We start from the raw sequence: 144,179 nt of genomic DNA, 5'->3' as shown, positions 1-144,179 counted from the left end.
ATTCATTAAGTTATGTGTGCTATAGTCCTTTTGTGTCTCTGCAGTTCACGTTATAATAGGAAAAACTACTTATTAATTGTTGTTTTAAATTATGTCCAACTTATATGCATACTAAATATATTTTTTCTCTTTAAATAAGTAAAAAAGATTTTTGTGTAAAGGTAGTAGTTAGTATGACAGAACTTACTGAACTTAGCAAAACGATTGTAAAAAAAAAAAATATTTTTTGACAAAAAATCAAAAACCGTTTGCATAAATGTGTTAAAAATATAGCATATAGTCATCTTCCCTACTAAAGAGCCTCCAGTGTTTGATACTATTAATAGTGAATAGTTGTAAAAGATGTGTATTTTTATGAAAAAAATTGCTTGCATAAGTGATCTAAAAAATTAGATTTTTCGCTTTTCGAAAAGAAAAAAGTAGCTGTTGCATCAGAACTTTGAATGAATTAAAATATTATGATATCAGATTTTCACTCTTTTCTAGTTTACGAGATCTAAGCGGATGGACAGACGTTTCACACAAAACTAATTGCTCTTTTCCCCTTTCGGAGGCCACTAAAAAGTAACCAATGATACAATTAATTACTGGTATTTAATTATTGTGTTTGATACCAACAAGGGAAACTGATCCTTCAGTATCACAGATATGGTAAAATAAGTTGGGTTTAGTCCTCTTAAATAATTGTTAACGCAATTTATCCCTCATGCATTCTCGGATCAAGTTGATACTTTAAACAATTATTTATTGTACCTAACAAAACATAAAACAATAGAAAAACAAGATTACAAAGACAGTTTGTGTGGAAACACAAACTCAAAATCGGCCCCCGAAGTGGTTCACCCAGGCAGGCTTCAATATTTTCAGAAAGAACATCAAAATGAAATTATATCAAAGACAAACGTGAGATAAGAATGGAGAAAGAAGGTTGACAGATCTTGTGTAGTGCCCCAACGGTACAGCAAATCAAAGGATAGGTGCAAGTGAATGCAAAGTTAGATGTGAACCTGGCCTAACTAGTTCCCCTTTCAGACCTTGTGGTCTATAGGGCAGATGATGTAAAGTTCATCTGTTTTTGTGGCCAACGGTTAACGAGGGTGTCATGTAGCCAGCACAACGACCAACCGCCTTTACTTTTCCCCAACTAATATCAGGTACCCATTGGAGCTGGGTGGACTCAGAGGCGCCTAAGGATTACGAAGTTGAAAATCCCAGTCTTCACCAGGATTCGAACCCGGGACCCCCGGTTCGGAAGCCAAGCGCTTTACCTCTCAGCTACCGCGCCTCTCCTGGCCTAACTGAAGTCTTGTAATTGATGTAATTGTTTTGAAAAGGCTCAATCTCTTATCGAATGCTCAAAAAAAAAATTTTTTTAATTTCGCAATAAAAAAAAAGTCCACGAAAATGATGTTTACAAGATTACTATTCGTTTTAATTTAAGTCTAACTTATAATGCATACTAATTAGCTTTTTCTCTTTAAAAAACTGCTTGCATAACTGATTTTAAAAATTAGATTTTTCGCTTTCAGAAAAAAAGTAGCCGCTGCATCAGAACTTTGAATGGTCTAAAATATTGTGTTGTCGGATTTTCAATATCTTTTCTAGTTTACGAGATCTAAACGGGACGGACGGACAGACGGACAGACATTTCGCACAAAACTAATAGCGTCTTTTCCCCTTTCGGGGGCCGCTAAAAATGACTCAATTATTATGTACTGTGTGTAGATTGTTAGACTCACCCCGAGACTTTATAAGGAAGAGAATGGAACATATATAGACCACGTACACAAGTTCTATTCTGCGACTTGATGTAGGCCTACGTAAACTCTTTTTCAAGCTCTAAGGGAAGTCGCAGCAATCAATTTTTTTTCTGTCTTAGACAAGTAATGATCTTTAGTTTTCAAAGTTTAGAAATAATGGAAAATCATTTCTCTGATTTTCTTTAGAATGGGCTATTAATCACACAACTGAATATTCACGCTATATGAAACAAAGCAATTTCCTGTTAGTTTCCATTGAGATAATGTTTCAAAAATTCTAGATCGAAATAGTTCATGTCTGTTGATTTTAATCATCTTATGTACATTTAAATAGATTGATTGCCAAGATCTTTCTAGATTATGTATCTAAAAATTGCTAAATAATTATGAGACGAGAGTGCTTTTATTTTTGATGTTCAATTACTAGATCTAGATACATACACACTAGATACTCATCATGGGCGTAGCCAGGGGGGGGGGGGTTGGGGTTCAACCCCCCCCCCGCCCCCCCCCCCCCCCCGAAATGAAATCCCCCCCTTGGGGGGGGGATTGGAATTTAGTGAATGATTTTTTGCTTTGATTTTGTTTGTTTTAGGTGATATTTTAATACTAAACCATCACTTGCCCCAGCACAACCAATGGGGTTTTGAGTTTAAAACCCCCTACCAGGGGGTTTTGAGTTTAAAATCCCCTACCAGGGGAGTTCGAGTTTAAAAACCACTACCAGGGGTTTTGAGTTTAAAACCCCCTACCAGGGGTTTTGAGTTTTAAACCCCCTACTTGGGGTTTTTGCAGTTAACTCCCCCTCTTCTATAAAACAAAAAAAATGCAAACGAAAATCCCCTAATTCCAAGAGCACAGTTAAGGGAGATTTTGATTTTAAACCCCCCTCCAAAATTTACGATAAACCCCCTCTTCAATATAAAAAAAAAGCTAATTACGCACTCAAAATGTTATGAGCGTAGCTAAATGGGTTTTGACTTAGATTTGAATTTAAACCCCACTTCAGCGGGGTTTGAAGGTAAAAAATACCTCTTTAATAATAAAAACAAAAGCAAATTATACACTCAAAATGTTATGAGTGTAGTCAAAGGGGTTTTGAGTTTAAACTCACCTCCAGTGGAGTTTGAAGCTAAAAAGTACCTCTTCAATATAAATAAAAGCAAATTACTCACTCTAAAATCTATAAGCGTAGCCAAAGGGGTTTTGAGTTTAAACCCCCCGCCAGGGGGGTTGGAGGCTAAAAAATACATCATCAGTTGAATAAAAAAAGCAAAGTACGCACTCAAAATGCTATGAGCGTTGCCAAAAGGGGTTTTGAGTTTAAACCCCCATTCAGATGGATTTGATGCTAAAAAATACATCTTCAATATTAAAAAAAAAAGCAAATGACACACTAAAATTATTTGAGCGTAGCCAATCCAATCGGGGGTTTTGAGTTTAAACCCCTTTTCTACAGATGGCGTTTTTTAAATGTTTCAAACCCCTCCAGATGGTTTTGAGTTAAAGATCCCCCTTACAGAGCATTTTGAGGTGGAAAACCCCAAACAGATGATTTTGACGATAAAACTTCTCTTTTCGATATAAAATCTAAAGCAAACTATAGTCACTTAATTCCAAGAGCGTATTCAAGAGAGGTTACACATTTTTACCAGTGGCAGGGCTCCCTTAAAAAACTGCAGTGAATAGTCATCTGCCGAAATTGAAAAACACTAAATGTAGCTCAACAAAGATGGCTAAGACAGATTTTAGGAGTCAGTTATAGAGATCGGGTTTAAATCAAGGAAATCCTATGCCGAACTGGGAGTCGACCCTTTAGTAAGATTGTGAGAGAGCGACGCATGAGGTTTGCAGGACATGTTCTCCGACAAAATGAATTACGCATAAGAAGAGTTGCAATGATATTGTTACGAATCTCACTATCCAGGCTCTCTGCAAACTGCACCATACACCACCAACGTAAAGAACTTGACAACTCAGGGCTCCAGAGTAACGTTACACTTTAATAGTTGAATAAATAACAGCCAATACTGCACAATTGGCAACACGTACACTGTACAAATATCTCTCCGATAACACCGTACCGCCGTATCAACTCTTGCACTGACCTCTCCGTCTCGTTCCGGGCTTGCACTGGGTTCAACAGTTCAGGACTGACTTCACACACTAGGCTCGTTGTGTCGGACTCGATCACAGACCAAGATCAAGACGCCAGTCGTCTCAACTGTACTTGACAGTACTCCGCACTGAACCGTCGTAATGCTCCGTACAGAACCACACCGCTGAACTGTGCTGTAGTCGACCGGACTGTAGTGAACCGGGCTCTGAACCACTGCCGTGAACCTCGCTGTATTGAGCCCCTTTTCTCGACCGTCTTGACTGCGACACCTCCGCTCTTATATAGGGTCCCTACTGGCCTTCTCGAACCGGACAGAACGGCGCTCGACGTTTCTAGGTGGTCAGATGACTACAACTTTCGTGACGCTCCTGAGCTCTGTTCACGACATCGATCCTTCCCGAACCGCCGTCGATCCTTCCCGTACCGCCGTGTTGACACTCGTCTTGGCTGGCCATCGTAACTCGTCACGGTTGACCGCTTGTCTAGCGCTGGCCTGGGGTGATTTGCGTCGGCTGACTACACACACACCACTACCCCCATTTGTGCCACCACCAGGTTTATAACACTGCCCCCTCCTTAGATCTGTCCGTCCCGGACAGAATCAACATCATGGCATTGGCTGTGAAGTTTCATTGCTGTAGGTGGGGGTCGATCGGTGGCAGTTGGCTTGCCTGTTGAGCTTGACGGAGCCATCCATGTTGCAGTCAGCTTCCTTTTTCTCTTCCAATTGGCCTTGATCTGGTTGCCTGGACGTCGTGCTTTCATCACCATCCACGTCGAATTCAGAAAACTTTTTCTTCTTCTCCTCCAGTTAGCCTTCATCTGGTTGCATCGATGTCGTTGTCGCATCGTCATCCATGTTGCACTCAACAAAAGTAGCCTTCTTCTTCTTCTCCGCCAGTTGGTCTTCATGTGGCTGCAGTTATTTCTTGGTAGCATCACCATGCACGTAGGACTGCGCAAACGCCGCCTTCTTCTTTTCCTCCAGTTGATCGTCCTCTTGTTGCAGTGATGTTGTGGTTGCATCGCTCTCTTGTCTGTCGGTACTGAGGACAGCCACTTGACACATGGAGAGGTATAGGATGTAAGGGCAGGGATTACCAAGATTGTTGGCAAAAGAGGTGGCTTCATAGGGCTTTGCGAAGAAGGACTGGGATGGGCTTCAAATCCACAGGACATGGAATTGTGGGACAGGTCATCATCTTCAGCCCTGTCTGGAGGGCATGCTTGTGGGGCAGGTTGGTAACACTCCTCGTGCAAAGGTCCCTCGTCTTGGGCTTCAGGCTCCATTCGGCTCTCTTCACCACCATCAGGACCTCCTTCTCTGGTCTCAGTATCGGGCCAATCGCCTGTTGGTTTTAGACCTGGTCGATGACTTTCATTGTGCAAATGTCCATCAACTTCAACGTCAGGCTTCCTTGGATTCTCTTGACCACCATCAGGACTTCCCTCTCCAGTCTTGGCAGCTGGACCAACGTCTGTTGGGTTCAAACCTTGATGGTATCTCTCGACTTGCATATGTCTTTCAACGGCTTCGTCAGGTTTCAATGGGTTCTCATGATCACCACCAAGACTCCTCTCACTGGTTTTAGCATCTGAACGAACGTCTGTATTGATGATTCTCTCCTCCACAGCAGGTATGCGTTGGTTCATGGCGGCTATCTTGGTGTTCATGGCATCTATCTTGGAATTGATGTTTCCTAGCATTGAGCTCAAGAGCTCCTCCATATCTGGTTCTACTTGAAAAAGATAAGTGTCTGGATCTTCCTTTTCTTCCACCATGTCTTCCCGGAGGCGTGCTTCTAAGGTTTCCTTACTTCCACTCGTCTTCAGCCCTCGATCACGTAGCTCTCGCTTCAGTTCTTTCACTTCGAGTACGTACAGCAGTTTCAGACGAGCCATAGTAGATCCGTCCCAATCCGATTCGATCCGATCCCACTTCTGACACCAGTGTTACGAATCTCACTATCCAGGCTCTCTGCAAACTGCACCATACACCACCAACGTAAAGAACTTGACAACTCAGGGCTCCAGAGTAACGTTACACTTTAATAGTTGAATAAATAACAGCCAATACTGCACAATTGGCAACACGTACACTGTACAAATATCTCTCCGATAACACCGTACCGCCGTATCAACTCTTGCACTGACCTCTCCGTCTCGTTCCGGGCTTGCACTGGGTTCAACAGTTCAGGACTGACTTCACACACTAGGCTCGTTGTGTCGGACTCGATCACATACCAAGATCAAGACGCCAGTCGACTCAACTGTACTTGACAGTACTCCGCACTGAACCGTCGTAATGCTCCGTACAGAACCACACCGCTGAACTGTGCTGTAGTCGACCGGACTGTAGTGAACCGGGCTCTGAACCACTGCCGTGAACCTCGCTGTATTGAGCCCCTTTTCTCGACCGTCTTGACTGCGACACCTCCGCTCTTATATAGGGTCCCTACTGGCCTTCTCGAACCGGACAGAACGGCGCTCGACGTTTCTAGGTGGTCAGATGACTACAACTTTCGTGACGCTCCTGAGCTCTGTTCACGACATCGATCCTGCCCGAACCGCCGTCGATCCTTCCCGTACCGCCGTGTTGACACTCGTCTTGGCTGACCATCGTAACTCGTCACGGTTGACCGCTTGTCTAGCGCTGGCCTGGGGTGATTTGCGTCGGCTGACTACACACACACCACTACCCCCATTTGTGCCACCACCAGGTTTATAACAATATCCTAGTACAACTTGACGCCACTCATTCATTGAGGTCCTCATGGCAAGTGGGAAGAGGCTTCAGACCTGTGACAGATTTTTATGGAAACAGCTTGACGTCAAATGCTCCGAATAGCGCGGGAGGGTCTAAGTCAGTAAGAATAGCACATTAGGTTTTTGAAATAAAACTTTTTAATAGCAGGAAAATGCTTGTTGGCTTTCAATACCAGAAATAGTGCTTGACGTCGGGGCTTCGCCCCGCGCTAGTGCTCCCCAGACCCCATTGCTAGTAATGGCAGGGAATCTACAATTTTATGGAAACAGCTTGAAGGCAAATGCGCCAAAACGGCGCGGGAGGGTCTAAGTCAGTAAGAATAGCACATTAGGTTTTTGAAATAAAACTTTTTAATAGCAGGAAAATGCAATGTAGATACCTCAGAATATGCATTTTGTTGGCTTTTAATATCAGAAATAGTGCTTGGCGGCGGGGCTTCGCCCCGCGCTGGGGGAGCTCCTAGCGCTCCCCAGACACCCTTGCTAGTATTGGCTGGAATCTACAATTTTTCCACTAACTCATGGAAGAACCTATTCTAGGGCACAATAAACGTCTTCCGAAAGAAGAATGAATGGTCAGAATGCAATAAAGATTATGTACACACACACACATATATACATATACAAAAAAAAATTCGCGGGGGGGGGGGGTTCCCCCCCGAAAAAAAAACCTGGCTACGCCCATGATACTCATACACACATGGGCGTAGCCGCGAAATTTTTTTGTTATATCTATTTATGTGTGCGTGTGTGTGTGTGTACATAATCTTTATTGCATTCTGACCCTAGATTCCCCGCCAATACTAGCAAGGAGTCTGGGGGAGCGCTAGGAGCTCCCCCAGCGCGGGGCGAAGCCCCGCCGCCAAGCACTATTTCTGATATTAAAAGCCAACAAAATGCATATTCTGAGGTATCTACATTGCATTTTCCTGCTATTAAAAAGTTTTATTTCAAAAACCTAATGTGCTATTCTTACTGACTTAGACCCTCCAGCGCCGTTTTGGCGCATTTGCCTTCAAGCTGTTTCCATAAAATTGTAGATTCCCTGCCATTACTAGCAATGGGGTCTGGGGAGCACTAGCGCGGGGCGAAGCCCCGACGTCAAGCACTATTTCTGGTATTGAAAGCCAACAAGCATTTTCCTGCTATTAAAAAGTTTTATTTCAAAAACCTAATGTGCTATTCTTACTGACTTAGACCCTCCCGCGCTATTCGGAGCATTTGACGTCAAGCTGTTTCCATAAAAATCTGTCACAGGTCTGAAGCCTCTTCCCACTTGCCATGAGGACCTCAGTGAATGAGGGACTTATAGTATGTTACACTGAATTAAAACGACCCGCTTCTATCGACCTCACACACACAAACACATATACTTCTGGCCTGAGAATTCTAGTATCACTTTTCTTACTTCACCCCCCTCCCCAGGGGGAATTCTACAAAACAATCACAGACTTTTCATTTAATTTCACATTATGGTATTTCATAAGCTCTATGTTGCTTTTTGGTAGGACACATTTTGTCATTACTCAGACGAAGTACCACTCTACCCACACACACACACTAATCAAGTTCTACCTACATTTCATTTTTGTTTTTAGACATTTTTACACACAAAACACAAGAGAGTTCAAAGGATTGTTTTTACAAAGCCTGCATTAACTTGCAGGTACAATTTTTGTACAAATTATTTCTTCCACACCCTATTTCGAATCAAGTTGAAACACAATTATTTATTGTACCTAATAAACAAAAAGATTCAATTTTAAAAAAATTAATCTTGTATCACTGTACTACATGTCAACTGTTGAACTTTGTCCACACTACAGAAAATATTGATTACTAACACAATATTAAATAAATAGAGACGACTTCGTATTTTTAGGAGTATAAACATGAGCTTTCTTTGTATCACGTCACATTCTGGCAAATGATTTTCACAAACGGCAAAAAACGATGAAATGCATAAACATAAATATCTCATCCTTCCTTTTAAAGTTAAAACATTTGATATCTGCTATGACCTATTATTTTATCATCTGGTCACCTCCGTATTTGTACATTTCCTGACCTTGCAATCTCAGAACAGTTCTAAGCACACTTCAGGTATCATGGCCAGGCTAGAATTAATTGATGAAAACAAAATGCAAAAAAAATACATAAGCCCAATACTCTTTTTATAAGGCAAATTATGTAGTTTACAGATGGGTCTGTGTTAATATGTGAAATAATGCAATGTTCCTAAATCTCTGGACTTAAGACATAAGTCTTATTTTTACTGTAACACTGAGTCAGCTTTACAGGTACAGAACTTGTAGTGAAACTAAAAAGTACATTTAAGCAGAATACATAATTCATAGATCTTAATCACTATTAAGTACTGAAGAGTTACATAACAACAACAGGAAAAAGCAGATCAAGTTACCCACACAAATTTGAACTCTGAAGAATTGTTGCAGTTCTAAGTACAAATAAGTAAAAGTCTTAGTTCCTTTAACTTCCGGGTAGAATGAACACAACTTTTGTTTTTCAAGTAACTGCAGGCTTACACCCAAACACTGGGACAAAGGAGTTATACAACCTGGCAAATGAAAAACATAAATACTGTTATTTATAGCCATGTCAAAAAAAAATTATATTTGACAACAGAATACAATAGATTTGTTAATTGAAAAAAGTTTATTTATTTCAGACCTTTAATATTAATAACAAATTAACAACAATGCATAAGCATCAGGCCTCCGCTACCTATTGTGCAATGTGTGCATGCATTGCACACAGGCGGCCGAGTGTAGGGGGCGACCAAATCATTATTTCAAAGTTACCTTTATTATTTAAATTTTTAATTTAAAAAAAATACTCAAATACTTTATAAATTCTAAATCTCCCATTATATTTAAAAAAAAAAAACGATATTCGTACATAAGAAGCTATTTTGGAAACATTTAATAAGAAAAAATGGAGCGGCACGCGAGGGATTCCCAAGGAGTTTTTTCATAGGCGCCTACATATTTCTGACCTTGAAACTTAGCGGGTTATCTGTGATATTTGTTTCGGATGAGGCTTATAGAAGCAGGTCAGTCAAAACATATTTTTCTTCTTAGTATCTACTTACTACATATAAATATTGTTGTTTAGTCGAATACTCCACCTTGTAAGTAGATCTAGTTATTAAAAACTCAAAGTTATACACATTTTGCCTTTTTATGTTAAACTAGCCTGACATTACCCGCAGCCTGCGCGTCTTAGTTTGTGTTTACTAATATAGTGGATAGGATTTAAATTTATGTTACACTTAGCTAATGATCCTTTCGCAACGAAAATAAAATCAGCTTTGCGAAAATGGGTTTAACCAAAGCCGATACATTCATATCTATTAAAAACGAAAGGAGCGATAGATGAATAGGTTATAAAGTACAATTAAAACGGGTTTACCCGATTTGTTAAATGAATGGTATTATAAGTAAGTCAGGATGTTCTGAATTCGCAGATATATGGAAGGAATTTATGTAAAAATGCTTTTGAAACACAAATTTGAAGGTTAATTTTATTAAATAATGAAATCAATAGACTATATTTTGTATTTTCATGTGTCAAAGTAAAAAACTATATATATGCGCAAAGTGTAGTTCTGAAAATTAGATCTAGATCTAAATCATTTCGATCTTTTCACATGTCAACATTGTACACAAAGCTTAGATCCATATGATACTATAGCTTTAATAGAGTCGGTCAAATTTTTCTTTAGGGCTACAATACATACACTACGGTCTAAATTAGTACCAAGGAACATTTCTGCCAAGTTTTATCAAGACTGGGCAAGTGGTTTTTATTTCTATGCCAAACATACATACATACATACATACGCCTTACTTTCTACTTTATAGTATAAAAGATTGCTGTTAGTTAAGCATATATTTTTGGGTCTTATAGATGTTGATCTACATTGAGTTGTAGGCTACTAGCTGTTTGGAGCAACAAGCCAACGACAGACCAACAACAGGGGGGAGGGGGCCTGGCGGCGAAACAATTTTTTTTATATTTTCATTGTAGTAGTTATTAATCCGTGTCTGAATATTACCAATGTTTACAAATTAAAATACCTTAATAAAGAGACGTCGTTTCATGTTCTAATAAGATCTTGTCAAATGTAGACCGTTTTCGCTAGATGCATGTACAACAATATTGGTTAAAACTTAAAAAAAAAAAACATTCCAAAACGTTTCCGCTAGTGTGATTCTTCTGGCTTTTCTTATCTGAATTTGGTCAAATTCCTTCCTACTATTGCACTTCATTATAGTGACGATTTTTTTTTTGTGAAAAAAAAGGTCCATGACAGAGACGTCATACTTAGCACTAAGATGATCTTAAAAAGATCAGGCCCATTACAGACGTCCGTGTACCACTAGCGGATCCAGAACTTTGGAGGGGGGGGCGATTTTTTTTCCAAACCCTAACCCTATGCATAAACGTGCGTACAGCATATATATATATATATATATATATCATGGGCGTAGCCAGGATTTTTTTTCGGGGGGGGGGTGATTTTTTCTCTCAACCCCCCCGACCCCCCCCCCCCCGGCGAAAAAAAATTATATGTATGTGTGTGTGTGTGTACATAATCTTTATTACATTCTGACCCCTCATTCTTTCGGAAGACGTTTTTTGTGCCCTAGAATGGGTTCTTCCATGAATTAGTGAAAAAAATCCCCGCCATTACTAGCAATGGTGTCTGGGGGAGCGCTAGGAGCTCCCCGAGCGCGGGGCGAAGCCCCACCGCCAAGCAATATTTCTGATATTGAAAACCAACAAAATGCATATTCTGAGGTATCTACAGTGCATTTTCCTGTTATTAAAAAGTTCTATTTCAAAAACCTAATGTGCTATTCTTACTGACTTAGACCCTCCCGCGCCGTTCGGCACATTTGCTGTTAAGCTGTTTCCATAAAATTGTAGATTCCCTGCCATTACTAGCAAGGGTGTCTGGGGGAGCGCTAGGAGCTCCCCCAGCGCGGGGCGAAGCCCCGTCGCCAAGCACTATTTCTGGTATTGAAAGCCAACAAAATTCATATTCTGCTATTCTTACTGACTTAGATCCTCCCGCGCCGTTCGGAGCATTTGAATTCAAGCTGTTTCCATAAAAATCTGTCACTGATAATGTCTGAAGCCTCTTCCCATCTGCCATGAGGACCTCCACGAATGAGTGGCGTCAAGTTGTACTAGGATATCATTTCAACTCTTCTTATGCGTAATTCATTTTGTCGGAGAACATGTCCCGCAAACCTCATGCGTCGCTCTCTCACAATCTTACTAAGGGTCAACTCCCAGTTCGGCATAGGATTTCCTTGATTTAGACCCGATCTCTATAACTGACTCCTAAAATCTGTTTTAGCCATCTTTGTTGAGCCACATTTAGTGTTTTTCAATTTCGGCAGATGACTATACACTGCAGTTTATTAATGGAGCCCTGCCACTGGTAAAAATGTGTAACCTCTCTTGAATACGCTCTTGGAATTAAGTGGCTGTAGTTTGCTTTAGATTTTATATCGAAAAGAGAAGAATTATCGTCAAAATCATCTGTTGGGGGTTTTCCACCTCAAAATGCTCTGTAGGGGGATCTTAAACTCGAAACCATCTGGAGGGGTTTTAAACTTTAAAAAAAGCCATCTGTAGAAGAGGGGATTAAACTCAAAAAACACCCGATTGGATTGGCTACGCTCAAATAATTATAGTGTGTAATTTGCTTTTTTTTTATATTGAAGAGGTATTTTTAGCATCAAGCCCGTCTGAATGGGGGTTTAAACTCAAAACCCCTTTTGGCAACGCTCATAGCATTTTAAGTGCGTAATTTGCTTTTTTTTCTTACACTGAAAATGTATTTTTTATCCTCAAACCCCCCTTGCAAGAGGTTTAAACTCAAAACCCCTTTGGCTACGCTCATAGATTTTAGAGTGAGTAATTTGCTTTTATTTATATTGAAGAGGTACTTTTTAGCTTCAAACTCTACTGAAGGGGAGTGTCACAGATGCCATTATAGATTTATTTGTATATTTCACATTTAAAAGCTTATGTGTAAATAGAAATATAAACCCTTGACTGAGCCTCAGGAATTACCCCACAAATCTAGATCCTTGACAGCGCCTCAGGTTTTACCCGAGACGTAATTACGATGTTGCAAATCTATTGGTTGATTTGAAAATAAATAAAGACATTTTAGCGCCAGAGAATTGACGAGAGTAGAAAGAACGCCAGTCGATGAAAGAATTTCCTAGTAGACAGTCGCGTTTTCTAAGAGCTCTGATTTAAAGCCTTTGTAATATTATTTATGCTTGTTGATCTGTAACTTGTACATAAGCTGTACTTACGTTTTATATTTAAATAAAGTTCCAGAGTTGTGTTTTAACAAAGAATCTTTTATTGTGAATCTTAGATCGTCATTTATTCAACTATTTTAATTCAAGTGAAATCCCCGGCACCACAACACACGTTGTGACATCTGGCACCTCCGACTAATAAAAGTTTATGGACAACTTCTAACGAAATTTATTCAAGATCTAGGACCAATTTCTAAACTCTTCAAAGGAACTTCATTCTTATTTAACGGAGGACAGAATTTCTGTGTTTAACAGGTCAGTTGGTTATCGATAATTCTTTTATAAAGATTTTCGTTAGAGTTACGACTAACTCACGAAATCTATTATTATATGTGATTGGCAAAAGGAATAAGACCAATATACATAATAACTGGCATTATAAAAAAGACCAGTAAAGCAAATAACTGGCAATATAAAAGACCAGTAAAGCAAATAACTGGCAATATAGTCATTATAAAGAAGACCAGTAAATAATCATTTGTCTGGCACAAAGTAAACAGAAGACCAGATTTAACCAACTGTTAAACCAGTAAAAAAAAGTACTCGGCTCAATAGATCTATATATCGAAGCTTACGACTCCAGTGAAATACAATTTTACTGTCAAGCATTATTAGCAAATTGAGGCTTCAAGAACTTTGTCACTATATTATTATTATATCTGAGATAAAGCCAAAATCCAGATATTGTACATTTTGTTCCAATACAAGAAACTAACAAAAAAAATTAAATATGGCTTCCGGTTCTAGAACACAACGACTCCTTGAATTGATGGAATTAGCAAAAGAGAAGCAAATGCCTAAGCCAGACCTGTGGGCAGAACGCCAAGAAGAGAAAGAATATCAAGAGGAAGAATCTGAAAAACAAAGGCAAGACGACGAGAAACAAAGGCAACATGAAAAAGAAAAAATGTAATTCGAAAAACAAAATAAAGAAAATAAAGTAAGCATTCCAACTCAAGGTCACTCAAATATGTTTGACAAATACAGATTAATGAACAAAATATCGGCTTTCAACGAAAACATTGACAATATGGACTCGTATCTCATAAGATTTGAAGAAATATCTACAACATCCGGTCTACCTGAAGCACATTGGTCGAGCTCACTCCTCACTCTATTGACTGGCAAAGCTGTCAACATTTGCTCACAACTGTCCATCAATGAACGCAGCACTTACTCTGATATCAAGGAAGCTCTACTGCGCCAATACGGAGCAACTTCAGCCAACTATAGAAAGAAATTCTATAATTAAAGGCCACAGCAAAATGATGATCCTCAAATTTTTGTAGCTAATATGTCAATGTGGTTTGATAGATGGGTATCCATGGCCAAAATAGAAGAAAGTTACCAAGCTCTTCGTCAACACATTATTATCGACAACATCACCCATGCTCACTCAGAAGATATTCAATGCTACATTATAGAGAGAAATCCTACTGATATCCAGACATTAACCAAGATCATCAGACAATATAAAGCAGCCTATCCAAACAAGTCAGTCAAACCATCTGTTGAAGAAAATTTTGTCTGCTTTGCTCAAGACAAAAATGCAAGATATAAGTCAGATGACAAAATCAAATGCAACAAATGTCATAAACTAGGGCATTTCACGTCTCAATGCCGCAGCAGAATCACAGAATGTTCATATTGCCATAAAAAGGGTCACCAAACTCATGAATGTTGGAAAAAACAGGCAGTCTCCAAAAATCAAAATTTTGATAGACCCACATCACCAACTCAAAGATACAGCAATAGAGAGCAATACAATCTCAACAAAGCACCTGGAAATAATAAACCAGATAACAAACCTCGCTACAGAAGTCATTCACAGGACTCCAGACCACAATATATGCCAAACAGAAGCTCATATAACAGAAGATATTACAATGAGCATTCAACTATGACAGTGATTGCAAAGTCCAATGGTCTCAAATTTTATCCAGGCTTTGTAGGAGACAAGAAGGTGGAAGTTCTTCGTGACACCGGAAGCACGTCCACATTAGTACATGAACGCTTCGTACACGCAAACCGTTTCACAGGCAACCACGTCCAAGCCACTGCCTTCAACGGAACTGTCAGCAAGTTACCTGAAGCCATCATTTATGTTACTACACCATTCTTCAGTAGTCAAACAAAAGCATTAGTAACACCCAATCTACCAGTGGACCTAATCATTGGAAACATAGAGGGAGTTAAAGAATGCACTCCTCAAGAACTTACTGAATGGACAAATGCCATAGAGCAAGGTCAAAAATGTTTGGCAGTAATGACAAGATCCATGTCCAGACAACAAGAACATTTGGCACCTGAACAAGTTAGCCAAAATAATCACATGGCTACCTCAGTTACGCAAGTTATGCAGAATGCAACAGAACCAGTTACTAGTCCAGTAGCCAGCAACAATCAAGAACATTCAACATGGACACCCCCAGTTACATCAAGCCCATCCCTACCGGTCATAAGTCCACCTCCAATTCCCGAATGTCCATTGTTGAACTTTGAAGAACAAGACTACATGCCCAGAGTCTCTAACAATGATACAAGAACTCTAACTGGTCAAACTGAAGTCCATCAAGACAAGTCATATTTCACACATGATGACTTCAAAGAAGAACAGAAACGAGATCCAACATTGCAAATACTTTATCAGAAGGCTCAAGCAAACAAACAGCTGAATCTACCAAATAAACCATATTTTCAAGATGGCCTCCTGGTGAAGAATGCCATGCATAAAGACAATACCATTCAGCAAATAATAGTGCCACAGAAATACAGGAAAGAAATACTGGCAACAGGACATAACATTCCACACGCCAGCCATATGGGTGTAGTCAAAACTAAAGCCAGAATCCTCAAAGAATTTTATTGGCCAAGTATCATTAAAGACGTCAAGAAATACGTAAAGTCATGTCATATTTGCCAAGTCAAAGGACCTAAGAACAACAAATCACAGGCACCAATTCAAGATATGGAATTGACAGACAAGCCATTCCAAAAAGTCTCAGTTGATTTGATTGGTCCTATGCCAGTAGCTTCAGCAAGAAACCATCGATATGTCCTGACATTGATTGACACATGTACAAGATGGACAGAAGCAGTACCTCTAGTCAACATTACAGCGCTTGACATCACCAGAGCTTTGTCAGAGATATTTTCCAGAATTGGTTTCCCAGAAGTTATCCTCTCTGACAGAGGCACACAGTTCACAGCTGACATTACCAAAGACTTCATGAACATGTACCACATCAAGATGAAGTTCACAACGCCCTACCATCCCCAAAGCAACGGGCTTTGCGAACGATTCAACGGTACTTTGAAGAGGTGCATTTCAAAAATAGCACACGATAATCCGCAGAATTGGGACTTATTGCTACCAGCAGCTCTGGTTGCATACAGAGAAAGTCCTCAAGAAACCACAGGATTCTCACCTTTCGAGATGGTTTATGGCGCCAACCCACGAGGACCGATGGCAATCCTCAAAGAAGCTATTATTCGCCAAAACTCAATCTCATCAGAAACCAAGACAGCGTTTCAACATGTGCAAGATACCAGAAACATAGTCATATCTGCATGTGAAAAAGCAAATGAAGCCACAGCCATAGCAAACTCCAATACCAGAATGAGAGTCAATAGAAACAGAACACTGAAACAATTTGAACCAGGAGATCAAGTATGTCTGTTACTACCAGACAAAAGCAACAGACTATTCATCAAATGGCAAGGTCCATTCTCCGTACTCAGAAAGATAACAGATGTTGACTATGAGATAGACATACACAACAAAAAGAAAATCTATCACGTCAACATGTTACAAAAATATAACACAATAACAGAAGGTACCACAAGCCCAGAACAAAATGAAAGAGCCATATCATGTCTTGCAGTCATACCAGAAGAAGATGAAAATGACACGTCTGAATTTGACGACATCAATATGCCACAAACAACTACCAAACAAACTGAATTTTGGCAAGACATCAAACTCAATTCAATGACACCGCAAAAGCAGAAAGAACTGACTACCATTCTTAAAGAAAATTCAGACATATTTACAGATGTTCCAGGCAAAACGTCAATTACGGAACACAATATAATACTTACTGATTCCAAGCCTACAAAAGCAAGACCTTACCCATTACCAGTACACTACAGAGACTTTCTTAAACAAGAAATTAACCAACTATTAGAGCAAGGAATCATTGAACATTCCAACTCTCCATATGCCGCACCAATAGTTCTTGTCAAACGGAAGCAAACGACAACTCCAAGAATGTGTGTCGACTTCAGACAGTTGAATAAAATAACCCAACTCGACTCATATCCTATGCCAAATCCTGAAGATCTTATGACCAAATTTTCAGAGGCAAAGTTCTTCACCAAAATAGATCTGTCCAGAGGTTATTACCAAATACCAGTCAGACAAGAATGCAAACAGTTTACGGCATTCACCACAGCTTATGGGCTATTCCATTTCAACTTCATGCCATTTGGTCTAGTCAACGCCAGCAGCACCTTTAATAGAGCCATTCACAGCATACTAGGCAATCGCTCTGACACAGCGTCATATAAAGATGACATTTGCATATTCCATAAGACATGGAACGAACATATCAAAGTTTTCAGCATACTGAAACAACATGGTTTTACCATAAAGCCTAGTAAGGTAGGACTAGCCATGTCAGAAATATCCTTCCTGGGTTATAGAGTCAGCTACAATTCGCTGAGACCACAAGAGAACATTATTCAACGCATACTAGACATCAAAGTCCCCACCAGTAAAAAGCAAGTGAGAAGTATTTTGGGTCTGTGTAATTTCTACAGACATTTCATACCAGGTTACACAGCACTCATAGCTCCATTGATTGAACTCACTAAGAAAGGACAGCCAACGAAGATTCCATGGTCTACAAAGTTACATACCACTATTGAGAACATTAAAGCTGAATTCTCAAGAGACACTATTCTCAAACTTCCGAATCCAGAGAAGCAATTTTACCTCGCCACAGATGCTTCATCTTCAGCTATAGGTGCATGCCTAATGCAGAAATACCAAGACACTTCACAGAAATGCCAAGAGACTTTGCACCCAGTATTTTTCATCAGCAGGAAGTTGTCACCAGCTGAAACCAGATACTCAACCATCGAACGTGAATGTCTAGCCATTGTATGGGCCATAGCCAAGTTCTCCAGATATCTACTAAGTGCTCATTTCACACTCCTAACTGATCATGCACAACTAGCATTTCTGAACTCAAAGAAGTTAGCGAACAGTCGTTTAACTCGTTGGAGTCTACAACTCACAGACTACCAATTTGAGGTTAAGACAATTCCTGGACGTGAGAATGTTTTCGCTGACACACTTTCCAGATGTATTTAATTCTTTACATAATTGTGTATATATTTTTCTTCCACAGGTGTAGTATATCAGTTTTGTATTGTCATATATTAAATTTATCATGAAGCACCATGAAGAGAAGTAACTCATTCAATTCAAGAATTAATTTATTCAAGTATTATGCTTTGTACAGCTTTTGATATTGTCTCATTTTCATAACCACTTGAATAGTGAAACAGGTGTTCTAAGTCATCAATAATTTTGTTCTCATATACCTGACACTGCATTTACATTTTTTTTTAACGTTATCTCCAAGTTGACTTTATTTTTCAGAGCATTGTCATATGTTACCTCAACCATTTTTCTATAATTTCATGTATGGTATCTTGTGTATATTTAAATATTTTTAATACATATGAGCATTTCTATTACCATACAAATGCTAAATGGAGGGGGGGTAATATGTCACAGATGCCATTATAGATTTATTTGTATATTTCACATTTAAAAGCTTATGTGTAAATAGAAATATAAACCCTTGACTGAGCCTCAGGAATTACCCCACAAATCTAGATCCTTGACAGCGCCTCAGGTTTTACCCGAGACGTAATTACGATGTTGCAAATCTATTGGTTGATTTGAAAATAAATAAAGACATTTTAGCGCCAGAGAATTGACGAGAGTAGAAAGAACGCCAGTCGATGAAAGAATTTCCTAGTAGACAGTCGCGTTTTCTAAGAGCTCTGATTTAAAGCCTTTGTAATATTATTTATGCTTGTTGATCTGTAACTTGTACATAAGCTGTACTTACGTTTTATATTTAAATAAAGTTCCAGAGTTGTGTTTTAACAAAGAATCTTTTATTGTGAATCTTAGATCGTCATTTATTCAACTATTTTAATTCAAGTGAAATCCCCGGCACCACAACACACGTTGTGACAGGGAGTTTAAACTCAAAACCCTTTTACTACACTCATAACATTTTGAGTGTATAATTTGCTTTGTTTTTATTATTAAAGAGGTATTTTTTACCTTCAAACCACGCTGAAGCATAGCATTTTAAGTGGGTAATTTGCTTTTTTTTTCTTACACTGAAAATGTATTTTTTATCCTCAAACCCCCCTTGCAAGGGGTTTAAACTCAAACCCCCTTTGGCTACGCTCATAGATTTTAGAGTGAGTAATTTGCTTTTATTTATATTGAAGAGGTACTTTTTAGCTTCAAACTCCACTGAAGGGGAGTTTAAACTCAAAACCCTTTGACTACACTCATAACATTTTGAGTGTATAATTTGCTTTTGTTTTTATTATTAAAGAGGTATTTTTTACCTTCAAACCCCGCTGAAGTGGGGTTTAAACTCAAAACTGAGTCAAAACCCATTTAGCTACGCTCATAACATTTTGAGTGCGTAATTAGATTTTTTTTTATATTGAAGAGGGGGTTTCTCGTAAATTTTAGAGGGAGTTTTAAAATCAAAATCTTCCTTAACAGTGCTCTTGGAATTAGGGGATTTTCGTTTGCATTTTTTTTTGTTTTGTTTTATAGAAGAGGGGGGGTTAACTGCAAAAACCCCAGGTTAAGGGTTTAAAACTCAAAACCCCTGGTAGGGGGTTTTAAACTCAAAACCCTGGTAGGGGTTTTTAAACTCGAACCCCTCTGGGGCGACTCGATATAAGAATTTAATTTTATAGCATGTATAAATTATATTAGTGACAGATTTTTAATTTTGTAATTTCTTAACTATAATACAAAAAGAAAAAGTATTGATTTGTCCCATGGGTGGGGGGAGGGGGAAGGTGATTGCATGTATCGCCCCTCACACCTGGTACAACCCTTTTTTATTTTGTATTTACTTATAAAATTTGAGATTAGAGTGTGGTGCGACATAATATACAATGGGTTCACGTAGTTTATATTATATACATATTCAACTAATTTTGTTCACATACAATGATTTCTCCATAAAAATAGGATCGCCCCCCCCCACTCAGAGGGCTAGAGTGGGGAGGGCAGTACATGCAATCGCCCCCCCCCTACCCCACCGAATCGGCAAAAATACCTGAAGGAGAGCGACATAATATAAAATTTATATATTAATTCAACTAATTTTGTTCACAAACTATGATTTCTCCGAAAAGTAGGACCGCCCCCCCCCCCACTCAAAGGTTTTAGGTGGGAAGGGCAGTAGAGGTATTCGATCTTCACCCCATCGGCCAACAGGGGAACGACATAATATAAAGATCGGTTAAAATACCAATAAAAAGTTTTAATCATATAGATATTCAATTGATTCTGTTAGCAAGCTGTGATTTCTACATATAAATTGAACCGCCCCCCCACTCGAAAGTTTAGTATATATTATTGACATAAGTAATAAATTCGTATACAAATTGTGTGAATTCTATACTAAAATTCGTCCGCCCCCCCCCCATGTCGGCCGAGTGGGGGGGGGCGATCGCCCCTACCGCCCCCCCTCCCCCCTGGATCCGCCAGTGCCGTGTTCCGGTACCTAGAATAATACTATTGACCAGGGATGCCTCTTTATTACTAGATTTTTTTACTACGATGAATAGTGTGTTAATAATAATAATTTTATTTATAAAGAGCTGTTAACAAAGAAAATGTAGGCTCAAGGCGCTGTAATAACATTACAAACACAAACACGACAATAGAAATAAAAAACTAATCTAAAAAAGTTTTAAACAAGTAGGTCTTAATGTTCTTCTTAAAAGTGGTATAGCATGTCTGTCTGAGATCAATGGGGAGTGAGTTCCAAACCTTTGGTCCGTGCACTGAAAAAGCCCGCAGACCGTAGCTTTTGAGGGAGAAACGTGGCACCACTAAAAGAGTTGAGTCCATTGAGCGCAGGGCTCTCTGGGGGGGACATATGGAGTAATCAGTTCTCTAAGGTGCAAGGGCATCTCATTGTTATAGTTACACTGATGACAAAGTGTGGCGACCTTGTAATCGATTCTCGCTTTCACGGGAAGCCAATGGAGCGTGCGCAAGAGCGTAGTAGCAGAATCTTGTCTTGTTTTTCTAAGTACTATTCGTGCGGCGTTGTTCTGTATACGTTGCAGCTTGGCTATTTTGTAATCAGGTATACCTGCTAGCACGGTGTTGCAGTAGTCAAGGCGGGAGAGTATGAATGCCACAGCTAGCGTTTTTGTTGACTCCGTTGTTAAATATGGTCGGATCTGGCCTAATCTACGCAGCTGCAGATAAAGACCTGCAGAGCTGACTTATGTGTGGCTCGAAAGATAGTGTTGAGTCGAAGAAAACTCCAAGATTCCGCACTACATGGACATAAGGAAGCTGGCAGTTCGTGATAAAAAGAGAATCTGTGCTTTCAACTTTTGAGACGTTGTTCTGAGTGCCAATCTTAATTATTTCTGTCTTATCTTCGTTCATCTTGAGCTTATTTTCAACCAACCAATTGCTCACCCTTGCAACGGTACTACTGATTTTCTCTGCTAGATGCGACACCTCTGAGGGTACTTAGGAATCGTATAACTGTGAGTCATCGGCAAAGAAATGGTATAGGATGCCGGTTTGCCGTATGACACCGCTGAGTGGATATGTATACATAGTGAACAGTACTGGGCCTAGAACTGATCCCTGGGGTACTCCGTACTTCAAGAGTAAGCTTGTTGATTCTGTTCCGTTAACAACGACACTTTGGGTGCGTTCAGTCAGGTAGGACCCAAGCCATTTTAGGACGATTCCTGCTAAACCAAAAGTTGCAGAGAATCTGACCATCATAATTTCGTGGTCTAGCGTATCAAAGGCTGCGGACAAGTCCAGCATGGAAAGAATTGAGATGTGGCCTATGTCGGAATTGTGAAGTAAGTCGTTTAGTACTCTGACCACTGCTGTCTCTGTGCTTCGGCACTTCCTATATGCAGATTGAAATTCTTCCAAGAGACAGTACTGTTCAAGATAAGAAAGAATTTGCGCTAACATGATGCGCTCCAGAAGCTTTGACAGGAAGGGAAGATTTGATACCGGGCGATAGTTTTTTAGACATTCCTGTTCAAGACTGGATTTTTTTAATAAGCGCCTGACAAGTGCATGTTTAAATTGCTGTGGTACAATGCCTGAAGTCAGTGAAGAGTTCACAATGTTAGCAATTGTGGGTACAAGCTAAAAGAAAACTCGTTAAAGTTGGCCTTTTTGAATATTCTTTCTTCTTATTTACGAGAACAAGATGTAAACGCCAGGAGAAAGAATTTCTGAAGGTGATAACACCAAAATAGGCAACAGTCGGGGCCCTTGCCGACTTGAATGTTCTATTCTACCTCAATAAAAAAAGTTTTTACAACGCTTAAAAATTATGTAGGCAACACTATACCCCCCCCCCCCCCGCCTCCCAAAAAAAAAACCAGCAACACGTTTTACATCGCATCAAGGGGCTGCTGTTTTGTTCTTTGCCACAGTTGCTCATTCGAGATCTTGTCTCAGGCAGGTATTGGTGAGTACCTGGATTTTTTTCATGGTGTCTCTGCTCTTCTCCATAAAGTAGTAGGCTATAGGCTTAATAATGGTGTTAAAGAGCCTAATCTTCGTAGTGGTGCTTATATCCCTAGATCCACAGGTGTTCTTCAGCTGATGGGAGGCTTCTCGAGCTTTACCAATGCAGGTTCTGACATCTGGTCTATGATAGTGCCGAGATAGGTGAAGCTTTCCACCTCTTCCAGCGCCAGTAATGGGTGTATTGTTGGACGCCTTTATCTAGAACACCTTGCTCTTCCCATTCTAGCTGAATTGTCTGCAACAACATTTATCTTTTCCTGCATCTGCTGCTGTGTGTGAGAAAGGTTCAAGCTACATTTTTATGATACAAAAGAAAAGCTGACAAAACGGAAAAAAATGACAATCAAGAGAAAGTGTGAAAAAAAATGACTCCGGATTAAGAATATATAATATAGACATCACAGGATTCAGGGGAGGGGAGGTAGAGATGATTTTCCGATCATTGCTTCACCTCCATCACCAACCCATAAGGTTGAGTTTTTGAAATTGATAATTACGCACGCAAGTTATGTGTTCATGCAAAAGACAGATGAGTTAAAAATATCTATATCATTTTTTTTAAATATTGGTCTCTTATAGATACTGTTATGACTTTGCCATGCGCACCGCCATCCAAGATAGTGCAGAAAGAAGGTGCGCACTATCAGTGACCAGACAAGTCGGATGTTGACATAAGAGACTAACGATTTCAGCCCAAGTCTAGAGCCAATATGGAGATGTTGTACTCAAGGCAGATGCCCTTTGTGTTTGTGATGTCCTCGTGTAAATAAACGTCTATGTCCTCGTTGAGTTGCCTCACTTAAGTTATTACAATACTTATTCTGCTTACGGCAGATTGTTGATGTTCCAATTTAACCCCGCCTTCTCTATCATAAACCAAATATATTTATAACAATTTTCGCGAAGGTATGATTCCCCATTTCCTTTTGTGTTCAGTACCACATACAATTTTTTGTTCTTCAAAATAAAAAAAAGGCCTATGAAATTAAAATCCCGACATCCATTTTAGCACCTTTGTACTATACTGATCTAATTTCCATACCCTTTACCCCAGTGTGTAGCCTTAGGTTCATGACGTAGTGTTTACGACCAAGTTCAACATCTACCCGCCAGAAATCCTTTTAAGTGGGAGTGTGAGCAGGGAGAAGGACATTGTGCGCGTTAGATCCAATGTTGAAACAATTGTAAAGGACTCAATCCAATAGCGAGCAGTTAAAATATTTAATTATGTTCAAAATTAAGGTCGCTATTAAAGAGTGCTTAATTTTCCGCCTTGTCAAAAAATGCCTAAATTTTCGGGTGCCTAATTTTCCGGGTGCGTAAATATCCGGTGCCTAAATTTCCTAAATCTACCTTGACCCTGAAGATTGCTTGTGAAAGGTGAGGCATACCGCACAGAATGATACATTTTTCAAATTATATTCTAAAATCTTGAAGTCACATCAGAAATATTTTTAAAATGTCTAAGACTTATGACACAACTATGGCCCATAGTGAACATATTGTAATCAGGACTTTAAAGTCAATGTCTGTCTTTGAAAATGTAGAGACTAAGTATACTGAAGTATGCCAGAAATTCAGTCCAATACCGGTATATACATTTTGCCCCGTGCATTTGTTTTCTCACGGTTTGTGTAATGGAACTAGCAGGCTATAACAATGGTAATTAGATTACTGATGTTAATTAAATAAAAAGAAAATATCAATTAATAAAAAAAAATGCTTTTGCTATGATGAAAGAGATAGTAAGCTTTAGGCCCAACTCTTCGCTCCGCTCACTTTTTGCATAAGCAGAGAAAATGCTGATTGAGATCTAAGGACTCGTTTTGACAGTGAAAGTTCACTGTAGGCAAGCACTGATAGTCACTTCAAAGCATGACCTTCATTGGTTTACACTTACATCGACAAGAGTTCCTGTCTGATTGGGCAACGCATCGCCCCCCCCCCCCCCCGGTTACTGTACGATTCACACCTGGACGTCACCATTTTCTAGTCAATCTATTGTTTCCCGATCAAATGATATCTCATGTTAGTCCACATATGTTCCTCTACACCCCCCCACATCACCCCCCTCCCAGCCCGCTCCCACAGTTTCACCCATTTCTATGCAACATTACTATGCAACAAGGCACTAGATTTAGGCTTAAAAGTTGTCAGCACCTTAAATCTTCATCAAAACATTTAAAATATAACATCATAGATCTATACAATAATTTCATCATATGTAGGCCTAAGCCTAAATCTATTTAAATTCAATTTTTATAACATAAAAAAATGGGTACCTCGATTTAAGCTGTCATATAATACTCCCCCTCCCCTCTTTTTAAAGTACTACTTCTTTTAACTATAGTATATATTCCTATTATTTCTATTTGTTTTATTCTCTCTCTCTTGCAATCATTTATTAGCTAACGATATTTGTAGCCTATATAGGCCTGTGAGTCGGCTCTATAGCGACATTATTTCTGTTTTATTTTCTTTCTCTTCCTATCAGGTTTTGGCATGTCAAACTCATTAAGGTGTATGGGCCACATTATTTTCTTTGTCCTGATGCTTGACATCTTTTCTGGGATACAAGTTTATTAATGTCAGGTTGAAGTTTGTTGTCACTGACACTTTCATCACTGATAACAAATTTTGATCAGATAATCTCGAACGTTGAGGTGTTATTGTAGCTTTGATTATGAAAAAGAACTGCTCACAGAGATAACAAGAATTCTGGCTGCAAATTTCCGCAATTCAACGTACCGTTCAGGGAAATAACTGTAAAATATTGGCACAGCCACATCTATATACTTCGCTTTCATCAAAGAATATGACTGCTATTTTATCAGCAGTTACCAGCAGCATTTTCAGGAGCAAATGAAAATGGAGATAAATACAACGAAAATTCAGACATCTAATAACTATTCCAGGTGTAAGGCATATTTACCAAATGTTGTAGCCGTATTTAATCTTTTTAGTTCCTGACACGTTGAGAAGTGAACAAGATTTTCTCTTGATAGTTGGTTTATCCACAGTCGTAATTTTGCTTGCAAGCACTTCACATCATCACACGCAGTTGTGACAATTTTTTCTTTATTTTGAAGTTTCAAATTCCAGTCTTGCAGGTGACCAGTGAGATCAAATACCAAAACCTGAACCCGCCACGTTGGAAATGTTCAACAGGATAACCCATTACATTAGTTAATGAATCGAGAGCCAATGAAAATAATTCAAAGTCAGCTATTTTGTTCTTTAATTGTTCAAGCAATCTGACAGACATGTCATTTATCCTATCTGCAACAATGTTCCTAGTTAACGCTATTTCTTTGAATGCTTTCACATTATTATTATTATAGCTTTTATATAGCGCTACTTTCATGCTTATAGCATGCTCAGAGCGCTTTGGTCCAATCTCATTTGTGGAGGGGGAGGGGGTATCTAGGAGTTGGTTTTCCGTGCTGCCTTTAGGCGCTCAGTAAACACAACTCTGCCCGAGTCGGGTGTCGAACCTCGACCTCTAGGTAACCAAGCCAAGCCAAGTTCAAGCGCACTTAGCCTTTCGACCACGCTTCCCACATTTTCTGGACCAATAACTTCGGCAGCTTTAACGACACCCTCCTTAATAAAAATTCCCATCACTAAATGATTTGCTATGCCTTGCAATTAATTAGACAAAATGTAGCTGGCTTTCACTGCAGACTCACTCTCGTTGTTCAGTTTAACAAATACTATTTTTCAATTCAAGTAGCTTGTCATCTCTTATTTTCCAGCGTAATAATTTAACATTATTTTGATAATTTTTGAGGTGACCAAGCGGGCCACATGCAAAGTGGTCGCGTGTCGCATGCGGCCCCCGAACGCCTTATTTGACATGCCTGTTTTAGCTTACGTTAAAAATCCCCCCCCCCCCTCTCTTTTTAGAACTATTTTTTTTTAGTCTTGATCCAGCAGCCAAAACGCCAAAAATCTGGCCTGAACCAATATGGCTGCATAGGGACGTAAATATTTATCTTATCTTATATAATACAGACGTTACTTCAAAAAAAGAAGATGATTATGTCCTACGCGCCATACATTTAATCAAGCATATTAACCAACGACCTAAATTCTGCTAAGTCACTGGTTTTCCTGACTAGTTGAACTAAATGTGGACCATACCAAATGTTTGTGAGTTCACCTAGGACCTAGTAATAGTAGATCCAAATACAAATAGGAAACTCAAAAACTGGCAAATTGTGATTAAAATAAACCTAGATTCTAGAGCTTGTCATACTATAGGATAGTGCTTGTCACATTGAAGCTTTGTACACCAATGGTTTTTAATAAACCATTATGTCAGTTTAGTCCCACCAATCACATTGATGCTATAGCTTGGATGGATGTACCAGTTATTTAAAAAAATATGGCATATTTGTTTTTGTTCAATTTGCATGGCCTGGCATTGGCAAACTCAGAGCCTTTTGATCAGAAATGGGTGGCCTGAATCAACCACAAAAATAATTCCAGACAAGTTTAATTTGAATTGCAGTTTAAAGTCAGTGATTTAATGTTCTTGTCAGAGTCTATGTTTTGCCATACATTTTCACAATCTTCTTTCAAAGACAATTGTATTCTAGTGCTGTTACATATTACATTCATTGCCTGTTGCAGCACCATTACTTCTAACTTTACTTCTGTGTCTAAAAATAGCCAAGAAATTTATGAAATTAACATGACAGTCAAGTCCCTTTTTAATTTCCTTACAAAAATCAAGTATATTAGGGTTTAATAGAATCCCATGGATGGCTGCCTAGTCATGCATAGTCATGTTGTATGCACTCTGGACAGTTTTCTTAATGATTCCAGGTTTAACCATGCCTGCCAACATCAAAGAGGTCTTTAAGTCCAGAATTCAATGCTTTCACTTGGATTCACACCTGAGATTTGATTTTCAACACCTGAGATTTGATTTTCATACAATCACATTTAATTTTTTTGTTTGTACAGATAATTGTGAGCATCAAGTCTAAACTATAAATTACCTGACTAAAAACTCTGGTTTCTCAAGTTTTAGAAATTCCCCATCTATTTGAATCCCTTTCTCCAGGTCAATGTTTCTTGCCTCTCTGTCAGACACAGGAGATGCAGAATTTTCTCTTGCCACTTTGATTTTAAACCCTATTATGTTGTTCAACACTTTCATACCAGGTTTCTAATACAAATAAAAATTACATATTTAAAATAAAAAATTTAAAAAGTTAGCTAAAAAGAAATTTACTATCCCACCATTGTAAATGAGTGGCTCTTTAAAGCTTCAAAAAAAAGGTGTTTTATAAAGTCACCCAAAAAAACAACTTACGGGTGTAAAGTCCTGAGTTACAAGACTTAATAGTAGAGACAACTGACTGCATCCAGTGACAACAAAAAGTTGACAATGTTGACTAAATGGATCCACATACTTTTTATTCCCTGTGTCCACAATCTCATAAGGCATTGCATGGATGGAATAGCAGTGTTGTATAGCTGGCTCCATGCTGATCCAATCTAGTTGAGAATAAAGATTAAAAATCTTTTATATAACTAAGAAAACGTGTACACCTTGTTATCAGTTAAAATTATCAACTTTTTTAAAAAATTGTACCTGAAGAACTTGATGCTGCCATTTCGCTGAGAAAATAAATTAAAAAAAAATAAATCATCGAAACCTGAAAGGAATTTATTATTGATAGCAATAATAATAAACATGAAAAATCAGCAATAATCATTGATATTGCAATGCCACTCTCCCACAATGTAAAAACAAAATATGAAAACCTTAGCTTGGAGATTAAGCAGCTGTGGAAGTTAAATAAAATTACAATATTCCCAAGGTGACAAATGACATCTTCATGCCCATGAACATTCCTAGAAAAAATTTCATTACTTGTCAGAGGGCAGTACCAGCCATATCATAAGAAAATTTCTTAGTGGACACTCTAAAGGGGAGACTACAATGAATTTTACTTTACTTTAATGAATCTTGATCCTGGCAGTTGCCAGGGAATTGGAAAAAAATTTTAGAATAATGGTAAAAATCCTTATTGTCTGAGAGGAAATTTATCTTACAATTGTGCATTAAACATAAAAAAAAACATTTGAAGAGCAAACCAATTATATATCACACTATAGCAAGCATACTATATTTTTATACCACAGTTTCTTTTTATCTTCTGAAATCAAGTTTCTGTGTGGCAAAATATTGCTGTCCAAAATGTATACCTATTGACTATTATTTCTTCTTAAAGGTAGAATTAAGAATAAATGAGTAAAAAAAAAAAGTATTATAATTGATATAAATAAACTATTTGTTCTTGGCACCAGTGGCGTCACTAGGGGGTGCAGTCCGCACTGGATGACACCTGTTAGGGGGTGACACTCAAGTGAAAAATGCACTTTTGGAATAACTGACAATTTAATAAAAAGTGATAGTGGCTAAATATTGGATCATATTATTCACAATTGATAAATAGATCTATACACATTTAAAAAAAATATTTTTAATTTTTTATTGAAATTCTACAAAATGTCCAAATCGTTACATCATATCAAAAGCAGATGTGAAACCTTACTTTCAGCTGTAGTATAGCTGCATGTATATAAACACTGCTATGATTTTTAACAATGTTTTATCGAATCTATTGAAATAGTGGCATCGCAATACCAGGATGCCAACCAATAGTCACTGTTTAACAAATGACGACATTCTTCAGCTATAAAATATTATTGAAATCTCACATGTATTTATTGTAAATGTTGTAGAATTGGAAAGTAAATAAGTGGCAATTGAGATTTCTGAAGATGAAGATGTAATTTCAGATGTTGAATGTAAAAGAAACTCTAGCCAAGATGAAGGAAATGTTACAATGAATCAGTGGAATGATATATATATATATTTAACCACTACATGAATTATTTTGCCAATTTTCAATGAATTGCGCAAAAAATTATCCTGAGCAAAAGGAAAAATATGCCAGGTGTTAAAACAATGGTTCAGATGCCTCCTGTTGGGGATGATTTACTAACTTAATATCAAGAAATTGTATGTCTTTTGTTGTCAACTATTTTCGAATAATTCTATAGAAATGAAATACAAATAAGTAACTTAATTTTTCTTTCTAAAATTATAGTTTTTGCCAGATGTCTTTTATTTTACCTATCTTTACTTTATTTTTTTTGCGGGGAAGGCCAAAGATAAATAAGAGTAGGCCTACCTTTAAACTATTGACAAAATTGTAGCTTATTCAGCTTTGTCTTTACCAACGCATAACACGTTCAACAAAGGAACAGACGACACTTTCACAATAGGCAAATTTATTAAAAATTAAATCGTTAAAGACATTTCATGTCTATGAATAATACTTTTTCAAATTTTTAAATCCAGAAAAAACAACAACATTGTAATTTACTTATGGTTGTTGGAAAATTGAACTTTAGACATATTGTAATAACTTAATTTTAAAATTCAATTGACACTCATTTATAGGTGTTTAACAATCAATTACTGTAGCTAATAATTAAGTATGTTTATTACAGCTCAACAAACAAAAAACAGCAAATATTTTTTGAGGGGTAACTGGGGGTGACACCCTGAGTTGACTGCACTGGGTGACACCCACCTTAGTGACGCCACTGCTTGGCACTGTTTATAGTGAATGATATTCTTTAAATGAACATGAGATCATAAGAACAAATCGAATGTTTCTAAAATTGTATAATTCAGTATTGCGCCCATAAGAATTTTTTTAATCTTGTTGTTTTTTTTGTTGTTTTGATTGATTGATTCTTGTCATTGTTGACTTCAATATGTTTGTATAATTGTTAGTTTATTTTTTTTTTTTAATTCTTATTATTTTTAATGTTAATTCTCTGGAAAGACAACTTTGTAAATCTTCTTGACAAGTTGGACTTCAAATAAGATACAGAAATAAAAGATTGTTTCATTATTATAGAGAGTTCCTTTTCATTATAAAAGCTTAATTAATTTATTTTTTTTAAAGAATGTTTTTTGCTGGATAATTATCTGCTGCTTTCAATTCTCACTCTCTATTTCCAGTGAATTATTTGATTAGCTGCAGTAAATTATCTATACCTGGAATTTACATCAAGTGCTCGGTAATAAATTTCAGCATCAAAATATCTTTTTCTGCTAAAAATAAATTGTCCCAAAAGAGCATCTGAAAAAAAAAATCATTGCAACAATTAATGAGACAGCAACTGGAAAATCTATCAGCTTACTTAAAATGTTAAAATGTTCTTCATTTATTTCTTTTATCTTTGGAATAATTAATAAACATACATATAGTTGTGACATATGGTTTTATTATTGCTGGCTCATTTGATAAACTCTAGGGAAAGTGACAAACAACTAACAATAAGTAGGTTTAAATTGAATATTAAAAACTCAGAATGACACAAAGATAAAGGCATGTTCCTTGTTCCATATGCTAGGATAAATTTGTACAAATGTGTCTTTCTAAGTATTTTATTAGATTTTGTTTTTGTATTTGAATATTATGGTTCAATGTTTTATGTATAATTGCTACTTTACTTTTAAGCTCTAAAACAATGCTTACAAATATATCTGAACTTTTTCATCCATCGTAACTCCTCTGTCCTTTTCATTACATCTGCAAACAAACCATAGGTCACAAGGAAATGAGACACACCAAACAATTTGCTGTTACTGTAAATTGCAAAAGCTGATGCCCTGTGCTGTTCACCTGATAAGAAAGAATATTAGCACATATTGATATAGATATTGGTATAACATAAATAATTTAATGCTTGGATAACTTCATAGAATATGAAGCTGGATACAAAAACATAGTAAAATATTCCAAAAGGCACACAAAAAAAGATAAAGGCACATTTCTTATTCCATATACTAGGACAAATCTGTACAAGTGCTACTTTTTCTCTAGGGCCATTACAGCATGGTATGAGGAGTTTCCCCAATGATTAACACATGGATACAGAGAACGTCATTATCTTCTCTTTTTTTTTTTTGAGGAACTTCTGTAATTTATAAGATAAGATAACTTTAGTATCACAATCTCCTTCACATGTCCTTTCCTTTTCTGTTGACTTATAAATACTATAAAACATTTTATGATACATAAAATAAAAAGCCACCACCAAATTACTAAGAAAGAATACTTTAAAAAAAAAAAAAAAAAGCTTATATTAAGTGTAATTATATCAATTAGTTTGGATCAATCATGTAATTAAATTTGTAACAGATCAAACTTAGTAATAAATCTGCAATTACAAATATTTTCGACAATAGTTTTTGTTTAGAGCAATTTCATGCTTTTAGCTTTCTCAAAACGCTATGATCCTATCATTTGTCTGGACCTGTTTGGAAAAGGGGGGGGAGAAAGAAGGGGTCATCTAGGTGAATATTACCATGACAGCTTTTTAAATGTATTTTATAAAAAAAAAAGGTTGTAGGACTTGAATCAAACTCGAGGGCTCAAGCCTTCTCAACCCTCTACACTAACCACTATGCTTATGAAACAAGAAGGTTTCATAGCTATCTATTGTATGTTTCAAACTTTTAAGTGATGACCTAATTCTCTACATTAAAAAGGAGACTAATTCAACTTAAACTGACACATCTGTCAAGTACAACCTTTCCTTTTTTTGTTACCTAACAAAATAATTAATTACCAATAATAAATTAACTAATTGGTTAATTTTTTTTTATCTATCTTGTCAGGTACAAGAAATAATAGTGCAAAATTTCTAAATTGTTTCAACCTAATAGGATAATATCTGTAACATGTTGGATTGTTTAATCCTTCCAGAGCTTTGAATTCAATATTCTCAATCAGGTCAAAAGGGAAGTAATTCAACATAAAACATAACTATAGAGTTGACTCTGTGACTAGCAAGCTTAATTTCTACATTTCTGAATTGCCTGTTTCAATTGAAAATATATCAAGCAAAGAAGTAATGACAGGCACTAATTTGTTTTGTTTTATAAGTTTCAGACATTGCTTCACACATAATAATATTACATCCTTGTTCCAAACTACTGCAGAACAGTAGGAAGCACATACCAACCAGGACATGACCATGACTTTAATAAAATTATTTTTATTGTTACCTCGAATTATATTGAGCACTGCAGTTCTTACATCAAAAATACCTCCATTATAATATCTTACTGCAGCATTACCAGTACCTGTTTCAAATGAAAAAAATTTAAAAAAAAAAAAAGAACAGACTAACTTTTAAGCCCTCACAAAGTTTAAAAAATCTATGAAGTTTCAAATGTGAACTAAACAGTGACAGATTAAAAGTGTAATAAGATAATCACTTTAGGGAAATATCAAAAATAAAATAAGATAACAACTTTAGTGAAATATCAACAAAAAAAATAAGATAACCACTTTAGTGAAATATCAAAAATAAAATAAGATGACCACATTTGTGGGATTAGTGGCTTGGTTACTTAACTGGGGCAAGAGTGTTCGAGTTTAAATCATGATATAGAATAAGACATTTGTATTTCAATTGTGCTGTGTTTGCCAAAGACCTAAAGGCAATATGGAAACTTTTTTTACAGATACTTCCTCTTCCCACAGATCCACAAAAGAGATTGGACCAGACTCTAGGAGCACAGATGATGCACTATGCAAAACCAATTATAATAATAATAAAAACTTTTAAAAATAAAAAATAAGATTTTAATTTGTATTAAATTTATAACAAAATATTATAGACACAGATAATTTGAATGACAAAGACAACTTAGTAACAATAAAATTAATCAAACCTGCAGGAATAATTCCTATCGGAGGCACATTAAGTTTTACTAAGTCTGTATCAGGACTGTCATAATTTATTCCAGATTTCTTTTGTACTTGTAAAGTTATTCCTTGAAGCAGCTCTTGATACAAACCATCTCCACCAACAACCACGATACTAGAAAAATGTTTTGTATTAGTTTAAAGAAATACTAAGTGTAATAGATTTTTTTTTCTTTCAAAAAATTATGGAGAAGTTAATACCCATCATATTGTAATATGGAGAAGTTAATACCCATCATATTGTGATATGGAGAAGTTAATACCCATCATATTATAATATGGAGAAGTTAATACCCATCATATTGTGATTTGGAGAAGTTAATACCCATCATATTGTGATATGGAGAAGTTAATACCCATCATATTATAATATGGAGAAGTTAATACCCATCATATTGTAATATGGAGAAGTTAATACCCATCATATTGTAATATGGAGAAGTTAATACCCATCATATTGTAATATGGAGAAGTTAATACCAGGGGCGGACTGGCTATATGGGCAAACGGGCAAATGCCCGGTGGGCCGGTACCTAATGGGCCAGTCTGGTCACGACCAAAGCAAAAAAAATTTCAATGCAGACAACTTAAAAAAAAAAGTGACAGCAGCAAGACACAAAGGCCCAAACACGTTTTCTTGTTTTGTTTTTTTTTTAATTCTTATTACAGTTAATTTTGTTTGAAATTCAATAAGAATACCAAAAAAAAATACACTATACACTGTATGTATTATCATTTGCAAAAGTTAGACCGTACTTTCTGCTATGCACGAGCGGCATGGACTGCTTTGATGTCTTCGAGGTTGTGTTTGGCCTAATCATTTTACTGGTCGGCATGGGCCTTTGATGGCACCCCCATTTTTTTTATGCTCCTTCCCTCCCCCGTCATTTAATGGTTCCAATGAAATTTAACCAAAAAGAGGAATGAGAGAGATAAGGTTATAAAACATTGATATATGGCAGCAAAAAAAAAGAGGTGCGACAATTAACTCTTTAACAATAGCCTACTTAATAGAAATTAACTTAAACACATACACACAGCCGCAAAATTGCAAACCACCCAACTTATTCACAGCTCAATATGGGTATAAAGCTCTACTTTCTGCGATTTGAAAGAAAAGTAAGTTTCTTTTTGTTTATATTTAATAACATAGATTTAAAAATACTACACTTAAGGCTTACAAAAAAAAATATTTAATTAAAAAATAAATCTAGATCTAAATCAATTTTTATACTATTATAATTAATGGCAAACTTATGCTTAGTATGAAGTCATTAATGATGAAAATTATTACAATTTGTGAGATTTAAGAGTTTGTATTAGAAAATAAATTCATCTATGTATTTTATTCATTCTTTACTATGTACAGAATTACTTTACGAGCCTTGGGTATAGCAAAGTCATAGAGTATATCATAATAATTCTGTTTTCTACATAGATCACGCTTAATAGCAAGAATTTCAATCTTCAAGCTATCTTTGAGAATTGTTGACCTCAAGTAACTCTTCATTAGTTTGAGGCGCAAGAAGCTTCTTTCACCGGACTACACAATTACGGCTAATGCATAATTCCGTTTTTATTTAGCACCCGTAGGATTGGCGTTTTCCATATTGAATGACACCCCAAAATGACAATTTTTTTCTATATATTTCCGTATATTTTAAGGACTTTTTCACATATTTTGCAATTTCTGGAGATTTCCATGAGCTCCTGGTAAATCGACAGGAGGGCGCAGGAAATCTGTTTTAAGTTATAAAATGGTTTAATTTAATAATTTATGCAACTTGAATTAGCGCGGGTCCTATGAAAGTGCGGATCCTTTGAAAGTGGGGGCCCACTGCAGTCGCTTAGGTTGCAGTGGCCTAGCTAAGACCAGCCATGCAAAATAGCGGCGTATGCTACGCCACCGGTCGACTAGTTTTAAATAATGGGTCATAGTATATTCATATACAAATCGCGTTTTTTGAGAATGTACTAGGAGGAAGCAAGAGCTTTTCACATTAATTAAGTAAGTGCCTCTCTAACCTCAAACTCATTAGGCTGCTATTGTATTGTTTATAGTTTTCAGACTACATACATGAATAAATAGAATACATTATGTAATCCTACGAATGCATTTCAGACTACATACATGTATAAATAGAATACATTATGTAATCCTACGAATGCATACATCCAGTTTTCGATGCGTTATCAAACTTTATATATTTGTAGAGAATTAGGCCTACAACTATAATATAACACAAGAGCGTAGCCGGGAGGGGAGGGTCTTCAAACCATCACTGCCTCAGACCTCATTGTCTGAAAGGGAAACTTTACTTACTGCCCCAGTGCAGCCAATTTAAGCAAACTACAGTCACCAAATTTCATGAGCGTAGTTAAAAAGGTTTTTGTGGTTTCCCTTCCCTCTCCAATTAAAAAACTCAAGCATTTTACCATTTTCTACCAGCCGCTGGACTCCATTTAATAGCAGATTTGGTTTTTGAATTTTTTTAGCTGAAGAGTAGCAGGCTAATATCACTGTAGACACCTCAGAGTATGCGTTTTTAAAGCTTAAAAAAATGGAAATTATACTTGGTTCCGGGGCTTTGCCCCGGACCCCACTGGGGAGAGCTCACAGCGCTCCCCCGGACTCGCTAGCTGCTCTTTGGCGGTGTGTACTGTCTTTCCACTAATTATAGGAAGAGTATTCTAGGGTAGAAAAAACGTTTGAAAGATTGAAAGATCAGAATGTAATGAAGATTAATTACATATACACACACACTAATATATATATATATATATATATATATATATATATATATATATAAAAATTGCGGAGTGGGGTAAAAAAAAAACTCCAACCGAAAATATATGACATGCCATTTGTGGGCTGGTTTATATGGTAATGCCCGGACCGATTTTTATACTCAGTCCGCTTCTGGTTAATACCCATCATATTGTAATATGGAGAAGTTAATACCCATCATATTGTGATATGGAGAAGTTAATACCCATCATATTATAATATGGAGAAGTTAATACCCATCATATTGTAATATGGAGAAGTTAATACCCATGATATTGTAATATGGAGAAGTTAATACCCATCATATTGTAATATTGAGAAGTTAATACCCATCATATTGTGATAAATCTGTACTCTCTCCAATCTGCAATGCATGTTTAGATCTCTCTGTCACTGTAAGTAGAAAAGATACATAATAGGAAAAATAACAAAATAATTACAAGTTAATATGAGATTATATTTTTATAGTACAGTTTGGTGAACAAGAGCTTTGTAACCCATATAATGTATCCCCAAGGCATGTGTGCAGGTCCCTAGTGCATTTTCCTATTTCAGAGTGTTTGGAGAGTCTTGGTTCTTGTGTTAAAAGTTTCATGGAAATTTTTTTTTTCAAGCTGGACAGACATTTGTGAATAGAGAAGTTCAATTCTATTTCAGGAACATATTTTGAATGTCTAAATCTAAAGTGATTAAAACTTTAAGAAGTTATAGGTAAATTAAAAGTTACTTCTTTAGCAAGGCATAGTCTATGATTCTAAAGATTAAGGATGAGTGCAGTGTTTCAGGTGACTATGCAGACCATGTTGTGACCTGCATATTTTGCCACGTCTAAGGTAGACAAAGCTGAGGGTCTGTTTAAGTTCTCTTTTCATAGTTTGCACCTGTCTTCAGAAAGGGCTTTTCTTTGGCTCTTGAAAGTGCATCCTCCAACCTTCATGAGAGCTCTCCAGCTATCTCTTTAAGATGTCATCTGCTGTCAGCTGCTTTCTTCTATGCCAGTGTAAGCAAAATGGTTGCACTATTGTTACACCACTGTCCTTTAAGCTCACCTACAAAACATCACCTTTGGTATGAGGTCATCTTCTATAAGGTAAAGGTGCCTGTAAGTAGTGCCTCTACACTGTCTACAACAGCTTCTTTGGTTATCTATAATGTAGTCTTGCTAGCTTATGTCCTTTGTAGATAACAGCATTCAAGGAGGCTTAAATAGCTCTTATAGAGCACCCTGGTCTCAGACTCATACAAGAGTGTGGTGAGAACTCATGTAACAATTATCTATTATTATATTTGAAAACATTATAATATATTTTTTTTTAAATATATATTTTCAGTACTGTTTGTGTACTCTAAATAAATTTATCTCACATTTTTTAAATGTAAATTTTCACATTGCATAAACATATATATATAGTACAAATCCAAGGGAGACAAAATTATTTTCACTTTCACTAACCCACAATTGAAGTATCAATGCCTGCAAGTTTAAATAAAGGTTCAGCCTCTTCATGATATATCTGCAGACCTTTACCAGCGCCCCCTATTGGGTTGATGACAACAAACAGTTTTTTAGGTCGTCCAGAATCTGAAATATAAACAAAAAAAAAATCATTTTACACAACAGATAATTTCATACTTGAATCAAATTGTTTAAAAGACACATCTTTAAACAAACCTGGACAATGAATTGTCAAATAACGAAATCATGTAGCTCATTTATAAATATAATTCTCTTCATGGCTCAACAGTTTGGCCACCAAGAAGTAATGGAAAGATCACTCTTTTATTTCTGCAAGTCAGACTAGAGTTACCCCACGTAATTTTAGAGGCGAAAAAAAAAGAGGGGGGGGAGAACAAGTAGTATTCACCCGTCACTAAATAGCAGGGCCAGACTTAACCTTTGTGGGGCCCTATGTGAAACAAATTTTGCGGGCCAAGTTTGGGTAGGGATATGGATAATCAGTGGATATTAAAAATTTGTATTAGAAAATGAATTCTTCTTTGCATTTTATTCATTCTTTACTATGTACAGAATTACTTTACAAGCCTTGCGTGTAGCAAAGTCATACAGTATATCATAAAAATTCTATTTCCTACAAAGAATTACCAATCTATCTACGAGAATTGTTGACCTCAAGTAATTCTTCATTAGTTTGAGGCGCGAGAAGCTTCTTTCACCACATTACACAATTACGGGTATTGCATAATGCTGTTTTTTTATCGCGCGCAGGACTGGCGTTTTCCATATCTATCTATATATATAATTCTCTTCATGGCTCAACAATTTGGACACTGAGAAGTAATGGAAAGATCACTCTTTTATTTCTGCAAGTCGGACTAAAGTTACCTCACGTAATTTTAGAGGCAAAAAAAAAGAGGGAGGGGAAGAACAAGTAGTACCCATCACTAAATAGCAGGGCTGGACTTAACCATTGAGGGGCCCTATGCAAAACGGATTTTGTGGGGCCAAGTTTGGGTAGGGATACGGATAATAAGTGGAAATTAAGAGTTTGTTCTAGAAAAAAAATTTGTCTTTGCATTTTATTCATTCTTTACTATGTACAGAATTACTTTACGAGCCTTGCGTGTAGCGAAGTCATACAGTATATTGTTATAAACCTGGTGGTGGCACAGATGGGGGTAGTGGTGTGAGTGTAGTCAGCCGACGCAAATTGCCCCAGGCCCAGCGCAAGACGAGCGGTCAACCGTGACGAGCTACGACGGTCAGCCGAGACGAGTGTCAACATGGCGGTTCGGGAACGATCGACGGTGGTCCGGGAAGAATCGACGTCGTGAACAGAGCTCAGGAGCGTCACGAGAGTTGTAGTCATCTCACCACCTAGAAACGTCGAGCGGCGTTCTGTCCGGTTCGAGAAGGCCAGTAGGGACCCTATATAAGAGCGGAGGTGTCGCAGTCAAGACGGTTCAGAGCCCGGTTCACTACAGTCCGGTCGACTACAGCACAGTTCAGCGGTGTGGTTCTGTACGGAGCATTACGACGGTTCAGTGCGGAGTACTATCAAGTACAGTTGAGACGAACGGCGTCTTGATTTTGGTCTGCGATCGATTCCGACACAACGAGCCTAGTGTGTGAAGTCAGTCCTGAACTGTTGAACCCAGTGCAAGCCCGGAACGAGACGGAGAGGCCAGTGCAAGAGTTGATACGGCGGAACGGTGTTATCGGAGAGATATTTGTAAAGTGTACGTATTGCCATTTGTACAGTGTTGGCTGTTATTTATCAACTATTAAAGTGTTACGTTACTTTGGAGCCCTGAGTTGTCAAGTTCTTTAAGTTGGTGGTGTATGGTGCAGTTTGCAGAGAGCCTGGATAGTGAGATTCGTAACAATATCATAAAAATTCTATTTCCTACAAAGAATTACCAATCTATCTGAGTGTCTTAAGTGTTTTTAACTGTGATTTAAAATGTCTATGTCTAGAATCACATCATTAAGATTACCTGCAATATACTGATTTATTAAACAAACACACTGCTCTGAATTTCCTTTTATCAGTAATGTTTTTAAACATAGGGCATTATTTGCTTCATGGTGAATATATTGCAATACATAGCATCCAGTTTCCAAAGATTTCTGAGATGGTTGTATACTTAATACGTCTGGCCATTTGAAAGTAGTGGCTGAAGAAAAAAAAATCAGGCCTATTAGGCTTTTTCATTACAAAATCTGAAATTTTTAGTGTTTTCTTTTATTAAGTATAATAATATTAAATTTGATGTATCCAAACTATGAATATGAAGTGGCTGATGTGGTCAAGCCCATGATTGACACCATTTTTAAACTAATTTTAGTTCAACTTCTGCACAAGCTAGCAGTATAGAGTTATAGTGTTATAGTACTATTTCATATTTTGACATAAGGATAATATTATAAGATGAAATCCTAAATATTTTACTCTCTCACAATAATTAATCAATATATTTAAAATATAAATTAAAAGATTTAAAATAGATCTAGTTAAAGAAGATTTTAAAAAGTAAAATTAGATCCATATGATGTAGGCTATAGACTATAGATCTAAATCTAGATTATATAAATTATAAAATAAAAGTTTATGTTATCCAGTTACAATGGTTACTAATGATAAGACTCTTTAAGACTTAACTTAACTAAGGCTAAGCCTAAGGTTAATAACTCAGTTGACATACATTGATGATACATGATAATGATACTATTACTAATGATATGATAATAAATAGATCTATAATGATAGTATTAGTAACACTTAGACTGACTTAGTCTAAGTCTTAGTAACAGTAACAGTCTAAATGAGTAAATCTGATAACAAATTTTTGTTCTATTTTTTTTAGCCTATCCTACCTGAAGATTCATTAGATAAAATCAATTCTTTTAAAGTCAAAGTTAAGACACATTCTTTGCCTTTAATGTGTACAGTTTCTCTCAAAATTAATGCTTCTACTTCTGAATCCGCTGTATGCATTTTGCAGCAGCAGATTAGTGTTACAGATTTTGACCCAATTCCGAAATAGCATATGTATATATAGGCTAGTGCATGAGAAGGTGCATTAGTATAGTTCCATGGTGCATCCTCCAAGCTTATTTATCGACTTTTATTATTTTAAAGATAGATCTAGATAGAGATTTAATCTTATTTTACAACGTAACAACATTTTCAGATGCAATATAATAAAACTTATCACAAATGTAGAAAATCAATGTATTTTCAATTTTTTTTTTAATCTAATCAAATCTGTTTAACATATTTTCACAGAAATACATCTACACAGACCCTTTCACTTAACCTTCAATTAATTCTCACCACCTGCAGGTCTGGGAAAAAGGATTATCAGAAATGAGAACTATTTGAATTTGACAGTGAGCTAAACACGAGTTTTAAATCTGGTAATTCTGTTCAATGAAAACGAAGTGGTAATAGAGATATTGACTTTTAACAAGTTATTGGATTAGCCATGGGCGTAACCAGGAATTAATTATTTATTTTTTTTTTTTTTGGGGGGGGGGGTCTTTTCCTTTGCACACACACACATAAAAATATAAGTAAAATATTAATAAAAAAAAGACTAAAATACTAATCCATAACACAATTACTGTACGTAACGTAACCATTAATAGCCAAACGTTATATATATATATTGGCTCCATCATCTCCAACGATGTTCTACTGGATATTGACATGAACAACATGATAGCTAATTAATTAAGGCAATGGGCACCAAGTCACGGATGTTTGGAACCATAGCCTGCTGACTTAGGTTGACTAACAATATCATGGCTGGCTTGGTCACTTTCACAGAATGCTACAAAGTCGACATCCACAAGACATTCTGTATGGTCGTCCACGTTTAAGGTCTACTGATGTTTGCAACCGCGACCTAAAGCTCTTCGATATCGACACTAACAGTTGAGAAAAGTGGCAACGGATGAAACACATGGTGAGAGCATAACTGAAGGTCCCGAATTGCAGATGTGCCATACACAACAGAAGTAGAAAGAAGGGTGAAAGTGCAACGGCGCCTGGTGATTACAGATGCCCAACCTGTGACCACAGCTGCAGTGGCGTAGCAAGGTACCCGTGGGCCCGGGTTCAAGAATATCTTGGTGGGCCCCCCTCCAGCCAATAAGACAAATTTAGTATGTGACAAAGATGAGTAATCTAAATGTAAAGACATTCCAATGTAAAGCTCGTATCTTTAAAAACAAAAATAAGTAATTCGAATGGATGGTTCTGAGGTCATACGATGTGAATGTGTGGGCATTGCACCGTATTGGTTTCAAAATCAACCACCGCCAGAATCCGCTGTCAGAATAATTTAAATCGCCACTCGCTGAACCTCCAAGAAAACATTTAACATTTATATTTCATTTGTCCTTGACAAAAATTGTTTAGTATGGGGATCGAACCCAGGGCTTGCTTGTCAACAACCAGTCATTCTAATATGTGCAGCATTTTGATTTTTGAAATAAATGATTCAGTCTTTTACATTACCTAGATCTGCATTAGTCTAACATATTGGTTTTAGAATCTTCTATATATATAATTCTCTTTTTCGCTCAACAGTTTGGACGAGCAAGAAGTAAAGGAAATATGACTCTCTAAATTATTTCTGCGGATAGTCACCCCGCGAAAAAACAAGAGGGGGCGGGAGAACAAGTATACACAAAATAGCAGGGCCGGACCGTTGTAACCAAGAAAGATCACTCTTTTTAAAATTTCTACCTCACGTAAAAAAGAGGGGTGGGTGGAGAATCTTCTTTGTAGGAACTATAGAGGCGACAGAGAGCACGGCTCAGGAAAAAAAGAGGGGGGGGGGAACAAGTATTTTTTCACCCTTCACTACGGATGGCTGCCTGGTCGTGCGGTTTGCGCGCTGGACTGTCCCATCCCCCTTCGTCCTGCGGGAGGTTTGGACTAAGAAGTAAACTATCGTCAACTCTGAAGGAACACATCCGAAACATGTAAAACAAGATTTTACAAGCAAACATTTTACAAACACTAAATAGCAGCACCGGACTTAACCATTGTGATCAAGAAGTCATGGAAAGAGAACAAGTAATCTACTATGTACATTTACAGGTCACTAAATAGCAGGGCCGGACTTAGCTATTGTGGGGCCCTATGCGAAACGGATTTCGCGGGGCCAAGTTTGGGTAGGGAAGCGGATAATAAATGAAATTTAAGAGTTTGTATTAGAAAATAAATTCCTCTATGCATTTTATTCATTCTTTACTACGTACAGAATTACTTTACGAGCCTTGCGTATAGCGAAGTCATACAGTATATCATAATAATTCTGTTTCCTATATAGATCACGCTCAATAGCAGGAATTACCAAATGTTTCAATCTATCTTTGAGAATTGTTGACCTCAAGTAATTCTTCATTAGTTTGAGGCGCGAGAAGCTTCTTTCACCAGATTACACAATTACGGCTAATGCATAATGTCTTTTTTTTTATCGCGCGTAGGATTAGCGTTTCATTATTATTCTAAAACAAACTACAGTCACCAATTTCTATGAGCGTAGCTAAGGGGGTTTTGAGTTTGTTTTAAAAAAAAAAACTCCAGAGATTTTTTTAGTTTAACCCCTCCTCCCAACAGATGGTTTTCACGATGAAAATTCCCTTTTGAAATATCTAAATTAAACTATAGATACTAAATTCCAAGAGCGAAGCCAAGAAAGGTTACACATTTCTACCAGTCGCTGGGCTCCATTAATAAACTGCAGTGAATAGCATGGAAGTCATTCGCCGAAATAAAAAAAAAATTAAATGTGGCTTAAAAAAGATGACTAAGACGACTTTTAGGAGTCAGTTCTAGAGATTATAATGTGGGGGCGAGGTGGCTGAGCGGTAAAGCGCTTGACTTCAAACCGGGGTCCCGGGTTCAAATCCTAGTGAAGACTGAGATTTTTAATTTCGAGATTTTTTTGGCGCCTCTTGAGTCCACCCAGCTCTAATGGGTACCTGACATTAGTTGGGGAAAAGTAAAGGCGGTTGGTTCTTGTGCTGGCCACATGACACCTTCGTTAACCGTAAGCCACAGAAACAGGTGACCTTTATATCATCTGCCCTATAGACCACAAGGTCTGAAAGGGAAACTTTTACACTTCCATGTAGAGCCTCAGAGCAGTGGGCACCAGGTGGGAAGAGGCTTCAGACATTGCCAGAGACAGATTTTTGTGGAGACAACTTCCTGCTCAATGCGCCGAATGGCGCGGGAAGATCTAAGTCCTAAGTAAGTAAGAACATCAGATTAGGTTTTTGAACTAAAAAATTTCAATAGCAGCATAATGCACTGTAGATACCTTATAACATGCATTTCTTTCTGTTTGTTTTAAATAACGGAAATAGTGCCTGGCGGAGGGCCTCCGCTTCAAACCCCGCTGGGGGAGCTTAGAGCGCTCCCCCAGACCCCTTTGCTGGCAAGGACGACGTGTTTACAGTTTTTCCACTCACTCCAGGAAGAACCTATTCTATGGTACAATAAACGTCTTCCGAAAGAATGAAGGGTTAGAATGTAATGAAGATGAATTATGCACGCGCGCGCACACACACACACACATACATATATATATATATATATATATGTATATATATATGTGATGGGGGATCCCCCCCGAAAAACAATCTTGGCTAGGCCTATGGATCATCTCATACAATGTCTGGAACGATGTCGCCCACACAACTGTTCCCACCACTCCGGCAAGTGCCGATACAGTTTGGGATCATCAGCGTCGCAATAGTGTGATAACATTCCATGAAAACTAACTCAGCCTTTTTTGAAGTAACGTCTGTATTATATAAGTTAACTCTATTATTGCATACGAGCCGTTCTCCCCCCCCCCCTCTTATTTTTTAACCCGCGCTCTCTCGCCGCGAAAGTTGAGTGGGGTAACTCTAGTCCCACTTGCAGAAATAAAAGATTTATCTTTTCATGGCTTTTTCATCGAGCGTTAAGAGAGTCGGCGTGCGTGCGTGGTGTCCCGCATAGTTGGGCGACGTAGAGAATTAAATGTATACAGAAGATATCCCTATACTTACTGACAGGGTTGACTTAAACGGATCCCCCCCCCCCAAAAAAAAAAGAATCATTTCCCCTTATTAAGTTACATACTTAACCCTATCATTTTATTTAGTTACCTCTTTCAATTCTATGCACTTGTGGGCTTTTTTTAAATATTGATACTATTTTATACCTCAAAATCTATGAACTTTTTTATAAACTTCAGGAGATTCAACCTTATAGACAAAGTAAAAGTATTGTGTCCTAGGACCCAGGTAACTGCCTGTATTGTATTCCGTCTGGAAATCCTTCTACTGAGTTGCTATTGTAAGCAATGTCTAGTATTTCTTTGGATTATTACTCCAGTAAGGTTTGGAGAAGAATCCTGACAAAAGAGCAACATGAAGATTTAAAGTCAATCAATGTGCATTTTGAACAGAATGAAGGGAAATAAAGTTGTCACATTCATACACCTCTCAAACAAAAAGGATACATAGTTGGGCTAGTGACAATTGTAGGACTACAACTCTGTCTGTCTGTCTGTCAGGGCAAAAGTTTGTACATGTTATTTCTCTCACACACAATCTTGGATCAAGCATCATGATTTTTCACTAATTTATATCCTTTTCTTTCCTTTGACTGCAAAACAACGTAAGTGTCAAGCAAAAGAAGTCAACAGAACTGATGTATGACATTTGGACATGGTTTTAAGTTCTAACAGAGCTGTCATCTCATGACATTCTTATGTAATAATCTCATGATTATACTATTATTGACTTTTTAAATGATTCTTTTAAACTATAAAATATTGTAAAAAAAAATTTCTTTCCTAATGGACGATACCATCATTGATTCGACCTCATTAAGTTAAATTAATGTTTAATTTTATAAACTTTTATAAAAAGAGCATGCATTTCCCTTTTATTCTATACCAAAATAAAACAATTTCTGATAACAACCATAAAGGTTATTGAAGCTTGAAATAGTAATGAGCAAAAGGAAGAATTCCTCAAAACATGGAAAAATAATTACGGAGAGAAAGAGTTAAATTGTGTTTTTATTATCAACTTTTATAAATGAAGTTATCACAAAATTTTCATATTCAGGTCAAGTAAGATGATGCAGAGTGAAAACAAAATAAACAAGGTTACAAACAGAAACTCAAAAGTGGCCCCCGAAGTGGTCCACCCAGGCAGGTTTCAATATTTTTAGAAAGAATATCATAATGAAATTCTATCAAAGGCAAATGACAGAGAAGAATGGAGAAAGAAAGTTGACAGATCCTGTGTGGTGCCCCAACGGTCCAGCAGACCAAGGGATAGGTGAAGTGAAAGTGGAGTTAGATGTGAACCTGGCCTAAGTGATGTCTTATAATGAGTATCTAATTAATCTAATTGTTTTGTAAGAAGCAAAAAGACATACAATTCCGAAAAAAAAAAAATTCCTTTAGTTTAGTGTACTTGTCCTATAGCAGCTCTGCAGTTCATGCGATAATATGAAAAACTACTTATTAATTGTTTTAAATTATGTTCCACTGTCACAACGTGCGTTGTGGTGCCGGGGATTTCACTTGAATTAAAATAGTTGAATAAATGACGATCTAGGATTCACAATAAAAGATTTTTTGTTAAAACACAACTCTGTAACTTTATTTAAATATAAAATGTAAGTACAGCTTATGTACAAGTTACAGATCAACAAGCATAAATGTAAATGAACGTTGAATGTCAATGAACGTTGAATATTAGAGACTGATTGAATGGTGTAATACTGGGTTCTTACTTCCTGAAGTGCTCTAGACACGTGACGAGACAAACACTATACGACTGACTCAAGTCCGTTCAGCAGACAACATTAAGTTTATTTACAACATAATAATAATATACTGCACTCCTTGTTAGTGCTACAAGTCAAGAAATAATAATCCTATCCGCATAACAGCGGTATCAAAAGTATCCAATACGTTAACAACAAATCACGTCCGCATCTCAGCGGGTAACAATAAGAACAATTACTACTAGTGACACTGGAGCTTCAACTATAGGTATCCATTGAAATATGAATAATACCTTAATATCCAATAAGCACATTATGAAATCAACTCTCAAATATTATTAATCAACAATGACTAGTCCTTCGACTTTCATGCTATATGCATACATATACAAGTGTCCAGGAAGAAACGTCCAACCTGCCTGGACCGGGAGCAAGACCTTACTGACTTGACTGACCTCTAAGTCAACTTTATTCATCCTACTTCCTGTTTTCTACATCAGGAATTTCACGTGTCTTTTAAACTATTAACATGACGTGAACTTAAGATCATGCAATGTCAACTAAGACTGACATTACGCCCTTTCCCTCAAAAAAGATTTTGAAAAAATCTTTCAAAATGTAAGTATCAATACAATTATAGTCCCATCTTTAGAGAGAAAAAATAATAAATACAAATGTACAATTTGTTCTTCAATCTCTTTCACATGTCTTATCATGCTATCAAAAAATTTTGATGAGACTAATATATGGTCTCATTTGACCTTACAATATTTAAAAAAATATTTGTCTGTGTAGACAATACTCATAGTTGTCAACATTATTTGAAAAAGCAAGTGTTTCTTCTTTACACAAAATTTCAAAGTAAATTCTCAATTTATCAAAAGAATGCTTTCAATATTAATTTTACAACAGAGTGAGAGCAGCCGTGAAAAATGCTCGTATACTAATATACTTAGTTTATCCAATCAGGTTACATAATCAAATGAAAAATATTGACAATGGTTACATGGTCAAATGAAAAATATTGACAATGTTCTTTAAAATAAATCAATGCAAGTGAAATATATCTATAATAAATAATAATGTCTCAATGGTTTATGTACAAAAATAATGGGCAATGTGAATGACAATGCTACTAAATCATGAAAGTCAAGAAAATATATTCTTCAATGATGATTTATGAGGAACATCTAAATCATCAAAGTCATAAGCATATTAAAGCGTGAAGGTCGTTATGATATTCATTTGGCTCATATGTCTTACTGTGAACTCAAGTTGCTTTAACATATGTATAAGTTACAATCTTCTCTCAAAAAATGAATAAGCTTTTCACATTATGTAACATCAAATATATTACTTCGAGGCATTAGTAGTGCTCTAATAGTCTTCATCAATCAAATACAATGTTCTATTCAAAAATCAAATATATTACTTTGAGCCATTAATATTGCTCCAATAGTCTTCATGAATCAAGTACAATGTTCTTTCAAAAAAATCAGTGCTTACATCATATATCAAATATATTGCTTTGAGCCCTTGATAATGCTCCAATAAATTTCTCATATTAAATACTATCTTCTCAAAAAATCAGTGTCTACGACACACATCAAATATATTACTCCACGAGCCATCAATAATGCTCCAATAATTTTCTCATTAAATACAATCTTCTCCTCAAAAAATCAGTGTCTACATCACACATTAAATATATTACTTCACGAGCCATCAATAATGCTCCATTAATTTTTTCATTAAATACAATCTTCTCAGAAAATATCAGTGTCTACATCACACTCTTCAAATATATTGCTTCACGAGCCATCAATAATGCTCCAATAAATTTCTCACTAAATACAATCTTCTAAAAAAAATCAGTGATTACATCACACTTTATATATATTACTTCACGAGTCATCAATAATGCTCCAATACTTCTCATATTAAATACAATCTTCTATTCAAAGATTCAGTTTGCATTACACAGTATCAATTATTTTTCAAGCCATCAGTAATGCTCAAATAGATCTCACTAATTAAATACAATATTCTTTTCAAAAAATCATTGTTTGCATTACATATCATCAAGTCATCAAGTGTATCGTTTCAAGCCTCGAATTAAGCTCAAATAGTCTTCAAAACTGATATGTGGGAAAAAGTAAATTCATCAGTGAAGATCAATGTCACAGTCATATCTATACAATTTACAAAGATTATGTACATTTGAAAAAATGAAAAATATAGTTCAATAAATAGTGTCACATACTCAGGTTCCAATATGAATGAGTTCTGTTCAAATGGACTCATGAAAAAATAATTTACATATTTGCAAAAATTTGGACACATATGACCTTTTAAAGTGTCATCTGTACTAATACAATTAAAGTTATATGTAGAATATGGCATCAACAGATTCAATAAATTACACCTGTACTGGCTAATGAGTCCTTAACGGTGCTAGTGTTATGTAAAATAGTGTGATAATTATAGTTGTTGACTTATGTGAACAATGTCATTGTTTAGTTACATTACTGATATTTAATGATTTTGTGATGGTGTTGTATCCTATTGTATAATAAACAAAATTGTATGTTGTGCTGCCCTATGTCTAGCTTGCTAACTACTAGTGTCATGTGTGTTTCCAGTTCTAATGTTACTGTTTCGTGATGCGTTGTCCAGCCCGTTTGTACGTAATGGATAGGAATTATTGTCTGGAGTTGAGTTCATGAATGCTACATGTTCGAGTTCGTGAGTGTCGATGGTTGCGGCTGAGTTGTCATAACTGCTAGGGCGTCTATGGATTCTATTGTTGCTGTTACTTTGCCATCTGTTTGAAGTATTTCTGTTGTATCTGTTTCGTTCGTAGCCATCACGTCTGGACTGTCTGTGATAGTTCTGAAAGTTGTTGGTATTGTATTGCTGTCTTCTTTGATAGTTCTGGAAGTTGTAATTATCGTTGTTGGTGTTGTATTGCCTTCTATCATTAGGACTATAGCTTTGGGTTGCTCTGCTGTTTCTTCTGTTGTCATATTTATTGTCCCGATATGTGCTACTTCGATACTGGAAAGTGCTTCTGTTGATTGATCTACATTGGCTCTTTATGTGACCCTTTATGCCGCAGTTAAAGCAGGTTTTATTGTTGCTGTACTTGAATTTACTTGAATCAGTGTTAATGGTGGCAGCTATTTGATGGTCTCTTCTGTCGATGGTGTGATTGGGATGGCTGTCTTTGAATAAATTCAGGTTAGTTATGAGTTCTGTTTCGTTTTTAATTTTCTTCTCTTTCAGGAAAGTGAAAACGTTGTCTGTAACATTCAATAGTACACTGTCAATTAAGAACATATCAATGATTTCGTCTGGTTTCTTCATGTCACAGTTGGAGAGTTCGAGCCACTTTAAGATATTTTGCTTAATTTCGAAAATAATTCTGTTGTAATCACCGTTCTTTTGCAATCTGATGTCTCGAAAGAGTTTTCTGTAATGGTCCTCGGATTTGCCAAAGTGTTCGAGGAGTCTGTTTTTCACAGCCTTGTAGTCAGTCTTTTGTTCAGGTGTCAGGGTGGCTATTATGTTCAGCGGTTCACCTGCGAGATTGGCGAGTAGGTGCTTGGCCATATCTCTGGGAGACATGTCATACGTTGAGGCTATGTGCTCAAATTGCACGATGTAGTTTTCAAGAGTTTCATTTTTCTCATTGAACTTATGGAACTTTGAAACGTATGGTTTGGCTTGCTGTGTCAGTGGTTGTAATATGTTCGGATTCACTTTTGCAGCTTCCAGTTTAGCTAACTCAACTTTTCCCTCTATTTCTTTCATTTCTCTCTGATGCGCTCTTTCTGCAGCTCGTTCATCTCGTTCCGCTACTTCACGTTCTTTCTTCTTTAATTCATCCAATTCTCTTTCGATAAATTCTCTTTTCTTTTCACCCTTCAATTCCATTTCTCTGGCCAACTCCAAGATTTTATCATAGGTAGACATTGTTGATAGGTATGGGTTTAGGCTTCAAGTGTGTATAATGTCAATAAATATTAAATAATCTTCAACGTGTATAAAGTCAACAAATATATAGGATTCCAATCTGTATGTAGTATTAACTGTGTAGTGAGTGCTTAGTTATCAAAATACAAATAATAATGTCTCACTTTGCATGTATCTTTGATATTTAAATAATAGATGGCCAATAAATGTGTTGAGTTTGTAATCAATGTGTGCCAAATACAATGTACTAAATAATTAATAGTGACAAATGCTGTGCCAAAATTATATTCACAAAATAATCAAGTTCAAAAGATGTAACAAAACAAAGTAGACGTTGTTAATTTGTGCTAGATGTAATGTACAAATTAGTCAATAGTAACAAGTGTTGCGTCAAAATGTATCAACACAAAATGTGATCATAGTATGAGAAATGTATCAATACAAAATAGGTACAAGAGCTCAAAAAATAAGGCTCTAATTCAAGAGATAGTATATATGTACACAATATTATTACTTCAAATATATCTTTGTAACATGTTATATGTGCAGTGAAAAAATGAAATGCAAAAAATAAATTAATAAGAGAATAAAGAGATAAATTAAAGGATAAGTGACAAACACAAAAACAATACAGATAACAATACAGTCTGCTTTAAAAGAAATCAATAAATAGAAGACTTTGACAGGAGAATCACAGATATGTAAATACAAGACTTACACAAACAAAACAAAACAATATGGATAAGAAGAGAAATCACACTACGATTGTACAAACAAAACTAAATACGACTAAACAAAAAATTTCCAAATGATCTAGAAGTCCCTACCGAACAAGGCTGGTCTACTCGGACCTTATTAGGACTAGGAGAACAAAAAGAAAATCCCTAAAGATCCCTATCAGATGAAGTGAAATGGAACGGAACAAATAAATTGTGCCGCTTCAGTCTCAAAACATAAGACAGACCCACGCCGACCGCCCTTTGAGGTAACAAATATCAAAAATGAAAAACAATTTAATATGGTTCCAAGAGTTATCAATCACTAACTCTATATATAATCAACTTCAATTACTGCTATACCACAGCAAAATCAATGTACTTTATTAATCATATATCCAATTCTTAATTATTACTTACAGATTCTTTCTTTTGTAGACTAGTGTAGATTCATCCCCTTCTCTTGTAGCTTGTCAAATACAAATACAGCTTGAGTAGTTCAATAATAATCCATGGGTAAGGTAACTAAGTAATCCGATTGAGAATACACATCAATGTGAGCATCAAAGTAGTAGTAAAATAATCCAGTCATATGCCATAAGATGGCTCAAATGCTCAAGTAATGTCAAAAAATATTTCCGCTTGACCTTTACAATTAACACAAGTCCAACAGGTAATCCAAATAATCCAAAAAGATAATCCAAAATGTAAGTGTAGTAATGCAGGCATGTGTTATTTCTTCGGCGTACAACGATGACTAGGAGAGCGCCAATAGGTACAAGTTAGTCCAACTTCAACGTCAAAGATCAATAATCCAAAAGTACTTGAACATTCGTATAAATAATCCAACAGTACTTAAGTGGAGAACTTCAGCTTAGATAATCCAAATATGTAAAGTCTCTGAAAAATTAGAATGACCATAAGTGAACAGAGGTCTAAATGGAGGACCTTCTGTATAGCAATGTAAGGTGAAACCTCGACAATGCAAGAGCGTGTCAAAAGTTGGTGACGAGCGCTCACGTGGAAACGATGTATCATCTGTCTTCAGGCGACGCCTTGAATTTTTCACCCACACAAATGTATCAGCTGTCTTCGAGCGACGCCTTGAGTTTTTCACCCACACAAATGTATCAGCTGTCTTCGAGCGACGCCTTGAGTTTTTCACCCACACAAATGTATCAACTGTCTTCGGTTTCTGCCGATGGTGATGTCACGCCGTGCTAAATCTCAAGATGTCGACAATAGTGGAGAAATAGGCATTGACCAGGTTTAAAATATACACGCTATTGATGTTAAGTTCGAATTGGTCAATGATAAAGTGGACTCTAGTAAATATGGGTCAGGTCAACCGGTGAAAAAGTGCAGGCTCAGGGTAGTTCAATGATCTACTTGAATACTTGTGACTGGTTTCGCTTGAGTGGTGTTGAGTTTTCAGTCCGTGCGTGTCTAGAACACAACATACTGGCTACCAAAAATGTAAATGAACGTTGAATGTCAATGAACGTTGAATATTAGAGACTGATTGAATGGTGTAATACTGGGTTCTTACTTCCTGAAGTGCTCTAGACACGTGACGAGACAAACACTATACGACTGACTCAAGTCCGTTCAGCAGACAACATTAAGTTTATTTACAACATAATAATAATATACTGCACTCCTTGTTAGTGCTACAAGTCAAGAAATAATAATCCTATCCGCATAACAGCGGTATCAAAAGTATCCAATACGTTAACAACAAATCACGTCCGCATCTCAGCGGGTAACAATAAGAACAATTACTACTAGTGACACTGGAGCTTCAACTATAGGTATCCATTGAAATATGAATAATACCTTAATATCCAATAAGCACATTATGAAATCAACTCTCAAATATTATTAATCAACAATGACTAGTCCTTCGACTTTCATGCTATATGCATACATATACAAGTGTCCAGGAAGAAACGTCCAACCTGCCTGGACCGGGAGCAAGACCTTACTGACTTGACTGACCTCTAAGTCAACTTTATTCATCCTACTTCCTGTTTTCTACATCAGGAATTTCACGTGTCTTTTAAACTATTAACATGACGTGAACTTAAGATCATGCAATGTCAACTAAGACTGTGACAATAAATAATATTACAAAGGCTTTAAATCAGAGCTCTTAGAAAACGTGACTGTCTACTAGGAAATTCTTTTATCGACTCGCGTTCTTTCTACTCTCCTCAATTCTCTGGCGCTAACTCTTTTAAAAAAAATGTCTTTATTTATTTTCAAATCAACCAATAGATTTGCAACATCGTAATTACGTCTCGGGTAAAACCTGAGGCGCTGTCAAGGATCTAGATTTGTGGGGTAATTCCTGAGGCTCAGTCAAGGGTTTATATTTCTATTTACACACAAGCTTTTAAATGTGAAATATACAAATAAATCTATAATGGCATCCGTGACATCCACTTATATGCAAAGTAAATAGATTTTTTCTCTTTTTAAAAGAAAGTAAACATTTTTTTGTAAATGTAGTAGTTAGTATAACAGAACTTTCATAACTTTACAATACAATTTTATTTTAACCAAAAATCTAAAACCATTTGCATAAATGTGTTATAAAAATAGTGTTTAACAATCTCCCTTATTAAAAAGCCGTTTGTTACTATCAATAGTGAATTGTTGTAAAAATGGTGTAATTTTATGAAAAAAATGCTTGCATAATAGATTTTAAAAATTAGATTTTTCACTTTCAGAAAAGTAAAAAGCAGCCGTTGCATCAGAACTTTGAATGGTCTAAATATTATGATGTCGGATTTTCATTATCTTTTCTAGTTTACAAGATCTAAACGGGATGGAGGGACGGACAGACAGACCACACAAAACTAATAGCATCTTTTCCCCCTTTTGGGGGCCGCTAAAAATGGCTATATCTTAATGTCAAATAATGTCTCTGTGTCATTACAACTCTAGAGTCACAGCCACTAAATTGGCTGTAGAAATTCCTTATTGAGCAATTCTTAACATGTATCACATTGGAAAAGATTACAATTAGAGAAGAAAAGACTACATAACGGTACAATTTTTTAAAATAAAAAAATAATAGCTAAAAAGAATGTACAAAATCAAATACAGTTTTCTCATTGAAACATTTTATATAGACTAAATGCAAAATGATTGTAAAACGTTGGCATAAAAACTTGTTTTTAAAAATTAAAGCAGGAAAGTTTCAAAAGTTTCTGTACTAAAATACAAGGACACTCTTTTTACAAGGCTTATAATAACTCATTCTGTCTGTCTGGTAAAAATTTTGTACACGTTATTTCTCCCACACCCAATCTCGGATTAAGCTGAAATTTTGAACAATTTTTTCTTTTACCTGACAACACAAGAATCAATTTAAAAAATTAACCAATTAGTTAACTATTGATAATTAATTATTTTGTTGGTATCTTGAACAAGTGAAAGTAATTTTACTTGACAGATGGGGTGGTATAAGTTGAATTAGTTCCCTTGAGGACTCTTGAGCCCTGAGTGAACAATTTTTTTATGCATTTAAAAAACTAATGTAAACATTCACCAATATACCCCATTCTTCCCTCCCCCTTTCACAACTGGTCCAGACAAGTGATAGGATCATAGTACATTGAGAAAGCTAAAAGCTAAACAAAAACAATTGGTAAAAATATTTCTAATCACACAGATTTATTATGCCTAGGTCGTGTATATAATTACATCTTATCCAAACTAATTGATACAATTACACTTAATATAAGCTATGTTTTTTTTAAAGTATTTTTTGTGTTTTTCTTGATTATAAGTATGTTTAGAAATGAAGATTATTATTCCCTAATGGAAGCTTCCATCAGGGGATGGAAGTAGGCATGGTTCAAACTAAGGACCATACCACAAACAGCCATCCTAAAAAGAAATAGAAACTAATTTCTTAAAGTCCATCTTGCACAGGGTAGAATAGTTGACAGCCACAGGAGTCGCATCCTGGACCTTTATAAAGACAGTTCTAAGCTCACATCCTTAAGATCTGCCAACAACACCTATTTTTATTTCAAAAATTAATAATTAAATTGAAATATACAAATATCAAAAAGGAATATCATTGCTGCGTCCATTTAAAAGCTTTAATGTACAATACACTGTGTATATTTTAGAATATATAGATATATATATAAATATAAGAAATATTTGGCACTGAAGTATAAATTATTTATATATAATCTAAAGAAAAACATTTTTTTAACCTTGTGAAGATTTATATTAAATGAGATTTTTTTATTCTGCAAAACAATTTGTAAAAAAAAAATGATTGTAAAAAAGTGTCACAAATTTTACAGATGTAATAATGAAATAAGAACAAAATATTTACATACCTAAATTTTAATTATATAGTTCAGGGGTGGGTAACCTTTTTGTATCGAGGGCCGCATTAACAAAATTTTGGGAATGGGGGGCCGCATATATGTATATATATATATATATATATATATATATATATATGTGTGTGTGTGTGTGTGTGTGTATACTTACAACTTAGAAAAATACGCTAGTTAACTGTATAATGTCTTTTAATTCATATTTATACTGTATCATACATTCACTTTTCCTTTTTTTCACATTCCAAATTGAGGAATTACTAGAGTTAGCAATTGCTGAAACCAATTTAAAATTTTTTTTTAATTTGCTATTGTCTTTTCATATTACATTTCACCACAAATGTACAGTTGTACTTAATGTGAGGAATTTAACTATTTACACTCGTGCGTAATGTTCCTGAATTGTGGAGCTAGCTTTCTAGTTGTTATACTTGTGACTGCTGTCAAATTATAGTCATTCACCATCGACCTGTGATTACACTTGTTTATTTTCCACAAGAAAAATACTTGTTCACATATGTATGTGTACCAAAATAATGTTAAAACTTAGCAAAACTTAGTTTTTTTTAAAGTGTGGAAATACAGCTTCTAGCACCCATTAAGCTACAGTGGAAGTACTGACTTGAACTTCTCTTACAGGTTACAATTTGCATGGCGTTATGTTCTCTGGAGCTGAATCAGCTTCTGCACTAAATGGTGAGCTGATGGTATTGAAAACTGGTTTTTGACGTCTTAAAATTTGCCTTCATAAATTTCATAATTAAGGAATACAAATAAGTCTGGTAATATTAACCATTTCACTGGAAATATTTTCACCTTTCAACAAAGGAAAATGACAAAACCTATTTTCCCCTGCTGGCCTGGAGAAATTGGAAAGCCTTGTTTGAAAAATTTAACATGCATTACATAAGTAAGCAGCCCATTGCAATAGCTACCATGAAAAACATAAAATATCTTCCACTCTTCATTAGAAATATTAGTTTCTAAGTCACAGTCAATATCCTTCTAAGAATATGGACATTTCTACTTTGAGAATTTATATTCTTCTCATTACCTTGCCCATGCTAAGCCAGCAGATGCATCGGAATATTTAGTTTATATATCTACAAGTACTTTTCTATACTGCCTGTGGTTGTGACCGTAAGTCTGATGTTTTTATTGAAATATTTTCTTTCGCATATTATGATGAGAATTCATACAGCTTTGTGCAAACTTTTCTGTTTAGAGTTTATGGTTGGGATATTCTTTAAAAAAAAAGTTTTTCTCAGTCAAAGATCGAGCTCCATCAGTTGTTACACTTGCCATCTTGTTCCAATCATACCCAACATTCAACATAGTTCTTCAAAGCATTGAAGAAATACTGGCCTGAGATTGTGTCTTTGACTTTATATAATGAGAGAGTTTCGATAATTTGTAGGGAAATTTAGAATTATTTTTAATAGATTAGCATTTTTATATGTATATACTGTGGGTACACATGATTTCTGTAGGTATTCGCGGGCCGCATAAAACACTTCAGCGGGCCGCATTTGGCCCGCGGACCGTAATTTGCCCACCCCTGATATAGTTGATAAAATATGCATTTTAAGCTAGATATACAATCCATATATTTTTATTATAAATAACCAAAAACTAAAAAGCTGCTTAACCACAAATACAAAAAAATAAGTGAACAAAAAACTGCTGAAGTTCTATGTACAAAAGAAGTTTCAGTTCATTCATCTTCCAGTTGAAAAACTTGACTTTAAGTTACAGCTGGCTTACAGCCAAACACAGGAACAAAAGAGGTCTGCAACCTGGCATATAAAAAGAATTAACACTGTAACATGTAACAGTAAATAATATTTTCTGATTCAAAGTAAAATTAATTTATTCCAGACTGATAATTGTTAGAACAAGAAAATGTACAAAATATAAATAAAATATTTTTTTCTATGTTTAGTTTAGAACTGAAAATATATGTTTTTCTATGTTTAGTTTTGAACTGAAGATATATTTTTTCTATGTTTAGTTTTGAACTGAAAATATATGTTTTTCTATGTTTAGTTTTAAACTGAAATGAAAATTATATACAGAAGTTAAAAACTAACACCCAGTATTCTCTGATCCAAGGTTTCCTCGAAATATTGATTCTGTATGAATATTTCTTTTCCCCAACATACGAGTAAGCCAGTATGTCATGCCAACTGAGTTGAGTAGGTCTCTTTTTGGTTGAACCTATTCCAAGTGTGACTTTACATGCGAATCGTCATAGCAATGTGCACATAAACCATTGGCAAATTAAATTAGTATCCTCAGAAACAACTAAATTGTTTTGAAATGAAAAAGTCAAACTGAAATGCACTTCTCACAATCATTTTGTTGTTTAACAACTAAACAAGTTAAGAACAAGAACAAGTCCTCCTTCTTTCTTAATGCAATTTAGAAGGAGAACAAACAACTTAGAAACATGTATATGATATAATTATCTTCATATTTGTAGGAACATCTGTAATTTGTAAGATAGGATAAGATAAACCTGAGACTTAGTTGATCCCTTTACCACTATTTCATGAAACTTCTATTTTCTATTTTAAAAAAAAAGGAAAGTTCCTCTTTCAGACCTTGTGGTCTATAGGGCAGATGATGTAAAGGTCATCTGTTACTGTGGGCTACGGTTTACGAGGGTGTCATATGGCCAGCACAACGGCCAACCGCCTTTACTTTTATCCAACTAATGTCAGGTACCCATGAGAGCTGGGTGGACTCAGAGGTGCCCAAAGATCCAAAATTAAAAACCCCAGTCTTCACCAGGATTTGAACCCGGGACCCCCAGTTCAGAAGTCAAGCGCTTTACCACTCAAACAATACGTCTCCTTCTATTTTCTATACTAAATTAAATGTTCTGTAGGTTCAGGAAGCTTTAAACTCCTAAGCTTTAATTAAAGAAAAAAAATTACCTGACTAAAAATTCTGGTGTCTCTAGCTTTAAAAATTCCCCATCTATTTGAATTCCTTTTTCCAGGTCAATGTCTCTTGCCTCTCTGTCAGATACAGGAGATGCAGAATTTTCTCTCGCCACTTTGATTTTAAACTCTGTTATGTTGGTCAACACTTCCATACCAGGTTTCTAATACAAATATTAAGAGATTTTTTAAAAATTAAAGCTGGAAAGTTTCAAAAGTTTCTTATTAGAAGAATACTAAAAAAAACGTATCAGGTTTCTAATACAAATAAAAAGACAAGGATCAAATTATATTACAGGAAGACACGGAACTATTAGAATTTATTTTTACAACTAGAATACACTCCAAACAAAGTAAATAAATAACTTGATTTTTTATTTATTTAACAAGACAACTACCAGGTTTCTATAAAAAAAATATTAAAGGGCTTAGAATAAAGTGGCTCCATTGAGCCAAAGACAATTTATAATTATATTAAAAGTGAATGTAAAACAGGATGCTTACTGATGTCTTGTTCTGGGAAACAAGACTTAATAATGAAGACAACTGACTACATCCAGTGCTGATGACAAGATGACAATGTTGACCAAATGGGTTAACATACTTTGTATTCACTGTGTCAACCAATTCAAAAGGCATTGCATAGATGGAATAGCAGTGTTGAATTGCTGGCTTCAGGCTGATCCAATCTATTCAAGAATAAATATACGTTACTTAGAAAAGTATCTGACACACTGTTATGGTTTATCAGTAATCTAAATTTTGTTCAAATTTATCATTCTTATTTAGTGTTACCTGAAGAATTGGCTTCTGCCACAACTCTGTAAAAAAAAATCATGAGAATTTATTGTTAATTTCCTAGACTATTATATAAGCATGAGTTTCTATGTGACTAGCTGACAGTGTATGTATGGGAATGTTTACCAATAGAGCAGCAAGATAACAAGTCAGAATGGTAACTTTAAACCCATTCACCACTAGAACAATGTCAACACCTTCAAAGAGTATATGGTTAAGTTTTCTTACAATTAGGACATATCTTTGTCATCACATGTCTCAAAAGTAAATGTGTTTCACATTTTTAATTAGACTGCAAATTAAACTTATAGATTTCTCATCAAATTTGACTTCAGACTTCTAACAAAGAACAGTCATATTTCCTCTCTATTTATACAAATCTCTGATCTCTATTTATACAAATCTCTGATCTCTATTTATACAAATCTCTGATCTCTATTTATACAAATCTCTGATCTCTATTTATACAAATCTCTGATCTCTATTCATGCAAATCTCTGATCTCTATTTATACAAATCTCTGATCTCTATTTTACAAATCTCTGATCTCTATTTATACAAATCTCTGATCTCTATTTATACAAATCTCTGATCTCTATTTATGCAAATCTCTGATCTCTATTTATGCGATCTCTGATCTCTATTTATACAAATCTCTGATCTCTATTTATACAAATCTCTGATCTCTATTTATACAAATCTCTGATCTCTATTTATGGAATCTCTGATCTCTATTTATGCAATCTCTGATCTCTACTTATACAAATCTCTGATCTCTATTTATACAAATCTCTGATCTCATTTATTTGATTTGTTGCAGTAAAAAAAAAAAAAAGATAAATACCCAGAATTTACATCAAGAGTGCGGTAATAAACTTCTGCATCAAAATATCTTTTTCTGCTGAAAAGAATTTGTCCCAAAATAGAATCTAAAAAAAAAATTAAAAAAAAACATAAAAGTTATATAATTCTACTATTGGCAGAATATATAAGTCAATGGAAATGGTTAACCAGTGACAGAGCACAATTTTAAAGCAGATTTGTACAAAAGATTCAGACTGTTAATGTTTATAATTAAATGCTTTTTGCAATTGGCAACCAGTTCATGGTGTCTAAAGAATGTCAAATTAAAAGTCAGGCAAAGGCTACAGCAATTTATTGAAAATGGGTCAACAAATTAGTAAAAAAATAAATTTTTAGAGGAGCACAGTACCCTTAATTGTGTACTAATCAATGATGTATACTGTTTATTATTTAATCTGTCCATCAACTTATAGCCTACTCTTATCATTTTTCTATGACACACAATTTAGAAAAGTCATATAAGGAAATATATTGCAGAACCATACATCAGCCACATCATTGAGAGTAGTTTTACAGAAAATTTTTTTAAAAAACTTAAAGACTTTCAAATGCAATTAGAGAAAAACTGATTGAATAACAAGTTAAACATTTTTTAACTCCTGATCACAGTGCGGCTTTTGCTCAGTCAACTTCAGGAAAAGTGCAGAGAGCAAAGGATGCCTTAGTACATTGCATTGATCTGACAAAGACGATTGATCCAGTCAGCAGAGAAGGCCTCTTTAAAATCTTACAGACTGGCTGTCCACCCAAGCTGCTAAATATTATTCATTCCACCAAAATATGATGTGTACTGTGCAGTTCAACTGCACCTGCTCTGAATGTTTCAGTATAAACAGTGGAGTCAAACAAGGATGTGTCTTGGCCCCAACCCTCTTTAGAATACTCTTCTCAATGCTAATCCACCACACATTTGAAAAATCCACCAAAGGCATCTATCTTCATTCCAGATTTGATGGCAAACTTCTAAATATTGCTAGACTGAGGGCCTTCTCAGCATCTTTACACTCATCAGGCAATGCTGCCTGCGCTGGCTAGGACATATTTGCCAAATGGAGGACAATCGCATCCCGAAAATCATTCTGTATGGGCAACTCGCGACTGGCTCAAGAAAAACCAGTTGCCCCCACCTTCATTACATGGATGTGATAAAAAGGGATTTAAAATCAGCGAAGATTAATACTGACCATAGGCCCTAGACTGCACTAGCTGGAAAGATACAGTGACCAAGAAGGCTATGTACAGCGAGAAATCATGAGCCTCAGCTCTTGAAGAAAAGTGTGTCTTATGGAAAATGGCCGGCTCCTCTACCACCAAACGAAGGCCATCTTGACCTGCAATATATGTGGAAGGGAGAGTCTTTCCAAAATAGTGCTCCACAGCCATATAAAAAAAGATGAGCCATAGTCATTCTATGACTGAAGGAGGCCAATATATAGAGAAGAATTAATTGAATAACATGTTAAACAATTTTTACCTCCTGATCACCTTTGTACTACGAAATTGTTCTGCCATATTTTCCTTCATTGCTTGCCCTTCTTTCTAGACTTTTTTTTTCACCCTGCCTTGATGCATCGATAAATGATATACTAAAAGTTTCTTTGAAAGACACAAAAAATCAATTAAAATCTGTAAAACTTTGTATGAATTAAGTAAGGACCTGCTTAGCTTGCTATCTGATATTTATTGACAAAAGAAGAGGTAATGGACTATTTTGCTGGTGACACAATGCCCTCATAACGCTGGCAATAAAATGTTCTCATAATACATGTGGCACAATGTTCTCATATGCTGGTGACATGATGTCCTAATATGCCGGCAACACAAAGTCCTCATATGCTAGTGGCACAATGTCCAAATATGCTAGCAGTACAATGTCCTCAAATGATGGTGGCACAATGTCCTCAGATGCTGGTGACTTGATGTCATCATATGCTGGTGGCACAAAGTCCTCATATGCTGATGATACAATGTCCTCATATGCTGGTGCAATGTCTTCATATGCTAGCAGTACAATGTTCTACTCATATGCTAGTGCCACAAAGAAAAGTTAATTCTATGTTACCGGTCAAGTTGACCTTTAGAATAATCTAAATTATATGATTCAACATTATTTAGTAAACTTCTAACATGTTCACCAAGGCACACAATCCAGTTACTCTTACAATTTTTATTTCATAAAGAAAATCATCATATGGCCAAGTTTATTTTTATACTAATCACTAATATGCTGAAAACAATTTAGGTTTAAGTGATTAATGATTGATAGAAACATTCAGCAAAATGGATTAATAATAATAAGCCAGAAAGTTGTTGAGAAATCTTAACCTGATATTTTCTTAATTATGACACTAGTTATAAAAGAAATGTTCAACCATTTCAGTAGCACCAGGAATTTCAAAAGAATATTTCTCTATTTCCTTCTATAGTGATACTTACAAAAATATCTGAATTTTTTCATCCATCGTAACTCTTCTGCTCTTTTCATTATATCAGCAAATAATCCATAGGTTACTTGGAGATGAGAAACACTAAAAAATTTACTGTTACTATACACTGCAAAAACTGAAGCCCTATATTGTTCCCCTGAAAAAGAAAACAAACATATCACATCAGTAAAGCTGATCACAACAGGGTACTGACTCAAATTATTATTTTTTATTTTTTATCTTCTTTTTTTATCTCATTAATTACAGTTTTTCCTTCAAAACAGAATTTATTAGTCCTACACATATCCATATCTAGATGTGTGTGTTGATTACAGACAGAGTCTGTTAAACTATAAATGCTACACTTAATAACCATAAACAACGCCAACACTATAACGCCAGATTCATGAGTCTATTTACACACTGTCACAGTACGAGGTTACACACAACACTTAGATATAAACTTTCTTACCAAGGGGACTAACTCTACATACTAATAACAAACACACACACATAAATACATTGTCAACAGAGTCTGCTAAGTCATTGTTTTTCTTGCTGATTCAGGCTAGTCGTCCTTGTTTTTTATTCCTATCACATGAAGGTTTAGATGATAGTGAGTATCTTGCTAGATTTTTCCAAGGCTTTTGACAAAGTTCACCACCATAGTTTGCTTAAAACATTAAAATATTTTGGCATTGATGGTTCATTACATCAGTGGATTAAAGATTTTCTGATAGGGAGAGAACAAACTGTAATAATAAATGCCTCTAATTCAACACCAATAACAGTAAACTCAGGTGTACCTCAAAAAACAGTCTTAGGTCCACTACTATTTTTAATTTACATAAATGATTTACCAAATTGCATTAGTTCAGGAACAAAAGTCAGATTATTTACAGAAAATTGCATAATATATAGAACAATAAAAACAACACAAGACACAGAAATTTAACAAAGAGAATTAGATGAATTACAGAAATGGGAATCAAATTGGAGCATGTCTTTCCACCCAGAAAAATGTCAGTTATTAAGAGTAACAAAAAAACAAAAACAAATTAATTGCACTTATCTTATTCATGGTAAACCAGTAACACAGACTACAAACGCAAAATACCTAGGTGTTATAATAAATGAAAAACTGCCATGGTGAAACTATCAAAAAATCAAACAAAGCATTAAGGTTTATTAAAAGAAATTTCTATAAATCAAATAAGAACATAAAACTAAAATGTTATTTAACCTTGGTTAGGCCAATAATAGAATATGCATCCTCTGTTTGGGACCCCTCAACTCAAGAAAACATTAAGAAACTGGAACAGACACCAAATAGAGCAGTGAGATTCATTACAAACGAATATTCACATTTGACTAGAGAAACACCTTTAGTAAAATCACTAAATTTAGAAAGCCTTCAGGATAGAAGACTCAAAAGTAAACTAGCAATTATACATAAAACACTGAACCATAATCTTCAAATACAAAAAACAAAATCTAATAAAATACTCAGAAAGACACAAAGATAAAGGCGCATTCTTCTTTCCATATGCTAGGACAAATGTGTACAAATGCTCCTTCTTTCCTAGTGCTATTAGAGCATGGAATGGGTTACCTGAGCTAGCCAGGAAAACCAGTAACTTGGCAGAGTTTAGGTCATTGGTTAATATGCATGACTAAATGCATGACGCGTAGGGTGTAATCATCTTCTTTTTTTGAAGTAACGTCTGTATCATATAAGATAAGATAAGACATATTTCCTTTGAAAAATTCATTAGGAAAATGAAGTATTGTTAGGAAATGTTTTATTTTTAAGTCATCCATACACCATATTCTTCAAAAATATTTAAAACACTTCCTCTGCCTTAATATTTACTTTGATTTCGTTCATAGACATTCTAAATATTTAATGGACATTGATAATCATGGCTTCTACTTGTTGATGTTCTCTTTTTTTTTTTTGTATTGCCTTAGTAGTATGCTCAGTGCACTAAGGCTCAATCTCTGTTGTAGACATGTGAGATGTCTGGGAGAAGGTTTAAATTCTGTGCTGCCTTTTAGCTCAGCAAGCTCAACTCAGCTGAAGAGTCTGATAGGTAGCCACTCAGCCACACATCTCTAGTGATGGCAACTCAATACAATGTATAGCTTTCTTTCTCAGATTTAATGAGGTGTACAGTAATTGCTTCTCATTTTAAGTCTTTACTAATGATAAGTACTTAATTTCAATAATCATTTAATGATTCAGGTCTTTCAAACAGGACATTGTTGATGAGGCTTTTTTCCTCCTATAGGCTCCCTCTAAAAACAATGCCACAAAGTCACTCCATTAAAGCTGAAAATCTGTCTAGGTAAAGCTTTGGATGCATATTCTAAAGGTTTGTCATCGGTATTAGGAAGTCTCGAAGTTTATCTTTGCTACCATCAACCAGGATATATAGCTTTCTTCTCAGGATTATGAATACCTATATAAGTTGAGAATCACATAGCTTATTTTAACTAAAGATTTATCACTACATGGCCCCAAATGAAAAAATAACTTTCCTGTTTGTTAGCTGCTTAATTTGTGTAAGCTACTTAAGAATGCAGCAAACTATTTAATCGAAAAACAGAAATATCTTGACAAAAACACTAGTTTAGTTATTACCTCGAATGATATTGAGAATTGCAGTCCTTCTTCCAGTAAAAAATCCTCCATTATAAAATCTCACTGTTGCGTTACCTGTGCCTATTATGATAGTAAAGAAAATTGATGACTTTTAATAAGAAAGTTTTCTTTGTTGGGCCTCAACACATGTTGAGCAGAGATATACTTATTTGCAATCTCTAACACAGCTTATAATAATAATAAAATAATAATAATAATTAAATTTATCTATGGTCTCCTTCAGTCGTGAAGCGACTATGGATCATCTCATGGAAATAAGATGAATGCCTGGGCATTAGCTGTGGTTGAACGATGTTGCCCACACATCAGTTCCCCCCTCTCCACACAGTTGATGTATCATAAGGAATGGCAATGCCTGTACAGTTTGGGGTCAGCAGCATCGCAGGTTCTTCCAGGGTGTAGCTCTAGGTGCTGCAAACTGCCTTAGGGTCACCAGTTCCTGATTTTTCCTCAGGGTTGACTCCCGCCTTTCCCATGATTGGGTATAGCTGCAAGGCAACAGAGGTTTGAATTCAGAGTTTTCCTTCTCCTAGGTGGGTAGCCAGCCATGGCTAACGAGCCCATCCTTCCAGAAGCTTACAGGTTAAGGCGCCTGTTACTCGCCTTTGCCCCTTCTCCTGTTAGTGAGGACAGTTCCGCCAGACTCAATATCTGAGCCACACGTGAAGGCCAGGAGTTGGACTGGTTGTCAGAGGCTATTTGAGACGCATGCCATTAGGAAGCATTTTTTAGGTAGTGGAGTGCTTAAATCCATTACCACTTCCGGCAATGACAACGTTGTAGAACCTTTAATTTATAGAGTGCTGTTAACAAACATGATGTAGGCTCAAAGCGCTGTGATAACATTACAAACATAATCACGAGAGCTAAAATGAATGTGTTATGCACAAATAGCTAGAATAACTATAATACTATTTCAGATTAATAATAAAATGAATCGAACCTGCAGGAATTATTCCAATCGGAGGTATACTAAGTTTTACTAAGTCAGTATCAGGGCTGTCATAATTGATTCCAGATTTCTTTTGTTCTTGTAAAGTTAGTCCTTGAAGCAGCTCTTGATACAAACCATCTCCCCCAACAACCACGATGCTAGAGAATTTTTTGTACATTAGTAAAAATATCATTTATGAATTTTAAATATTTTTGCATTTCTTTTACTTAACTAAAAAACAATTTTGAAAAAATGTAGAAAAACATACCCATCATATTGTGAAAAATCTGTATTTTCCCCAATCAGCAATGCATGTTTAGATTTCTCTGTCACTGGAAGTAGAAATGATGCAGTAGAAAATAGAGTATATTTATCATTTTTGGTTATAATTATATGTCAATTATGCACTTCTTTACATAATAACAAAAGTATTCTTAAATGTCAAGAAAGTATTTCTTATGGTGCATTTATACATAAATAAATAAATAAATAAATATATATATAAATCAGTTATATATATATATATTGTAACGAATATCTCCTTATCCAGGCTTTCTGCAAACTGCTCCACACAACAACACCAACTTAAAGTAATGATTTTATATCCAATAAATCACAGCCAATACTGTACAATTGGCAACAACTAGCACAGACTGAACAAATATCTCTCTGTTAACAACTGTACCCTTGTATCAACTCTTGCACTGGCCTATCTGTATCGTCCCGGACTTGCACTGGGTTCATCTGCTCAGGACTGACTTCACACACTGAGCTCATTGTGTCAGACTCGATCGCAGATCAAGATCAAGAGGCTGTCTCGTACTAGCGAGGGTCTTGACTGTACTGAACTATCTTGACTGTAACATCTCCGCTCTTTATATAGGGTCCCTAACGGCCTTCTAGAACCTGAGGGAACATCGCTCCACCATCCTGGATGATCACATGACAAAATCCCTTGTGATGCTCCTGAGCTCTATTCACAACATAGATCCTGCCTAAACTGTCTTGGCTGACCATCACAACTCATCACATTGACTGCTCATCTAGTGCTGGACAGGGCCATTTACTTCGGTTGTCTACACAAACCACTACCCCGATCTGTGTCACCACCAGATTTACTACACTATATATACATATAATAATTTTACAGATAATAATCTAATCTGATACTATGAAATTATAGCCAACTAATTAAGGTGCAAATCTTTTCATTTTATACAAAAGAAATTAAAACTAAGACTGCTTTATTAATGCTTATTGGAAATGTGTCATGATCACATGGATCCTTTCTTTTTCAATAAAAAAAACTACAACAAAATTATACAAAACAAAACAGACAAAACACACAGAGAAGTTAGTTGATGTTTTGATCTTTTTCATGTTCCCTAGTCAACTAGATGTGTTGTACACTCTGACAAAGTAAGAAACAAAAAAAAAAACAAGTAGAGAGATCAAATTATTAATGTAGACTGTAATTGTTATGTCCAGACATGATCGGGTGGGCTGCTTTGTTTTTATCTCATTTAATTTAATCAATTTAGGAATTGTTAAGAAGATTTCATTTAGAAATCAGTCAAAATACTTGTTATAACTAGTCTTTAACAAAGAGAAAGATGAATTTCATTATCATTGCAGAAATTTGATGCAAAGAATAGTAACAGCAATGCTGAGATAATAAACTTTTTTATATTTTTTCTATAATACTATCCATACACTAATTTTTTTATCATTGTCATCTCCAGGAGATCTCAGTTATATTAATGTGAGATTATTAAATTTAAATACATTTTAAAATAGTGCCAAAGGAAATAGTGGATTTTCATGTTTATTTAATAGAAGTATTTCAGATTCCTTCAGATATGATAAAAACATTTTTAATATATTTTTAAAATATCTTTTCGGGGAAGATAAACTGCTGTTGAACATTAAAAGCTATGTTTACAGTATCTTAGGGTAACAAAAAAGTATTTTCACTAACCAACAATTGTCGCATCAATGCCTGCAAGTTTAAATAAAGGTTCAGCCTCTTCATGATATATCTGTAGACCTTTACCAGCGCCCCCAATTGGGTTAATGACAACAAACAGTTTTTTAGGTCTTCCAGAATCTGAAATAGAAATAGTTTAATATCATTGTAGATGACCTGATTTCATAACTTTATCAGATAGTTTGTAAAGCTAACAAAATAATGCAAATACTGTAGATAAATATAAGCCAGGCAGTCATTAAATTATGTAGGATATCTGATTTATATAAATGCATTTATTTAGAATGGTTTTAAAAACAAAAAAGGTATAGTCTATACCTGAACAGGTTAAAAAATCTGCATGTTGGCAATAAACTAAAAAAAAGTATGTCCTTACATGTAATTTTCAATAATGAAAAAGTAAAACAATTATACAGGAAAAAAAAATAAAAAAATCATGGTGAAATAAAAAAATGTTCTTGACTTCTTGAAGTTTTGCAAATGATAATTATAATGTGACATCATAAAACTTACCTGCAATTTGTTGATTCATTAAACTAACACACTGTTCAGATATCCTTTGTATCTGTAAAGTTTTTATCTGTAAGCTAGTGTTGGCTTCATGGTGAATATATTGCAACACATAGCATCCAGTTTCTGAAGATGTCTGAGATGGTTGTATACATAGCACATCAGGCCATTTTAAAGTAGTGGCTGAAATTAAAGTGTACCTGTTAAAGAATTTAAATTTAAAGACACAACATTTCTTTTGAGTGATGTGGATATAACAGTAAATCAGTGCGTCTCCCTAAAGTCATTATGAGATGGATGATATGGTAAAGTTCAAATTATTATCTTATCTTATATAATACAGACGTTGCTTCAAAAAAGAAGATGATAAAGTCCTACGTGTCCTGGCTAGCTCAGGCAACCCATTCCATGATCTTATAGCACTAGGGAAGAAAAGGAAAATTTGTCCTAGCATATGGGATGAGGAATGTGCCTTTATCTTTGTGTCTTTCTGAGTATTTTATTAGATTTTGTTTTTGTATTTGAAGATTATGGTTCAGTGTTTTATGTATAATTGCTACGTTACTATTGAGTCCTCTATCCTGAAGGCTTTCTAAATTTAGTGATTTTACTAAAGGTGTTACTCTAGTCAAATGTGAATATTCATTTGTTATGAATCTCACTGCTCTATTTGGTGTCTGTTCCAGTTTCTTAATGTTTTCTTGAGTTGAGGGGTCCCAAACAGAGGATGCATATTCTATTATTGGCCTAACAAAGGTTAAATAACATTTTAGTTTTATGTTCTTATTTGATTTATAGACATTTCTTTTAATAAACCCTAATGCTTTGTTTGATTTTTTGATAGTTTCATCAATATGGGGATTCCATGACAGTTTTTCATTTATTATAACACCTAGGTATTTTGGATTTTTAGTCTGTGTTACTGGTTTGCCATGAATAAGATAAGTGAAAATAATTTGTTTTAGTTTTTTTGTCACTCTTAATAACTGACATTTATCAAGCTAAAGCTAGTTCAACTTTTTTTTAACGTCAAATATACTCACCCCCCAACCATAATGACATAATTTTATCCTTAAAGAATGATTCTCCCCCCCCCCCCCCAATAGATACAGGAACTCATTAAAGTGGTCCTCTGGTTCTGATGTTGATTTATTCCTATGACGTGTCATAAACCAATTTTCGGTGTCAGAACATTCTGTTTGTAAATACTGTAATCAAGTATCCTATCCTAACACCTATCCCAATATAGTAGGCTGCATAATTATCCATATAAAGCACTAATAATAATAATCTTTCCATTTCAATAAAAAGACCACTAGGCCGCTTTGTTATCACTGTCAATTCATAGGAACAGATCCTTTCACAAGTTCAAGGAAATGAACTTTATCTTGTGTAATTGTAGCAGCAGTTGAATGACCATGTTCAAGCTGATCATTTTGTCACTGTTTCAGAGGAGTCTGCCTTACCCTTAGGAGCCATAATAAAGGGCAAAAGATTAACAAAGTTAGAGCACACACACAAGAGAGAAAATGATGAAGCAAAAAGCCAAATAAAATGGCATGCAATGCAACTGGAGTGATGCCATCTTCCTCTGTCCACAGCTGCATCAGGGTGTATTATTCCAGCATGCAAACTAACTAGTTCACGCAAACATGTTAAATGTATTCTCACACAAACACTTGCATTATTAATTCCATTGCACAGTCACAGTTATTTGATAAGTATGATATGATTAAAGACACACTCACTAGTGACAGGATCTAGCTAGATATACATACCTAAATCCAAATATTCCAAGTCTTAAGCTGACTAACTAACTTCACTAATCACTAAAACTAAGTCTAAGACTAGGTTATATCATTATCATAATAATCATTATTAAATAATGATAATCAAAATCATAATGTCAATATATAATTAATAATGATTTATAATATTATAATGTTAACGTCTTAAATTAATTTAAGTTAAGGCTAAGACTAATACTAACAAGCTATTCTAGACACTGAGACGGAGACTATTTTTGTTTCGCTAACCTGATGTTTCATCATCTTTTGACTGGAACACTTGTAATCCCTTTAATGTCAAAGTTAAGACATTTTGTTTAGTTTTGATGTGCACTGTCTCTGTCAAAATTGTATCTTCTTCTTGACCATTTGTCTCCATTTTGTAGTATATTCTTTGTTACATATTCTGACCCCTCCCCCCATTTGCCGACATAAAACAAAAAAGTTTTTAATGTATGCAGGCAAGTGCACGGATTTATAGCTTCTCTAGACTAGCACTACAGACGTACAGTTCACTAGAGTGTAGCTCTAGATTCTAGATCTATTATAGATTCTAGTTCGATATCTGTCTAGGCACTCTTGGAGTATGTTATTGAAGAAAAGGTTACTAAGCCTTCTTACCATGCACTTTTAGTTGACCATAATAATATAGATTTTAAATAGAATACAGAATAATAAAGAGGGGTGGGAAAGACAGAAATACACTGTAAATAGCGCTATGACGTATGAGTGTATGAGCCTTTTGAGTGGGTTGAGGGGGGGGGGGGGAGATTGAAGTTCTACAACCGTGTTAGAGCTTATTTGGCACTATAATAGAGTCTAGATCTAACCATCTGACCACTGCTAACTGGATGATGCTGTATCCATGAATGTCATAAAATGGAATCAAAATCAGAAAATATATCGCAGACAAACAAAGAAACAGTTAATCAAAATCTAGAAGAAACTGTTATTTTTACAGAGGCAGTGAAAATCAAAGGGAAAGAAAATATTTTAACTGTTGGCTTGGCTGGATTCAAAGTATTTCAAAAATCAAAGGAAGCATCTGGTAAATAGATTAAGTATACTTTTTTGACTTTGTCTTTCTTTGAAGTAACGTCTGTAATCTATAAGATAAGACGAGAAGGTCTATAGTCTATTCTATTGTGTTCTATATAGTAGGCCTAGATCTATACTATATATATATATATATTATATAGGCCTATATATGTGTGTGCATGTAATTAATCTTCATGACATATTCTGACCCTTAATTCTTTCAGACGGTTTTTGTACCCTAGAATAAGTTCTTCCTGGAGTTAGTGAAAAGACTCTCTGAGAGGGTTTTAAACTCAAAATCTCCTTTAGCTATGTTCATACAATTTGTTGACTTTAGTTTGCTTTAGATGGTGTTTTTAAGGTCAAAAACACACAGAAAAGGGGGGGGGGGGGAATAACAACCCTCTGGAGGGTGTTTAAGCCTAGAACTTTCTGCAGGGAGGGGGGGGGGGGGGTTAAACTCAAAACTCTCCTTCGCTATGCTCATAAAATTCGTTGACTGTTGCTTGCTTTAGTTTTATTTTGAAGAAGCTTTTTTTAACATTAAAAAAAACTCTGGAAGGGGGTTTAAACTCACTTCCCCCCCTTTGGCAACACTAATGGAATTTGGTGACTGATTAAAGTGGGTGGTTTTAATGCCAAAACCCCCTGTAGGGGTATTTCATACTCAAAACCCAGGCAATGGTGATGGAAAGAGTTCAAAGCCGGTACCATCAAAACAACAGTCCAGAGCACATATCACATGACAAGGCAGTCAAAAAAAATAGATAGATAGATAGATATAGATATATAATTATATATTATATATAATTATAATAATAATAATAATCTTTATTATCTGTAAGGAAATTTGTCTTACAATTTATGCATCACACCAAACAAAACATAACTATAGAAAACCAAAATGTACATTCATACCAGACTGGCTCATAATTTACTTGTGAAAAGTTTATATCGAATAGTTTCTATTTAATGATTTGATTGCCAGGGGAACAAAAGATTTTTTGTGTTTGTTTGTTTTTGCTATCGGTGTCTTGTATCTCTTTTGTGATGGTAAAATCACAAAATCCTGACCCAAAGGTGATTTTTTATTTCTAGAATCTTTTTAGCTTTTTTATGGATGTTTGTCTCAAACAGCTGCCCTAATGGTTGTTGTTTTTTTTGGCCAATTACTTTACTAGCAGCATTTAGGATTCTATGAAGTTTATTTTTATTTTTAATGTTAAGATTGCCATACCAGGCAGTGATATTAAAAGTTAAAATATTGCAGATATGTGAGCGTGATAAAACATAGCCGAGGCCTTTTGGCTAACATTAAACAAGGTCATTTTCTCAGTAATCATAATCTTTGGTGCCCTTTTTTGCTGATATAATCAGTTTTTGCAGTAAAATTTAGTTTATTGTCTAAGATGGTATCAAGGTATTGAAAAGTTTACTCTATTTCAATGGTCTCTCTCTATATATATATAGATAGGATTGCAAGAAATAACAACGCTGTATTTTGTTTGTTGTTGTTATTATAGTGTAGCCTGTACTGATTCCAGATATGTGTTTAAATATCATAACTGATTATCAATAACTACTTAACTAGTAGTTAGTCATCCAATGCTGCTTTAAGTAAGAGCAAGAGTGGAAAACTATATATAGAGGGATTAAAACCATTTTCTACACCCCACATGTTACCCACACTCCACACATTACCCACATGCCACGTTACCCAAACACTACATGTTACCCACACACTACATGTTACCCACACTCCACACATTACCCACACACTACATGTTACCTACACACCACATGTTACCCACACTCGACACATTACCCACATGCCACATGTTACCCACACTCCACACATTACCCACACATCACATGTTACCCAAACGCCACATGTTACCCAAAAACCACATGTTACCCATGCACTACATGTTGCCTATGCACCACATGTTACCCACACTCCACATGTTACCCAAACTCCACACATTACCCACATGACACATGTTACCCACACACTACATGTTGCCTACACACCACATGTTACCCACACACCACATGTTACCCACACTCCACACAATACCCACACGCCTCATGTTACCCAAACACTACATGTTACCCACACACCACATGTTACCCACACACCACATGTTGCCCACTGTAAATTTTTAAATTTCTATTCTAATTGCAGAATATTATTAGAATATAGAATACAATCAAAACTTTGCCACAATATATTTATCCTTCTACCTGTCAGATGTGTCATTCTTAATTCATTCTGTGACATTTCCTGTCTTGTACTACTTATATTATCTTTTATTTCAATTTTAGATTTTTGTTTTACTTTGTAGTTTTAATCAAATAAAATATCATATATATTGCTTTACAAAAACTTGTATGTCTTGAGTGTCAAGGACAAAGCTACTTAGAAATAACAACAGCACATTTTTAATAGTATATTATAAGGAAAAGGTGAAAATAAGTTGGTAGCTTTGAAAATGAAGCTTTCTAATATTCCATTTTCAACATTGAAAATAAATAAATAAATCCAAAATCATTAAATGTAAACGTTTTAAATGAAATAAAAAATTTAAAACTACTTTTTTTTAACCAAATCTATTTTTGGCTAAATTTTCAACCACATAATAATTTTATGAAGGTGTACGAAAAGTTATATATTTACATGTGGTTGAACAATAAATTATTTATATTTAGGTCTACAAAAGCTTATAATTATAATAATTATAGCTTTTATATAGCGCTACTTTCATGCTTATAGCATGCTGAGAGCGCTATGATCCAATCTCATTTGTGGACCTGGGGGGAGAGTATCTGGGAGAAGTTTTCCATGCTGCCTTTAGGCGCTCAGAACACAACCCTGCCTGAGTCATGTGTCGAACCTCGAGTCCCCTTTCATAGGTAGCCAAGCCAAGTTTAAGCATACTTAGCCTTTCGACCACACTTCCAACTTATATATTAATGGTACACAAAATAAATACCTTCCTGAAGCTACAAACAAGGAGATTAACATAGGCTCTACTGCAGAATCAACAATGATATTAACATAGGCTCTACTGCAGAATCAATAATTATCTTATATGCTTTCAGCCATCACTTTCAAATGGCCAGATGTGTTATGTATACAACCTCCTCAAAAATGTTCAGAGACTGTGCTGCAATATATTCACCATGAAGCCAACAATACATTACTCATAAAAACTTTACAGATACAAGAGATATCTGAGCAGTGTGTTCATTTAATAAATCAGCAAATTGCAGGTAAACTATATGGATGTAGCTCTAAACTAGCTGCAATGATATGATTGATCTCAGAAATTATTATTGTAATAGTGACATTTTCTTTCTTTTCTCTTGTACATCTTTGTGTTTTGTTACTTTTGTATTACATAGATTAGATTAGACTGCACTAAAGCATACATATTGTTATGACCCTATTGGGGCGCAAAAGGGTTAACTATAGGCTCAGCTGACACACACGTGAATCACTCAGGTCAGCGGGGCCATGGACAAGGGACAGTACTACGATTACACGCAAATATGACCAATGTTATGGTCATGTGATCGAAAGCCTGCGTGTACGAGGACACAGTGTGTAGGAAAGCGGCAGTTCAAGACCGAAGAGCGTCGAGACCGGGACTGTTAGTCGGCCATGAAGTCTGTCCTGGTTGAGTCCTCATGTGTTGATGTACAAGTCCAGAAAGAGAGACAGTAGAGTTTTGTACGGTGATGTACAGAGTGACATTTTAGTTGTTGATGTGTTTGATGCCAATTGTCTAGTATTGGCTGTTATCTACTTATTCACTCATTATTAAAGTACCCGATATTGTGGAGCTCTTGTTGTCAGGTTCTTGATGTGTTGTGTTGTGTTTAGCAGTGCTTACAGAAGGCCTGAGTAGGAAGAGAGATTGTAACAATATTAACAAGGTTTAATTTAATAAAGATACTTTTCATGAATTTAGAAATTTGAAGAGAGAATTTCCAATTCTTCACACTGTAGGGCATTAAATGTAATTTTTACCTTTCAAAAAACATGATTGATAATCCTAATATAGCTTTAGATGTCAACATATTAAAAGCTATTGAAGGTATTTATCATCATTCAAACCATCATTTATCATCATTCAAATCAATACCTTTGATCAATCTTGATGAAACATGGTAAATTTGCTGAGGATGCAGTGTATGTTAGAACCCCCTTTGCTGAGTGCTCCAAACTACTTAAATGTTTTTCTTAGTTTTGAAACATTAGATAAGATTTGAATTTATGCTTAATTTCCTCTCATAAGGTCAGGTAACCTGTTAGAGTTGGGCAAAATATAAACTGGGAATCACAGGTGACCTTTGAGATTATATTATTCAGAGGCCATAGAATATGTTAGAATCCTTAATCCTTACCACTACACAGAGAGTCCTGAAGATTATATATATATATATATATATATGCGAAGATATTCAATCTTGTGCCGACTGTGGTAACATAAGAGGACTATATGAGGGCATGAGAAAAGCCTTTGGACCTCACACCAGCAAGTGTGCTCCACTCAAGTCAAAAGATGGCTCAATCATCAGCGATCGTGCGCTGCAAATGGAACGATGGGTAGAACACTATGCAGAACTCTACCAGATTGAAAACGCCATCTCACCAAATGCTGTTTCCAACTTCCCATCACTTCCAGTTTTGACGGAATTAGACGAAACGCCCTCAGTAAAGGAGCTGAGCATTGCCATTGACATGCTTGCACATGGGAAAACACCCGGAGGAGATGGCATTCCTGCTGAAGTAATTCAGGCTGGAAAACATGCCCTAATCAAACCACTCCATGAACTGCTAAGCTTGTGCTGGGAACAAGGAATGGTCCCCCAGGAATTGAAAGACTCCAACATTGTTACAATTTATAAAAATAAAGGCGACCGCTCTGATTGTAACAATTACAGAGGCATCTCACTGCTTAGCATAGTCGGAAAGGCTTTTGCTAGAGTGTTACTAAAGCGATTACAGATCCTGGCAGATCGTGTTTATCCAGAGTCGCAGTGTGGCTTTAGGGCAGGAAGATCTACAACAGATATGATTTTCTCTCTGCGGCAGCTACAGGAGAAGAGCAGAGAACAAAAGCAGCCCCTCTTCATAGCTTTTATTGATTTGACCAAGGCCTTTGACCTTGTTAGCAGAAGCGGTCTGTTTGCTGTACTAGAGAGAATCGGCTGTCCAAATAAGTTAAGAAAACTAGTGTCAGCTTTTCACGAAAATATGCAGGGCACCGTTCAGTTTGAAAGTTCTTCCTCCAGGCCATTCTCCATTAAGAGCGGTGTAAAACAAGGATGTGTACTGGCCCCTACACTATTTGGCATCTTCTTCTCAGTCGTACTATCCAGTGCTTTTAAATCCCTGGAAGACGGAATATACATCCATAGCAGATCCGATGGAAGGCTCTTTAACCTGGCACGTCTTAAAGCCAAAACGAAAAGGCGTCGTATCTTGATAAGGGAGCTGCTGTTTGCCGATGACGCGGCACTCGTATCTCACTCACAAGGAGGTCTACAGAAGCTAGTGAACGCCTTAGCAGCTGCTTGTCAAGAGTTTAGCCTTACTATAAGTCTCTCCAAGACCGAAATCCTGGCACAAGACGTTGCAGAAATACCTATAATACAAATTGGGAACCACACCCTTTCAGTGGTGCAGGAATTTACCTACTTGGGTTCAACAATTGTCAGTAACCTAGACTTAGACATCGAGCTGACAAAAAGGATAGGAAAAGCTACCACAGCATTGGCAAAACTCTCCAAGCGCGTCTGGGAAAATGGTAAATTGACCACAGCGACCAAAATCCTAGTCTACAACGCCTGTGTTGTGAGCACTCTCCTTTATGGCAGTGAAAGCTGGTCAACATACATGTACCAAGAGCACAGATTGAATAGTTTCCACTTGCGCTGCCTGAGACGCATAATGGGCATCTCTTGGAGGGACCATGTCTCCAATCAGGAAGTTTTGAGACTGGCCAATATGAACAGCATGTATGCTCTCCTGACACAAAGGAGATTACGCTGGCTCGGACATGTCACCCGTATGCCAGATGGTAGAATCCCGAAAGATATCTTATATGCTGAGCTTGTGGAAGGAGTCAGACCCAAGGGCCGCCCAAGACTAACATATAGAGATGTCTGCAAGCGAGACATGAGAGCCTCAGGCATCAGTGAAAGTATGTGGGAAAACATAGCCAAAGACCGGAGTGCATGGAGACAGACTGTGCGTGCTGGGACAACCCTTGCTGAGAACAAAAGAATTGAAGCGGCTTTAATCAAGAGGGAAAAAAAGAAAGCTGCCCTGTCTGCTAGCCCTAAATCAGAGGCATACAAATGTACGAATTGTGGCAAAGTCTGCCGTTCTAAAATTGGCTTGATTAGCCACACCAGATTCTGCCCCGTCTCAATATGAAGCCAAAACCAGTGACTCACTTGAGCGCATCCATTGCCTTTCGAGACAAAAGGAGCCATAATATATATATAAAGAAAACGTATGTGTATATATATATATATATATTTTTTTTTTTAAATTGAAATATAATAATTTTGTATAAACTTTGGTGGTGTTAGTGATGTCAGTGCCAGGAATCAAGCTAGGTATCTATAATTATAAATATTTACCAAGAGTCTTTTTTATTTTAATTTTTATATGTTCAAAATGTACTTATACGGTATCTTAAATTTAGTAATATTAATATCAATGCCAACATTCATGTTCTGTTCAATTTTGTAAAAATTTGTCTTAAAATCTATGCTTGAAAATTTCTCCAAGAAATATATTTTTAAATAAAGATATGAGCTGTCTTTTTTAAAAAATAATATGTTGTTTTTTTTTAACTGTTTTTTATTTCAGCTTCTGGACGACCTAAAAAACTGTTTGTTGTCATCAACCCATTTGGGGGCGCTGGTAAAGGTCTGCAGATATATCATGAAGAGGCTGAACCTTTATTTAAACTTACAGGCATTGAAACTACAGTGATTGGTTTGTGATATACACTTTTTGTTGCTTTTGTAAAATGTAAAAATAGAAATGTTTTGTAACAATTAAAACTTTTGTTAAAACACTAGTTTGGGTAGGAATTTCTTTTTTTTTTTTTTTTTTTTTTTTTTTACTTTTTCAACTGTATCAGCTTTACTCACTGTCCACATTGAGAATGATGCTAGGGTCATAACAACAAAGTACAAGAGTAGCCTTTTTCGAGACAAACACCATACATAAATACACACCCATAAATACTAACAATTAACAAAATGTAGATGTTTTTATATTTGGTAATTCAAAGAACTAAGTTGTGCCAAAAAATGGTTGCTGAGATGGTTAATAAATGCTAAGATACTAAATGTAGATTGTACTTTTTTTTAATATTTCAATTATGCAATTATACCTTAACAAAAAACTTATCAAATTAAAAGTGTACTTGGCAAGGTATATAAAAAAAATAAACTTAGTGTGTTTCACCATGTGAAAATAGAAATTCACAATTTTTATAAAGCAAATCAAATTAAAATGGTTAGGAAATCCACACAAAATCATAGAGAGTAGTTGAAAGTATTGTTTGGCCTAAATCTCTTATGGAAGTAGGCAGCTTATAACAGTGTTCAGACCATTGTTTATCCTGGTTAATAGAGCCTTGGAAAGGTGTGTATATTTGCTGGCATATATTTTCTATTTAAGACCATGCTGCTTGTGTGAGTGTAATAATTATCATGCAATAATTTAAGTGGTTAGTAGCCTACCATCTGTATACTAAAATTGATAAAATTTTAAACATCATACTGCATTCACATGAAGACACATATTTCACATACATTAAAAGTAGGGGTGCACCGGATAGTCACTCCGGCTTCTGCCAAATATTCTGCACTTTTTCACTATCCGGCTCCTGTCGGATATCACTACCGGATAGTAAAAGCCACACCTGTATTTCTATTATTATTGTTATGCGCCTCCGCGCTAAGTCTTTACCAGATACGCCAAACAGAGGTAAAACTTAAATATCGAAACAACACAGGCGAAAGGCAAACAATATAAAGGTAGTCGACGGTGATAAACGATGTCCAACAAGAAGTTTAAACTAAATCTCCATGTTAATAAAAATACACCAATACTCATAAAGTGGACATAATTCAATAATGTCAGTTCTGAAATACATTAACGTTTTTGTTTCAAATAAAAGAATTTGTTTGTAAAACTATAAACTATGACTATGCATCAAATATTTTTTAGTACAAAGACAAGGCGTGTTAATCTAAATAGAAATCAAAATTTGCATTATAAATTCACATTACATTCGTAGCAGTGATCTCTGGCATATATTAAAAGCTTGTCATGACCTTTGAGTGGTCTAGTAAACATGTAATATTTCTTAACTACGTCACGCTGATAATCTGTCTAGATGTGCGGGTATATCTCCAGAGGTAGAGATGAGCAACCCCCACCTCCTTTTGTTTGTTTAGTCCATAACATTGAGTTCACAGATAGGCAGCTGACCACATTAAGCTAGATGTCAACGTGTTGACACTGTCTAGAGGTCACATCTTATGAGGGAACTGAGTTTGTTTACTTGGAGTATAATTTTTATTAGGGGCGGGACTACAAGCCAAATCTCTATAAGGTTAATCTGGTATGAGTTTGTGGATTATGAGATAGGTTGTCAATCAAGGGTCTGGACCACAAGCCACTCCTTTTATACTATTAGCTGGGTAATAAGTTTGTTTACTTTGAGTTAAGTCTCAATTAGGAGGCTGGACTACAAGCCAAACAGAAACTGACCAGGGGTATCTTTAAAGGGAGGGCTCAAGAGACTCAACACCCCCAACTTCTTATTTGTTTAATCCATGACAATGTATTGATAGACATTGACCATTCTTAAGCCAGAATGGATTAACGGAGATTGTTGAGAAATATTGACACTGTCTAGAGGTGACTAGATGATGAGACTAAGTTTGTTAACTTGGAGAGAAATGTCATTTAGGGCGCTAAACACACGTTCATTTCACAATAAAATAAAACAAATATGTGCACGTATGCGTGTATGTATTTTTTCCCTTGTATTAAAATTTTAGAAAGAAAGCTAATTTCATTGTTTAATTCTATGGACTTAATATATAAAGGAAAACCTTACAGTAAAATTTAACATCGCAGAAAATAAATTGATCTAAAACACCACAATAAGATCTAGCAAGCAAAGAAAAAATATGCTGGAATGTTAAGAAACACTTGACCTCTATAACTAAGGTACGGATATAATTTATCTATATGCTTGACTGACCATGCCAATGTGTTATCTTTATTTTGACTGCACACTCAACACTATTGCGTATGCCCAAGGAAAAAAAAATGCATGAAGGTCAACACAATCATCTATACACACTACACTAGGACTACATGTGTAGGCTCACTATGTCTATCTGACCAGGTTGTTACAATCAGTAGAACACAAAGTCTATTTTTTTTTTTTTTTTTTGGTAGGGATGGTGTGGGTGAGTTTTTTTTTCTATAGTTGGTTTTCCTAATTCTCTTAGATCTATATAACAGTAGATCTAAACATAGATATCAATAATAGGCCTACAGACTACAATTAAATCTATGCTTCGCAACATTTAAGGCTCAGGCTATGAGTAGGTATAATAGATGTTCGTTTTGTCGCAAATGGATTAATAAATATATGACCTACTACGCTTCAGATTCCAACTATTAACTAACAGCTATCAGTATTAAGCCCTTGAAGCCAGAACCAGAAGCAGTCTTTGGACTTAAAATTACAAGTCTGATGACCAGTTGTTGGTCAGAAATTCTTGAACACAAACATCCAACCACCATACAAGCCAGATGAGAGATTTACATTAGTAACTAGTTCAATATATACTAACATATTTTACATTGACCCTCCAACACACAGCCTTTTTAGTTGGTGGCCTCGTACATACACACAGACACGCTCATGCTGCACAGATTAATTTCTGTTTATAAATACTGTTAATCTTTAATAAATCAATCAGTAACAGAGTTTAAAACAATAAGGTATATAAAAGGAAAAAAAATAATACCAACAAATATAGGTACCGGTATGTTATTTAACAGTTTCGTAAAATGCTCAGCAGTACAAGCTATTTACAAGACACTTAGGTATTCGGCTCCTGCCCCGGCCGAATATCAAATTTTACTATCCGGTCATATCCGGCTCTGGCCGGATATCAAAAAGTACTATACGGTGCATCCCCTAATTAAAAACAATATCACCTTTATTTGTTAATCACAGGATTAAGGTAAAGTTGTTTTGTTTTTTTTGTCAGTAAGTCACAATTTAATGTTAATTTTAGTCCTCTCCAATATTTTTGAAAAGACAGTATTAAATTAGGAGACATGCCAGTCTTTTAGAAGCTATTCTGCTGGGTGGGTATTTTCATCCTATTTATTAGGCAATATTTCTTTTCCCAGTGACAGAAAGATCTAAACATGCTACTCAAATTGGAGAGAGTACAGATTTTTCACACTATGATGGGTACTTATTTCTACATTACTTTTTTAAAACACATGGGGCATAGTTGTGAATTCAGTATTCTAGTTTGAATTTCACTAGACCAACAAGCTCTAATGAGGTATTTGGTAATATTTAAAGGAGCATTAATCTCCCCCCTCCCCACTTCCTAGTCACATTGATGTTTCAATTCGGTTTCACCAACTTTATGGACTTTAAAAACTTTTTAAAAAAAACATTTTTAATTAATTTTTTTTTAAAGATTTTGTTGCATTATTAAATTCATATTTTTATCAGCAAAATTTGAAATACTTTTATTTGTTTTTTAAAAAAGAAAAAAGGTCTGGGATTTTAGAGTTTTTATTTTAAATTATCTCCCTTACAACAAATTTAATATTCAAATAGTGTGATCTCTGGAAGTAAGGATAGTACTACCACTCCATTTGTTTTTTCTTCGAATTGAGTTACTTTAAAACATTAGACAGTAATCATAGTTGTTAATAGTTTGCTGTAACTTATTCCAAAACACAACTCAAATAATATTTAAAATCTTGTTATCTTGCTATCTGTGGGTGAAACAGTGTGAACAAGGCAGTTTGAAAGATAAACATGACCATCAAAAATATTAGTAGTGAAATTTTCAAAGAAAGTAGTGGTGATGCTCACTAAAAGTGGTGATACTTACAGAAAGTAGAAGTGATACTCACAGAAATAAATGGTGATGTTCACTGAAAGTAGTGGTGATACTAACTTATGTTTTAATTTGATGAAAGTTGGTATATTCAAAGTGCTGTTTTTTTTTAACTAATTGTAATAATAATTTTAATGTTATCTGATATTGAGATTATCTTTAAATTAAAATGTGTACAATGTTTCATTTAAATGCTATATAATATTGTAAAGACAATAACTGTTGGGTCTGTTTCAGCATCGTGGTTGTTGGTGGAGATGGTTTGTACCAAGAGCTGCTTCAAGGAATAACTTTACAAGAACAAAAGAAATCTGGAATAAATTATGACAGTCCTGATACTGACTTAGTTAAACTTAATGTACCTCCAATTGGCATTATTCCAGCAGGTAGGAGAAAATGTTTTGACATTAAATAGAAAGTAGTTGAGTGGCATCAATTGCTTGGCTACCTGTCTAGGTGGCTACCTGTCAAGGTAGAAAAGACTACATCACAAACAATTAGATTAGAGACAGGATTAGAACAGCAACTGGACTCCACAATGGCCTGCTAACTGTTAAAACACAAACTTAAGCTCTGTAGTTATATTTTAAGGTTTTGAGGGCCTCGTAAAGACCTTCATGAGGGAAAAGTACCAGGAAAAAGAAGAAGACACAGACAGAGAAAGTGATGGTAAGACAACATAAAAGAATGGATGAGCCTGCCATTGAAAGAGTTTTCAAGGCAAAAAAACAGTGATGGAGAAAGATGGTCAACAGATCTTGTGCTGTGGCCCAACGTTACAAAAGACTAAGGGATAGAGGAAGATGACCTGTCAAGCTCAGTTGTGTTTGCTGAGTGTCTAAAGGCAAGACAGAAACCTTCTAGATACTGCTGTCATCAATAGAGATTAAACCAGAGCGCACTGTGCATGTGCTTATAGTATGAAAGATGTCCTGCGCAAAAGAAATTTTAAAAATAATAAAAATGGCCTACATAATTATGAAATTTCATTTTGTTGCTTCATTGATAAAATAGCATAATTTATTCCTTGTACATTATATATTATCAAAGTCTTTAAAAGATATCGTTGTGAAGCAGTCAATAGAAAGCAATCTTTTTTTGTTATTAGCTTTTGTATAAGCTTATATCATGCTCAGTGTACTATGGTCCAATCTCTTTTGTTGACCTGTGGGGGAAGGGGAATTTAGGAGACTGTTTCCGTGCTGCCTTTAGGCACTCAGCAAACTCAACTCAGCACAAGTCTGGTTTCAAAATCAAGCCCACTTGATAGGTAGCCAATAGGGTTAAGCTTCTCAGCCACACTTCCTACTTACTTTTCTACATACTATATTTTTTTTTACCTTATCATTTTCAGCTGTTGATGTATTACAAGCTTTAGCTTTTCTAGGTATTTCATCATTTTTGTTAAACATGATGTAACTGATCAAATGTCATTATTAAGAACACTCTTTTTGCCTTGGATTGAAAATAGAGGTTAATTAATCTGTTCATTTTTTGTCTTTTACAAATTGAAAGGAAAAGCTCAAATTTCTTATCGCCAAATATTTTATTCTTTCAATGTTGTCACATCTTAGACTGTTTGTATTATTCATTGATTAGTAACATCTCTGAATTTGAAATTTTAATTTTGAACAGGTACAGGAAATGCTGCTACAAAGTACTATAATGCAGGGGGTTTTGGTGCTAAAACTTCAGTCCTTAACATCATTCGAGGTAAACACATTTTTTGAATAGTAAACTATTTTTTAGTTTTGTACTTAAGATAAGCTATACGCTTTAAGTTTACAATAAGCAAAATGTAAAAAATCCTTTTTAAATAAACAAAGCTAAGGGAAAGAACTCACAGCTTTATCTTTCAATAATTTAGAAGGTATTTCCTTTATTTGAAGTCAAACAAAATAATTAATTAATTGTTTCGTGTTTTGTTAGGTACACTAAATAATTGTTTAAAGTTTCAACTTGAGCCGAGAATGGTTGTGAGAGAAATAACGTGTTCAATTATCTAAGCATCTAATGTTGAAAACCTAGATATTTATTATATTATATTATTATATAAATCTAGCACGTCAGACATTTACACAGCTAGAACCAACCTGGAAATCTCCTTACATCTCAAACAAGACTAAACTAAGAATCTTTAACTCTAATGTCAAGGCTGTCCTACTGTATGGTTCTGAAACATGGAGAACAACTGAAGCCACAACAAAAAAAATACAGACCTTCATCAACAGATGCCTGAGAAATATCCTAAAAATACACTGGTATGACAAAGTAGAAAACACCAAACTGTGGGAGATGAGTGGACAGAAAAATATAGAAGTGCAGATCTTAGAGAGGAAGTGGAGATGGATTGGTCACACCCTTAGAAAAGATACCAGCAACAGAGCTAGGCAGGCCTTAGAGTGGAACCCCCAGGGAACAAGACGCAGAGGAAGACCAAAAAGAACATGGCGACACAGTGTACTTGAAGAAGCAGAGAAGACCGGGAAGAGCTGGGACACCATCAAAAAGCTAGCAAGAAACCGTGGAGAGTGGCGTATTTTTGTCGAGGCCCTATGTTCCATGAGGAACTCAAAGGAGTGATGATGAATTATCTAAGCATCTAATGTTGAAAACCTAGATATTTAGCTGTATCTGTGAAAACTGAAGGATTAATTTCCCTTGTTGGTATCAAACAAAATAATTAATTACCAGTAATAAATTGACTAACTGGTTAATTTTTTTTATTGATTCATGTCTTATCTATGCCAATGAATAATTGTGCTAAGCTTCAACTTGATCCGAGAATTGGTGTGGGAGAAATAAGGTGTACAAATTTTTACTATAGAGACAGAGTGAGTTGATATAAGCTTTGTGAAAATAATTATGCCAATAAGTAAATACTCTGCATATAGTTTTAAAGGTGTATATGTTAACTGCTTATTGTTTTTTCTTTAACAAAAAAAAATGAAGATCTGTGTATCTTAACATATGTTTGCTAAATATTCTTTTCATGCTACATGCTAGAGCCTAGTTTTCAGCTATTTACAGAATTACTTTTTATTTCCATTTTCCATTATTATATTTCTTTGTCAGGTGAACAACATAGGGCTTCAGTTTTTGGAGTCTACTGCAACAATAAATTATTTTCTATTTCACATCTATTTGTGGCCTATGGAATGTGTGCAGATTTGATTAAATGGGCAGAGGAATTGCGGTGGATGAAGAAATGGAGGTACCTTTGTAAGTTAATGTTTTAGTGCATACTTTTGTAGCATTGCTTTTATTTCCAGTATATCCCAGCAAAGTTTCAGTGGTTAAGTGAATTAAAGTTGCTGTCATGTTGATATTTGCTCCTTGTTGGTTGGATGAAGACAATGTTGATTCTATTAGAAATGCACAATATAATACATAATCTACATAACTTTAAAACTTTTTAAATAAAAATAATTGAACAAATATTTAGAACAAAATGGTTACAATTTTGTGGCATCAATGGAAATGAAGAAAAGAAACTTAATAAAATAATTACAGATCCCTGGCAATGGAATTTAAAATAAAAATTAGTTTTTAATTTTTAACCTGAGCTAAAAATAGATATCACTGTTTGATTGAACAAAAAAATCTAGCTTTTAATACACACAGGCATTATATCATAAGTGCTCTTTTTTTCAGATGTTTTTCTTGGACAATTTCTTACTGGAAAAAGATATTTCGATGCAGAAGTTCAATACCGCCAGTTTGTTGCAGGTTCTGGGTAATTGTAGCCTACATTACTTTGTTCTTTTAAGGAAAGGATATCTAGTAAAAAAAAATAGATTTTCTTAAATAAGATGGAAGAAGAAGATTTAAAATAAAGATTTTTAGGATCCATTGAGAAAAAAAACAGTTTTGTATTTCCAAAGGAAGTAGTTCTCTAAAAAAAAAATTATTTTATATTTCTTTACTATTAATTTTTTTTTTAATAATAATGCTACATTTTCTTATAAATTTCTTCCCTTACATTTTTTAGCATATTTTTATTATTTTAGTATTAATTTAATAACTTCACAAGTTTTTAATAAAATCTAGATAAAATTTCAAAATGAACCCTTAGAAAAAAAAACTTTATTCCTTTAATATTATTAAATGTATTTTTCTAAATTATGTGCACAAATTTTAATCAGTATATCAATTTAGTTTAATTTTCACCTTTTTTATTGTGACGACACACTTTATTCAACATAGATTCATCTATTATGTTTATGAATTTTATTGAGTCTGATTAAAAACGGAGATTTTATGTTTGTATAGTGATATGTGAATACAATATAATGTAAACTGAATTAGTTATTTTTGTTTTATTCTCAAGAGGTGGTGTTTCATCAAGTCTCTCAGGTAACAGTTCATTGGTAGTATTAATATTTTTAAAAATGTAGAATTTTTTCATCCACTGGGCTCACATTTCCACTATTTCTAATCTTTCCTCTAAATAAGACTGGATTAACCTAGAACCAGCAGTTCAACATTGCTATTCAATCTATGCATTTCCATATGAGTTTGTGGACACAGAAAATAAAAAATATGTTGACCCATTTGGTCAATGTTGTCAGCTTGTGGTTAGCTCTGGCTGTAGTCAGTTGTCTACAATAAAAAGCATGGTTGCTGTCAGCAAGACATCTGTAAGTTTTTTTTTTTTTTAGATTCTTTATTTAGCAATAAAGAATGAAAGGTTTATAAATACTTTTCAACTGCCTTCATGAGACTATTAACTAGCTGATAAAGCCTTGCATGAATTTTATAAACCCAGCTACTGTATTTTTCACAAATAAAACCTGCGGGCTATACACATTTTTACAAATGAATGGCAGCAGGGTATACAATTTTTTTTTACTCATAAACATAGCATAACCAAAACTATGGACATACCAGTGTGGATCTATATAACTCCTATAGTTCACTGTGTAATTGTAAAAATGTAAATTGGAAAGCTTTATACATACATTTCATTCTAAACCTCAAGAAAACAAATAGTACCAATGATAGTATTTTATGTACTAATAGTTTACGGCAAGTCATACTTTGGCTGGAAATTTCAGTTTAGGTACCATAGATAATTTGTTTATGTTTCTTTTTTTTTTATTTATTTTATGGGAAGCGTGGTCGAGAGGCCAAGTGCGCTTGAACTTGGCTTGGCTACCTAGAAGGGGGCTCGAGGTTCGACACCCAACTCGGGCAGAGTTGTGTTTACTGAGCGCCTAAAGGCAACACGGAAAACCAACTCCTAAATACCCCCTCCCCCCCACTGGTCCACAAATGAGATTGGACCAAAAGCACTCTGAGCATGCTATAAGCAAGAAAGTAGCGCTATATAAAAGCTATAATAATAATAATTTATATTACACTTTTTCTATTTGTATTTTTGAAGGTTGACTTTCCTAGGATTGTTTTAGATTAAGTGTTGATATTTAAATATAAGTTGTTGGTTTTTTTTTATTAAAAAAACACTTTTCTTTTACCACCAAAGTGAATTATAAATTACCCTGGGCATTTTAAAGCATATGTACTTGCCCTTACAGTGTTAAGTGCAATAGTAGATCTACTCCTTAAAAGTGTGTCTGTGTGTCATTACAATAGTCTCCTATTCCCTACATCAAATTCAAAGTTGAAAAGGGTTATCATATAAAACTTCTAAGCATGAGGTGGTAAAAATTTAAACATTTATATTTGAAATGACATTATTTAATGAAAGATAATATGAGGTTTTTCTATTTTATTTAATAACGCAAAAAAGATACATCTTTTTTTTTTTATTTAAGTAGTATTACATATGTCATTTTCATATTGTGTGATACAGAGCCCTGGAAATATGGAAGTCTTAAACAATGTAACAGAGTTCAAAGTCAAGCTGCAAAGAGAGAATGCAACAAATCCTAGGACTGAAAGAGAGGCAAAAAACATGGAGTTGGAAAAATACATCAACATTGATGGAGAACTTCTCAGCTTAGATTCAAAAGAATTTAGTGTCAGGTAACTAAAACAATCTTTTTTTTAACCAAATATTTTTTAGTAAAGAAAAGCTTTAAACACTATATTATTATTTATGATAATATAGTGTCACATGACTGTCTGATAGCCAATGACAGGTGATAGTTGTGAAGCACAGGGTACACTTATTTATGGGGATTATGATGCTACACGGGAGAGCAATGAATTATGGGCAAGAAATCTTTTTTTGAGATTTGATCACATGGTCAGAAATTAGTTAACGCCATGGATATTGAAGAAGACAGGCGTGTTTTATGTTCAAGCCATAGTGATCATTAACTATGTATTTGATAAAATTCTATTTGGATTATAATGTATAATCATGTGCACTATTGTGTGTGATTTCTTGAAGGCTGAAGTTGCCAAGTTATTGTGAGGTGTTTAATTATGGTAAATAAATATTTCGTCTGCTAGATTGGAGTTTGTTTTTGAATTTGGATCTTATGCCTCTGTGGTGATATAACTCAGTAACTCTAGTAGACATACGCAACAACAAATTTGGCGTGAAGAAAAATATTTAATTAATACACAAAGAATATTCCATAATATCAGAACACAAAGAATCTGACACATTTATAAAACAATACATATAGATAACGCATATATTCTAAATCCTTTTAGGCTTATGTTCCTTTTTATGGATACAGACCTTAATTTACCCATTTTATTTTACCAATTGATTATGAGGCTGTTGCAGTGCATAAGTATTTATTAGAATCTTCTTATTTTCCTGGGAAAATGCAGATTGATATTTGTCTTGTATGGCCAATGGTTTGTGAATATGTGATCAGTGCATCAAGCTTCTTAGTGTTCTTACAAAGCTTATATCAACTAACTCTGTCTGTTTGTCTGTCTGGTCTAAATCTTTTACACATTATTTCTCCCATATCCCACTCTCTGATCAAATTAAAACTTTGCATAATTATTCATAGTTGATGACAATACATGAATCAATTAAAATATTAACCAATTAATTAATCAATTAGTTGTAATTAATAAAAAAAATTTATATGGAAAATGTACTAAGCTAAGGAAAGATAAGCCTTGCAATAATGAGAAATATGGCCATGATTAAATAGTGCTCTCCCCCCCCCCCTCCCCCCAAAACACACCCAGACAAGCACAGCTTGACTATACTTGACCCATGACTATAATGACGCAGTTCACTCAATATAGGCCAGGTTTTAAAAAAGTATTTGTTACATTTAACTTCTTTTTAGTTGAGGTTAGTAACCATTCATAGCTGGGTAAACTTAGAAAATTTAGTTAACATTCTATATTACAACCAAGTTTTATCTGGCTACTGGTACCCTTCTCACTTTTACACTCTCAGTCTTTCATCTTTTAACACAAAGATAATTGTTTCATTCTGTTCAACTATTTTGTGTTTGTTTTGAATGAACAGATTGCAGACATCATTTGTACCAGTATTTGGTAAGGCACCTGATGCTTGATAAGAGATTGAGCTGTGGAGCATATTGTAAACTCTCAAGATTACTCCAATTTGATCTGAAAGGAACAAAACAAAAACAGTTTTACTTTAGATAGAAGGATGTAATGTGTGGGAGTATTTTTTACCCATTTTCATCTCATATATATATAAATATTCTTCACTACTTGTACATTTTACCAAAAAAAAAGTCTTCCACACTGGTGTGCTCTGAAACTTCATTTCTCTACAGCTGAAGAAGTTTAACTCTTTTAAGTAGCCTATTTTAATATCCAGATCTATATAATATATGTCTAAGTCTGTTGATCTAGCTTGATTGTATTAATTAATGATTTCTTAAAAGTCTTCACACTTTAGCTCTTTACAATCTCAGGCATTTCTAAATATGATGGAACATGATGTTATTCTAATACATTATTTACATTCAGTGTTTTGAATTTGTGTACACAACAAACATTTGTAAGGCAAAATAAGTTAGCCATGGATCTCTTTATTTTTCATGTATAATAAAATTCTCACTCAATTGTATAATATGATTTAATATCCAATACATCAAATATCTCTTTATAAAGCTGTGAAATAAATCTTTTCAATGTGATTTTGAGGTGAATTCAATTTTTACTACATGAAAATTCTGTTTTTTCGAACAAGTTACAACGAATACTTGAAAATGTGGTCATGAATTTATGTAAATATACACAAATAAATAGTGAACTTCATTTTTGTATGTTTTATTACTTAAAGTAGAATTTAGTTACTTTGTTTGTTTTTTTAAATTGTGAAAAGACTTAAAGAGGTTTTATACATATATATAGTTGTAACCCTGCCTTGCACCTGTACGAGCACACTACTGGACAAAGACAGGAAGATGCTTGGATACAGATAAAGAAAAGTGTTTTCATCAGAATAAACAAATAGGAAGAGTTTTTGGAGCCGTCTTTGTCTTTTGTGCTGTCTGAAGACTGTAGTAGAGACTTGGAGCGAAGCAGGGAAGGCTGTCATTAGTCCGTATTCAGGTTTGCTGGAAAAAGGACTGCTAGAATTAGGAACAAGTCTCTTTGAATGTAAAAGCCTGTTATGTGTTTGTCCTGGTGAATAAACATATTTATTCACTGTAGAACTTTGTAGGGTTGCCTGCCTTAGATTTACTACAATATTATTATTTAACTACATTAATTTTTATTTACTAGCATCATATGGTAAAACTTCAGCTTTTACATAAAATGTAATAATATAATCAATCATTTAGGAAACAATTTTTCATAAGTTCACAAAAATTAAGGGTGACTTAAGATTCAGCTAATGGGTTAATAAATGAATTTTCAAAATATTTATTCACTATTTTAACCCATCTAATTATTATAACCTGGTTATTGTAAAATATATATTGTAAACCTATTCTTATTAATGATTATTAAATTTTGAATATTTAAAAATCTTTGAAAACAAGTTAAATTATAGTGGAAAAAAAATAATGCTTTTGAAAGTTGGTTGAGTTATCCTAAATAATGTTCTCTTCTGTTGTGCCATAGATTTATAGTGATCTGTCAATAAATGAACACTAAATTGCATATTTTTTAAATTTCATTATTATATTTTCAGCTTACAAGATTGCTGTAACTATATCATTGTTGTTTTTTTTAAATAAATCCTGGACTTTTTCCAGGACTTTTTCTAATTACATTGTTTTTACTTCAAACCAGGTCCTATATACTCTTTTTTTCAAACTACAATTTAAGCCATTCAGCTTATATTATAGATATAAGTAACAAGTACATGTATGTTTTATATAGTTTAAAATATATTTGTATGCATGTAAATGATGATGTTTAATTAAATATTTATAGGATATTACAAGAATCATAACAACACATTACAATTTTTGTTTTGTTTTGTTTCATTTGTTTAAAATAAATAAATTATATACAGTAGTTTGAACATTGACTTTTATTTTATTTTTTCCTTTTATATGCCTATAATTGTTGATTGCACTTAGACATTGTCTTCAATTCAGTCTTGGAATTTTTCGCCACATTAGGCCCCTATGGATAATCACCACCATATTCACTATGAGCCTGACCACACCAAATCGGCCAACATACTAGAAAGGGGGGGGGGCGAAATAATCCAAAAATATGTTGAAACATAAATAATTAGTATATATTATTAACATAAGTAATAAATTCGTATACAAATTGTGTGAATTCTATACTAAAATTCGTCCGCCCCCCCCCTCGAAGGTGGGCCTGGATCCGCCAGTGCTATGAGCCTGTTCTATCTCACCATTCCATGTGTTTTGACCACGATATAGCAAATATTGGCTAATGTGCTACTAAAAAAATCTAATAGAGGTACTCTGATGTAAAGTGCGACTTGAAGCTTTTTAAGATCAGCTCCATTAGCTGGGAGCAAAAAAAAAGTATAGGATAGGCCTACATGGAGGGAAAGCTTAAAGGAAAGATCCAGAATTGCAGATAGTAAACACACCAGAAGCAGGAAAAATGCTGCAGCATGCAGTGCTTACAAATGTCTAATATGTGAATGAGGGTGTGTTTCAAACATTAGCCTCTTTAGTCACATGAGAAATAGCAAAGGGAAAAAATCTTTTCTCAATATATATAAGATGCTGTTTCTTAGCCAGGCAGTCAAACACTTTGTCATTTTCAGCCGTGTCAAGATTATATGCCCTTGTACTTTACATGAACCATTCATTAACCACTTTATCAGGTTCCACAGGAATTGATTCACAATCACTCTTGTTAATCTCACCGATGAAGGCAGAAGTACAAGTGTTTGTAAAGGACAGAACCTGTTGATGAATTTCTTGGCATTTGCATTCTCCATTCGAGACTGGTACGACTTGTCATCACAATCACTGATTTTGCTAACCTCACCAACACATTCATTGTAACTACCCATTTTTTACTGGTTCATTCATCGCTTTAAGTGCCGATATATCCGACCTTGCTGTTTGTCTCTTTTAAGATACCAGTCCTCTGACAGATCAGTCCGTTTCGTTATGGTCATATATTTGACCGACAAAATTCTTTTCCCCTGACAGCCTTCCATGCCGTCATCAAGCAATGGACGTTTTTCCATATTGTTTCACTTCCAATGTTTAGATATAAACCAAATGCCCGCATAAAATCTAGACCAAGGATGCAATCGTTGACACTATTGGCGATCAGAAACTCGTGACTAAGTGGTTAGTAGAGAAGATAATCACGTCCTATATGCATTTCATTTGTCAATTTAGTCATGCATGTTAATCTGTGACTAAACTCTGCTACGTCATTAGTTTTCCTGGCTGATTCAGGCAGCCCATATATACTCCACACTATAGTTTAAGGGCGTGGTGGCTGAGCTGTAAAGCCCTTGGCTTTCAAACCATTGTATCTCAAGTTCGAATCCTGGTGAAATTTGGGATTTTGAACTAAAGAATTTTCAAGAATCTTATCTAAATATATAATTCTCTTCTTCCCTCAACAGTTTAGACGAGAAGCAAGAAGTAAAGGAAAGATCACTCTCTTATTTCTGCGGATAGTCACCCCACGAAATAACAAGAGAGGGGGGGGGGGGGTAGAACACGTGGGTATTCACACGTCGCTACGGATGGGTGCGCGCTGGACTGTCAAACCCATCCCCCTTCGTCTTGCGGGAGGTTTGGACTGAAGGAACATCCGAAACATGTAAAACATTTTACAAACAAACATTTTACAAACTCTAAATAGCAGGGGCGGACTTAATCTTAAGCATTGTATTTTTTCACCCTTCACTAAGGATGGCTGCCTGGTCGTGCGGTTTGCGCGCTGGACTGTCCCATCCCCCTTCGTCCTGCGGGAGGTTTGGACTAGGAAGTAAACTATCGTCAACTCTGAAGGAACACATCCGAAACATGTAAAACAAGATTTTACAAGCAAACATTTTACAAACACTAAATAGCAGCGCCGGACTTAACCATTGTGACCAAGAAGTCATGGAAAGAGAACAAGTAATCTACTATGTACATTTACAGGTCACTAAATAGCAGGGCCGGACTTATATAGCAATTGTGGGGCCCTATGCGAAACGGATTTCGCGGGGCCAAGTTTGGGTAGGGAAGCGGATAATAAATGAAATTTAAGAGTTTGTATTAGAAAATAAATTCCTCTATGCATTTTATTCATTCTTTACTACGTACAGAATTACTTTACGAGCCTTGCGTGTAGCAAAGTCATACAGAATATCATAATAATTATGTTATTCCTACATAGATCCCGCTCAATAGCAAGAATTACCAACTGTTTCAATCTATCTTTGAGAATTGTTGATCTCAAGTAATTCTTCTTTAGTTTGAGGCGCGAGAAGCTTTTTTCACCTGATTACACAATTTCGGGAGATTTCCAGGAGCTCCTGGTAAATCGACAGGAGGGCGCGGGAAATCTGTTTTAAGTTATAAAATGGTTTAATTAAATCATTATTTATACATCTTGAATTAGCTCGGATCCTATGAAATGCGGATCCTTTGAAAGTGGGGGCCCACTGCGGTTGCATAGGTTGCAGTGGCTTAAGACCGGCAATGCAAAATAGCGGCGTATGCTACGCCGCCGGTCGACTAGTCTTATATAATACAGACGTTACTTCAAAAAAGATGATGATTACGTCCTACGCGTCATGCATTTAGTCATTTACCAATGACCCTTCTACTAATGATTAACCAATGACTCCCCTGTGTTCACTCATCTCTAATAGTAAATTAAGTTATGGAAATTTTATTAAGGGAATAGCCCTATATATGATTTGATGGCCACGTGGCACCTTCATTGACCTTAGAAAAAAGATGATCACCATAAATTGCCAAGGTCTGAAAGAGGTACCTTTTTTAACAATTAACCTATAATTCAATTAAATCATGATGTCATTTGCTCTATTGTAACTACAGTGAGCCTACATATTCAACCAACATCAAGTATTCAGTCGTCATCAATATCATCATCATCATCAAACTCCATTTGAGTGAGGGCTTGAGAGGCTCAAATCCTCACTTGCAAAAGCCCTGGACAGAAACCCTGCTGTCTTGCGTAGTGCATAGATCTAAATGTTGCCATACAGGTCGAGAATTTTGGGTTTCCCAGACCAGAGTGCCCAGACCTGTCGAGACGGAGATCAGCAAGTCAGGGGCAGTCAAACAGAAAGTATTCAGTCGTAAGCATTGATGTATTTTGGTTTCTGTTGCATTTTTTGTTATAGGATCTAGATACATTTTATTACTGTCACCCAGAAAGTGTGAATTTAAACTCTTGCCCCCCCCCCCTTAGCCTGCCTTAGGCAGGCACCTGGATTACAGGGATTTGTAAGTTGACTATTTACTTTATTTAGATCTAGATCTAGGTCTAGATCTTTAACTTTAACCATGATTCATGATTTAACTATGCTAGATCTAGAGTCTAATAGGACAAAATATATGTCTAAAATCAATATCAATGATTTAATTTCGACAATGGCAATTTTAGATATAGATTATTTATATTCATTTTCGTAAAATATGTTTGCCATTCTAATTCTCAGTGATCTTTTAGTGCTGTGAGTGTGACTATAAGTCTATATAGATCTATGTTGTATTAGCAATCGAGTGCATTCATTGTATGACAACTACTTTGATAGCCACGCATGACGACCAATAAAAAAAGCATCAACAACAAACATGGCAACTCTGCCATGCCGAAAACGAATTAGTAATGCAATTAGATCTATTTCCAATATTTATGGATCTAATCATTCTAATGCATTGTGTAGGACTCTCTTCTCTAAATTTAAAATACCACTGTGTAGCAGATTAAGTTCTAATTGTCGAACTTCTAAACTGAAGCAGTTGTTCGGAGATTTATTTTTGTTATCATTGGCAGGAGTTAAAACAGTTCAGAATCAGGAGAATCAGACTCAGACTCAGACTGTCACTGAGAAAGAGGTGCTTTCACAAACAGAGAATGGTATTCAAATTGAACAAAATCGAAATGTAACAAACAAACAAACTGGTGATAACTTATCTTTCATTGGTGCTTCTTCAAGGTTCAAAGTTACCAAGGTACATCTAAGTCGACTAAGAAATCTAAATCTATTAATGATTGATAATGACAATGAATAGATAATTAATGACAATTAATCATAATAATATATTATTATTACATCTAGATTATATATTTTAGTATAATTATAATTATAATATAGACTAGACTCTATAATGACTATATAGAGTAGTTTATACTATTCAAACACCTATAAGCCAAAGATTCAAAGATTGACTTTGACAGCGCATTATTTGTTAATAGTTTGACGGTAATCATTCAGTGGTTGGGACCCCTCTGAACAGAGAGAGGTGCGTGCTGCCTCACTGGTCAGGGTCCCAACCGTCGAATGATTACCGGTTTGACATAGAAAAGAAAATGAAGTATCAAAATCTTCTTTAGTTTAAGGACAATAAGAATGACTACTTATATTTGTACCCCTAACATATAAATTATATTTAAGGTCTCAGAGGCCGTGTGTTTTCATTTAATTCAAACAAATTTTGTCACACCTCATTTGATTCCAAACACCAAAATTTATTTCAAACAGTCTCTATATTTTGGCATCAATAAACTCAGATTTTAATTCTATATATTGATACAGTTAGCTAAATTTTAAGCTCCCAAGGCATAGCCCCTCACATGAAATCATTAAGATGTTTTCAAATTATGCATATAAATACGAACACAAAAAATAAAAATATGAACACACTTATTCTACCAAAATTAGGTCACTGGGATAGTGACTTCTGCACCAACTTTTAGACTTATTTTATGTTTGCATGATTAGTTGTGTGTTGAATTTTTTTTGTTTTTTGTTTATTCATTTAATTTCTAATACAGATGATCTTTTGTAGTATAGTATATTCATCCTGGTAACATAGGGAAAAAACACCCTGACTTACAAATTTGAAATTCTTTTTTCTTACATAAAAAGACAGCTAAATGGAAGGAAATTGGGTCAGAATCATTGGAAAATGGACACGCACATTATACAGCTAGTTTCATATTAAATATCAAAATAAAGATGTAATGACCACAAAAACAGTGAGGTGTATGGATTCTTGTAATGTCCGAAATAAATAAACTACTCTAGTATAGTATTGACATTGAATGATCTGATCTATTCTTTATTCTAGGCAGGATTATGTTGTAAGCAGCACCAGACTTTTGGGAATTTCTGCTAGTACTTAGACTTAGTACTTTGACTACCTAGTCTCTTAATTGACAAAATTAGATTTATCTTATTAAATATATATCTAGACTAGATTGGTTACTTTAGTACAGTATTTGAGTAGTTGTTGGAGGTAAGTAGTCAGCAGGATGCCGTTGGAATGACTTGATTTAAAGTATCTAATTAGCTTTCAACTGACATAATAATTTTTTATTGATATAGGAACATCTATAATTATTTCATTATCATCAAGCTCTTACTATGCCACTTATTTGTTTATGTTATTAACATGATTTCATTACCATAAGTTGTTTTTTTTTATATCCATAGGATTTTGAAGCCAATGATCCCCAACTTAGCAGTTCACAGTGTTTGAAAAATGCAGTTGGTCTTGCAGTTGATGCAACCTCTGCTGTCTTGTCCCAGACTTTGTATCAAATAATAGATGCTGAACAAGAGTATCTGCAAGTATCTGTACTTTTCTCATTTATCCTTTTAATTAAACAATTGTTTATAACTTGTTTGGCTCTCCTGTATATGTACATCTAAATTTGATATTGAGCTAATTCATTTGAATTAGGTTAATAAAAAAGGTTTATTGTACTTTCAAGACAATGTTTTATAAAGTAGAATTCATCAATATCCATGGCCAATGGTTAAGAAGGGTGCTAAGTGGAGAATAGAAAGTTTGTCACTTTAATGTCCCCTAAAGAATCTACCTTTCATTCAGGAATTTCCTCAAATACCCTAGACTTCATAAATGCTTTACCAGTTGGACTGCAATATCCTGTCAGTAAGGTTGAAGTCATTTCAATTCTAAAATTACATCGTTAGCTATGATTCTAAGTAATCATTATATCTGGTACACAATTTCACTGGCATATACTGGAGCTAAAAAATCTTCTTACAAGAAAGGAAATAATAATATCTTCACTATTCTAAAAGAATTTCTTAACCAACCATTTCAGAACTACTAGCAGTACAAAACAAATGTATTAGTTTATACTCTCAACTTTTCGTGTTTTGTCACTAAGTTGTACTCACACTCTTGTGCAGTGAAAGCTTTTTTTTTTCTTTGGACTTTTCATTCCCTTTTTTTTTTTAATTCTTAGATCATTTTGTTGAATTGAACATATTTTTATGAAAATACTTTATTACAGTTAGTCAGTGTATTGGTCACACTTTTGGAATACCAGATTCAAGTGTTAGGTCATGAGATAGAAGAACAGAAAATGTCTGATCTCGTTGTAGAGGCCCGAAGTGAAATGAATCAAGCCCATGAAAGGAAACAGGTAATGTAATGTTCATGTTTTTGGAATATTAAATATAGATAGTATATTTCAAATAAGTAGTTGAAATTTACCAATTAATTAGCCTATTAATGTAATATATCTATTGTGTAGTAACTTGTACATCTCATGACTGTATGTTGTGTTATCCTTGAATGTATTTATTCTTAGATGCAATGATATATTTTAGCAAATTCTTTGTTCTCTTGCAAACAAAGCAAAACTTCAAAAAGAGGAGAGCACAGAAACATCAACAATTCAAAATACTTTTCATTTGTAAATCCAACTAGAACAATCATATGTTGGAATCACAATAAAAACTCTTCAAAATTGTTTACCAACGTAAATATATATATATTTTTGTTGTTGATTTTATATTGTAAATAAATTTAGATTACATCATTCATGTTGAACAGTACATGGACTTGTTTTTGTATTAATTCCAGGAGCTTGACATACTGTTTTCATCTGTAGAGAAATTGGCTGAGGCCACAAGTGAAGTAGCTTTTGCTGCAGGTAAACATATATATCTGATCCCATGAAGCTCTCCATCCAGCCTTTATCCTGTACAACTTCAATAGATGCAAACTCTTTGTCTCTTGCCAAATACAGTCTTCAAACAAATTTCTCTTTAAAAAAATGGATTACATGGTACTTAAGGAACTTTGAACTGAATGATCTATAAGATGTATAAGACTATTATGACAAAAACGTAATGCAAGTTTAAACTAATGCTATTTTTCCTTATTACCCTCTTGCAGTTTACATCTATGTTGATGTAGGCTCACTTATTTCTGTGGTCAAATGCGTTGTCATAAATTATTTTGAGAATTCGTTTTTCACACTATTGATTATACTTTTGATCTCTCAGTAATGTAAAACTCAGCTATTTTCTCCCCACTGACTGCTCAGGAGCAGATTACGCCTCCGTAAGTTCCAGTGAAAGACTCCGCAGTGCCTTGATGGAGAAAAAGCGTCTACAGCAGCAGTCTGAGGCAGCTGAACACAAACTGCATTTAATGCAAGCTACTGTCATTGAAAAAACAATGAAGCAGCAGGAAAGTTTAAAACGTAAAAAGAAAGCAAATCAAACAGCGGTTTCAGATCTTAACCAACTGAACCAGATAAATGAAACATAATATCATATCAATTTGTTTTTCTGTTTAAATAAAAAATATAACAATATTTAATAATTTTTTTTTTATTCTTTACTTTTATTGGTATTTTTAGTAACAATTTCCTCAAACAATGAAATGCTTTAATCAATAAGCCAACAATAATTGGCAACAATGCTACTAATGCCCATTATAAGCCAAGTTTTTATAGCTTGCTATTTAAAAAGACTGCTACAAATATTTTTACAATGTTAAGATATACATATATGTTTTTCAAAAAAAAACAAATAAATAAAACCATTTTTAAATAAAAGTTAAGGAAGACTTATTTTAGTTGGCTAGCTTATTTAGCTAGCTTATATTATTTAAATTACTTTATCAGATATAGCAGTGATGCTCAACCTCACTCGGACGGCGGGCCATTTTAATATCCGACACTCGAGTCACGGGCCACATGAAGAAAAAGTGAAAAAAAAGGAATTATACAATAAACCAATTTTTATTAGAAACCCGTGAATCTAGTATTTACATTCATGACAAGTTTATCCTAAATAATAGAATTCTAGATGTTCGTCTAAGAGATGGTACGATTACTAGTATCGGTTTCGCACGATTCATCACTGAAAAAGTTTGTCTCACTAATAAGTCCTTGTAATTATTGGGAGCACTTGAAGAAAACTGCTCAGAACCAAGTTAGGTGGAGAGGTTACAGGATTAAGTCAGTAAGTCAATTATTGTGATCATCCATAACACTTGTTTTCGGAGATTTCGAAAAGTTTATGCAAGAAACACAGAGTAGAAATCAATAGTCTGCATCACTTGAAATTCATCAAGCAAGGATGTCTAGTTTGTAAGTCTATCAGTTTCATGTGTAGCTTTATCTGGGCAATTGACACATTGGCCGCAGATGGATTTTAGATACGACGAATAATGTTCATCATGAACACGATCATCATCACATGGTCCATAGATTTTATTGGTGAGTAATTCAACGAGAGCACAGAGGCTCGGTTCCATTTGACTTCTAAAAACTATTGTTGTCAACCATAGTTTTGGCACCATCAGTAGTCACTCCCACTAATTTCTCCAAGGGAAAAAGATTCTCTGTTATGGTTGAAACTTTTTTGTCAGTGCTTCGCCACTGGCGATCCATGCAAGCTCCGAATAGCTACAAATTTTCTGATTTCAAAACTGTTGTTTTTATTGCAAATAAATACCATATATTTGAGAGGTATCAGATATGTCGGTAGACTCATCAGCGGCAAGAGAAAATGGACATAAATGCGACTCATTTTCTTCTAATTTAGGTACATAATCTCATCAATCCTCCATTTATGTGTAATCTAACTATAGCGTCTCAAACCAAGAATGTTGCCTTATTTGTTTGATTTCCTAAAGCTCTTTAATGTTATGTTCTTTAAAAAGAGACACTCTTTTTTATAAAACAAATATGTTGGCTTATTATCGATTTACTCTACGAATGGAAAGATATTTTTTAAATTTATTATTTGGACAATGGATTTTTTACACTTTGTGCCGACGTTTCGGCAGGCCGGATGGAACCACGTGATCTGGCCCTCGGGCCGTATTTTGGGCATCACTTAGATATAGTATAGTCTATGATAGACTCATAAAAACAATGAAATAAATTCTAACTCTACTCCAAGGCAAAATTTAAAGGAACGATTTAAATTTCAGACTTTTTTATTAAAGAAAATTCCAAATGTTTGAATAAAGCTTGCTATGTCTATATGGGTTTTTATAATGTTCATGTGTTGAGCAAAAAAAAATATTTTGATTTTGACATGAGTAGTCTCCCTTAACAACACATCACAACAACTTTTTTGTTGTCTGTAATAAACATTATAAATTACAATCAGCGTATATACAACTATTACACTAATAGTTTAAAACAATTATAGATAAAAATGTTTTCTAGAGCATACACTGTTGAGGGAATGGTGCCCTGCTTATTGAATGTTGATTAAATTGTCTTTATTTGTTCCTGCCATCTCTTTCATGTTCCCCATTCTCCAAAACATGAGCAGGCTTGTATGTGAGCACTCCTCTTGCATCCACATATTGTAACAGTGGATTGGGGTGGGTATTGTCCATGCTACCCAAGGATGTGTACCTTGTAAAAAGAAACAAAAAAAGTCCTTAAGTTTATCACACTTTTGCAGTCTGTGAAGCTGGGATACTTGTGGAGATAAATAAACTCAGTCAAAGTATTGAACAAATACATTTCAAAATGTCAATGGTTCAGATTATTTGGGAATTCCTTAGAATGTGGCTGGCATTCAGAATAAAATATAACAAATCATCTGAAAATTATGATCAATATATTTTAATTAAGCTTTACTAAACCCTGTAATACCAACCTACACAGGATAAAATGGGTACAGAGTATCCTTTTAACCTGGTGTTCTCTGGCCCTTGACAGCCATGCTGAAGGTACTTACAAGACATTTCTATGATAGTGGACAATGTTTCTAAAGAAAAATTAGCTGTGTGTATGAGAACTTGGAGTAAGTCTATTCAGGGTTACTCAGCATGTTTCAGTCAAATACTGTACACACAGGAGGCACTGTAGCTGAGTGGTAAAGCACTTGGCTTCTGAACCAAGAGGTCCAGGGTTCAAATCCTGGTAAAGACTGGAATTTTTTATTTCAGGATCGTTAGGGCGCCTCTGATTACACCCCAGCTCTAATGGGTGCCTGACATTGGTTAGGGAAAAGTAAAGGCGATTGGTAGTTGTGCTGGCCACATAACACTCTCATTAACCGTGGGCCACAGAAACAGATGACCTTTACATCATCTGCCCTATACATTGCAAGGTCTGAAAGGGGAACTTTACTTACCATACACACAGATCATGCTTATAATAAAAATCTTATGCCACTTAACCTAGTTAAATATAAACATAAATAGACAAGATAGGCAAAGATTATAAGCATCGATTTCTGGTAGTTATAATAAGCCTCATTATGAAGTCATATCTCTGGCAAACTTCTCAAGTTTACCACAAGCCAATTTGACATTTAAATTAAAGTTTCTCAAGAAATAAAATATTTTGACAACTAATTTTCTTAGGAATTTAAACATTGTTGAACTGCTTACCCTCGATCATACAAGCTACAATATGGAAGAGAAAGATCTCGAAGAAATCTCCATACATGCTTATAATGCCATTCTAATAATGGATTGACTCTCATAAACTGTGGCCAATCAGGATCTGTCATTGAGAATTCTTCCAAGTGACCTGTACAAAAATTAACATTTTCCAAGTATTTGTAAGAGGCCAATTAAAGCAAATAATTTTGTATACTTTTAATTTTTGGTGAGTTTTAAGACATTTATACTTATTCGATTTCATACACTCTCATTGTCAATAAAATACTTGTAAATGACATGTGTCTCTCACACACACTTGGCCTACTTGTATGGCTTAAGCTTGTGATAAGTCAAAGGATACTGGCAAATTCTACGATTTCAAATCCCAATGCGTCATGTTAAAGCTTCAGAAATTAACCTTAATGGAAAAATATGGAATTGCATTGCAACTATCAACCATGGTATTCCCTCCCCTTCTGCAACTAAGTTGGTACCAATTTTAATGTGTAGCATTCCATATGATCACACCAACAAAGTCAAGAGAGAAAATTTGAGACATTAGAAAACCTTTATGTAAGGCCCAGAATGATATTTCATGAGCACATAAATTGTTTCAAAGGACAGAGAGCGCCACATTAAAAATGTTCATCTATGTCAGATAAACCATACACAAAGAAATGCATTTTAAATGGTAGTTTTAGCACAGCAGAATCTCTTCTAAGCTTTTTCAACTTACTAGCACATGGATCTGTTCTTCTTGTGCCCATTATGACAGCTTTTATGTTTGGATGATTAAGAGCAAGTGTTGCTAAACATTCTTTGATTCTACCATCATAATGAATCATCATTAGATTGTACCTTAGGAAAGTGTAGATAAAAGTACAAATTATACTAACCAAATGACTTTTGCAAATATGATTCTATGTTTAATTATATTTTCTTATATGTTTAATGACAACAAAAGATATGTCTATAAAAGAATTATTTAAATTTCTAAAAATTATATTATCAATGATCATCATAATTAAGACTGAAAAGTAGTATGAGCCATTAAAAAAAAATATTACTTTCTACTAAACTTAATTTTAAAAAATTCTTTTTGCTATATTAAAAGTAAAAAATGTTAGGCCAATGGTATTGTTTTTTTTACTGCCCCCTGAAAAGGGAAAAGCTGCAACTAGTTTTGTGTGGTCCATGTCATTTAGATCTCAGAAACTAGAAAAGATATTGATATCATGATACTTCCTAGTTTTGTGTGATCCATGCCATTTAGATTTCATAAACTAGGAAAGATATTGATATGATACTTCCTAGTTTTGTGTGGTCCATGTCATTTAGATCTCAGAAACTAGAAAAGATTTTGATATCATGATACTTCCTTGTTTTGTGTGGTCCATGTCATTTAGATCTCAGAAACTAGAAAAGATTTTAATATCATGATACTTTAGGTATTACAAAGCTCTGATGCAATTGCTATTTTTTTCTAATAGCAAACCGTTTAATTTTTAAAATTAACTAAGGAAGCAGTTTTTTAATAAAAATACACTTTACAACTATTCATTATTAATAGTAAAAAACACAGGATAGTGTATTAATAAAGTAGAGCAATTTTTCTGTATTTTATTTTATATTTATGCAAACGGTTTTGTCATTTTTTTTAAAAATGTTTTAAAAACTATTTGTATTAGTATATTAAGTGTGTAATTAAGCTATATAGATTTGGAAACAAAGAGTTAACCTTTAATTAAAAAGAGAAAGAATGTATTTAGTATATATATAAGTCGAATATAATTTAAAACAACATTAAATAAGCAGTGTTTCATATTATACACATAGAGTGCATATAAGAACACATAGACTTTAACTTTAAGTTTCTTCATTGAGGCCCTTTAGAAAACCATTATAATCAGTTAGTAACATCAGTTGAACAATAGCTTCATAACAATTAGTTCATTGAATACATATGAATATTAACAATGTAATAATAATAACATTAATAAATCTCTGTACTCTGTGGTACTATGTCATTAGTCAGCCTAACAATATAATATTATCTGCAACACTTTCGATACATACATGTCTCTTCTTTTTTTCATTTCATTTCAAAAACCGATATAAAAAACTTGGAGAATGAAAATTTAAAAGTGGTGTCGTGATAAAAAGTAAAAAAAAAAAAAAAAATCAGCAAAAAGACTGAGATAAAGTGAATTACCTATCTCTGGAGATTTGAACAAATTTTTCTACCTCAGGAAACGGGCAACGACTCCTAATGTACAGTGCTTGTAATTGGCCTTGAAAATCTGGATATTTTCTGAATGCAAAAATGTATGGGTTAGTAAGAAGTGTCAAGATTTGAGGTTAAACATTTTCTTACTATATGAATGAATAATTGTGCTAAACAGTTAAACCAATGTAAAACTGACATTATGATTTAAATGTTACAATGGTTAGATGGCAAAAATTTGCAAAGTAGGTTTTAATACATAATAAATAAATAATATCTGTTTTCCCCACTTCACTTACTTTTTAGAGACAGCATGAAATAAATGCAACAGAACAGTGCAATCTTTGCCTCCATTGAAACCAATGCATATATCAGATAACCTTTAGAATGAATTGAGAAGGTTAAACATGATACACCTACGATATGAATACACAATTTTTTAAATGTCTTATTACTATCCAGTAGGCTTACGGATATCTGTCAAGAGCACTTTCTAATGTCTGGATTGCATGTTTTACACATGTGATATAATGGTCTGTTGAGTTGGTATCTTTTAGTATACTGTATACACTATTCACTGCAGATCCCATAGGGTCTTTGTTATAGGATATCACAGTCCCTGTGAATATAGAAAGAGTGTTGTTGACTGAAGATGTCTATTTAATGACAACGACATACAAGAATTTCTAATTATTACTCATTTGTTAAGGCAATTAGAGTTTTGCTTCTCCTAGGTGGGTAACCAGCCAAGGCTAACAAGCCCCTCCTACCTGAAGCTTACTGACATAAGTGCCAATTGCTCACCTTTGCACCTTCTGTCAATGATAGCCGTTGTGCTGTACCCAATATCTGAGCCTCATGTGAAGACCTGGATTCTGACTTGTTGTCTGAGGCTATTTGAGAAGGGGAAAATGCTGTGTAGGCGACATCATTCCATCATTTTATAGGTAGTGGCATGCTTATATCCACTATCTCTTCAAGCAATATCAATTGTACATATCTGAATCCAAATTTCTGCTGCCTTGTGGCTAGACCCAAAAATGGGAAAGGCTTCAGGAGTGAAACTTGAGCGAAAATTAGGAGCCAGTGAACCTGCAATGCTGCTGATCCAAACTGTACAGGATACCTGCCATTCCTTTGGACAGCAGCATGGAGAAAGGGAAAATGCTGCGTAAGCAACATCATTCCAGCCATAGCTAATGCCCAGGCTTTCATCACATTTCTATGACCACTCCGCGAATAAAGAAGGCCAACAAAAAAAAAGTGCCGAGACAGACAAAGACGGCGAAAAGAAAATCTAAATAGACCACTGCAGAAAATAATTATGTCTGCACTGGATGTGGCAAAGTACTCCATTCCTCATTATTATTATTATTTATTTGATTCATCAAATAACAGTATTTCATATTTTCTGCTTTATTTCATAATCTGCTGTTGCATTTGAAATGTAAGATTAGTAATGTAAAACTGTAAGAAAAAAATGCTCATTGCTGAAAAAGTCAAATATTTTCAATTTATGCCTTTAGTGTGAGCTGAGATAAGCTACAAACAACTCCTTCTCTCTAACTCCCTCTCACTGATTATGTTTAGTAGATGACTGACTTCTTTACAAACAATATAGCGATGTTAACAGAAATGGAAGGAAACAAGCAATATAAGAATAAAAAGCATGAGACTTTTGCTTGTTCCTTCATCTGCCCATGTGGAGTGTCACCAGAGAATGCTGACCATGTCCTTCAAAACTGCCAGAACAAGACACTGGCCCCAAAACATCCCTATAAAAAGAAAACTATATAGAGAGCTCCCTGAGTTGGAAACCACAGCACAGTTTATCTCGTATATTGGTCTAGTCATCTGAATGCTCCAACATAATAATGAGAACGAGGAAGAGGTAGTAGAAGAAGCTTGTTCCCTAAGGTGACAAACATTTTGACTGTCAAATAAAAGGTTCAATTATAATGATTATCAAATGAATACAAGTTTGCCTCCACAAAAGAAAATAAAAAATTATTATCTGGCTTGACTGTCAGAGAATTATTACATTAATTAATAGCTTCAATTTAGCTAGCTGAAAATTATACATGCTCTTTCAAATGCTTTTTTTTTCTTTATCAAATAGTCCTTTTTTAGTTCCAGTCTTCATTTGAATTCATTTATTTTGACACTATTATGTGAAAAATGCACAAGTCAAATGCAGTCTCATTGTTATCTCTAAACTTGATATCAACGTACCTAACTCTTGAACTAAAAAAAACAACTATTTCATTAAAAACAAAGTTCACAAAATAAAGGCAACCTGAAATTCTAAGAGATTTAGCTCATAACACACACCTAACAACTTCTCAATAAAAGTTTATGGAATTTATTTCACATTGGCAAAATGTGGAACAATTACAGTTAGCATGATAATCATAAGGCTAGACAAAAAAGTTTACAAGTACTGGCATTTAAGTATTAGATTGCTAATGAAATAAATCTCAAACTCACCCGTGGGCATTTTATTGACTAGTTCTTTTCTTGCTTCTTGAAGTGCATTAGGGTTTAAAGATTCTAATGTCAATTTGACTTTATAGTAGCTATAAAACATGAAAGAGAATAAACTACAGTGAGAAATAGTCCAAACATAGGCAAAAGAAAAACGTATGAAAAATGTATGGAATTAACTCCCTTATATACAGACATTAAGTGAAAAGACAAGGACACATGTTACCTATTCATTAGCAAATAATGCCAACTTCATTAGCTCTCTACAATTGTATGTAATACTATTTCATCAGAAACATAGACAATATCAGTGTCAAGGCCAAATGTTACCTGTTCATCAAATCAGGATATGATCCAATCACAACATCTTCTTTGTACCTGTCAGCCACCTGACTAATGTTAGAAGCTATAGAGGCTTCATCTTGATTCACAAACAACTCATCAGTATGAAACTCAACATCAGGATTTTGAAATAAATGCTATAAAAGAAAGTTTTACAATCTGAAATAGTAAAATACATTTTCTTTCTTTTTTTATGACAGCTAAGCTTTTGAGTTGCAGAAGAGTTATTTTCCTATTTTGAACCTCAATAAAAGAAAAAGAAAAAAAAAACAGCTCAAACCGATAGCATTGTGAAAGCTTGCTCCAGCAGTTTAGGAACTCCAGGAAACATGTACACATTCCTGACAGAGACTAGTGGGTATTTGGAACGTTTCTGAGTCTTGGGATCTAAGCCAAAATGAAGTGTGGCAGTTTCAGGAACCTGTTCAAAAATTAAAACTTCTATTCTTCAAATGAACTAACACTGCATGAGGAAGAAGTACTAGAAAATTTGCATTCTAGATTTTAAGACAATTTGTCAACATAGCTTGACTTGTTACTTTTGTAAGATTCAAATGTTCCGACAAAAATGAGGATTATTATGTCCTAACCTAAATATCCTGCAGGAAGGCAGGGTAAACCAGCAAACCCAGAACCATTGTGATGTCCAGCTGATAGAACTAACCTCAAAAGATCTTTTGTAAATGTTGGCCTCAGAAATAGATGAACATTTTACTACCTCCCTATGGGCATGGGTATTTTTACTTGATTGTACAATGCATTACTCACATATTCCCCTTTCAGAACTAGGGCTGATAATGTTAAGGTCAACTGTTTCTTAAGCCATCGGTTAATGAGCAGGCTATCATGTGGCCAGCAAAACTACCAACCACCTTTAATTAAAAAATTCTGAAATTTAAAATCCCACCTTCACCAGTCTTGACCCGGAATGTCTAAAAAACTATCGCCCAGTATCAAATCTTCCCTTCCTGTCAAAGCTCCTGGAGCGCATCGTGTTAGCGCAAATTCTTTCTCATCTTGAACAGTACTGTCTCTTGGAAGAATTTCAATCTGCATATAGGAAGTGCCGAAGCACAGAGACAGCAGTGGTCAGAGTACTAAACGACTTACTTCACAATTCCAACAAAGGCCACATCTCAATTCTTTCAATGCTGGACTTGTCCGCAGCCTTTGATACGCTAGACCACGAAATTATGATGGCCAGGTTCTCTGCCACTTTTGTTTAACAGGAATTGTCCTAAAATGGCTTGGATCCTACCTGACTGAACGCACCCAAAGTGTCGTTGTTAACGGAACAGAATCAACAAGCTTACTCTTGTACGGAGTACCCCAGGGATCAGTTCTAGGCCCTGTACTGTTCACTATGTATACATATCCACTCAGCGGTGTCATACGGCCAACCGGCATCCTATACCATTTCTTTGCCGATGACTCACAGTTATACGATTCCTCAGTACCATCAGAGGTGTCGCATCTGGCAGAGAAAATCAGTAGTACCGTTGCAAGGGTGAGCAATTGGATGGTTGAAAATAAGCTCAAGATGAACGAAGATAAGACAGAAATAATTAAGATTGGCACTCGTAACAACGTCTCGAAAGTCGAAAGCACAGATTCTCTTTTTATTACGAACTGCCAGCTTCCTTATGTCCATGTAGTGCGGAATCTTGGAGTTTTCTTTGACTCAACACTATCTTTCGACCCACACATAAATCAGCTCTGCAAGGGTCTTTATCTGCAGCTGCGTAGATTAGGCCAGATCCGACCATATTTAACAACGGAGTCAACAAAAACGCTAGCTGTGGCATTCATACTCTCCCGCCTTGACTACTGTAACGCCGTGCTAGCAGGTATACCTGATGACAAAATAGCCAAACTGCAACATATACAGAACAACGCCGCACGAATAGTACTTAGAAAAACAAGACAAGATTCTGCTACTACGCTCTTGCGCATGCTCCATTGGCTTCCCGTGAAAGCGAGAATCGATTACAAGGTTGCCACACTTTGTCATCAGTGTATATATAACAATGAGATGCCCTTGTACCTTAGAGAACTGATTAATCCATATGTCCCCCAGAGAGCCCTACGCTCAATGGACTCAACGCTTTTAGTGGTGCCACGTTTCTCCCTCAAAAGCTAAGGTCTGCAGGCTTTTTCAGTGCACGGACCAAAGGTTTGGAACTCACTCCCCATTGATCTCAGACAGACAACATGCTATACCACTTTTAAGAAGAACATTAAGACCTACTTGTTTAAAACTTTTTTAGATTAGTTTTGTATTTCCATTTTGTTTGTTAACAGCGCTTTATAAATAAAATTATTATTAAATTATTATTATTAACTCAGGACCCCAGGTTTAGAAGGTAAGTGCTTAACCACTCAGCCACCGTGCCCCCACTCACACATTCTAATGTAAATTAATAAATTTTTACATTCTGCTTTCTCTATTTTTCAAAGTGGTTCTGTAAATTACATATATAAAGCTATAGTGAAGTTAAAAAGCACTTGACTGCCTAGCTTACTAATCTAAACTAAACAAATGCCAATAAATATTAAACCAACTCTAGATATTTATTAGAAATCATAAAAACTGAATTTAAAATAATGTATAATAATATCTATTATCCAGTAATATAAAAGTATGTCTGTAATATAAAAGTATGTCTGTAATATAAAAGTATGTCTGTAATATAAAAGTATGTCTTTACAAAAAAGTGTCCCCCACCTTAGCCATCTTCATTTCAGCAGAGTTCATATCAGTGGTATGAAACCAATCTGAGATTAATTGGACTAGCTCTGGGTGAGGTTCTGTCTTTAGACCAAATGCTTTTGCAACACCTGCAATTGTAAAGAAATTAATGCTAAAGCTTTTGCTGCTCAGAAAAACTAACATGTAGCTTCATTTAATTTACAATTGACAAATATTTTTCTGTAGTATAAAAATCATTTAAAAGAAACTTTACTTCATAGGCATTTCATATACATGAATGACAAAACAACAACTATTAACTGAGAGATTCATGATTTAGATCATTTAACTTTTAAATAAATCAGTTCAGATAAGACCATGACAATTGGCAAGGTCAAATTTACAAAGGTTTTGGGAGGGTTATTAGGATTTTTTAAATTGTCTTTCCTAATTTCATGTCATGATCGGGGATATAAAGAACAACCTTCAAAAGTCATATCATCGTGTGTTGGTCCAACTCCTCCTGAAGTGATGACATGGGAGTAGGTTTTGGAGAAGTGTGCTACTTCCTTAGCTATCTGGTCAACAGAATCACAGATGACAGAGATCTAAACAAGAAATGAAATCAGCTTAGAAAAAAACTTTCATCAATTTCAACAATTTAACAAATTAAAACTTAAACTCCAAATATATTTGTATTTATGTTTAATAGTCTTGTAGCAATTATTTTTGCATCATTTTACTTATTTAAAGGGGAAAATTATAAATAAGATATGTTTATTTCAAGCAAAAAAAAATATTTTCTCAGTTTCTTTTAATAATGTTCCAGCCTAAATAACATTTTGTTGTCTTTTCACATTTTCATTTTTTTTATTTCCTTTGTTCATTAGTTGTTGTTTTTTTTTAATCAATTTATCCCCATTAACAGTCTCATTTTGTGTGTGAGGACAACATGTAGGACATCAATATGTATAAATGTGAGAACAAACTAATAGCCTGACTGTCCCCTATAGATCAGGGTAGTGGCAATAAGTAGATCTACTATTGCCTGTAGAAATAGTGAGGAAATCAAAAGACCTACTGGAGATTCTAATCTTATCTTATCTTCTATATTAATATGTGATAATAACAAGTAGGTGCCTAAAGATCAGGGTGAGGACTAGAAATTGACTCGCTGGTGAATATAGAATTGGATGATGACAAGTAAGTTTACTACACACCAAAACCAGATCTATCTTATGGTTGTTATGTGAGTAAATATTTATTTTTCTATATTTTATGAATTATATCTACTTACAATATAACAATATTATATATATATATATATATATATATATATATATAGAAATATATATATGGTGACAGAGTACTTGGCTGCAAACCAAGCTGGATTTTTAATCAACAGTCTTAGATCTAATAAGAGAGTTTTCATTAGCTTGGGTGAGTAATGAAAGATTTATCACTATGCAGTTAATAAAAACACCTCTATTTGCAATTCAAAAAATGAGTAAATTTAATTCACCTGTACCTGAGATTTTTCTCAAGAGGAATTTTTTCTTTAGCTATTAAAACAACTGTTGTTGTTGTTGTTTTTTTTGTTGTTTTTTTTTAAACTAATAGAAAACTAAATTCTTAAATTATGAACCAACTAAAAGTTTAGAAAAAATGCAAAAAAAAAATAATACCTTTTGCACTTTAACTCCCATATTGAATAATTTCTTACAGATAAAATTGGAGTTAGTGTCCAGGGTTTGGCCCTTGAGAATCTCATCTCCAATAACTAGAAGTATATAAGAATTACAAAAATAAACTAGACAAAAGGTTTGAGAAACCAAAAATCAAATGTAGACACATATTTATCAATCATCCAAAGCAGGATGGAAATCCTGTCATATTGTATTATATTTCCCATGTCCTGCAATTGTCTGAGACTCATAGCCTTTGAGAAAAAAATAACAGGTGTGACAAATCTGCATTTGCTTGGAGCCAGCTCAGACAAAGATTTCTTACATTATGCTAGTGGAGGGAAGCCTTAGTTTCTAGAGATGTAGTCTTGACTCATATTAAAAACTACAATTTCTAGCTCAGTACTTAACACTTAATAAATGTATTTATAAAAAAATATATTTAAAAATTGGATCTTTAATAAAATTGCACATTCTAAGATTAGAGTCTTATTTTATAGTTTTGCAATAGACACAGTTTCCAAGTGTTAAAGTGCTTGGCTTCTGAACCGGAGGGTCCTTGGTACAAATCCTGGTGAAGACTGGGATTTTTTATTTTGGGATCTTTAGGGCACCTCTGAGTCTACCCAGCTCTAATGGGTACCTGACATTAGTTAGGGAAAAGTAAAGGTGGTTGGTCATTGTGCTGGCTACATGACACCCTTATTAACTGCCACAGAAATAGATGACCTTTACATCATCTGCCCTAGGGACCACATGGTCTGAAAGTGGGAACTTCACAGTTTTGCAAAACTACCTTACAAATAGCCGTGTTCTGCTGGAGAATGATGTGGACTGCAGTAGAAGTACTACTAACCATTCAACAGCTGCCCTATGTTTAACACCTATCCTGTAGAGAGGATGGAAGCATAACAGATGTGCCCCTGGAAGTGCTATAAAGATCAAATTAGACATCACTGTGCCCTTACTAGCATAGAGAGGCAGCAGATGACCTCTGAAAGAGAAAGCTGGATACCTCTAATAAGGGTCGCAGAACATATCTGAGACCCATAGTCCTGATAATGTGGTATGTGCTCTGGACTTTCATCTTGATGGTGCTGGGTTATAGCCCTGCCAGACACCATACCCCACTGTTCTGCTGGAGGTTTGGACTAGGGTGTAATTCTCTTAAATTCTGGAGCATTTGAAATGTAAAACAAACAGTGGGGGAATTCGAAAGTAGTAGATTTATTATCTAGACACTATGGTGAATTAACATGGTAATGGTTTTTTTTTTCATTGTTGTTAAATTAATATATAATCAAGATTTAGATTATTATATTAATATTTGGACATGGTAGGCCTCCTAGTTAAAAAGGCCTAGGAGTAAATACTATAAAAAATGTAATTACCCACAATACCCGCAGTGCTCTGCCCATTCATTGGCATACTATAGCTTCTTCGAGTCGTGATAACTCTCACACTGTTACTGTTTTCAGAACTGCAACTAGATATAGATCTAGATGTTGTAGTATTAACAGTGGAGTTGTCAAATTGTGAGGTTGAACTGGGTGTTTTATCATCAGCCATAATTATAGATCTTTTTGTAGTGATTGTGGAGTAATTTTGATCTCGACCACACTTCTGGATATGTTGGGCAACAGTTATAAATCGTGATATTGATATATGACAAGAGTTTCTAATTTTGTTAGACATGGGTTTTCATCACCTTTCAAATTGTAAAATATAACATTGACTGTCACTGTATCATTATCATATATGGGTGTATCTGTATACTGTATGACTATGACATATATATATAGATCTAGTTGTGTCTTGTATAATTATTATAATAATAATATTTAATATTAATATATTAGATCTATATAATAATATAATTATATTTGTTGTTGTTTTTGAATACTAGTCTAGCTAGAAAATAGAAAAGGTAAATATATATCTATATGATATATCTAGATTCTATATCTAGACTCACTCTAGACTAGAGAACTACTAGACTTTACTAGAGTTACTATTGAGACTAGATCTAGATTCTAGTAAATCCAGTATGTCAATATAATAAGTATAGTTTAGTATAGGTATATGTAAGTGAATTGTAACATAATTTGACAGTAGCCTACTAATCTAGATCTAGAATCTATATAGAGTCTACTTGTAAGACTAGTAAAATTAAACTAGAATCTAGATCTAGATCTATTGTCGTATAAAAAATAAAATAATAACCCTTGATTGCCTTGAACCTGGCAAAGGTTAAAAGGTGATCAATGACTCTCAAATTTTAAACTGATATCTAATCTATATCTAGATCAAAATCTACTTTAAAATAAATATAAACGGATTTCTGTTCCGACTTAAATTAAATAAATTGTTTAAATTTAAATGACTACATAGATCTAGTTCTAAACCAGGTCTACGAAATCCCTCATGCTACGCGGTACCCGCCCGGGTGGAAACGGTCTAAGACGTCTAAGAGGAAAAGATTAGGCCAAATGAATATATAGTAGAACAAGACTCCCGAGGAAGTACCTAAGGGGTGCTAGAGAGTATTCCCATTGCACTGTGCTGGATTTAGGCCTAAAAGCCGTAATTGTTGTCAACAATTCAGGTGCCGTGAGCTCCCCCAGCGAGGGGCGAAGCCCCGCCGCCAAGCACTATTTCGGTATTGAAAGCCTAAAAATGCATATTCTGAGGTATCTACAGTGCAAATTATTCTGCTATTAAAAAGTTTTATTTCAAAACCTGTGCTATTCTTACAGACTTAGATCCTCCCGCGCCGTTCGGCTCATTGGACGGTAAGCTGTCAGTAAATCTGTCACTGACAATGTCTGAAGCCTCTTAATTCCCACCTGCTTTGAAGACCTCTATGAAAGTGTGGCATGAAGTTGTACTAGGATGTTCCTGTTTGCGATTTCCTTGTAATGACCTCCATGTCATTGCAACTCTTATTATGCGTAATTCATTTTGTCGGAATACATGTCGCGCAAACCTCATGCGACGCTCTGTCACAATCTTTACCAAGGGGTCGACTACCAGTTCGGCATAGCATTTCCTTGATTGAGACCCGAGCTCTATAACTGACTCCTAAAATCCGCCTTAGCCATATTATCTTTGTTGAGCCACATTTAGTCTTTTTCAATTTCGGCAGATCACTATCCATTGCACTTTATTAATGGAGTCCGGCCACTGGTAGAAATTTTGTAACCTCTCTTGGCTACGCTCTTGGAATTAGGTGACTGTAGTTTGCTTTAGATTTTATATCGAAAAGGGACGTTGTATCATCGAAATCATCTCTTGTGGGGTTTTAAACTAAAAAAATCTCGGAGGTTTTTTTTAACAAATTCAAAACCACATTTAGCTACGCTCATTGAATTTGGTGAGTGTAGTTTGCTTTAGAATAATATTGAAGAGGGGGTTTTCAACCTCAAAACTCTCTGAAGGGGGATTTTAAACTCAAAAACATCTGGAGTGGTTTTAAACTTTAAAAAAAGCCATCTAGAGGTGGGGGGTTTAAACTCAAAACCCCCCTTTGGCTTGACTAAACTCAAAGAATTTAAGTGTTTAATTTACTTTTTTTTTTATATTGAAGAGGTATTTTTTAGCATCAAACCCCGATGAAGGGGGGTTTAAACTCAAAACCGTTTTTGGCTACGCTCATAGCATTTTGAGTGTGTAATTTGCTGCTTTTTTTTTTAATATTGAAGATATATGTGTTTTTTAGCTTCAAACCGGGCTGAAGGGGGGTTTAAACTCAAAACCCCTATCCCTATAAACATGCCCATTACGGCCCAGTATCAGTTTTAATTAGGGTTATCCCCCTTTGCCCTAATTGCAGCCCTAAATAGCCCAAATCGCGCCCTAATGGGCGCGCATACCGTTTGCACATTGGCGTCATTAGGTTCCCATAAGGGACCAATACGGGCTACCCTAATCGTGCCAATATCGGCCCAGAATGGGTAAACCCACTTCCGGATTCATTGGGGATTTCCAGAATCGCGCCCTAATCAAGCCCATACTAGCCCCAATGGTTTAGTAACTGAGATTTTCATTGGGGTTTAATTAGGGATAACCCTTATTGTGCCAATATCGGTCCGATGCTGGCCTGAATGGTTTAGTAACTGAAATATTTATTAGGGTTCAATTAGGGATAACCTTTATTGTGCCATTATCGGTCCAATGCTGGCCCTAATGGTTTAGTAATTGAAATATTAATTAGGGTTCAATTAGGGATAACCCTTATTGTGCCAATATCGGTCCGATGCTGGCCCTAATGGTTTAGTAACTGAAATATTTATTAGGGTTCAATTAGGGATATCCCTTATTGTGCCATTATCGGTCCAATGCTGGCCCTAATGGTTTAGTAACTGAAATATTTATTATGGCTTAATTAGGTATTATCATGCAAATACTGTCTCCGATGGTTCAGTCATTAAATTTAATTATGGCTTAATTAGGAATAATCTTTTATGTTTTTTCAATACTGTAGTTTAAAACAAATTCATTAGTGATTTTTTTGTTTATAATGCCCTTTTTGTTCAAATGCAGCTCAATGGTTTAGTATGAGATTTTTAACCTTTTACATAGGTCTACTTTCACACTGATGATTTAGATCTAGCAATAGAATTATTTGACATAATTGTTTGGAAATTATAATAATTGAATCAGTGCATGATTTCTATATACATCTAGCTATAATGTCAACATATTTATAAAGTAATGGACAAGTTAAATTACATTTTTGGGTTTGAACACTATCAAACAATACAATTTTTGGTAACGTACTATATAAGACTTGCATGCTCTGATCATTTATTCTTAAATCAAACTTACACAATTAACTTTTTTTTATTTTTTATTCATGGAATAATTAACCAACACAAAAGACAAATATAACAGCACAAACAAGATATCAAGACAGCATTTTCATTCAATTCTTAGCATTCTTTACAAGCTGACTTCAAGACTGGTGGCAATAATTCATATTTTGACTTCCATGCAGCAGCTGGAACAAACAAACAAACAAATAAATATTATAGTCATGTAATAAAACTACCTTCAAGCTGTATTAATAATAAAAAGAATCTAACAATTAAACATCAGAAGACCTTACATTTATCTATGTGGACATACTATTTAATGGTTATATTTCCAGCCCTTGATGATAAACGGTGCTCAAAAATTAGGTTGCTTCTAAAGCCTATTAAGCAACACAAAAATTAATGGTATTTCAAAATTTGGAGTTCAATCTTCTCCTTAAATTAAATGTTATGAATTGGTGTCAGCAAATGTGGCACTGGTATTTGACTATGCTAAAAGTGCAATGGCAGACTAGATCGAGCTAGGCTTCAATTCATTCAATATTATATTTTGTCCAATTTATTTATATTAACTTTATCACAGGCTCAAATACAACTATATTCTGTTGTAATTAGAGTTCTATGGTAATTTTAAAAATAAGTTGGCTGAAAAGTTATTCTAGAATTAAATAAACAATTATCACAGTGAAACTTAAAAAAAACATAAAAAAAAAAAAAAACCCACAACCAGCATATTTCAAAATTAGGATAGCATTTCTTTATTTACATTTAATCAATTCCATCCCATTAACAATTTACTTTCAGATTGCTGATTGGTAATCTAAAAGCAAAATTTAATTCTTACCTTCTTGAGCAGGCTTGCTTATGAAAAGATGATGAACAGCATCTGTACTGCATGCATAGGTTATTATTAACCTAAAAGATTAATGTCAACTTCCCCTAAAGAAAATGTGGCGATCTGTTAAAAAAAATAAATAAATAAATAAATATAAACATAAAAAATGTTTAAAGAATGCAAAAAAAAATAATATTACAATAGAGGCAAAACACAAAATGTTTAAGGTAAGGTTTACAAGAAGGATTGTTGCTATATAATGACATTAGGTCAAAAACAATTCTATGTAGGCCCTATTTTCATTGTATAAATGTTCATTATAATTTTTTATGCAAATTAATAATGAACTTAAATCTCAGTGAAATTACAAAAAGCTGAAGATATTGCTCTCGAACATTGTTTCACAAGATTAACATTTATTTTACATTTTTTTTATTTAATCGATTTGATCTCATTAAAATTTTCATTTGGTTTGGGGGGATGGGGGGGGGGGGGGGGGGGTTGTCACTGATCAGTAATCTTAAAGAAAAATTTATTCTTCGTACCTTTTTGAGCAGGCTTCCTCATGAAAAGATATTGAACAGCATCTGTAGTGCATACATAGACAATTCTTATTGTCAGCTGCCCTTAAAGAAAACTGGCATTCTAAAAAAAAAAAATAAAATAAAATAAAATTACAATAAACACAAATCCTGAAATGTTTATAGTATGGTGTATAAGAAAAACTGTTGCTATAGCCTAATGATGAGACTCTGTATTTTTTCTTTAACAGTATCCACACAATGAAATTTTAAAAAGCCTTAGCTAAGCCTATAGAATGAATCCTAGATCAAATTGTAGAAAAATGTATAATATAATAATTAGTATTAAGACCTCTAGATATTCTAGATAGATCTAAATATAATCTAGATCTATGTCTAGTTTATAGATCTAGAATTTCTAGATCTGTATAGATCTATTTAATTCTATTACATAGAGCCTAGAGTCTTTAAAATTTACAAAAAATAAAATCTAACATATATTGAGTATTGGTGAATAAAGATGTAACGCTACCTGGACCTGGTTATGTGGTATGCACGATGGACTGTTTGGTCGCCTCGTTGGTCTCTGCATGGTCGTCTGGTTCATACCCTGCAACTGCCATCACTTCCCTAAGCTCCTTTGAGGTTTAGACTACCAAGTAGATATCTTCAACTCTGAAGGAACATTTAAAAAAAAAACAAAAACAATGTCAATATAGGGCTATAGTCTATAGCAGCTATAGGGTTAGCCGTTAGTGGCGTTAGTCTATTAGATATAGGCCCCTAATATAGATATACTATATATATACATATTTTTCTAGACATATCTCAATATCTGATTTTAAAACCAATATAAACGTTTGATTTTATTTATTTGTATAAATTTAAACATTCTAAACTCTAGACTAGATTTTCAAGATCTGGAGTGTAGGCCTAATATTGTACATTAGTCTCTACAAAGTAAATATCTATATTATAAGAGTATAAGTCTATACTATGATAGGTCTATGACTATAACTAGTTACTAGATCTAGAATTATTTAATCTAAATGACCTATCGCCTATAGTATGAAAAAATTAAAGATTAGTTTGTATTAACAATATTTAATTAAATATTATTCTATATCTACTAAATTTTATAATAACAACTAGATTTTAGAATCTAGACTATTCTAGACTATCTTTTATTAGATCTAGATCTAAGTTTACTAAGTCTTAGTATATCTTATAAGTCTAGGTCAATTTTTTCTAACCTCAAAATATTTGAATTAGAATAGAACTAAAATCTATATATGAGTATGAGTACTATGAGTATAATAATTATTATATTAATATACCAAAGTGTCCAAAGTCCTAAGTCTAAGTATTAGTTTACAGTTACGTGACTAGATAGGCATATAGACTAGATCTAATATTCTGCCCTAAAAGTTAAAAGGTAGTAGATTTAGATTTAAGATCTAGTAAGTCCTTAACTAAATCTAATTCTATGCTGCAGATGCATTAGCCATTTCATGGTAGATTCTAGAATCTAGATCTAGAATCTATTCTAAATAGTAAATCAGTAAATCTAGTCATAACGCATGAATGTTAATCACTTAAGTTAAGTCTAAGTCGTCTAGATCTAGATTTAATAGGTCTCAAGTCTAGATATAATATATATATTAATAATATTATATCGTACTAGATCTAGTAGCCTATTACTACTATTAGTCTTATTAGATATTATAATATATAATAAAACTAGTCTAGACTCAACTCTAGTCTAGAGAGATCTATAGAATCTCTAGATCTAGATTAGATTCTTAGCATTCTAGATTATCTAGATATATCTATAAATCTATTCTAAGTCTAGACCTAATCTACTATCTAGATTAGATCTGTTAGTAGTGTTAGAGTACTTAGAGATTCGTCATCTGATGATGATCTGTACTTGTGATAGGCTTAAGACTAACTTATAAGTTACGACCATTCCAATTGAATTTCCATGGCTGCTGCCATGAGTTGAAGAACATATGCATTGATATCAAGAAGTACAGCTCATATAATTATTTATAATAGATCTATTATATTAATGAAAGTCTAGATTGACTAGACCTAGACTAGAGTGACTATATAGCTCTATAACTTGTAGTATAACTAATAACTTAACAGATCTAGATCTAGCTCTAATTTGATCCACGTGTGTACGCTCTAGAGTGAAGACTGAATAATCCAGTTTGTGCCGAATATCGCGAGCTTAAAAGAAATAAATGCTTCTTTTTCATTGGTCGAAAAAAATGTTAAAATGTATAAAACTTTTTTTAAAAATCTAAATCTAAAAAAAAAAAAAAAAAAAATATGTTCTCCTTTAACTTTAGATTCTATGTGTGATTAAATATTACTAGATATAGATATATTTTTTTAGTGTGCACATTAAAAAATCAGACACACACACACACACACTATTTGATTACGAAAAGTCTGCATTGGGCCCATACGGGTAAAACTTCACTATTCCAGTTAGGGATTTCCCCAATAGAACCCTAATTAATTTTTTTTAAAATCTTAATATTACTTACAAAAAGGATTCAAAGCAACATTTAGCTTTAAGACGATTAATACTACATTTTAAAACATCATAATATTGTTTTTTATGTTATAATAAAGATTTCATCATGTTGGTTCTGGCGTGATTGGGAAAATCCCACACCGGCACGAAAGCGGAAAGACGTTAACGGCCCAATAACTAAAATCCCACACCGATCCGTTAACGTTTTTATAGGGGCGTTTGTAAGTAGGTCAATCTACCCAATGAAACCTTATTACCCCACACCGCGCCAGAATGGTTTCGATGGGGCTTTGTTTATAGGGATGGCTACGCTTATAGCACTTTCAGTGTGTAATTTGCTTTTTATATTGAAAAGGGGGTTTTATATAGTAAATTTTGGAGGGGATTTTAAAATCAAAATCTTCCTTAGCTATGCTCTTGGAATTTGGGGATTGTCGTTTGCATTATTTTTTGTTTGTTTAGTTTTATAGAAGAGGGGAATTTAACTGCAAAACCCCCTGGTATGGGTTTTGAACTCAAAACCCCCTTGGCTGCGCTGGGGCAAGTGATGATTTAGTATTAAAATCTCACCTAAAATAAACAAAATCAAAGCAAAAAATCAGTCACAAAATATTTTATTTCGGGAGGGGGGGTGAACCCCAACCCCCCTTCTGGCAACGTCCATGTCCTTTCACTTTTTTGGTAGATTCTATATACATTAAAATTCAGAGTCCCATTTCATAAAAGCACAGATGTTAAAGGTCATGGTACCAATCAATCGGAGAAAAATTGAGGGCCCTAACATATAGGTAGGTAAAGATACATTTCCTCAATCTTTTTTTAAGGGGGAGGGGGGTAGCGGATTTTTTTACTTTTTGTGCCAACATTTCGGCTAGCCGGATGGAACCGCGATCCGTATTTTGGGCATCATGAATGTTTAGACAAGGTCTTACCTAGTCCACTAAGTTACCAGATTGAGAAGCGCTGTTATAAAAAAAAAAAAAATCCTGTCGCGAAGGGAAGTCACTGTAAACAAATGTAATAGAATAAATCATCTCCCTTGCTATTAACGTCTAAATAAAGTGGTCTCCAACGAAAGTTCCAGCAATTGATTCTGTCAATTTATTGTCAGTAGCTCAAGTTTAGCAGCAACGTGTTCATACCTTTACCAGGCTATAATCAAGCATCTGTAGTAGCAATGGCATCTACTGAACCTGAAACCATGGAAACCGAACCTGTAAAAGAGCAACCTGTAGGCATTGGTAATGACTTGACCGAAAACAAAGACGGAGGTGTCTTAAAAGAAATTTTACGAGAAGGCGAAGGGGACGATAAACCATCCAAAGGAGATAAAGTATCCGTGCATTACGTTGGTACATTACTGGACGGGACAAAGTTTGATTCGAGTAGAGACAGAGGAGAACTGTTTACATTTAATTTAGGGAAAGGTAAGCTATGCCTGACTCTAGATAATTATTATGATAATAGAATCTAGATATTAAGATATTTTTAATTTTAGTAATATATAGATAATTAATATATATAAATTATATAGATCTAGATCTATTATTAATAGTATTATAATATAATATATATAGTAGATTCTTATATAAGGCACACCGTATTGGGGAACTAGGTCAAATTTTTATTTTATTTTTTTTATTTGGTGACGGATTAACTTACAAAAAAAAACTGAAAGTAGCTGTGTTTCTTTGAATTACCACTCATAGTCAAGATTTTATTTTAAAATAAATTAGGTCACTTCATACTTCATGCTCCTATACTAGACTAAACACAGTTTTTGTGCTTTCTCCTTTAGCGCACATTGAGCACCGTTAAGAAACACCACTTTTTTATTGCTAATAAATTATAGATATATCTGTGTTAATTTAAAATTATTTAGATTGTATTAAAAGAAGTAGATTCACTTCTGCAATATGTATTTATAGCATATTGCCTCTCTCTCTCACTCTCTCTCTCGTTTATAGTTTAAATTTATTTATATATTGCTAATATGCCTACCTATATAATCTATGTATAGAAACAGACAGAAATAAATCTATATAAATTATAGATCTATAAATTAATTATTATAATTTAATAAACATGATATTTTTAATTAGGCTACATGTATTCTCGGTCTTTCTTTTAATTCCCATTCAAGGACCCTCTTCTTTTCATAATTTGGATGTTCGTTTTGTTACACCTTAACATCCCCTCCCTCCCATAGATGCTTTTCTTTGTTTTTTCATGACTCTCTCCCCCTTCCCTCCACTGCCTGTATGATAGGTTGTGACACTACACGCTTAGTGTATACCTCTCCTCACCACTAGCACTCGCCTGGCGTGATCACCTGCAGTGGGCATGGTCTCTGGCTTCAAATTAGCAGCTGCACTTTTTCTTTCATTCATAAATTATATATTCTAGATATCTCGATCTAGGTCACGTTTATTCATTGAAAAAATCATAGATTTAGTAATCCCAATAATTAGTTCTTATTACGATTTTGCCTTGTGCACTATAGGAAAATGTGTAAAATTCATTATTATCGTTGAAACACCTCCTTTTTTAATTTTATTTAACAGCTAACAGTATGAATGTGATTGGAATGTGTTTCTAAAGATGTTTGGAAGCTTATTTTGATATATCCACCAGCCTACGATCAAACAGGCTAATAATATAGACTTCATCCCTTATATGGGTATGAATTGCCGGGGGAGGTTAAAACAATAGCTTTACATACTTGGTTACAGAGAATCTAAAAAACTGCCATCTGCTTTGGAAAAGCGGAACAAAAATACAGGAACTTATCTGAAATTGGACACATGCACTGTTTTTAGCTCCAAACATAAAAACAAATTAATTATAAACAAAAAAAGCGATGTGTTTCTTAAAGGAGAATTCGATGAGCTGTGCCTTATATAAGAAGCTACTATATAATATATTTAGTCAATTTAGTGTAGACAGCCTTATAACTAATCTTTTTAGCCCGCCTTAGCCTTAGGCTAGGCTAGACAAGAGCATGGCTTTAAACTACTAGGTCTATAAACTATAACTTGTATTGTATAAATTTAAGGCTAAACTTGAAATTAATAATTCTATACTATTAAGTTAGCAATTCAAAGTTGTATGTACTAGATCTATACCTTATATGATTCTAATGATTTTCTTTAAAATTTCAAGGTATGTGTATATAAATCATAATAAATGAGAAAACATTCTCAATTTATTGGCCACATTGCAAAGAAGATCATCATTAAATCTTTATTGGACTGGTTAAAACATGTTTCATTATTGTAAAATTAAGTTAGGCTACATATATTCTATTAATGAAAGTGTTGTGAATGATGTCAAAGGAAAAAACTTGACATAGACTACGCCACTAGAGAACTAGGCTTACAGCAAGAAAGAGAAACAAACTTAACACCACTTACATCACAGGCTTACAATAGTACACTAAAACATTTCTTAGCATACATGGACAAGTTTTAATTAATCAATAGACCTAACTAAACATTTGTGCACCATTTTATTGTAGGCTCTATTATCCTTTCACCAAAGTAAAAGCCATCTACACGGCTCTCCCCAATTAAAAGGTTAAACCATTTTTAATTCATGCAAAACACAATAACCATAAACAGACATCGGCAAATTTTTATTTTTTTTCCATTGAGAACTAACAGAACATATAAAAGCAATTTTTGGGTATATATTTCCATCTCGCCATTACATAAATCTTTCCAAAATGAGTACTGGTCAATATTAAATTTCCTTGAAAAATCAACAGAGTGAGGCTCGGTCAATAGGTACTAGTCATGATAATAATAGCAATAGGTTTAGAGTAGATCTAGTCACTGACAGGCTACTATTCAGGCTCAGGCATAGTCCTACTAAGGCCTAGATTTAGATTCTATAGATCTAAACTAGAGTAAAATAAAGTGTATTGGGTGAGTGGGTATTGTGTATTGGGTGAATGTTACTTACCTTGATCATTTTTTAAATTCATAAAATTTATTTTAAAAAAAATCAATTTTAAAAAAGGTTGAACGACCTGAATTTTAACTTAAGGGAGCCCTTGAGTTTAAATTCAGATCATTCAACCCTTTTTTTTTTTTTTCATGTATTTAAAAAGCTATCACAGTAACATTCACCCAATATATCCCCTTCTTTCACCCACACCCCTAGCTGGTCTAGACAAGTGATAGTATCATAGTGTATTGAGTAAGCTAAAGGCATAAAATTGTGCTTCAACAAAAACAATAGGTAAAAATCCCAAAGATTTTTTATTGTTGTCAAGAACTATTACAAATTTAATTATATAACTATCCAAATTAATTGATACAACTACACATAATATTTAAGCTTTGTTGTTGTTTTTTTATAATTTTTTTTATTTTCTTGTTTTCATTATACGTTAAAACATTATAAAATTATATTCTCAACTGTAAAAATGTGTTGGGACATTGCTTTAAAATAGACGCTTAATAAGCAAGATTTATTTAGAAGTATTGTTGCTGGCACAGATAGATTCTCAAAACTAGGTGTAATAAATTAAAGTTAAATAAGTCAAGGTCTGGCCACTTTCAATGAACACTGGTAAATTAGACTCGTGGTGCATTGTGGCTGAATGTAGATCAGTGGTCTTCAACGGGGGCGATATCGCCCCCTAGGGGGCGTTTTCGAGATTTTGGGGGGCACTGAGAGCCAAAGGGGCGGTAGGGGGGCGCTGGGCACAAAATGGGGCGGTAAGGGGGCGCTGGGCATAAAGGCGGAAAGAAGAAACTTAAGGTGCTCTGAAACAAAACAAATTTAAAAATTCTTCAACATTAAGAAGTATAGTTAACTTGTTTCTAATTTAAGAACAGAAACAGCGTTAGAAATTGAGTTCGGGAATCCCATTTTCTATTTTTAAATTCTTACTCTTTTGCTATGATCGGAGAGTATCTATTGTCCTTGAATCTTTCGCGTTTGATAAACAAACTAGGTAATACGCCTTTTAGATTATAGTTTATTTTATCTACATATGTTAATATATTGATATGTAAAAGTTAATTGCAAAAAACATTAAAGGTAACATTTAATAGAATAATTTAACTTTTTAAAAACAAAAAACATTTATAAAATGTTGTTACGAAAACTCACTGGTATGTCATGTAATATTTCCTTGAGATTTAGTGAATTGCCACTAGAAAAATAATAAGTTCTACTTTGATGGCATTTTCAGATGAGGTTATGAAACCAAGTCGGCATCACGAACATATAGCGATATCCAAAAATAAGTTAAGAATATTCATGAACAATTATAAAAATCTACAATTAAAACAATATTAAAAACAAAAAACGGTAAAGCAGGATATGTTTTAATGGCTTTTTAAAAAAATGTGTAATTTTTAAAAAAATTTGTATGATATTGTTGAAAAATTGATTAAAACTAAATTTATTTTAAAACATATGTAACACAAGAAGACTTTTTTCTGTTAGAATTGAAATATTATTTCAAAATTGTCTAGTTATGTAGCTTATGAGGACATATAGGAAACCATCAGTGGTTGGACGCTACAATGACTTTATAGGTAATATAGAATAAAGAACAAATCTATTCACTATTCACATTGTGAGTTATGATACACAAAAAAGTTTAGCCCGCAATTTCATTTCTATTGGAATCTAATTATAAAACTGTAAATAAAATACAAACCCATGCCGAAAATAAGCGCATCTTTCAACAGTTTTGTGAAACAAATGATGAAAAAGGTGTTAGACTCTTGTTGTAAAATGATGTTCGCTGGATTTCGAAAGGGGTTTATTAATTGTTATGGCTCGTTTTTTTAAGCTCTTAAATAATTTTCTTTTTTTTTTTTTGAGAAACGGGAAGATTCAACGTTTGGCGATGACTTAAAGCAGGCTAAAAAATTGTTTTACATGGTAGGCATCTCACACAAATGAATGAAACCAACCTCTGACTGCTAGGAAAGAAATGGACTTTCATTGATTATATCATTTTTCTTTTATCGAGATATTACATCTATTTTAAAGAGTTTTACAATCTCACATAATTTGTTTGTTAACAAATGAATTACTGCCCAAGGACACCGATATCTATGCAATTCCCATAACAATGCTCTATGAAGAAATTAAGATTCGCTTCTAAAATTTAGAAAAAAAATATATAAATGACAATTATTAAACATCTGTTACTGACTGTAACAACACTTGTGCCAGATGTAACAACATGCACGATGTTACGATGTGTTGTTATGCCGGGGATTTTACTTGAATTCAATAGTTGCAAAAAATGACGATCTAGAATTACAATTAACGATTCTTTGATAAAACAAAACTCTGGAACTTTATTTAAATACAACGTAAGTACAGTTATGTACAATTTACAAATCAATGAATATGGAACATATTACAAAGGCTTTTCAAACAGAGCTCCTAGAAACGTGACTAGCTACAAGAACATTATTTTATCGACTGACTTTACTTTCTTACTACCGCCAATTCTCTGGCGCTAACTCTTTTCAAAAATGTCTTTGTTTAAATTCCAATCAACCAATAGATTTTAAACATACTAATTACGTCCCTTGGGTAAATCCTGACTTGAATGTCAAGTGTCTAAATTTGAGGATTAAATCCCGAGACTCATGTCGAGGGCTTATATTTCTTTACAAATGTGAAATGTACAAACAATTCTATAATGTAATCTGTGACATATTACCCCCCTCTCCATTTAGCATTTGTATGGTAATAGAAATGCTCATATGTATACATAAAATACCATACATGAAACTATAGAAAAATGGTTGAGGTAACATATGACAAAATAAAGTCAACTTGGAGATAACAACAATAATAAAAAATGTAAATGCAGTGAATAAAATTATTGATGACTTTGAATACCTGTCTCACTATTCAAGTGGTTATGAAAATGAGACAATGCTTGTCATGAACAATATCAAAAGTTGTACAAAGCATAATACTTGGATAAATTAAATCTTGAATTGAATGAGTTACTTCCCTTCATGGTGCTTCATGATAATATTAAAATATGACATTATAACTCATTTGGTTAGTACCAATGTGAAAATGTGTACATGGAAAAATATATTGCATATGAAAAACTGACATAGAAAAAATAATTGTGATAGTACATGACAATCTTCTGAGAAAATAATATTCAATGTGACCAATCTTCTAAATAATAATACTCAATGTGAAATAAATCTCAACATGTGTGAAGCAATGAAAAATTCCAATTGTCTGTCATGTATCTGTACTATTATAATAGGATATATGCAATAATATTCGACCTGAAATAAAATGCACATGATTTAAAATTAAGATGTCTGATGCATGTCATATGCAAAGATTCTGGAACATAATAAACAAAGTATCTTGAATGAGTGACTTTCCTCAGTGGGTTGTTTGGTGCTAAAATAAATACAACATCTGATATAGAACTCCTGTGGAAAAAATGAGTAGATAAATTAATTAAGTACAACTGAATACCGTTCTTCCTTGACGAGTATGAATGATAGTGGATCAAGTGACACTAAATATGCTATAGTACATATGTAGAGTAGAAATGTAAAGTTCGGAACCCTTCTGAATTGCCGACATGGATGTGCATGTGCGTTTTCTAAACTTGAAGAAAAGGTCTTTCAGTTTATGAAGCTGTTGTCTCCATGTCATAATGATCTCACAGATAATGTCTGATTGAACCGCGTTTGAGTTTGGTGAAAATAAGAACTGTCCGAAACCAAAACTCAATTTTCTGGTTGATGAACTTTGACGCTGTTGAACAATGGTATCAGAATGCCTTGCGTTATAATGTTCAATAGAGCAATGACTGAACATGTCTGAGTTCAATCGATCCATAAAGCAATGTTGAAGAAGTTCATTTGTTCCATTCTGAAGAAAAGTTGTCCTTTGAGTGGACGGAGGATGAAACTTGGTCTTGTCAATGTTATTGCTTTCTGAGTTTCTTTCAAATTGCAGTACTGGAAATGTCTCAGAAACACTGGTAAAGAAATCTGCATGGTCTGGAAACACTTTAGTGTCCTTCACTTGCTGTAGTGCTATGTCATCCAGAGTGATGACCTTGGGAATGTCAAATTGATTTGATGATATATCATCCAAAGTGATGACCTTTGGAATGTCAGTTTGATTTGATGCTGGTAATGAAACATCTATCTCAGGAATGAGTGTTGATGATGTTTCTTCTTCCTCAGGAATAGTTGCTAAGCTTGTAAAATTATCAATTTCTGCTTTGATGTCTTCATTATCTGTTTCATGGTAATGTTCAAACATATGAACATGAAATACTTTGGTAACCTTGTTGACATTGATTTCATAAAGCCGGTTGGAAATCTTTCTGATGATGTGGAAAGGACCTTGCCATTTGTAAAACAGTTTGTTACTGAAATCTGGTAACAGTAATTTGACTTTATCTCCTTGATCAAACTGTCTTGATTTCATGTGTTCATGTAATATTCTTTGACTTCCAATGTTCATGGTTGTAATGGCTTCTTGAGTTGACTCACATTCTTTCAAATGAGGAATACTTGTATGAGTGGTAGAGTCAAGTTGAAAAGTTTTTCTTTTGTCTGGTATAGCCAAAGTTGATTGAATATAAGTATCTGCTTCTGTTTCTGGTTCATGAGACTTGTCTTGATTGTAGCAGAAATGTTCAATGCATATCATAGTATTTGATGCAGATGTAGTCTTATTCAAGTCTTGATGTATGAAGTCATCATCAGTGGTTAGGGATGGGAAAGTACTTGGTAGGGACGGGCTTGTATTGTCAGGTAGGGATGGACATGTAGTGGGTAGGGATGGACATGTAGTAGGCAGTGATGTCCCTGTAGATTTACTTGAGTCATGATGCATAGATTCATTGTTGTCAATTCTGGTTTTGTAGTCTTCTTTGTTCTTTGTTTTAGTTATGTTGCTTTTCTTTTGAGTTTGTTTCTTCTCACAATAATCATGTTGACAATGCGAACAATTATTAATGTATTTCTTGACTTCTTTGGTCAAGCTAGGCCAATAATATTCTTTGGCAATTCTCTTCTTAGTACTTGTTACACTCATATGTTTGGTGTCATAAAATTCATGCTTTGCTTTGATTATTTGTTGTCTGTACTTCTTTGGTACATATATTTGTTCAATGACATTGTACTTGTGGAAAGTATACTTCTTGAGAAATCCATCTTCGAGATATGCTGTACGCTTTCTTAATTGAGCTTTCTGGTATATTCTTGTTAATGTTGCATCATTCTTTTGTTCAGCTTTGAATTCGGTATTTTTCAATTCTAATAATTCTCGTTTTAATTCTTCTTGCCGTCTTTTGTCATCTTCTCTGTCTATCTCAGCTAATTTATTATCAAACCATCTTTCTCTTTCATGTGAAGGAATATTGAGTTTTTCTGCTAAAGCTATGGCTTCACCTATTATGTCTGTTGTTGAAGTCATGTTACAATGTTCTTTTGCTTGATATTCTCTTTGTTTTTCTGCTTCTTGCCTTTGTTTTTCAGATTCTTGCTCTTGATATTCTTTTTCTTCTTGTCTCTCTGCCCACTGGTCTGGCTTTGGGATTTGCTTTTCTTTGGCTAATTCTATCAATTCGAAGAGTCGTTGTGTTCTGGAACTGGAGGCCATATTTATTTTTTTTGTTAGTTTCTTGTATTGGAGCAAAATGTTCAATATCTGGATTTTGGCTTTATCTCAGATATAATAATAATATAATGAAAAAGTTCTTGAAGCCTCAATTTGCTAATAAATTCTTGACAGTAGACTTGTAGTTACTGGAGTCGTATGATTGATATATAGATCTATTGAGCCGATGTACTTTTTACTGGTTTAACAGTTGGTTAAATCTGGTCTTCTGTTTACTTTGTGCTGCACAAATGATTATTTACTGGTCTTCTTTATAACGCCAGTTATTTGATTTACTGGTCTTCTTTATAACGCCAGTTATTTGATTTACTGGTCTTTTTTATAATGCCAGTTATTTGCTTTACTGGTCTTTTATATTGCCAGTTATTTGCTTTACTGGTCTTTTATATTGCCAGTTATTATGTATATTGGTCTTATTCCTTTTGCCAATTACATATAATAAGATTTCGTGAGTTAGACGTAGATCTAACTCTAACGAAAATCTTTATAAAAGAATTATCGATAACCAACTGACCTGTTAAACACAGAAATTCTGTCCTCCGTTAAATAAGAATGAAGTTCCTTTGAAGAGTTTTGAAATTTGTCCTAGATCTTGAATAAATTTCGTTAAAAGTTGTCCATGAACTTTAATTGGTCGGAGAGTGCCAATGTAACAACACTTGTGCCAGATGTAACAACATGCACGATGTTACGATGTGTTGTTATGCCGGGGATTTTACTTGAATTCAATAGTTGCAAAAAATGACGATCTAGAATTACAATTAACGATTCTTTGATAAAACAAAACTCTGGAACTTTATTTAAATACAACGTAAGTACAGTTATGTACAATTTACAAATCAATGAATATGGAACATATTACAAAGGCTTTTCAAACAGAGCTCCTAGAAACGTGACTAGCTACAAGAACATTATTTTATCGACTGACTTTACTTTCTTACTACCGCCAATTCTCTGGCGCTAACTCTTTTCAAAAATGTCTTTGTTTAAATTCCAATCAACCAATAGATTTTAAACATACTAATTACGTCCCTTGGGTAAATCCTGACTTGAATGTCAAGTGTCTAAATTTGAGGATTAAATCCCGAGACTCATGTCGAGGGCTTATATTTCTTTACAAATGTGAAATGTACAAACAATTCTATAATGTAATCTGTGACACTGACGTTCAAATTGAGTTGCATGAAAAAATAGATTTACAAAACTATGTCTTCAGTAAAAAGAATGTAAACATAGGAGGTACACAGGGGCGTAGCTAGGGTGGGGGTAAGGGAAAATTGAAAATCCCCCAGGCCCCCATTTAAGGGAGGGGCCCAAATTAGTGCTTTTTTAATTAATTAAATTAAATATTACGCAAAATGCAGCGGACCCAAACGATGTCAAGCCCCCTGGACCCCAAACGATGGAAATTCCTAGCTACGTCCCTGGAGGCACAACAGAGATGTGGCTGCATTTAAATGTTTCAGTAAAATTCCAAAACTGTGGTCGAAATTGGAATTATGTTTTAGCTTTTCAGTAAACATGGTTAACCTAGATTTAGTGCATAACAAAGTTAATGAATAAGCAAAGAAATAGACAGGATGTAGCGACAAGAGGAGACCTTCGCCTTGCTTTGGCTAAATTAAAGCTGGAAATTTCTAATATTGTCAGACCGCAGGGGACACAATGTTTCCATTAGCTTAATTTCATTTTGTAGTGAATTCTGCAATAATAATATTTATATTAAAATATAAAACTAAATTTACAATTAAACCTAAAAACAGTAGGCCCTAATATTCAAAAATTTAAACGAAGACTTTTCTTAGGATTTGAAAGAAAGTCTTTACAATTAATTTTTGTGTGTAATCACTGCAAATTATTTGACAAAATTTTTGCATAATGGTAATATTGGCTGTTATTGCCTTTAATTCCGAAGATCCACTGTTTCACATAACTACGCAAACCCAACTGCGACCTACATATTTTCCCGAATTTATGCAGACAAAGCCGTTGTATGCTGGCTTTTCTTATCAAATGTTTGTCCCGCAGTTTTTGTAAGAATGCTGCCAGTTACTTTCCTCTATGCCAGTGAGAGCCTGAATGCCTGAATAAATCTTTATAGCGCTCACGGGGTAGGGGGGCACCTATGTAACTCAGTCCTCCTTAAAGCTCGTCAGACATAGGCCAAGGAGTTCACAACAATCGCCTTTGGCATGCGGTCGTCTCCCAAGCGGGATAAGTGTTATTGACAGCATACAAATTAATAGATAGATGATATTTTGTTCAAATTTGCCTTCTCACGCTTCTTTATAACTGTTTTTCTTAGAGGGGGGGCGCTGGCGGATTTTTTTAAAGAAAAAATTCGAAAAGGGGGCGGTAGGCCAAAAAAGGTTGAAGACCCCTGATGTAGATTTATCTATGTATGCCTTCTTTTTGTATTCAAGTTTAACAATAAGTTGAGAAGCATAGACAGCTTAATTCTGTTACTGTTGTTTTTTTTTTGCCAGTTAGTGTGCCCATTGTTACTTTACTTGCACCAGTCGCTACTAGATATGATTGTCATAGTGGCTATCTATATCTTAATCTATATGATTGTCATAGTGGCTGTCTATATCTTATTCTAATATATCTAATTATTTATAGGCCTGGATGGTTGGCTGTTTAGAAATCTAGTAATGTATTTGTTCATAAATCAAATATGTGTCTTGAGATGTTTACCTGAAGAAATGTTAGTTAAGGTATCAATTCTAGAGACTTCTATTTTATTGTTTGTTTTTCTTTCAAATTAAAATTAGTTTGGATATAGATCAACATTATATGTTTCTAACTTACCATTTCTTTATAGGACAAGTAATCAAAGCATGGGACATCGGTGTTGCATCAATGAGAAAGGGAGAGTTGGCAAGGTTGACTTGTAAATCAGAGTATGCTTATGGTGAAACAGGATCACCCCCAACAATTCCTCCTAATTCAACATTGGTATTTGAGGTGGAACTGTTTTCATGGGAAGGTATGTTAAATTTAATTATTAGATTCTAATGCTAATAACAGTTAAATGTATAAAATCACATGTATAAATAAAATTAAGGAGTGAATATTCATAATGTTTTGTTTGTTGTTTTCAAAGCTCCATTTTTTTTTTTAAATTTTGGATGATTTACATTAAGTGATGTTGTTGTGTCATATATGTAGATTTAATTCTTACCTGTACTAATAGCAATCAAAGTTTGTTATTGACATGACCATAGACTAATTTGCCTCCATTTATGAAAATCCCCCATTGGTTAAAAATGTATTATATTGTTCAAAATACTTTTCTTAGCTGTCTTTTAATGTAACATTTGTTTTCTACATGTAATGTTTGATTCCTTCTTGAAATGATTGCCTGATTCTAAGATCTATTTAGTAGAACATATCTCTTACCTATTTTGTTATTTGAGCATCACTGTATGCTTGAAGAGACTTAGGCTCAATTTTTACAAAATAAATTTTTCTTCTAGATGTGACTATTCAAAGTGTCATTTGATTCCTTTTGTTCAAAACACCTCTCTTGCAAATTGCCATTAAGTTACATCTGTGTTCCAATCACTTGATATTTAAGAATATGTAAACTGCCTCATATGTGAAACATTTTTGTTAAATTATTATGCTGTTGCCAACTTTAATGAACAATTTTTTTTTCTTAAAGGTGAAGATGTTTCCCCAAATAAGGATAAAGGGATCATTCGATCCATACTACAGGAAGGTTCAAATTATAAAACACCAAGTGACTTTGCTAAAGTAACAAGTAAGTATTATTGTCATTAGTTGCAAATCTATATATGTATATTAAAAAGTAATTTTTTGTAGCACAGTAACCTGTTTACAATTTTCTGGAGCTGTATTTTTTTATTATTATTTTTTATATTTTATTGTGTTCTTGTCATTTAATCTCTTGGTCTATAAAAAAATATTTGTAATTAGCAAGAATTCAATTCCATTTCAAAAAATAATTTTTATATAAATGTAATATGAATGGTCTAGTGGGGTGGGACAGATCAGTAGAAATACTAAAACAGGAATCATTCCCTCATTTTTTTCTTTTAAGCATGCTGTCTCCTAGGTCTTTTTATCTAAATTTTAAATTGAAATATTGAGAATTAAGAACATGTCATAAATATCAAGAATCAGGATAACTGCTTATTATTTGATGAAATTAGTGGAAAGACTTTTTAGAACAGCATTACACAATTCATTATAAAAAAGGATCAAATGCCAGGAATTTTGTGTCTGTGATTCAAAGTTCGCTAATTAACTTTATTTTTTTTTCAAGTAAATTATTCAGTTCAACTGGATCAACAAGTCCTTGTTGAACCTACAACATCTACTTTTACACTTGGGGAATCTGAAGATCCCATAATTACTACTGGTCTAGAAGCTGCAATAAAAAAGATGAAGGAAAAAGAAAAGTCCAAGTTCATTGTCTCTCCAGCATATGCTTATGGCAAAGATGGTAACAAGGAACTTGGTGTACCACCTAATGCCACATTAACATATAATGTGGAACTTGTTTCTTTTGAAAAGGTAGATAGAGGACTATTTAGTTGAGGAAGTCTTTTTTGTTGTTGTTTTTTTTATTTAATAGTTAACATTTTATATTAAACATAATTTATCACTATTGAATTAATTTTAAAAAAAAATTTTTTATAATTATTATTTTTGATTTTTTTTTTTCATATGAATACAGGCAAAGAAATCATATGAAATGGAAACACCAGAAAAATTAGAGCAATCTGAAATTAGAAAGGCTAAAGGCACAGAGTTTTTTAAGGTGAATAGTTCATAAAGTTTCATTAATAGAATAAAACATATCAAATGTTGAACTTGGCACTATGACATAATTGGTAACTGCTTCATTGACTAGATTTATAAATGTATGTGCTAATATAATTTGGTTTGACCAAAGACCTGTATTATTATTCATGATTAATATGTTTTGTTGACAGAGACCTGACTGCATATAAAGATTATGTAAATGGTTATCTATATTGTTAGCTAGCTATACAGTGTGAGAATGGAAGTTTCTGTTTATAAGGACCTGGAATTTTGTCTCAAATTTCTAAAAGAGTAAATTGTTTTCCCATCATTTGATTCAAGTTATCAAGTTGATTAGTACCTTTCAACAAATCATCTAGTATGCTTAATCCAGTTTCGCCCTCTCTTCTAGATTTCTTTGCTAGATTTGGATTAGGTTAATGTTTCAGAAGGTGTATTGGGAATATTCATGTGAGGAAATAGTACAAAAAAATTACTTTCTTTTTCCCTAAAATATTTCTGGTTGCCCTTCAGGTTTCTGCTCCATATAAAGAACAACTGTCAAGTCTCAGTTGCGACTAAAGGAATCTTCAAGATGTCTTAGTGTTATTTAAGTTTGAAATATCTTTTTTTTTTTTTTTTTTTTTTTTTCAGAAAGGTCTTACTGATAAAGCAATATTGAATTACAATACAATTATCGAATATTTAGAAAGTGAAACCACATTAGAAGGTGAGGAGAAAGAGAAGAGAGATGCCCTAGTGCTAGCAGCCCACTTAAACTTAGCAGCTTGTGAATTACGGCTTGGGGAAGACACCAAAGTTATTGAGCATTGTAACAGTGCTTTGGATATCAGCAAAGACAATGCTAAGGCTTTTTTTAGGAGGGCACAGGTAAAGCATTGCATGCAAGAAATAACATGTATTTATTTTTTTTCAGACATCAGTATAGTTTTTTTTTATTTATCAAACGTTTTTATTTTTTTTTTTTATTTGTCACTATAATAAAAAAAAATCTCAAAATTAAAAAAAAAAAATTTTGTATTCATTCTTTAGGCTCACCAGAATCGCAGAGATTATGAATTGGCTGTTCAGGATTACCAAAAAGTGGTTGCTCTAGAGCCTGAGAATAAAGCTGCCAAGAATCAAATCATTGTGTGCAAGAAGAGAATCCAGGAGGAGCATCAGAAAGAAAAGCAGTTGTATGCTAACATGTTTAGTCAAATGACACAACAGAGTGCCAAGGTGGGCGGTACGTGAGGCTAGAACTCTTTTTATTTTTCTAGGGGAACCATATGAGGCTCTTCAATAAAAGCAATTAATACTTCAATCCAGATCATTCGAACTAAAAGTTCTGCTTAATTTGAATTTATTCATTGTCTGGGTTGTCATTTTGAAGCCAATTGTGACCTGTTTTCTATAATTTGAATTAAACTTAGAAAAAGTTTCAGTTGTTTACATTTTTTCATCCACCCATTAGAAACTAGCAGTCACCTATAATGTCCACCAATTCTTCAACATGCTGCTGTTGATAGATTTCTAACATTGCTGTCACATATAAATTTGAAATAGTCACGTATTAATTTAAAATATTAAATAATTTAAAATAAACCCAAGTCTAGGTTAAGGTCAACCTCGGAATTTCCTATGACATAAGCAGACACCTGCCTATCACTCGAATGACACATTTGACATTTGATAGAAAATAATTTGATTGGTTGTAGCAAATGATTTCATTGGTTAAGCCAAATGTCATACTAAAGGTCAAATAAACACGCTGGAGCGTCCTAAAGAAAAAGTTAGTTTGGACGTAAATCTGGAAGACATAAAACATATATTAGTTTTGAGTTAGAATTAGTAGAGATCAGTCTTGTATTTATATTAAATCTAGCAGTAAATTTGAACATTTTATTTTGATACAGTTTACTATTGTAAATACTGTATATTACAGTGTTTCCTAGTTTTTGAATTAAAATTCTGTATTAGATTTTAAAGGATCTTCACTTATTCAATCTCTAAGATAGTATTTAGATCTAGAGATATACATCTATAGAATCCCCGGCATGTCACAGTAACTTCTTGTAACATCTGACATCTCAAGAAAGAGTCCACAACTTTAGCACTCCTTAGCAACATCTATGAATTAGCACTATCTTCAACAAGAGCACCTATATCAACAAGAAGAAGACTTGTGATAATTGCATTGTGTGTATGCTGAATGTTGTACAGTTGCATTCAGGGTCCTCAGACTATTGCTACCACTTTCTTTCTTTGTGATGAAACTATGTTGTAATCACCTAACCTTACCACCACTTTCTTTCTTTGTGATGAAACTATGTTGTAATCACCTAACCTTACCACCACTTTCTTTCTTTGTGATGAAACTATGTTGTAATCACCTAACCTTACCACCACTTTCTTTCTTTGTGATGAAACTATGTTGTAATCACCTAACCTTACCACCACTTTCTGATTACTTGGAGGCACTATGGTTACTATCACTTGTAAACAAAATGGCATGTTAATGATATATGTATTTTTTTTGAGCACATCTCAAACTTAGGTCACAGAAATGTTTTTAGTTCATAGGAGAATTATGTAGGCAATTATTTCACTTTGTTGCTTTTTAATAATGACACATGACTCTTCATTTTGTTTCTATTCCCATTCCCACAGAGAACTGACAGCAGTGATGAAAGTGTATTTAAGGAAGGAATTGGCGAATGGAATAATGAAATGGCAGCAGGCATGATGCCCCTAGATCAGGAAGTGGCGGCTTTCGGTGAGACTATGCCCTTAGGTACAGACAACAACCATGGGAATATTCACTGACAATGACCTTGTAACTGTCAATGATCTGTTGATGTTCAGTTTGGAAAGAGAGGTTCCTTCAGTTTTCTTAGGCTCAGGCTCACATCTCCCCAAGTTTTTTCCAGTATCTTTAGTGACTTTCCTAAACAAAAAAAAAGAAATCTTATTGTGCCACCGGCTTTGCTGTTGTGCTACCAGCTTCTAGATTTGTTCTTGTGTACTGCTTGTTTAATATTGATTTAAAGTTGCTATCAAATGAATTTTATATTTGAGTTAAGTTTATGCCAACAAATTGAGTCTCAGGTAGTTGTACATACCATTAGGTCAGCCTTAGTTTCTATAGGCCATGCCAGATTCACATAGGACAAGTGTGGGACCAGAGCTGTCTTGTGAGGACTTACAGTTCATGCCTATCTGTCAGATTTTGGTTTTTATTGAATATTTGTTTTCATTATTTTCCTTTATATACTATACATTTTTGTTAATTGTTACCAATAACTTTTCTATTTTATTTCTAAAAGAAAAGCTTTTTGCTTGCATTTTATGTTGTTTCATATTTGTTTAACAAAAAAAAATCATCACAATAAGCACTGCCATATTTCCATCACCATTTTAAAAATACAATTTGTTCATTACATGAAAATCACTTTTGTTTGTTTGTTTTATGTATGTGATGTTTATAACAATGTCAATTAAACATAGCTAATGTTGTCTATTAAAAACAGATGACTTTTACATCATCTTCCTTATGCATTGCAAGGTCTAAAAGGGGTACACTTCTGAGAGTACCTTTTGGTCTGAGTACCATAACTTTATATACATCTATATTTTGCTCTTGAAATAAGATTTCACCTTGTAGCAGAAATAAGAAGGTTGGGGAATAATTGACTAGTCCTCCTACTAGAACGTATTTGGAATAAAAAAGTATCCCATGATGATTCTACTAAGTAGTCTCAAGGTACCGATAAGAGTAATCGGCTTAGACGATGACATCAAGCTCTTAAGCATTCTACATGCTAGCTGAAGCTTTGAGAACACTACAGTATGATGCATTAAAAAAGAAATGTATTTCATTTTAACTCCTGAATCGTATTTACAACAATCACTATGGACCATACGATTCACTGTTTTTCAAAAGTAATATTTGAGGCATTCTAGTGTCACAATTCCTTTGATTAGTTGCTATTTGGTTTTTATATTAAGTTTTGCTACTTTGTGCATGCAAGTAAATAATGTTAGTTTTGTTTTCATACAAGTGTCTACAGCCCAAGTTAGGGTATAGTCGCAAGGCAGCGGAGGTTTGGATTCTCCGAGGTGGGTAGCCAGCAAATGCTAAGGAACCTTTCCTGACACTTAATAAAGTTAAAAGAGCGATGCCAGAGAAAACCAACTAAATGTAGCTTTAGACCTTAAGAACGAATGTAATACCTTTTAGTCAAGAGTTGTGAATGCTATATGACATTGTTTCCTAATCTACAAGAAATTAAGATTTACAATCGTGGACAGACTTGTACAAAAGGATAGTTTTTAAAGATATTTTTTACCAAGTTTAGGCGATTGTATGGGCGTAGCTTAGGATTTTTCGGGGGGGGGGGGATTTTTTTATGTCCTTTGCAAACACACACATACGTTACCTTTCTGTTATATGAAACAAAATTAAAATAAATTAGTACTAATTGATTAACTAATTGGCTAATTTTTGGATTGATTCGTGTATTATCATCGACTATGAATAATTATGTACAATGTCAACTTGACCCGAAAATGAGAAATAAGGACAAAAAACATGTCAAAACGTAATAAGGGGATTAAATCCATCTATACATTCACATCTCTCAGTAAGTAGCATTTATTCCCCTACATCGATATCAAACTAAATGATTAATCCTCAATAATTAATTAACTGGTTAACTTTTTAAATTGATTTAAGTCTTGTCAGGTAGAATAAATAATTGTGCAAAGTTGCAACTTGATCCGAGAATGGGAAATTGGAAAAAAAATAATATTCAAACCTTTTACCAGATAGACAGATAGGGTGAGTTGATAAAAGCTTTCTAAAAAAATTCGGAACTCCATGTACCTATGACATTTTTTTTTCTAAAAAGTATATACTGGAAAAAAAACCTTTTCATTGGGTTATGTTATTTTTAGCGGCCCCCGAAAGGGGAATAAGCTATTAGTTTTGTGTGGTCGATCTGTCCGTCCGTCCATCCCGTTTATATCTCGTTAACTAGAAAAGATATTGAAAATCCGACATTATGATATTTTAGATCATTCATAGTTTTGATGAAACGTCAACTTTTTTCTTTTCTGAAAGCAAAAAATTTAATTTTTCAAATCAAATATGCAAGCAGTTTTTTCATAAAAATACACCATTTTTACATACAAACACGGGTGGCTATTTAGTAGGGAAGATGACTATTTACCATTCCTATATACCCCTTTACAAACGGCTTTAGATCTTTTTGTTACAATTGTGCACTACACAAGATCAGTCAACATTCTATCTCCATTCTTCTCTGTCATTTACCTTTGACAGAATTTCATTCTAATATTCTATCTGAAAATATTGAAACCTGCCTTCGGGGGCCGATTTGGAGTTTGCGTTAAATTTCCACACAAACTGTCTTTATAACCCTGTTATTTTTGTCTCCATGGCACTTAAAGTCAATTAAATCAAACTAATAGCAAGAACTTAAATGAGAAAATACCTCATTATAATTATTTTAAACATCATTTCCTTTTTTTTTTTAAACAGCCCACTGAGTTGATTATAATAAGACGAGTATATTATATACGGATACAAGCACTTTTTTTCAATGGCGAAATATGTGTCGATACCGGTATTTCAGACAATAAAAATGAATTGCCCTGAAGCCTTGTTTATTTAACATGATAAATGAACTTCTTGTGTTTTCCGAGATCATCACAGCAAAACGTGTTTTCACTATCTAGTGGTTTCTTCTTAGTAGTCGTATTTGTCTTGATTACATAATAGACTTTTTTCTTTCGCCTTTCATACAACACAATAGGAAACATCTTTTATATCCTCTTTTTACCTGGTAGCCTACAATTAAGTTGTAAAAAGCAGGCACACTTTAACAGTCGTAATTAAACATAGGACCTACTCCACATTTTAAAGAACAATAATAAATTATTTTTTTTATTATTTAAATTACTGGCAAATAGACATATTGTTCCGAGAAATTTATATTATATTATTAACATGGGAGTAGCCGGGGGGGGGGGGGATATAGCCTATATACACAGTGCTTTTTTTTTTTTTGTAAAAAAAATAGTTGCCGGTACTCAGTGATTAGGTGCCGTTAGGTGCCGGTACTCAGTAGTTGATTGCCTAACTTTTAACTACTAAAAATTAATAATATACGTTAAAATACAAGAAAAGTAGGCTTAATAATTTCTTCAAAAAGGTGCCGGTACGCGACGGTGCGTACCGTCACAAAAAGCCCTGTCATATTGTGGGGGGGGGGGAGAAATCCGCAGTCCGCAGGGACTTCCCAATTGAAATTCAAAGCAAGAGTTTAGGTGCTATGGAAAGCGAGAGTACGATCATCTTGTCTAAGAAATAAAGGGGCAGCGCTGGGTGCGGGCTTCAAGATCATTCAGTCTCTTTGGCTCAGACCTTTATTTCAAAAAGTAGGCCTACTTAAAAAAAAATGGATGAGTTAATCAAGATGACCAGATAATCAAGGTGACTAGATAAACAAGGTGACCAGATAATCAAGGTGACCAGATAAACAAGGTGACCAGATAATCGAGGTGACCAGATAATCAAGGTGACCAGATAATCAAGGTGACCAGATAATCAATGTGACCAGTTAATCAAGGTGACCAGATAATCAAGGTGACCAGATATTCAAATTGACCAGTTAATCAAGGTGACCAGATAATCAAGGTGACCAGATAATCAATGTGACCAGTTAAATCAAGGTGACCAGATAATCAAGGTGACCAGATATTCAAATTGACCAGTTAATCAAGGTGACCAGATAATCAAGGTGACCAGATATTCAAGGTGACCAGTTAATCAAGGTGACCAGATATTCAAGGTGACCGGATATTTGTGGAGCGAAAGCGGGATACGTGTCGATCTTAGTACGTGTACGGTACACGTAGACACACATTAATTGAAACAATTAAATAAAAGCGTGTCATTGATCGACTTTTTTTTATGAAAGCCCGGACAGTTCAAAGCTAAGATATCGAAACAGGGAAATTTTACACTGTTGAGAGATATATCTGTAAATGTAGTGTTTTTTTTTTTAAAGTAGGCCTATTTACAAAATATTTTGCTTAAATTGTAATTTTTTTTCTCACACAAACTTCATCAACGTAACGGTGTACAACAGTTAAAAGAATTTCGATCATTCTAGCACAGGAAAATTTAAAAGAATCACATTTGAGTCAATATTGAAGCAGACGGCTCTCTACATTTTACAAGGTCTATATTAGAAATAAAATATTTTGATTTATAAAACATTGGTAGGCCTAATAATAATATGGCGTTTTACTACTATTTAAACATTGATTGATAAGTACAAGAAAATACAACTTTTTTCTTCGCTTCCCCAACCCTTTTGTCAGGAATTTCACCCCCCCCCTTTTTTTTTTTGAGAGTATGTCTTCCCACCCACGCCGATTGAGAAAAGCCGATAAGTAGATTTTAATTTTATGACTTGCTGACGATAATCCAGCCCTACTTTTTGTGTGTGAAACTCCGTAGCCTAATTATTTTCCTCTTTTCGATAGTATTACTCGTTTTGCTAATTTGTATTTCACTATCCCGTTATGATTTAACTTCAAATGCCAAGAAACTGATAACACTAAACCGATTCTTGCTTCACCTCACTCTTGATAAGAAATTGCTTGGAGACAATAGGCTACAATTAGCATGTCACTCATGGAAAGCTTACTGAAATGGGACTGTTTTAACAGACTTGCAGCTTTTGTTAACAAGGCTCACGACCTGATTTAAATCCCATTGGGAGATTTGGGACTCAGGAATGTAAACTAAATAATAAACTTTCTTTTGATTTTTGACCCATTCGCATGGGCGTAGCCAGGGCCCCCCCCCCCCCCGAAATGAAATTCCTTGGGGGGGGGGGGGATCGGAATTTAGTGAATGATTTTTTGCTTTGATTTTGTTTATTTTATTTTATTTTAGGTGAGATTTTAATACTAAACCATCAATTGCTCCAGCACAACCAATGGGGTTTTGAGTTTAAAACCCCCTACTAGGGGTTTTGAGTTTTAAACCCCCTACTTGGGGTTTTGAGTTTTAAACCCCCTACTTGGGTTTTTTCCAGTTAACCCCCCCCCCCTCTCTTCTATAAAACAAAACAAAAATGCAAACGAAAATCCCCTAATTCCAAGAGCACAGTTAAGGGAGATTTTGATTTTAAAACCACCTCCAAAATTTACGATAAACCCCCTATTCAATATAAAAAAAGTTAATTACGCACTCAAAATGTTATGAGCGTAGCTAAATGGGTTTTGACTTAGTTTTTAGTTTAAACCCCACTTCAGCGGGGTTTGAAGGTAAAAAATACCTCTTTAATAATAAAAACAAAGCAAATTATACACTCAAAATGTTTTGAGTGTAG

At 34.5% G+C, this 144,179-nt stretch overlaps 6 protein-coding genes and 1 long non-coding RNA gene across 25 annotated transcripts; 3 read left to right on the top strand and 4 right to left on the bottom strand.

Moving 5' to 3' along the window:
• Window positions 1–8,089: 8,089 nt before the first annotated feature.
• On the bottom strand, window positions 8,090–40,979 carry LOC106054365 (uncharacterized). Of its 2 annotated transcripts, XM_056044434.1 has the most exons (12): window positions 40,826–40,979; window positions 39,946–40,125; window positions 37,943–38,071; window positions 36,819–36,882; window positions 33,668–33,816; window positions 32,996–33,073; window positions 31,461–31,607; window positions 30,977–31,061; window positions 28,490–28,515; window positions 28,208–28,392; window positions 27,891–28,060; window positions 8,090–9,223 (listed from the first exon to the last, which is right to left on the bottom strand). In XM_056044434.1, exons 1-12 carry the CDS (start codon window positions 40,944–40,946, stop codon window positions 9,172–9,174), a joined length of 1,386 nt encoding a protein of 461 aa, XP_055900409.1. In that variant the 5' UTR covers window positions 40,947–40,979; the 3' UTR covers window positions 8,090–9,171. The 2 variants fall into 2 exon arrangements, with proteins under 2 accessions (XP_055900409.1, XP_055900410.1); XM_056044435.1 differs by lacking the exon at window positions 27,891–28,060.
• A 12,086-nt stretch (window positions 40,980–53,065) lies between these two features.
• LOC106054366 (uncharacterized) lies at window positions 53,066–71,181 on the bottom strand. Its single transcript, XM_056043940.1, has 12 exons — window positions 70,987–71,181; window positions 68,954–69,133; window positions 68,432–68,560; window positions 66,722–66,785; window positions 66,463–66,611; window positions 65,499–65,579; window positions 62,865–63,011; window positions 60,409–60,493; window positions 59,562–59,587; window positions 59,271–59,455; window positions 58,761–58,930; window positions 53,066–57,617 (listed from the first exon to the last, which is right to left on the bottom strand). The coding sequence occupies exons 1-12, from the start codon at window positions 71,114–71,116 to the stop codon at window positions 57,566–57,568; spliced, it is 1,398 nt and encodes a 465-aa protein (XP_055899915.1). The 5' UTR covers window positions 71,117–71,181; the 3' UTR covers window positions 53,066–57,565.
• A 311-nt stretch (window positions 71,182–71,492) lies between these two features.
• Window positions 71,493–90,527, top strand: LOC106054349 (uncharacterized). Its single transcript, XM_056043939.1, has 12 exons — window positions 71,493–71,785; window positions 74,878–75,048; window positions 78,665–78,793; window positions 82,253–82,316; window positions 83,221–83,369; window positions 84,619–84,696; window positions 86,059–86,205; window positions 86,638–86,719; window positions 87,314–87,339; window positions 87,439–87,623; window positions 88,799–88,971; window positions 90,395–90,527. Exons 1-12 carry the CDS (start codon window positions 71,617–71,619, stop codon window positions 90,441–90,443), a joined length of 1,422 nt encoding a protein of 473 aa, XP_055899914.1. The 5' UTR covers window positions 71,493–71,616; the 3' UTR covers window positions 90,444–90,527.
• A 5,564-nt stretch (window positions 90,528–96,091) lies between these two features.
• LOC106054351 (uncharacterized) lies at window positions 96,092–100,131 on the top strand. The gene is made up of 5 exons (XM_013210168.2): window positions 96,092–96,503; window positions 97,988–98,125; window positions 98,818–98,949; window positions 99,393–99,462; window positions 99,859–100,131. Exons 1-5 carry the CDS (start codon window positions 96,123–96,125, stop codon window positions 100,083–100,085), a joined length of 948 nt encoding a protein of 315 aa, XP_013065622.2. The 5' UTR covers window positions 96,092–96,122; the 3' UTR covers window positions 100,086–100,131.
• Window positions 100,132–101,747: 1,616 nt separating this feature from the next.
• LOC106054350 (FAD synthase-like) lies at window positions 101,748–114,813 on the bottom strand. Of its 10 annotated transcripts, none has more exons than XM_013210165.2 (14): window positions 114,720–114,813; window positions 113,991–114,307; window positions 112,600–112,694; window positions 111,399–111,522; window positions 110,951–111,063; window positions 108,506–108,646; window positions 108,214–108,362; window positions 107,887–107,975; window positions 105,871–106,018; window positions 105,699–105,779; window positions 105,388–105,486; window positions 103,912–104,033; window positions 103,182–103,323; window positions 101,748–102,195 (listed from the first exon to the last, which is right to left on the bottom strand). In XM_013210165.2, the coding sequence occupies exons 2-14, from the start codon at window positions 114,292–114,294 to the stop codon at window positions 102,057–102,059; spliced, it is 1,746 nt and encodes a 581-aa protein (XP_013065619.1). In that variant the 5' UTR covers window positions 114,295–114,307; window positions 114,720–114,813; the 3' UTR covers window positions 101,748–102,056. The 10 variants fall into 10 exon arrangements, with proteins under 10 accessions (XP_013065619.1, XP_013065618.1, XP_055900111.1 ...); XM_013210164.2 differs by having other exon boundaries at window positions 114,752–114,813; XM_056044136.1 differs by having other exon boundaries at window positions 113,991–114,222; window positions 114,720–114,812.
• Window positions 114,814–117,430: 2,617 nt separating this feature from the next.
• On the bottom strand, window positions 117,431–120,966 carry LOC129928644 (uncharacterized). 8 transcript variants are annotated; one of them, XR_008780104.1, is made up of 5 exons: window positions 120,949–120,966; window positions 119,302–119,444; window positions 118,794–118,893; window positions 118,258–118,371; window positions 117,431–117,598 (listed from the first exon to the last, which is right to left on the bottom strand). It is a non-coding gene; the product is annotated as an uncharacterized LOC129928644 (long non-coding RNA). The 8 variants fall into 8 exon arrangements; XR_008780102.1 differs by lacking the exon at window positions 120,949–120,966 and adding an exon at window positions 120,919–120,936; XR_008780101.1 differs by lacking the exon at window positions 120,949–120,966 and adding an exon at window positions 120,736–120,867.
• Window positions 120,967–122,348: 1,382 nt separating this feature from the next.
• Window positions 122,349–139,198, top strand: LOC106054352 (peptidyl-prolyl cis-trans isomerase FKBP4-like). 2 transcript variants are annotated; one of them, XM_013210170.2, is made up of 8 exons: window positions 122,349–122,744; window positions 133,799–133,963; window positions 134,642–134,740; window positions 135,266–135,516; window positions 135,680–135,763; window positions 136,402–136,638; window positions 136,801–136,989; window positions 138,421–139,198. In XM_013210170.2, exons 1-8 carry the CDS (start codon window positions 122,495–122,497, stop codon window positions 138,574–138,576), a joined length of 1,431 nt encoding a protein of 476 aa, XP_013065624.1. In that variant the 5' UTR covers window positions 122,349–122,494; the 3' UTR covers window positions 138,577–139,198. The 2 variants fall into 2 exon arrangements, with proteins under 2 accessions (XP_013065624.1, XP_013065625.1); XM_013210171.2 differs by having other exon boundaries at window positions 136,801–136,996.
• Window positions 139,199–144,179: the final 4,981 nt, after the last annotated feature.

Source organism: Biomphalaria glabrata, chromosome 10 (genome assembly GCF_947242115.1).
Source record: "Biomphalaria glabrata chromosome 10, xgBioGlab47.1, whole genome shotgun sequence".
Lineage (NCBI taxonomy): Eukaryota > Metazoa > Mollusca > Gastropoda > Planorbidae > Biomphalaria > Biomphalaria glabrata.
This window is presented reverse-complemented; position numbering and strand designations above follow the sequence as displayed.

Coding starts and splice junctions, on each gene's coding strand:
- LOC106054351 (XM_013210168.2), top strand. CDS start 96,123: ATGGCAACTCTGCCATGCCGAAAACGAATTAGTAATGCAATTAGATCT. Junction 98,126..98,817: donor CTGAACAAGAGTATCTGCAA/GTATCTGTACTT, acceptor ACTTTATTACAG/TTAGTCAGTGTATTGGTCAC. Junction 99,463..99,858: donor TGAAGTAGCTTTTGCTGCAG/GTAAACATATAT, acceptor CTGACTGCTCAG/GAGCAGATTACGCCTCCGTA.
- LOC106054366 (XM_056043940.1), bottom strand. CDS start 71,116: ATGGAGACAAATGGTCAAGAAGAAGATACAATTTTGACAGAGACAGTG. Junction 69,134..70,986: donor AAAAGATGATGAAACATCAG/GTTAGCGAAACA, acceptor CTTTAATTTCAG/CCACTACTTTAAAATGGCCT. Junction 60,494..62,864: donor GAAAAAATTCAGATATTTTT/GTAAGTATCACT, acceptor TTTTTTTTTTAG/ATTCTATTTTGGGACAAATT.
- LOC106054352 (XM_013210170.2), top strand. CDS start 122,495: ATGGCATCTACTGAACCTGAAACCATGGAAACCGAACCTGTAAAAGAG. Junction 122,745..133,798: donor TACATTTAATTTAGGGAAAG/GTAAGCTATGCC, acceptor ATTTCTTTATAG/GACAAGTAATCAAAGCATGG. Junction 134,741..135,265: donor TGACTTTGCTAAAGTAACAA/GTAAGTATTATT, acceptor TTTTTTTTCAAG/TAAATTATTCAGTTCAACTG.
- LOC106054350 (XM_013210165.2), bottom strand. CDS start 114,294: ATGTCTAACAAAATTAGAAACTCTTGTCATATATCAATATCACGATTT. Junction 112,695..113,990: donor GAGCACTGCGGGTATTGTGG/GTAATTACATTT, acceptor ATATACTTCTAG/TTATTGGAGATGAGATTCTC. Junction 111,523..112,599: donor TGGGAGTTAAAGTGCAAAAG/GTATTATTTTTT, acceptor TTTCTTGTTTAG/ATCTCTGTCATCTGTGATTC.
- LOC106054349 (XM_056043939.1), top strand. CDS start 71,617: ATGGAATCAAAATCAGAAAATATATCGCAGACAAACAAAGAAACAGTT. Junction 71,786..74,877: donor AAAATCAAAGGAAGCATCTG/GTAAATAGATTA, acceptor ATATGCTTTCAG/CCATCACTTTCAAATGGCCA. Junction 88,972..90,394: donor TCAAAAGAATTTAGTGTCAG/GTAACTAAAACA, acceptor TTGAATGAACAG/ATTGCAGACATCATTTGTAC.
- LOC106054365 (XM_056044434.1), bottom strand. CDS start 40,946: ATGCATACAGCGGATTCAGAAGTAGAAGCATTAATTTTGAGAGAAACT. Junction 33,817..36,818: donor GATTTATCACAATATGATGG/GTATTAACTTCT, acceptor ACATTTTTCTAG/TATCGTGGTTGTTGGTGGAG. Junction 28,516..30,976: donor GCACTTGATGTAAATTCCAG/GTATAGATAATT, acceptor TTATTTTCTCAG/CGAAATGGCAGCATCAAGTT.